Below are 144,179 nucleotides of genomic sequence, written 5' to 3' on the forward strand. Positions count from 1 at the left end.
GGTTTTGGTAAGGAATAAAATACATTACAAAATTTAATATATATGTCATTGTTTGAAATTTTTCTCCGAGCTTGTGTTTTCCGATCACTAGTACTATATACTGTTCTGAAATCTCGACAACAACATAATTGTTTTTCTTTAAACTCATATGGAGTATATTTTCTATTTTTTATGCTACTTATTCTGTGCATGTATGATGAATTTGGTTAAAACTCGTTAGAAGCTCGATAAAAGCTCGGCTCGGTCAAAGCTCGGTTAGATTCGGTCAAGGCTCGGCTCGATCAAAGCTCGTCAAAGCTCGATTCGAGAGAGCTCGGCTCGAGATATTAACGAACCAATACCGAGCCTACCTAGGATTCGGCTCGGTTGTACACCTAGTTACATACACAAGAATTGAGATAGGGAGGGGTCTAGACATCTCTGGTCGTTGAAACCACCCATACTATGTATGGTTTTGGTCTCCCAGCTGCTGAAAATACCCCATTATGGATTGTTTCGGTTTCATATTTTCAATAAATTAAAGTTTGAATAGTTAATTAGTTTATTAAGTTTGTATTTAGTTATAAAATCCAACCTGATTAATATATGATATGAGATAAATTTATCTAAGTTTGTTTTAAATGACTTGGTAATACAAATTTAGCTTATATTTTAGAAGTTTTATGATGGTACAAAAAAAAATTTTGAATTGCACCATTCAGATGTTAACATTATATATAGGTACAAAAAAGATTGGCGAGTTGGATTTAGCAAAATCTTTTTTCACGTAAATATATGTAAAATTCGCATCCCAATAGACTGATTTTGTATTTGCTACTGGTTACATACACTTCATAAAGCAGCTGACACGTGGAATTCAACTTATATAGAGTGTACATTTTGTTATTTTATAGATAGAAATGTATACAGTGCATAAATAGTGAACATTCGCTTTATTTATTTAGACTACATATTTTTTCGTATCATTTTTTCTTTTTTAATTGTGCTGACTTTTCAGTATCGTATTTAGATTACAACTTTTTTTTTTTTGTCTAACACGCAAAATACGATCTAATTTTTTTTTTTACATCACTTGTATATATCATATATAAATGTCTTTTTACTTCATTTGATAGCATAACCCACATTTACAACTAAAATAACATGTCATTCATGAATAAAATGACCTAACTTACAAATTTAGCTACACAATTTTTAGAAGTATTTTTTTTTTTTTATAAAACAAAGTCGAGGATGATGAACCCTCATGATTCTCCATGACCCCACATATGATTAATTAGGTTGGTTGGGACGTCCTCTTCTTAGTAAAATTATACTATCTTAACGAAAATGATTTTTTACCAAATATTTTGGATACTTGTTCCGTCCATCATTATTTCAATATCTTATGAAATGATTTAACGTACATATTTTATTTCAAGAGTTCATAGCTTCAAATCCGGGTAAATTATATACATAGGGTGTAGGGGTGGAGAAAGGGGGTCAAGCCCTCCGACCGCCGGAACCACCATGAGCACGAGTAGTTTCAGCTCTCTTGTTTCCACGAAATTTGAGATTGTGGTAGTTCTAGTCCCTCTGTTTTCAAGAAATAATGGTCAAACGCTGAATTGACACTCCAAAATTGGCTCAGATATTGTTAAACACTCTCTAAATCTAAAATTCTAATTTTTTTGACCTGTTAAACCCTTTCTAAATCGAAAACTCTAAATTTTTTGACCTGTTAGGCCCTCCTTGATTTCAAGTTTCTAATTTTTTGGACATGTTAGGTCATCCTTAAATCCAAATTTCTAATTTTTTTTTACCTATTAAGCAATCCCATATTTTTTCTACCAGACACAATTTTTTTACATGTTAAGAATCTTAAACATAATATAACTTAATTTTGAAAAGTTCTACATAAATACATAAAAATTGATTGTTGACCACTCTGATTATAACACGTATATATAATAAAAATTCTTCACAGTCGTATATCTACTCAAAACGCTTTGCAAATTCGAGGCTTCAATCTTGCCTCTCGATGTGAATTATGTAAGTGCAATTTTGAATCCGTCGATCATCTTTTTATCTATTGTCCCTTCTTGGCAGCTCTTTGGTTGACCTTAGGCAATTTATTTGGTATGGAGATTTCCCCAATTGCTCCATTTTTTGTTTTCTTCTCTAGCATGCAGAATTTCGGTATCCGAAAGCCCCTTGCAAGACTGTGGAATTTGGTTATGGTAACTTGCCCGTGGCTCATCTGGTTTGTCCGCAATAAAGTGATTTTCGATAACGAACTTCCTTCAATCCAAAGTACAGTGTTCAGACTCAGAGGATATATACACAAACTGCATGATTCTTGGCTCCTATGACATTGCAGTTAATACTCATTCCTCGCTTGCGCCTAATTTCATTCTGTTTCACTGGGTCCCTCCTCCTGCGGGTTGGATTAAGGTAAATATCGATGGCTCTACTGCTAGATCGCCTGGTGCTGCGGGTGCGGGAGGCATATTCAGAACAGGTAGGGGCTTCGCTAGAGGATGTTTTGTATTCTCCATACATACATCCTTTGCACACATTGCCGAGCTACGAGCCATTAGCTTCGTGGTGGATTTGGCATGGGAGAAGAACTGGCACCACCTTTGGATTAAGTCTAATTCATCAATGGTTGTTCAACTCCTTGAAAAACGGCCAGTTAAAATACCATGGATGCTCCATTAGGATTGGCCACGATGCTTATCTCGTTGTTCGGCTATGCAAGTTATTGTTGGAAAATATTTTATGGTCAATCAAATCACAATAAATTATTATATTCGATTAATTCAAAATATAGTAACCGAACATATCAAAAAATTTGATTACAATAATAATGACAATAATATCAACAAAATAACAACAAATTAAAACTCAGGATTAGAGAAGCCTGTGAATTGGTAGATTGAAGCACACTGAATTGCGCTGTCCTTTGAGAGAAAACGGCCCGTCTGCACCGAGTAATTGTCAACCACGTCTCTCTCGCAAGATATACTTCAATCTGCTGAAATTCTTATGTGCGACTAAGAATCTCCCGAACCGATTATTCTCAATGCTTGAACAATAATGAGAGTGAAAGAAATTTATAAAAATAATACCAAAGAAGTCATTTTGGTTTTAAAGCAAAAATCAAAAATCACATATTCGTGAAACTTATAATTTTGCAAAAAATAATTGATATAGAACTTGTCTACCATATATGTCTTATATGAAATGAAACCAACCATTTATATAGTAATTTGAATATCATCGTTGCAAATTTTTGTGCTAAAAGCTAGGAGAAAGAATAGCACTAACCAACAAAATAGAAACCAACTTTTAACAAGTCATAATAATAAATAATAATAATAATAATAAATAAATAAATAGTATTAAAATTTTAATCATAAAAATTCCAACATTCCCCTCATGATTAAAATTTTAAAATCATTATTCTTTGAGCATATAATACCGTGTAATAGGTGATAGGTACCTTCCGGGTTTGAACCTACACTTAGTGTTAATGAATTTATCCTGAAGAAACCATAGTAACATATAAATGTTTTGAACTAGACTCTTTAGACCAGAATAAAATTCACCACACAACACAGTATGAGAAATCATCAAGGTTCTATCGGTTTTGCGCTTTTCGGTCATGCACACGTATCTATTCATGAGTGTCTTTAGAAACTGACCCAAATTTTCACAGTGGCGACCCCACTACCACACTCAATAGGTGAATCCTCCAAGAGTGATATGTGATCATCACCCCGCAAATCAAATGCCTTTGGACTCATTAAGAATTATATTCTTCCTATACATCACAGTAGAGAGCATAACACCATTGGAATGGAACTTGGAATTCTCCCACATAATAATACAAACTTGCTCTCCCAAGTTACCAAAAGTTTCGTTATTACCTATTGAACTTTATTTTCTGGGATCGCCATATATATAAAGTTAGGTATCCACTTTGATAACTAAATAATAGGTCACAGTTTGATAACTTGCTGGATCCGCTTTGATATTCTTTGCCGGAGTTACCTGCAAAACAAAACCGGAGACAGGATCTCCGGAAAAACTCTCCGACGATCAAGTCAGTTTTTGTAAGAATGAGTCTATAATTTAGCAATAGCTTTGTGGGAAAAAATGTGAACGTACCTCCCCCCTTATTCTTAAGGCCTTTTATAGGTGTTTTTTGGGTAACCGCCGAGGGCGGTTACTCCTTAGTGGGCCACGTTCTGAGGGCGGTTATCCCTTTTTAGGCCATGTCCCTTTCGTGGCTTTCATGGCAACGAACGTGGTTCTGAGTGGGAGTCTTGACGCTCCGTTTAGGAATTCGGGGCGGTTTACTCGCTGTGCCCGCTTCCTTCATTCGGGTCCCGTCCAATCTTAGCCCATGGGGCTTTAATATGGGCTGGGCTTGCGAAATGAATATAACCCGTTTTGGGCTTCGCGGGTTATCACATGCCTCCCCCTTGGTCTAGCAAGAGCCCTTTTAGGGTCTTTTTATAGGGGACGCTTCGTCTTTGTCCGATTATTTCAAAGTTTTGAATTTGTGCATTTCCCCTCTTTCGTTTTCTCCGGCGTCGACCTTTTAATTCCGTTACTTCTTTTCCGGCGTTGACCTCTTAATCCCGTCACTTCACTGTGTTGTCTTTTTCATGTAAGTTTTTCTTTTCACATTTGTTCCTTGTTCGGCTTTTTGCTTCTGTTTTCCTTTTATCGATCATGTCAGACCTCGACTTCGCGCCGTTTGACGATGATTATGTCCGCGAGGTCTCTAACGATGTCGAAGAGATGGTTGAGGAAGCTTCAACCAGCTCTCCTAGGTGTAATTCTCATCCCGCCGACTTCCTTCATCTGGCGAATACAACCGACGAGGGTTTAGGTTTTGACCCCAAAAAGTTGATTCCGCCACCTGTCCCAACCCCTCGTTTGTTACCAAAGAAGGACAGGTCGGGAAGTCTGGTTTGTCAAGAGACAATCGATGATTTGCGGGAGCATTATCCCTGGCTCCGAGGTCTCGAGACTATCATTCCTGGGGAGGATAGGGGACTGGGCGATTACCCAAAGGGGTACTTCACTATTTTCGTGGCCCAGATTATCTGCGGCTTCACTTATCCGCTAGCGGATGAGATTGCTTCCGTCTTAGGCGGTTACGGAATCGCGCCCGGGCAATTGCATCCTAACGGCTGGGCCGATTTGACTCTGGACAAATTCTTGGCGGATTGTTTGGAGGTTCCCTTTTCGCTCAAAATCTTCTCCAAGCTCCACCATTTCAAAAGCTCGGCGGGGTATTTCACTTTCATCCGCCAGAGCGGATACTATGGTTTTGACTAGAAGCTGAACAAGATCCGCGAGTGGGATCGATCTTACTTTTTTATCAAGTTTAATGAGGAAAACCTGAACTTCCTTTGTTGCTGGAGCCGACCCAACGTAAAGAGTTTGAACTTCGGGTATCCCAGCAAGGAAGAATCCGCCGTTATCAAGTTCCTGAAGAGCACTCCTCCTTTTGTATGGACATACGATCAGGCCTTTCATATGCTAAGGAGCCGAGTAGCGATTGCGTACCGCGAGGGGGATCGCGTTGTCTATATTCCTTACCGCGTTTTTGTGCAAGGTACTTTTTATTTCCGAGTTGATGGTTTCTTTTAACCCTTTGCAGGGGTGATCCTTTATCTCAAATCGCTGCAGATCGGGAGGCTAAAGCCCTGGCGAGAAGAAAGAAGCGGATGACGGAAACCGCTTCCGTTGTAGGGGCGGATCCTTCTGGAGGGACGATTCCTTCTATTGGGGCGGCTTCCCAGGTTAGGGCTTCCGCTTCACAAGGTCCCGCTTCTGCCTCTGAGGATCTTCCTTTAACCAGGAAGCGGAAGATAAGTGCGGATACAGAGTCTTCTCGTTCTAAAAAGAAGAACACTTCTGTGTCCTTTACTGTTGGCGGCGCACCTGTATCCGCCTCGTCTAAAGGAAAGAGCAGTACCCCCATTCACGAGGTATCTTGATCTACTCCCTCTCGTATTGCTACTTTTTCCTCATGAGCTATCTGTCGTTCTCTTAATATTTTTCTTTATGCTTTTGCAGCCAATCCCCGATATTAGCGGATGGTGGACTAGGACTTTCGGCCTGGCCGTGAACTTCTCTTGCAAGGATATTGTATCTTCCATATGCAATGTCCTCGGGCGACTTCCCTCTGCCTCCCGTGTGCGCGAGCAAGTACCGCTCCCTACTGCTGTGGAAGGGATCGAGAAGCGTTCTGTAGAGGTATATTATTGCTTTGTCCTTTGCTTTCAAATATCTTGTGTTCATTGTAACAGCATATTTCTATTCGCCCATTTTTATTTGTGAGACGTGTTATATGCAGATTATCAATTTCGCTGAGGGCATTCTCCGAAGGGATGCAGAGCGAGCCAAGGAGTTGGAAAGTCTTGGTACGGAATTGGCGACTCAGAAGTCGCTTTATGATGATGTCCAAGGGAAGGTGAAGGTCCTATAGGGCACCTGTCAGAAGGCCGTGGGCGAGAAGGAGGAGGCCCTTAAATCCCTTCAGGCCAAATCCGATGAACTGCAAAAAGCCCTCGACGACCTAGCTGCTTTCAAGGAGGCCCAAAAGAAGAGGGTTGAGGAGATTTTGGCTGAAGATGGCGCCCGCATCTACTGGTATGGGGAGCGGATTCATGCGGCTTATGAGCACGGGCATCAGGGTCTAGTACTTAACCGCCCCAAAGTTCCCATCCCTGAAAAGGATTTAACTGGGGAGTGGGATAAGCTGGAAGCCGAGGATGCTGATATGGATGAGGTACTCTTCTTAGATTGGAAGAGTCTTCAGGATCCTCCGATTAGCTGCGAGATCCCTATTCAGCCCGCGGAAGGAGAGGCACCCCAAGCCGTTTCTCAACCTGTGCAAGAGGTACCTCTCACCGAAGAGGTTACTGAAGCGGTTACCGATTCAAGGGTTGAGGATTCGCTTGAAGTAGATCCTCCTACCGGAGGAGATGAGGGAGTCGCCGCAGTCCAGTAGGGCATTAGGGGCGAAGGAGAGGAAGCTGTAGCATAGCTTAACTTATATTTGGACTTTTGTATGTAAAAACCATGTAACAAACCGCTCTGATATATATATTTTCTTTCGGTTGTTGCTTTTCATATGTGTGTGATTGTCACTTTTTTGCCCTTTATATGTGCCCTTTGTCCTTTTGCCGACTCCATATTTGTGTTTCTTCATAGCTAGGGTGGCCAGACCCTTTTTGCAATTTTGAGTACTCGTTTATTCGCTTAATTTTATGCCTTAACTTATAATTCTTCTTTCGAAAATAATCATAAGTTTTGATCATAAGGTTTTGCGAGTGATGCGTAATCATGCATCCGCCTTTCTTTAACAGGCAACACATTTATGTGTTTTTTATTTTAACCCTAAGGTTTTTTGTGAGTGATGCGTAATCATGCATCCGCTTTTCTTTAAGAGGCAACACATTTATGTGTTTTTGTAAAGAATCCGCATTTTGTTGTAACATATTGAGTGAATGTAATAACTTTTATTGATGACGAGAATAAGTTTATTACATATGTACACCAATTGTGCAGGATCGAAGCCTCATTAAAACCTTTTATCAGAAAACCCAGTGGGAAAAACTCATAAAAGGAAAAAGAGTACTCGTCATTTCCTCGAACTACTCGGCCTTTCTATATAGGCGTAGATTCCCTAGATTCCAGGTGCGCGGGAGCTTCTTTCCGCTCATTTCTTCTATTTCAAAAGTGGCTGGTCCCAGCTTCTTGGATACTTTGTATGGTCCGATCCAGTTGACGCCCAGCTTGCCTTTGCCATCTCTGGATTGTATTTTATCCGCTTTTTTCAAGACCAAGTCGTTCTCGTTGATTATTACTTTTCGCATTCTTCTGTCATGGTATTTCTTGATTCTATTGCGGTACATTGCCATTCGCATGTAAGCTTTTTCTCTTCGTTCCTCCACAGAATCCAAAGCATCTCTGATGTTGATAGGATTTTGTGTGTCGCAATAATAAATTGTCCGATCTGTGGGCGACTTGATTTCAACAGGTAGGACTGCTTCGGCTCCATAAACTAGCGAGAAAGGTGTTTCGCCTGTTGCTGCCTTTACAGAGGTTCTGTATGCCCACAACATATGGGGTATCTCATCCGCCCAACCTGTTTTTTTGTCACCTAGCCGCTTCTTGATGCCTTGAACCATGGCCCTGTTGGTAACCTTCGTCATACCATTTGATTGGGGATGGTTTACAGAAGAAAAATGATTCTTGATTCCCATGCTTTCGCAGTATGTTTTGAACTTGGCACAGTTGAACTGGGTGCCATTGTCGGTTATAAGCTTCTGCGGGATCCCAAATCGCATGATAATGTTCTCTCGTAAGAACTCGATCATTCGCTCAGGTGTTTGTGCGGTTACTGCCTCCGCTTCTACCCATTTGCTGAAGTGGTCCACTGCGACTATCAAATACTTCCTTTTCTTTGTTGTTTCTGGGAATGGACCCACTATATCAATTCCCCATGTTGCGAATGGCCACGCCGTCATTATAGTGATTTGTTCAGCTCCGGGAACATGCTTTTCATTCGCATGGATTTGACAGTTGTGACATTCCGCAACTATCTTCTGGGAATCTTCCACCACCTTGAGCCAGTAGTATCCCATCAGTTTGACCTTTCTTGCCAATGCCGCCGAAGCTTCGTGCGCGCCACAAATTCCTTCGTGTAGTTCTCGCAGCACATAGTCTCCTTCATTGCGACTAACGCATTTCAACCATGGACATGTGTACGATTTCCGATACAAAGTTCCATCCCGCATTGAGTATCGTGCCGACTGCCCAATTATTTTTCTGGCTAAGCTCTTATCAACCGGCAAAACTCCCTGCTCCAGATATTGACGGATTGGCATCCGCCAATCTTCATCGTCTTCCAGTTCCTCGATGATCATAATCTGATCAACCTCGAATGCTGGTGCCGATTTTATTTCCAAGCTGCATGCTTTTTGACTCCATGGTTCTCTACTTGCCGCTGCTTTTGCCAATTCGTCAGCTTTTGCATTTTGGCCTCGTGGAACATGCACCATCTCCCAAACGACTCCTTTGTGCGTTAACTCTTGTGTCAATCTGTCGACTACCTGATGGTATTTTACTAGCTCCTCCTGTTTCACCAGATAATTTTTTGTGATCTGGTTTATCATGAGTTTGGAATCGCTGTAGATTACCACTCTTTCTGGGGTGAGTTCATTGAGCAACTTCAATCCGCATATCATTGCTTCATACTCTGCGGCATTATTGGTAGTTTAGAAAGTTAATTTTGCTGCATAGCACAGGCGAATAACCTCCGGGCCCTTAATGACGACTCCCAGCCCAGCTCCATCTGTAGATAATGCCCCATCTGTGTACATGCTCCACTCTTCTTTTTGTGCCTTCGGACATTCATCGTCATCCCAGGTGAATTCGTTCACGAAATCGGCGAGTACTTGGCTCTTTAGCGCTGGTCTCCCTTCGTAGCGAATATCGAATTCTCCCAGGCAAATTGACCATTCCATCAACCGGCCGGATGCGTCAGGTTTCTGTAATACCTTTCGCATTGGGATGCCAGTTCTCACAATGATAGTATGCGCCTGAAAGTATGGTTTCAATCTAGCCGTCGTGGTTATCACTGCGAGGGCCATTTTGTCCAACTTCGAATACCGGAGTTCTGCGTCTTTCAAGACTTTGCTCACGTAGTATACTGGATATTGTTGCCCTTCTTCTTCTCGCACCATCACAGTGCATATCGCCATGCTGGTGACGGATACATAAAGAAACAAATCTTCTCCGTCTTCCGGCCTGCTCATTAAGGGCGGATAACATAGTAATCGCTTTATCCCCTCAAATGCTTCTTGACAATCCGGCGTCCATTCAAAGGACTTGGATTTTTTGATGGCATTGTAGAAAGGTAGACATCGCCTAGCTGAGCATGATATGAATCGCCCTAATGCCACCAACCGCCCGTTCAGTCTCTGTACTTCCCTTATGTTCCTTGGCGTCTTCATCTCCATTACTGCTTTAACCTTCTCAGGATTCGCCTCAACCCCTTTGCCGCTAACAATGAAACCTAGGAACTTTCCCGCTCTTGCTCCGAATGTGCATTTCTCTAGGTTCAATTTGAGGCCATATTTGATCAACACTTCTAGGATTTCTTTGATATCCCGCGGGTGGTCTTGCATTTTCTTGCTTTTGATGATCATGTCATCAACATAGATCGAGAAGTTCTCGCCGGATTTGTCTGAAAATATCTTGTTCATCATCCTCTGGTATGTTGCTCCCGCATTTTTCAATCCAAATGGCATCACCTTGAAGCAATAAGTCGCCTGGTGAGTTATGAATGATGTTTTGATTTCATCCGCCTTCTCCATGGGTATCTGATAGTAACTGGATTTCACGTCGGTGAATGATAAAGCTTCATATCCTGCAGTTCCATCTACCAATATATCAATGTTAGGAAGTGGATACATATCTTTCGGACATGCCTTGTTCAAGTCTTTGAAGTCGACGCACATTCTGTACGTTCCATTCGGCTTTTTGACTAGCACCACATTGGCTAGCCATTCCGGATAGGTGACTTCTCGAATCGCATCCGACCTTAGCAAGTCCGCCACTGCTTTTTCAATCGCCTTTTGCCGCTCAGGAGCATGTCCCCTCTTCTTTTGCCGCACTGCGGTTGCCCCTTTGTCTACATTCAACCGATGGGTTGCTACGTCTGGGCTTATTCCTTTTAGCACTTCATTCGGGGCGGCAAATGCCGACTCACATTGGATCAATACCTCGGTAATGGCTTTCTTTGTTTCTTCTGAGAGTCCAGCCGCTATTCGCACGTTCTTATCATTCGAGATGGCGAATAGTTCCGTTTCTCCCAATGCTTCCGCCGGTAGCTTCTCTTCGACTTTATCCTCCTCTTCCGGTTTTGGTTCAAGTGATAATGTATAGGCCTGTTGAGATACAAGTTGATCACCTTCAACTATGACTCGCCCTTGGTGTGTTGGCAAATGTAACGTTAAATGCTTCATTGAGATGAGCGACTCCGTCTCCGACAGGAATGGCCGTCCCAGAATTATGTTGTAGGCCAGTGGGAGATCAACAATTGCGAATTCTAAATCACCTCGCCATTTTAGATTCTTATCGCCCATTTCTGCCTCCAACACCACCTGCCCACTTGTTTGGGAGGATTGACCCCCAAAACCAGTAACATCCATGAAGGTGTGTTCCACCCGCTCGTCGTTGATTCCCAACTTGTTGAATGCTGTCCGGGTAATGACGTTGCAAGAACTGCCTGTGTCGATAAGGACCCGCTTGACGTCCCATCCTTCAACGGCCATCGTGATCACCAGGGCATCCGCATGTGGCTCCGTGATTCTCGCAAATGAGTAATTGAGGGCATCCCCCCTATGTGTGTTGCTCTTTCGCCGTTCACGGCGAGTTCTTTTTGTTGGAGGCTCGTAGATTCCGCCTGCTATCACGTTTATCACCCCTTTCTTCTGCTTCTTTTCTGGCCGTGTTTCTCCCTCATGCGGGAGCGTTGTTTTCTCATCAGCTGTTTCTTTTCTTACAAATTGACTCAGCTTGCCTCTCTCGATCAGTTTTTCTATTTCCTTCTTCAGTTTGTAGCAATCATCTGTGTCATGGTCATTCAACCTGTGGAACCTGCAATACTTACTGGGATAGCGCCCCAAACTGGTTTGGCCTTTCACCTCGGGGAACCGCACATCCTTCTTCAAGGGGCTCTTTTCGATCCAAAGTAACACCTCTTGGCGAGTCATGTTTAGTGGCGTGTGATATCCTCCACCTTGAAAGGGACGATCGCCTCTTCGAACAAAATTACTTTTGGACTGGGTCTGACACCGACTGTCCGAAGTGGTTCTAGCGGCATCTCTTTCTCGCCGAGTTTGAGCCCTATGTTCCCTGTTGACATCATCCACTTCCATAAATTCCTTTGCTATTTTCATGAGTTCGGCCACTGTGCGCGGCTTGTTGCGGATGATTTCCTCCCGCATACTCCAATCTGTGGTTCCATCTGCCATGATGTTGCGGATGCTCACGATATCCGGGTTTTGCAATCGCACTAGAATATCGTTGAATGCGACAACAAATTCCCTTAGGGAATTATAGTTCCTCTGTTTGATCTCCTTCAACTGCCTATCCGTCACATCCGCTGCCTTACAGCCCACAAATTTCGCACAGAAATCCCGACTATATTGATGCCAATTGTGAATAGATTCTGCGGGTAAAGATCGAAACCAATCAGATGCGGCTCCGCCCAAAGTTGTCGAGAATAACCTACAAATTATGCTTTCGCTTGCCCCTGCAACATCCATTAACTCTCTGTAGTTCCTGACATGAGCCTCAGGGTCAGAATTTGGATCCCCATAGTATTTTGGTATGGCAGGTGCTTTGATTCTGTGATCTGGAATGAATTCCCGCAACGAAGGGGCAAAAGGCGAATCGCTCTGGACCTCTGCTCTCGGCCGAGGTGAGTACCCCATTCGCTCCATCATGCTCCATAATTGATCTTCTAAGTCAATATCGGGTACTCGCCGGACCTCTTCCATCCGCTGCTGGTGAATTCTGGATGGCATCCATCCGCCCATCGGTGTTGAGACGTGTGCCTGTTGGGGGACTAACCGCTGTCCCGTTATAGGATCAAAGTTCCATGTGTGCTCTCGCCCAGGAGTCATCAACTCCGAATGTCTGTGAGGAAAAGGTTCCACTTGCTGTAGCGGAAGAGTGCGTTGCACTCCTGGCAACGGTTGGGATGGCTGCCAGGTCGGATGTATCGTCGTAATGAGATTTGGGTGCGAGTAGTTGCTCGGGTGGCTGTGTGGGTTTGTGCGACTACTCTGGCCCACTTGATTTGGCGCCTGAGATGGCTGCGGGAGGGCTGATATGACAGGGATAGTCGGTGATTGTGACCACAGGTTCTTGAGGAGCAGCCGCCACGGCGGTATTGTGTTCGGCGAGGGCAGTTAGTAAATTAATCATTCGATCTCCAGCCGCCTGGCTCATGTTCGAAGCCAAGACTTGTCCTGCCATCTGCACGAAATCACTATTGGACATTTCCATCTCAGTTTGCACTTGGACTTCCAATAAGGGACTCAATTGTCCCGAAGGACCCGATGAGCTAGGCACCACAGGCTGTGTACTTGCAGGTTGCGAATTCGCAATCCGAGGTCCCCTGGAGTTCATACTGGTTGATCTAGTGGTAACGCCGGTCGTTCGTGATGGTTCTGACATGTTCTTCGCATACCTTTAACCAAATGTTGGTAAAAAAGGTCCACGCTCACCGCACCAATGATAACTTGCTGGATCCGCTTTGATATTCTTTGCCGGAGTTACCTGCAAAACAAAACCGGAGACAGGATCTCCGGGAAAACTCTCCGACGATCAAGTCAGTTTTTGTAAGAATGAGTCTATAATTTAGCAATAGCTTTGTGGGAAAAAATGTGAACGTACCTCCCCCCTTATTCTTAAGGCCTTTTATAGGTGTTTTTTGGGTAACCGCCGAGGGCGGTTACTCCTTAGTGGGCCACGTTCTGAGGGCGGTTATCCCTTTTTAGGCCATGTCCCTTTCGTGGCTTTCATGGCAACGAACGTGGTTCTGAGTGGGAGTCTTGACGCTCCGTTTAGGAATTCGGGGCGGTTTACTCGCTGTGCCCGCTTCCTTCATTCGGGTCCCGTCCAATCTTAGCCCATGGGGCTTTAATATGGGCTGGGCTTGCGAAATGAATATAACCCGTTTTGGGCTTCGCGGGTTATCACAGTTCCATCCCCCTCAATTTAAAAAATAAACGTTCATTGATGCATCAATCTTTTAGCATGTGTAGGCTTTGTCAATTCTTTGTTGAGCGGATCCGCTACATTATTTTCAAACCTGACAAAATCCAAACAGATAACACCATTAAATAATAAATTTATGTCCAACGGTCAATAGTCTTCTAATATTTCTCTTAGCCTTGCCGATTGCTTACGAGAGAACATATTCTGCTACATATATATTATAGCAAGAAAAGGTAATAATGGAAATTTGTCCAAAATTGATTAGAGAAACAAAATATATTTATTCCCTAATTATGCATTTCCACAACATTGATCGAAGAAACAAATAGTAAATCTTCTCTGATTATATACTCCTTTCTTTAGCTTCTGTACATGCTTTGACAAAAACAAAAATTATGATTAAGAGTTTAAGATAACTGCAATAATAGAATACAACAAGAGAAATCAACAACTCAACTAGCCACTTAGCTACATATTATAACAGACATTGACATGATCGCGTAAAACTCCCCATATAGTCCCATAAGTTTTCGGTTTTTCTTTTCCTTCCTGGGACTTAGCCCTTCTTCTTGCTAGGAGGATCACTGTGTTGAATCTGCTTCTCAAACTCAAAACATAATGTATTATTCAACATGACTCTAACTAAAGATATGACTATCATTTAGAGAAAATTTAAACAAAAACAGCATAAGGTAATAGATAATATGTTATTCATGTCCAATTCTCAAGTGGCTTCCAATATCAATGTCAAATATAACAAAACCGGTCATATGAATAAATATCATAGATATTGAATATTCAAGTAGTGATAACCCAATATTAATTCTAATAATCATGGTATACTCAATATCTCTTAAACCAGTAATGAAGCTCTAATGGGATCTTGAAATCTACTATCAAATAATCCAATAAAAATAAGAAATATAATTTACAAAATTTAATCAAAACCCCACAGAGACAAGCCACAACACAAATGTAAATAAGAGGTATGAACTTATCAAAATCATAACAATCTAATGTGTAACAAAATATGATAGTCATAATATTATAACGTGTCAACACACGAGCACACAAACACACAATTTTAAACACATTTACACATTAATCAACTCATTCAACTATACACATATACATGTATAACTGTCAATATTTGAATGAAATATAAAATTATTTATTGAAATTGATAGAACCTTACTCTATAGTCTAAAACATCATAATATATCCTTTGTTCATCTATCTTTGTTTTTCTAAAAAGAAAATACAAAAATAAACGTTAATTAACGTTAGTGGCTGAAAATTGGAGTTAAAATAAAGGAGAAAACATAGCCATTAAAAGCTCCACTGATCTGAACATTAACAAAGCTTTTAACAAGTCAAAGTAGAATAATAAATAAATAAATATTTAAATGACAAAATCCTACAAATATGCAAATATAATTTGAAACAGTTAGACGAACAATTATGAAAGTATTATCACTACATCATCATATAAAATGCCAATTCAATAAAAGAATTACACTTATTATTACGAACCCAAAAATACCAAGTTACTAGAAAAAAGATTTGATTGAACCAATAATGAAAATACACATTTTTCTCTCAAAGATTATTGGAAAATATTTTATGGTCAATCAAATCACAATAAATTATTATATTCGATTAATTCAAAATATAGTAACCGAACATATCAAAAAAATTGATTACAATAATAATGACAATAATATCAACAAAATAACAACAAATTAAAACTCAGGATTAGAGAAGCCTGTGAATTGGTAGATTGAAGCACGCTGAATTGCGCTGTCCTTTGAGAGAAAACGGCCTGTCTGCACCGAGTAATTGTCAACCACGTCTCTCTCGCAATATACACTTCAATCTGCTGAAATTCTTATGTGCGACTAAGAATCTCCCGAACCGATTATTCTCAATGCTCGAACAATAATGAGAGTGAAAGAAATTTATAAAAATAATACCAAAGAAGTCATTTTGGTTTTAAAGCAAAAATCAAAAATCACATATTCGTGAAACTTATAATTTTGCAAAAAATAATTGATATAGAACTTGTCTGCCATATATGTCTTATATGAAATGAAACCAACCATTTATATAGTAATTTGAATATCATCGTTGTAAATTTTTGTGCTAAAAGCTAGGAGAAAGAATAGCACTAACCAACAAAATAGAAACCAACTTTTAACAAGTCATAATAATAAATAATAATAATAATAATAAATAAATAAATAAATAGTATTAAAATTTTAATCATAAAAATTCAACAGTTATGACTACCCATATTTACCGCGAAGGTAATGGAGCTGCAGACTCACTAGCATGATATGGAGTATCATCTCCGGACTTAGTTTGGTAGTCTTCACTGTCTGCTTTCTGCCAGCCTTTAATTTTTTTTTTTTATGATATTTGTACCATTTCACATTTGCATTCCTTCTAATTTTCCTCCTCTCTCTTTGTACTTTTTAATTTTATTTAATATATTCGGGTTTGCAGCTGCAGTTCCCGGGGTGCCAACCTAGTTAGGATGCCTAGGTGTTGTAGCAGCTCAGTCCAATTTTCATAAAAAAAAAAATTTAAATTTTAATTTATGAAAATTAAAACAAAAAATAAATATAAAAATGTTATAATTTTTTTAGAAATTAGCATTGAACTTATAGAAAATCAAATATGTCTATTCTTTTCACGTTGGACACTTTTAATTATTTAGATAACACATAAAAATGATGATACTTTAATGTGCTAGAGGCTAAAAAAAAATTGTCCAGCCCTAGAGGCTGGACTTTCGAAAATTACTCCAACCGCGCAGCTAAAATTAACCCGTCTAAGTATAAATTTTTGGCTACTCCACTGAAGACATCACTTAAGCAGGTCAAGAAATTCTAATTATTAATATGTATTATTATTGTAATTAATTTATCTAACTTTTTCCTATTATAAATTAAAATTTTAAATTAATTTTATTATCCTAGTTAATTAATTATTTTAGAATTAAAATTTAAGGATACTAAAATTAGTGGTTCTCATTGCAAAAACAGAGGGAAGAGACATGAGAATGACAACCATAAAAGAAGAAGAGTCTAGGATTTGCATTTTGGGAAGGAAAGAGACCATAAAAAGAAGGAGAGTCTAGGGTTACTTTTATTTTCAAAAAAAAAAATATTATTATTATTATTATTATTTAAAATTTGTACTGATTAATGGATTAATTAATTTCATAATGGTGTGGATGATTGAAGGATCTTAAGTTGGAAAAAAATTTATACAGACCATCGTCATTTCGTAGCAGGTTTAGCTACCGCAGAGAAGTTTACTATGAAAAATATGGATCAATGAACTGAGTTTATATCGTCTGCGACAATGACCAAGTGTTAATAAAAGATTTCCAACATTGGATCATTAAGTTCAGTGGGATTGAACATGTGATTGAGATCAACTTTTGATCATATGTAATATGTTAATGTAAGCCACAAGAACTCTACCATCATGTTATAAAGGCAGCTCATATGTACTAGGATTGAGCATCGGTTCGGTTCGGTTCGATTACTAACCGAACCGAACTTTTGGTTAACCGAACCGAAATTGGTGCTTTTTTTATAACCGAACCGAGCCGAATAAGATTGGTAACCGAATTTTATTTAATCGAAAATTTTCGGTTCGGTTCAGTTACAAACCGAATAACCGAAAACTCATAATATTTAATTTTTGTATATTTTTGTTTAATTGGTTTTCAAATAATGCTCTTGTATAAAAGTTATATATATAAAGATAAAAGTATATTTTTTAGCGGTTGGATTTTATATTTTATAAGTTATTTATATATGCAAAAATAAAGTTATATTTTTTATATTTATATAATAAGTTCAGTTCGGTTATCGGTTATACCGATATATTTTTTCAATAACCGAACCGATAACTGATTACCAAACTAAACTAAAATTAAAAGCAAATCGAACCAGAATGTTAAAATAACCGAATCAAACTAAAACTTCGGTTCGGTTATCGGTTATTTTAAGAGGGCCATTGTTTTTAGTATTAAATGATACCACAATATACGTGTCCAAATTTGAATTGGGGTCCTCCAAATGGCATGGAAGACCCGGTACTTAATATAAGAACTCCACAAATACACTTGAATAAAAAATATGTTAAAGAAAAAAATGGAAGCATCGTACGGATAATTCGGTGACAAAGTCCATCACTGGAGTAAAATCGGTTTTAGATTCTGAATATAATAAAATTACTAATAGAAATTATACATTCAATTATGAAATTCTCATATGTAATTATATATATTTGAGAATAATGCACAAAAATATTTTTAATATTGTCAATTAAGAGTAATTTTACTTCTAACATTATAAAAAAATATAATTGAAAGTTTAACATTAACAAACTGGACCAATAATTTCAGACATCATTGAAAAAAATATATATATTGTGTTCTTTTATTCTTTCGCAATTCCATATCAATTAGTCCAAAAAGAAAGCATTTTTGTTTTTTTACAAATTTATTGTTTTTTACAATTTTAGAATAAATTTGAATATATATATATATAATTTATTATTGAGAATGATAACATGACGCACGTATACAATGTAAATAATATGATTTATAACTAAGAAAATGATTATTAATGATAGATAAAATTTCTTTTACCACATAATGTTAGAGGTGTTTTTGTGTTCAGGAGCAGCTCTAGGGGAGACTGCCTAAGCGGGCCTCCAATTCATAATTATTAACATGTATCTGAATTTAATAATAAATAAGAAATACACCTCTAATTTATAATTATTAACATGCACCACAAAAGCCTCCCAAATTTATTTAACAAATTTTCTCTTAACAATAAGCCTTAGTACATCAGCCTCGTTAACTTGGCCAGAAAAAACTGATTGGTCCCCTTAACTTTATGGATGTCTCATTAGTCCGAACTTGCTTATAATGTCTTATTAATGCTCTAAGACCACATGAGAAGACAAAAAGAGGTTGAGATAAGTTATGACATATATCACTTTAAGTAAGTTCATGGATTAATAATGCCAACTTATTTTCATTTTTCGAAACTCTTTTTGTCTTATAATTCTAAATACGAGACAAGATGTGTTTTAACAGAAAAATCAACTAATATCTGCTACATATCAGTAACAGCAAATAGAAACATGTGAAACAAACGAGTCCTAAATCACTTTAACCACTCCATATGTGGCTAATCTGTATCATAAAAAGCAACTTCAAAGGACTAACATGACATTTTTTTAAGAATACATCCTTAAAGTTCAGCCTCTAAGTATAAAGAAATACAATTTTAAACCTAAAATTCACCATACATTGCATTTTCAAACCTAATTAACAAAAAATGAGTTATTATTTTTCATGGGTAAATAATTTATTAGTCCCCTATTTTTTACCTAACACATTGTTTAGTCTTCCTATTTAGAAAAACACATTATAATGTCACTATCTTTTGTACTATGAACCATTTGATCATTCTGTCTAGTTTTTTTAGACTTTTAACCGTTATATGTTCCATAAACAAATAGACGGAAAATAACAAAATAACATAGTCATTTTGTATTGTACTATAGTTGTCTTGAAAGCTAATATAAGTTCGGTCAAAAATCTAAAAAAATAGACAAAAAGAACCAAAACATTAATATTGATAAAAGTGAGAGACTTTATAATATGTTTTTCAAAATAGGAGGACTAAACAGTGTGTTACGTAAAAAGGTGGGGACTAATAAATTATGTACCCTTTTTTTATTAACAGAAGATGTGAAATTTCAATCCTTTAAAATGCTGGAGGTTGGAGAGTCGTTAAAACATGAAATTTCATATGAAAAAAACTCATCTTAATGAAATTTAAAATTGTATGATCGGTTAAATTTTAAGTTTAAAAGTGTATTGTTTTATAAATTTGGGCTAAATCTTTTGTTCGGAATGACCATACATTGTCCTAGACTAACTTTGTACTTTTTTTTTTTTTTGACAAATAACTAAAGTTTATTCATTATCCAAGTTAAGCGCGTTACAAATAAATTGAGGGGGTCATTTGTCCAAACCTCACTGTTAGACTCTGAACCTGCTGCCCGGGCTAATAAATGGGCAACATGGTTCGCAGACCTTTTAGTAAATAAGACAGCCTTAATCCCCTGTTCGGAGATCATAGCTTTACAATCCTCTACTACAATGCCAAAGGGAGAAACTAACTCAATGGGGTTATTGATAGCCATTACTAAGAGTTGCGAATCTGATTCCAATTGAACATTTTAAACTGCTTCCCGTTTTATCCAACTTAACGCTTCTCGGCAACTCATCCCTTCCGCAACTAAAGGATCCAAGGCCGTTCGCAGTAATCCATTCCCTGCCGCTAAGAACTTGCCATATTGGTCTCGTAGCACGAATCCATACCCTGTTCGTCCAGAATTTGGGAAAATCGCCGCATCAAAGTTCAACTTTACCAGTCCTATCGGCGGTTTTTTCCACTTCTCTTCCACACTCGGGTTTGAGCTCGCGCTGCCTCTTGCTTGTGCCTGGCGCCATCTGCTGAGTAGGGTCGTGGCATTGCAGTAAGAAATAGAGGGCAGGGATATGCGATTTTCCCACACCATCGCATTCCTGTCGTTCCAGATGGACCAAATTAGCATTGCCGCTCGCTCGAGAGTTTCTTTGTTGTGTCTGCCTTTGATATACCTCCAGAATGCTTGTAGGATGCTAACCTGTGTGCTGATATCTCCAATTTCAGGACTAACTTTGTACTTATTTCACAATAATATAATTACTAAAATATTCATTCTCTATGAATTACTCCAAAAGTTAATTTGATTTTTTTATCCAATCAATAAATAATTAAATTAAATTTTATGTATATTAGATTTTAAATTAAAAAAAGGGTTAAGATACAAAAATACCCCTAACGTTTTGCGTCAGGAGCAATTTTACCCCTAACGTCCAAAATGGTGCAATTTTACCCCTAACGTTTATAGCCAAGAGCAATTTTACCCCTAACGTTGATAAATTGGGTCAATTTCAGAAATAATTCATCAAACTGTTTTCTCGGTCATGAATCTTATCATCTACACTTCACATGTGCGTCATTTTATCAGTAACAAATCATAAACATATGTTGGGATGTGAAAAAAAATAAAAAAAAATATAATGTCTTTTGTACGAATTAGACAAAAAAATTCAAAAAATTCACCGAATTTATAAATATTAATCTCCAATTCTATTATTAAATTACAAAAAACAAGAAATCTTTTTTTTAGAATGAATTGATATGCAATTGGTGCAAAATAATGAATGAAAATATGTGTGTTTTATAATAGTGTCTGAAATTGACCCAAATTACTAACGTTAGGGGTAAAATTGCTCTTGGCTACAAACGTTAGGGGAAAAATTGCACCATTTTAGACGTTAGGGGTAAAATTTCTCCTGACCCAAAACGTTAGGGGTATTTTTGCACCTTAACCCTTAAAAAAAAGTATAAATCTAATGAATCCTTAGCACTATAGCATCATACATGTATACTCAGAATTTTTACATGCACCTTAATGAGCAAGTGAATTTGTTCATTCACCGTTAGATATAGACTTATTAAATCTAAGCCTCAGGATGTTTTGGATCTCCACATTATGATTCTAATAAGCCTAGATCTAACGATGAATGAGCAAATTCTACATGCTCATTAAGATGCATATATACTAATAAAATTTATATTTACAAAACCCACCACCAAAAATTTAGATTTGGTGTATCTATCAAACACATAAATTTGTATAATCCTACTCATTAATATAATATTATATCGGAGATTTCCCATAATTTATACAAATTCAGAAGTACTTTTCTCCGATTTCCAAAAGGTAAAAAACTAGTTCTTGAGGTTTAGAAAACATGACCATATGATCAGAGCCGGAGATTAGCTTGACTTCATGTGGAGGATTATTTTCAATCATCCATCTCTGTTCTTCACAATGTTGTTCATCACAAATTATGAAAAAGCGTGGCACCGATCCATGTCTTTCCTTATTGAACACCATTATTTCATCATTAGCTTCTGCATTATTGTATACTGGGATAGGTCTCACCAACAATTTTCCTAGTTCCAAATCCTGCATATCATTAATAATCATAAATCAAATTATCAGATTATCAGATTAATGAATGAAAATAAAAAAGGTAAATTACAAAACCAATTCAATTGATAGACTCGTTTACATATTTAGACTCATTATATTATTCCCTTACCAAATTAGACACTTTCAAATTAGACTTTCCCAAAATGCATTTACTATATATATTATGGTTTAACCAATTTTTTCACTCCGCTTCTCATCCTTTGAGATCCAAATTCAATTTCATACATCAAACCAATATCCATAAATTCATTTCTATACGTTAGTTTTTGGTATTTTAAGTTAATTTGTACTTTTATCGAATGATATTTGGAGATTTTATCCAACTCGATACATTCGCAGTTTACAATTTTATTTAGCAATGTGGTCAACTACTAATTAGCAGTTGAACTTCGCAGTTGATCCAACTGTGAAGCAAAATCGTAAACTACTAATCATAAACTTAGAAAACATATTGAGTAGTGGCTCTACCGTGTCAAAAGAGGAATGGATTGGCTAATCATTTTCAGATTCTAAAACAATTTACATGAGCACAAAGTATGATTGGATTGCAGTAAAAAAATTGAGGAAGAATGAAAGAAAAATGTTCTCATGGGTTATTAGATAAAGTGTAGAGGATGGAAAAATTGGGCAAAGTTTGATTGAATTCATAGAAGAGTTTCAATTAGGAGACGGAAAAATGGATGAAATAACTCTACAGGTGGCGGAACTTGCGGAAATTACCGGGAAAATAGAAGAATGGTTGGTGTCATTACATATGCATGTAACAGAGGTTTTTTATAAGATTGCAAGGAGTAGAACAGATGCGATTGAAGTGATAGATCATGCTATCAAACAAAGTTTCCCAACCTATAACATTTTGCATTCGTCAACTTGAATCTATGTGGATTTTTATATAATAAGAGTATTTAAGGAAAGTCTAATCTGAAAGTGTCTAGTTTTGTATGTAATTGGTCTAAATGTATAAAGAGTTTATCAATTGAGTCCGTATTGTAATTTAGCCAAATAAAAATAAAAATAAAAAACAACAGTGTTTATTTCCCGAACATAATTATGAGGCTAATTAACATTAAATTAGTGTTAAATTAAAAAGGAAGATACCTCAGGTGGAGATAAACGGTATAATCTTGAAGCCATCTGGTTAGGGCCGAGGAGTATTGCCGTCGGAGGATTGTCTGGTCCATTGCCAAAGATGAACTGAGTGTCCTCCGTCGATTCATAGATCTTGAATATTTCCCAATACTGTATTAAATGTGTTATCAGAACAGATCAGATCAGATCGGAATCCTATTTAACAAATCGAAAAGAAGAAGAAATAGGATGAGTGAGTTAGTACCTTGGCATCAATGGCCTTGTAATTCAAATCGGAACCAGGCATTCCAGCGGCGGCAAATACTGCGACTGATATTTTCTCAGGGAACTTTTCCATGGCGATAGAAATTCCATATCCACCCATGCTATGCGCAACTAGAATCACTCTTTCTTCTGAAATATTCGCGATGAATTCAAGCAACGGCTCATAGTAATCGGAGAAGGATCGGAGCTCCTCCAACTTCTTCAGATTCACCCCTGAAGCTGCCATATCCAGAGCCGAAACTTTGTGGCCCGCCGATTTTAGAAGAGCTGAAACTTTGTACCAGCACCAAGCTCCATGGCAGGCTCCATGGATTAGCACAAAGTGTCTCTGTCCTCCACCACTCTGCATTTCCTTCTTTGGTTTGAATTACAAATTTCCCAAATTCATGAAGATCAGAATAAAGATAGGATTTGGTTAAATTGTAATTATTCAAAAGTTTAGGTGATTGAAAATTCCTCATTTGACTAATTACTATTTTGTGGAGCTCATAGTCATAAGGTTATCAATTAAACAATTCAAAAAATAAAGTTCATTTTGAACGAAACTATTTTTATTTGGATGATTTTTGATATTTAGCTTGCTGGAATCTGTTCGGTGTTTGAAATAAGATAAAAAAAAAATTAAAAAATGGCCAGAAAGTGGTAACTCCGTTTTTATGTTTAAATCAGTAGTGTGAACTTTAAATGAATTGAATAAGTTTTAATAACGTATACCTTTATATATATCTAGGATGATTGGATTGTATGCTTTAAATGAGAGTTGAGCTCCACGTGACCACCAATCAATAGTGTTAGCCTGCTAACAATATGAAACGGTTATAATGACCGCACCTACGATTCCGCAAATCAATGCGGCAGACTTAGGTATGAAAGTGTATGACCGTGAGGTCTCTTTTGATTGGTCCGCGTGGTTTTGGTGGTTACTGTTGATGAGAGAGATACTTCACTAGTCCACGTGTAATATGATTAATTGAGTGATATTAGATTTCTCCACCGAAGTTTCAAACCGAAGTGCTTTAGAAATTCGTAGCAGTTGATGCCCGAAGGTTGAATCCCTTAGTTGAGACTTCGACCTATGATAAACTAAAGTTATCATTCAATTGAACTGTGTGTTGAATTTCCTTCTAACTTGACGAATTTTGTGTTGATGCATTTGCATGCCTACTGACTTAGGAGAGAAATAGGTGAAGATGAGGGATAGTAGTATTAATTGATGTGAAGAGGATTCTTGAAAAGGCCGAGGAATAAGGCAAGTTTTTTTTTTTTAATTCTTATGAACTAAATCTCATATACAATTACAAAAGTAAAATAGAGAGAGAAAGAGGAACTTATAAAGATGAAAAAAGAGAAGAAGACTATTGGAGAAGAAGCAATTAGAGAGATTGTTTCAAATTCATACCTAAACTAAGAGAAACTCAAAGGATGACAGGTTGATAATAATAATCTATTCTTAGTGTAGCATTGAAAATCGCTAAATAGCTAATAAATACCTCTACAAAATGAAAGAAGATAGGGGATGCCTAGAAATAAGCCCACGTGGCGAAAATTGGGTTCCAAAAGCTTCGGGGCCCATCATTTGCATCCAAAAAGTCTAATGATCAAAACGAAGCCCTGAAAAACTTCGAATAAAGTATTCTAAAGGGGGACATCTAATATCATATCACAAAATGGACCAATGAGGGAACCCTTCCTCAAAAAGTATAACCATCAAGACATGTGTCCCAATCATAAAGAATGATCTAAAATATACGCTCTTGCTCCCAAAACACGCTAGAACTTACGGAGTAAGGAAACATGTCTAAAAACACGTGAGCACGTGGGTAAATGAAACATTGTCACATGGAAATCTACTCAAATAGATATCTCTCTCAATCTCCATAAATATTCATCTCAAATATCATAAGATACACAACAACTTCTTCATCACTCCACTTTCTAGCCAATATACCAATTTCAATTTCAGTATCTTCATTGACTTAAGCATCGGAACAGGGACGCCGTACTCCAACACTTCCTCAAACTGTTTATTGATTTCAAGTAAACAAATAGACGAATATTGACAATTGATGACATTTTTTCCGAATCTAGATGTTATCATGTACGAATCAAAAGCAAAAGAAAGCGTAACAAAAGATAACACAACAATTATTTTTTACAAAACAAATAAAAGTCAAACATATTTTTGTCCAATTTCCAAAAGATAAGAAGCTAGTTCTTGAGGTTTAGAAAGCATGACCATGTGATCAGAACCAGAGATGATCTTGAGTTCATGTGGTGGGTTATTTAGAACCATCCATCTCTGCTCTTCATCATTTTCTTCATCGCAGATTATGAAAATTCGAGGCACTAATCCATGTCTTTCCTTAGTCACTACTATTTCATTCTCAGCTACTTCATTACTGAATACAGGAAAAGGCCTCACTAACAATGTTGCAAGTTCCAAATCCTGCATATATAAAATTAACAATTATCAGATTATCTCAACTCTAATTATGATTTATCTAATTGACAGTAATTAGTGTTATTTTTATTAAAGAAAGAAAGATACCTGAGGCGGAGAAAAGTGGTATAAATTTGTTGCCATCTGGTTAGGGCCGAGGACTATGGCTGTTGGAGGGTTGTTTGGCCCATTGCCGAATATTAACTTTGTGTCCATGGGTTTGGATTTCGACGACTTTGACCTTTCTGCATACTAATTATAAAAAAAAAAAATACTAATTATAAACTTCATATTCCAACAACAAATTAAAATTCAAACTATAGTTAAACCTCGATAAATGAATATTCGATAAAATAATAACCTCGATTATATAATAAATTCTCTCGGTCCCAATTTGGGCCAATGGACTAAAGTAATAACCTCGTTAAATGCATTAAGTAATAAAAAATATTTAAATTATTAAGGGCCCAATGAAAATATAAAGAAATAATTATTAAATTACATACAAAATATATATATATATATATATATATATATATATATATATATATATATATATAGATCAAAATCTTTCAATTAATCAACTAGAAGTCATTTCTTCTGAAAAAATGCATCTATAGTTTATTGTTTTTTCTTTCCACATAAACCAAAATGAACACAATTCTTAACTTTTTGTAGTGCAAACACAACTTCTAGTATATTTTGCTCATGTTGTAGCAAATAGTTGTTTAAGGTGACCATTGCTTGAAATGCCTCTTTTGACGATACATTTACGACAACGCAACTATCATCTGGTTCTGAATCATTTCCATCATCATTGTTCATTATTGACTAGATAATTTCTTCGTCTATAGTGATTCCATAACTGCATTATTCTCGCTAGAATAGTTCAAAAGATGTTCGACATCCATCATAGTTCAAAAGATGTTCGACATCCATCACATTTCTATAGCATAAATTAGAAATGACATCACTTAATCCTTGGATATCTTCATCTAATTGACCAACTTCTAGTTCAGGAACATTAGCATCATCTGAACGAATCTTGCAATGCCTAAAACAATTTATCGATAAATGAATAATTTATTAATTTATCGATAAATAAATAATTTATTCATTTATCGATAAATAAATAATCTCATTTAATGAATATTTTTTTCCGATTCCAAGGATATGTATTTATAGAGGTTTTACTGTAACTACAATAGAATAACATTAAAACCCGTACCAAAATATTTTATTTATAAATATATTTTAAAGTTAAATGGGTCAGGTTAATATCAGTGGTGAATCACAAATTCATAGTTGTGGGGCCAATTTTAACCCTGCAGTTATGAGTAATTTTTCAAAATCAAACTTATTAGAGATTTTGACTAAAACTTTATCGTTCTATGTCAGCTAAAATATTAAAAGTTTGTAATATCAAAAGAGTAAATATATTTAATTTTTTATAATTTCAACATCTAAAAAATTTACCTTTTTTATTTATTTTTAGTTATAGGGTTAAGGTGCAAAAATACCCTAACGTCTAAAATGATGCAATTTTACCTCTAACGTTGGAAGCCAAAAGCAATTTTACCTCTAACGTTAATAAATTGAGTCAATTTAAGAAATAATTCATCAAAGTGTATTCTTGGTCATGAATCTTGTTATCTACACTTCATATGTGTGTTATTTTATCAGTAACAAATCACAAACATTCGTTGGGATGTGAAAAAAATATACTGTTTTTTGTACGGATTAGACAAAAAAAATCAAAAAATCACCGAATTTATAAATATTAATCTCAAATTCTATTATTAAATTATAAAAAACATGAAATCCTTTTTTTAGAACGAATTATTATGCAATCGGTGCAAAATAATGAACAAAAATATTTGTGTTTTATAATATTGTCTGAAATTGATCCAATTTATCAACGTTAGAGGTAAAATTGCTCTTGGCTTCCAATGTTAGGAGTAAAATTGCATCATTAGACGTTAAGGGTAAAATTGCTCATGACCCAAAACGTTAGGGGTATTTTTACACCTTAACCCTTAGTTATAATATTTTTTATAATTATTATAAATTAAAATTTAATTCAAAAATTAAATTATCTGAATTTCAAAAATAAGAAATTGATTTTTTTTTATAAAAAAAAGATAAATAAAAATAAGTTCAAACATACTGTGAATACAAAGAGTTTATTGAAAGTAATTAATAATGAAAACATAGTTATATAATTATTCAAAATTAAAGTTTAAATATATAAAATAAGATTGTTGAAATTCAAACCCATGACATTTTACATTAATACCTGTATTTCAAACCAATTCAACCACTTTAAAATATAAAGTGATATTAGAAGGGATTTCAAATGGCAAAATTAGACATGTCCACGGTCCAGGACATTCAGACCCGTGTCCTTTGAGCCGGGCTTTGATAATAAAAATTTATTATAGGTCCATTCCGATCCAAACCCGCTAAAACCCGTCTATTTTTTAGGTAGGTTTGGGATTAATAAAACTAGCATGGACCAGTCCGGCCGGCCCGTCTTATTAAAATTAATAAATAAATCCATAGATTAATAATCAAATATTTATTTTGAGTCAGTACCTTTGCTGCAATGGTTTGGTAAGGAAAGTCGGAACCAGGCATTGAAGCAGCGGCAAAGACTGCGGCAGATATTTTCTCAGTGAACTTTTCCATGGCCATAGAAATTCCAATTCCACCCATGCTATGCCCAACTAATATCACTCTTTCTTCTGCTGAAAGATTCGCCATGAATTCCATCAATGGCTCGAAGTAATCGGAAAAGGATCGGAGATCCTCCACCTTCCTCGGATTTACCCCTGAAGCAGCCATATCCAGAGCCGAAACATTATGGCCGGCCGATTTTAGAAGAGGTGAAACCTTGTACCAGCACCAAGCTCCATGACAGGCTCCATGGATTAGCACAAAGTGTCTTTGCCCACCTGAATCGCATTTCAAATTATTCTTGCAAGCTAGGTTTTTGGATGATGATCTTTCCGATCTGAAATTGGAAACTCTTTTTTGGGTGGTGGTTGTTTTCAGGGATGGAGAATTAAGCAATGGGGATTTTAAGAGCATTTCTAGTTTATGTGAGAATTGGAATTGGGTTAAAGATTGCTTTTGTCATCACTTAGACTTATATCTTACCACTTGTCATAATTTGGACCGCAAAAGAAAGTTTTCTTTTATATTCAAAATTTATTATTTTTATTTGTAGTATTTATAAAATTAGGATAGAATTTGTAATATATATATATATATATATATATATTGGCCCTGTTTGAGAATTAGCTGTTAGCTATTAGTTGATTACATTAGCCGTTAGCAGTTAGCTGATTAGCTGATTTGACTAGACCTGTTTGGTAAAAATTAGCTGATTCATAATAGCGGTTTGTGCAAAAAGACGAATAAGGGCATTTCTTTTTTAATTTTGATACAGGAGAAGATGATAAGTCTATCTATTAGATTTAAAGAAGTCCATTAATTTTAATATTGCAAAACGCTAATTGAAAAAGCTCATTTTAAGAGCTTTTTCTAAATTAGCGTTTTCATCTCAAAATTCTCTCCTAAACCTCTCTCCACCAAACACTCCAATCGGCGGTTTCAGTAGTCAAACCGCTAAAGTTGGTCAAAACCGCTCTTTTTATCCCAAAACGCTTTTTACCAAACAGGGTCATAATTTAATTATATAGTTCTCAAATTTTTCAATTATTGTGCTGCAGGGATTTTTCGGGGAACTACAGAATGAACGGAGATTCCCACGCTTTGGTTAGTAACTAGCATTTCAATTCATATTTAATCTTTTCTACCCCACTCTCGGCTTCAAATAATTTGATGATTTCCTATCTCAATCGGTTCGGAGCCCTACAATTTTAAATCCTAACTCATTACCACCAAACAATGGATGAATCATCCCTCTAAATTTAGTAAAGTGGTTGAATCAGTAACCATCCCAATCTGTACAAAAAATGAGTGCTACAAACTCCAATGTGAACCACACACAAAAGAAACGTGGCTAAATTGGCAAATATCTCCATTGGCTAGTCTTGTATATAGTTGAACCCTATAGGCTGCATATTTGGAGTCGAAAGTAATCGTTCAGTTTTGACAATCTGATGTGTTCTTAGTACAAATGGTTTTATTACAGTGGATTCATCGTTGTAATGGTACCATTACGGTGTGAGCTTTCCATAATAGCACAAACGGCAAAAATAAAAATTGTTTTTATCTTTTGTGCTATTATAGCAAGTCCACCTATTAAGGATTGTAATAAAATTGTACAGCTGTAATTATGTAATAGGCGTGAGGATAGATTAGTCTTTTTCTATGTCTTTGTTACCGTTAGCTTAAAAGCTATTTAAAGAGTTAGATATGTTTGTTTAGTTTGAATGAAAATATTTTCTTTGAGAGCAAACTGTGTAATTCAATGTTCTTCAATAGAAGTTCATCTTCTTCATTTTCATTCATCTGATATGGTATCATTACGGTGTTGTAATGGGGCTATGTTTTACAAAGTTAACAACAACCCCTTCAAGGGAATAATTTCCCAACCATTGTTACATTGGGAATAAATCTCATAAATGGCCTCATTTTGGGGTTTAATCCAACTTTGTTATATGTTAATATAAAAGCTACTACATTCATTCTGAATTATATGTCGTTCAAGGGAGGTAGCAAATTTCTGAATCATAAGTTAGTTTTATTCATTTCCTTTGTTTTTCATTACTAAAACTTCTCCCTTTGATAACTCATCTTTCCAAAAAAAATATATATATATAGTTAGATTCTATAAGGAAGAACTTGGAAGTTTATGAGAGAATAGAGAAAAGATTGGATCATTTTACAAATTTATCTATTTTAATTGTATTATAACTAATGAGTGAGAATGAACATTGTGTAAGAATAAGTCATTAATAAAAGATTATAGGGTAGCATTGTCTTTTTAAGTCTTATTTAGTGGCTTCTTAATTTACAAACTTTTGCGGAACGATATATAGTTCAGAATGGATAGAGTATTATTATAAATTAATTATCGTCTTAGGTTTTTAGTTCAAATGTTTTTTTTTTTTTGACATGTTATGAAAGCCTCTTAGATCAAATGGTCCAAGGTCTCAATCCTTACAATTTTCTTTTATCAGTGAAATTTCAACACGTTACTATATATACTTATGTTATACACACTTCAAACCCAAAAATATTTATGCGGCGGAGTGTGTTAGATTTACAAAAGCTATTATTGGTCTTGAGATATTAAGTTGGCTAGGATTAGTTAGTTGATTAATTCATTATTAATTAATTGTTTAGTTACTACTATATTGGCTTCACACTTCAAATGAGTGTTGGAGTATGTCCTAGTCCCAAGACATTATATCTAGAACAATACCCTTAATTATAAGACAATAATTTGTTCTATTAATTCTCTTGTGCGAACTAACTTAATAGAGTATTCTTGATTATTAATATGCTCACATTTCACTAGTTGAGGACATGGAAAAATGAAACTGTAAGGCAATAAGATAGTAATATAGATATCATTGGTATGTTGTCATCATGGGAAAGATAATGAACTAAAGACTAGTATGTACCTTGGTTGTGATGGTGTTTCATCAGTTACAGACATTGGATATCAGACCAAAGGCATAAGGGTTTATGAAACAGTAAGCTCTGGACGATCCTCTATGAGAATACCATATAGTAATAACGTCATAGATGGTTCTCATTTGTTGTTCATAAATGAGTTCCTAGACCCAAAATCACTATGGGGCCTAGATGGAAACAACATGCTTTTACTATCGCCTAGCGGGCTAGTAAATTAGTTTTCAAATATAAGTTAATGAGGTATGTTCGGAATCATGCTGAGGAACCGTGAATGAAGTGAGGGGATTGTTACTCTCCTACTGGAGAGCGGATATCACCAGTCACTTGATTAGTGAATCTGAAAAACGTGTGGCCACACCCGAATGAAGCAATTAGATATTGCTTATTCGAACTTATCAGTTTACTAAGAGATCAAGAAACGTCTAAGCATCAGATGAGGGTGATATTACCATGCCTTATGTTGGACGGGATATCGCACATCAAAGGATCATTTGAGATTACGAGATAACTATCTAAGTTGAAAAGTCATAATGGCTTGCTAGAGTCCATTTATGACTTGTGAGACGAAACTCAGTTTCAATCAAACTGCCAATATTAAATAGACCTGTATGATCCTATGCTCAAAAGAGACCGAGAATCAATGTATGTGGGTCTAAGTGAACAAGTGATTTCAATGGGATTGGAATCAGGTTCAATCTAAACTCAATTGACAAATAAACAGAGAAAATTTCTCTAATTAGAAATTACGTTGTAATAATTAGAATGTGATATATATATATATATATATATGGGTGAGATCCAGTGTGACAAGGGGTTAGGGTGTGACAATGAGCTTATTGTGTGACATAACAAAACTACGTAGTTTTGATGATAATTAAAAAGGGAATGTGGCAAATTTGTAAATAAAATGAAAGAGATGATAGGGAAAATTATTTTATTTCTTTTCTTTAAAATACATTTTCCCGACATCTCTAGCATCGTTTTTCGAAAATTTTTATACTATTAGACTCGTCTAAATTAGACGGTCATTTTAAGATCCCTGAGGTATAAAAAAATCCGGTGAACGGAATCCGGGTGGACGTTTTCCGGCGAGAAAACAAAGTGCCTAGAAAATTCTCAAACAAATTCAGAAAATGTAAAACGTTATTCTAAGAAACTTTAATTCTTGGGCCGAAGCGGTATTTTTTACGGTTTAGTCCCAATAAAATATTTTCCTTAATTTTATCCATTTTACATGCTTCAACAATTTGTTGGGTCAAAACTGTAAGGAATCTCTCTTTGAGCCAAGAATTAAAGTTTCTTAAAATGATGTTTTAAATGTTTTGGAATTTTTTGATAATTTTCTGGACACATTTTTTGTCCTACTTACATTGTTCCAAATCAGTTTACCATTTGTTCCAACATAATACTTATATTGTTCCAACAGAAAATTGTTTTATTTCTTTTCTTTAAAATACATTTTTCCGACATTTCTAACATCGTTTTTCAAAAAAATTTATACTATTAGACTCGTCTAAATTAAACGGCCATTTTAAGATCCCTGAAGTTCAAGTAAAAAAAATTTCGATGAACGGAATCCGGGTGGGCGTTTTCTGACGAGAAAAAATGTGCCCAGAAAACTCTCAAAACATTCCAGAAAATGTAAAACATTATTCTAAGAAATTTTAATTCTTGGGTCGAAGTGGGATTTTTTACGGTTTAATCCCAATAAAACTTGTTCCTTAATTTTATCCATTTTACATGCTTCAACAATTTATTGGGTCAAGACTATAAGGAATCTCGCTTTGAGCCAAGAATTAAAGTTTCTTAAAATGATGTTTTACATGTTTTAGAATTTTTTGATAATTTTCTGGGAACGTTTTTTTGTCCTACTTACATTGTTCCAAATCAGTGTACCATTTGTTCCAACATAATAATTATATTGTTCCAACAGAAAAATGTTTTATTTTTTTTCTTTAAAATATATTTTTCCGATATTTCTAACCTCGTTTTTCGAAAAAAATTATACTATTAGACTCGTCTAAATTAGACGGTCATTTTAAGATCCATGAAGCTCAAGTAATAAAAGTTCCGGTGAACGAAATTCGGGTGGACGTTTTCTGGTGAGAAAAAAGGTGCCTAGAAAATTCTCAAAAACTTCCAGAAAATGTAAAACATTATTCTAAGAAACTTTAATTCTTGGGCCGAAGCGGGATTTCTTACGGTTTTGACCCAATAAATTGTTGAAGGATGTAAAATGGATAAAATTAAGGAAAACGTTTTATTAGAACTAAACCGTAAGAAATCCTACTTCGACTCAAGAATTAAAGTTTCTCCAAATAATTTTTTAAATTTTCTGGAATTGTTTGAGAATTTTCTGGGCACTTTCGGGTTTTTTTATCGGAAAACATCAATCTAACCGTCGGATTCCGTTGATTTGGGACTAAACCGTAAGGAATTTCATTTTGAGTCAAGAATTAAAGTTTTTCAGAATGATGTTTTACATTTTCTGAATTTTTTTGAGAATTTTCTGGACATTTGTTTCTCACAGAAAAACATTTCGCCGGATTCCATTCACCGGAAATTTTTTTACCCGAGCTTCTGGGATCTTAAAATGACCGTCTAATTAAGACGAGTCCAACGGTATAAACATTTTTTAAAAACAAGATTGAAAAAGTTGGAAAAATGCATTTTAAAGAAAAAAAAATAAAATCATTTTCTCTTTCCTTTTATTTACAAATTTGCCACCTTCTTTTGGTTAATTACAAAATTGATCCTTGTCACACAATAAGGCTTGTCACACCCTAAGAAATGTGTCACACCTGATCTCATCTATATATATATATATATATATATATATATTATTACCAATTAAGGTTGGCTTGAGTGACAAATGACCTCAAGTCGGTTAATCTAGATCTCGAGAAAGATTGAGTCTTTTTACCCTAAGCTAATTCATTAGTAATATCTTCATAACACCAAAAAGAAACATTGTCCCTCTCCTCCTTAGAGAAAGCCCCACCTTCTCTCGGAGTTCAGTGAAAGTTCATTTCAGTTCAGGATTAGATAGAGGTGTTAGCATACCGGGTGTTCCTAGATCGTGTCTCTGCGTGTATAGTGTAGAGAAGCTTTCCTTTGTAGCTTTCTATCTCTGTCAACAGAAACGATTCTCTACCTTGGTGCAAGGTAATTATATTTTCTATACTCTTATCCACATGATTGATTTATGGGAAAATGGTTTTTCAGTATTAAACTTTGTTTTTCACTTATTTAATCGGTTATAGAAAATCTAACAATGAGTATGAAGGGGAATGCCACATTGCTAAATTGTGAGACTAATAGCTCCTTAAATATGTCAGACAATCCTTATCCTTAAAGGTATCTAAATTTTAGAGTGAGTTGTACCTTTAAAGTATGTTTATATTGATTATGGATGTTTGGGATCCGTACAAGCAGACTTCACTCAAAGGGTCAAATATATGTTAACTATGGTTGATGATTACACACGAATGACTTGGACTTTTCTATTTAGTACTAAAGATCAAGTTCCATTATTGATGCAAGGAATTTTTTCAATTGGTCAAAACTCAATTTAATGTTGTAATTCACAAGGTTGGAACAACAATGGCATATGCTTCAAAGGGCAGAAAATACAGTAAGTACTTGAACATATGGGATCATACACCAAGTCCCATGCATCCACACACACCAACAAAATGTAGTGGTGGAGAGAAACCACAAATTCTTGGCTTAGACAGCTAGAGCTTTACTTTTTCAATCTGGACAATCAAACAAGTTCTGGGGGAGGTAATGCTTCATGTTTTTGGGGAAGTTTAGATATGAAATATTTTTAAGCAATATCAATTTTCAATAATATAAGGGCAAAATTTGTATTGATTAAAAAGATTACTGATAAATTTATACTATTTCATACGTTAGAATCAAATCTTGGTGCCCGATTGTGAATGTGATCCACATAGTTCAAGTCGTCTTCTTGCTTTCTCAAGTGGAAGTAATTTCGGGAATAAAAAAAAAAGGCTTAATAGGTACCCAACCCCCCTAAACTTGTAACTTTTTTTCACCTGGCCCCCTCAATTTAGGGGACAACCTCTCAACCCCCTTAACTCTCCAAAAACATCACATACAACCCCTTACACCCCTATGTTCGGTCAAAATATTGACCCGTTTAGAAAAAGCGTTTGACTGTTGACCACACCAATGCCACGTGTCACTTTTTTATTAAATTTTTCCAAAGTGATTTCACCTCGACGACCACTACCGCCAACCTCAGCACCTCGATAAGTCTGCGACGACAAACAGCGACAACACCTCGCATACAATAATCACTTGGAAAAATTTAATAAAAAAATGACATGTGGCATTGGTGTGATCAACGGTCAAGCATGTTTTCCATACATGTCAATATTTTGACCGAACATAGGGGTGTAAGGGATTGTATGTGATGTTTTTGGAAAGTTGAAGGGGTTGAGAGATTGTCCCCTAAGTTGAGGGGGCAAAGTGAAAAAAGGTTACAAGTTTAGGAAGTTGGGTGTCTATTAAGCCTAAAAAAACAAATACTCGAAGAGTCAATGGCAAAAATATGTCAGAAGTTATTAAAAAGAAATGGACTAAATATCAGTGTCGGATAATCTCGTTCAAATTTCATTACCGATGTCAAATCGGTTACAAAATTTTATTATTCGCACATAGCAACAAAGTTTTCAATGCAAAAATCTGAACATGGAAGTAAGAATTATTTTTCATGTTGGTTTGTTTATAGCAACACAAATAAATAGCAACGAAATTAGAAGTACTTGTTGCCAATATCAACAAGGCAAGAACAGAGGTCATTCGGTTTGGAGAACATGAGCATGTGATCAGAATCAGGAATAGACTTAACCTCATCCGTCGGATTGTTTTCAATCATCCAACGTTGCAGATCTTCCGTGATGATCTTATCTTGGCCACACACTATGTAAATTCGAGGAACAGTTCCATATTTCTCTTTGGTAACCTCAACTGTATTCTCTTTAGAAAGTACATCTCCATGGATAGGTCTCAGTAACAGTGTAGCCAGAATTAAATCCTACCATCAATTCAAACGGACAATATCAGATGTATACTATAAAATTAGCTGACATGGCATGGAACGTTTTAGGACTCAACGGTGTCATCTCAATTATAAATCGGTCAAAACAGTAATTAAGGGCATCGGATATCCAAAATTAATAAGTTTAGGTATGTGATAGGTTTAAGTATAAGTTTCCAGCGAAAAATGACAAATTTAGATATATAGCTATTTAATAATCCAAAAATAAATAAAAACTAAATACATCAAGAGCTCTTAAACTTGGCTCCAAAAGTCGATTGATGGCTCGAAAAATCGATTGATCCCTGAAATTTTGGAGTTGTCTAATACTTAAAAGACTTATTGATCTCTTAAATTCACATAAAATAACCTATAGGTCCCTTGAACTTGGTTAAAATGATAGGCGCTTCAACTTGCCGAAATCTTCTCTTACGTAGCTATGGTACAAGAGGGGATTAAATTATGTCTCGTTAAGCAAGTTCAATGAACTAATGAGACATCCACGGTCAATTGATTTTTTGAGCTAAATTATATAAAAAAAAAAAAAAAAAAAAAAAAAAAAAAAAAAAGCCTTCATATATTTAGCCAAAATGAAATGAAAAGAGTTTTTTTTTTTTTTTGAGAAAAAAAATGAAAAGAAGTTGATATATATGAAGCTTTTCGTGTGTATATTTAAAAAAAAAATCACATATCTATTATATTTTGAAAATATCATATTTATCTTTGAATTTGTTTAAATTGATCTATTAATTCTGTGAAAGTCACATATCATCTTCTTGCATTTGCTTACAATGATCTACTAAAACATCTCCAGGAGACTTTTAGTACGTTCTCTAAAAATAATATAAATAATTCACTCTTAGTGATTTAAGAATGACTAAGATATATCATCTCCAACAATACTCTTATATTCACTCCTTATTTATTATTTTATTATTTTATTATTAAAATTATTAATTATTGTTCTATCTACCAATAGTTAAATGAAAGAGACTCCTACATAGTAAATTATTAATAAAAAAACTGAACAAAGAGTCACTAAGAGGTGGAGAGAGACTCTTAATTAATAAAGAGGATAGAGAGACTCTTAGTGATTTGAGGAGCCACTAAGAGGCTGTTGGAGCTCATTTTTAATTCTGTCTCCTTAAATTTTAACTTAAGAGCCAAAATAAGAGATTGTTGGAGATGCTCTTAGTCTCCTAAACTTTTGTGTACACATTTCAACTTGTCCAAAATCTTTACTTGCTCCACCATGTGGATTTAAAGAAACAAACTAATAAATCACTTTAAATAAATTCAAAGCTAAATAAAACGACGCAGCGACAGTTGACTTTTGTGAACAATGTATTAAGATGTTGATATAGACAAATAAGGATGTTATACCTCAGATGGCGAAAGCTGATACAAGAGAGCTGACAAAAAGTCAGTCTGAAACAGTAGAGAAGTTGGAGGGTTGTTAGGCCCGTTTCCAAACCTATATTGCGATTCCACTCCCGCAATCATTTGTTTATTGAACTGAATATAATATTTAACAAAGAAATATCAGTAATCCATGCGAATCGCATATTAATTTAAAGAAAGGCCACGACAAAAATCTCTCATTACAAAAGTTAAATTTTGGCTTTTGTCACATTAGTCCTTGTATTTAAATGTTAAACTATTACTATACTTCATTATAATTGTCGAATACCATCCTGGACTTCATTATAATTCCGATTTTATTGGATTGAGAGTCTCGTCTTTTATTTAATACAGGGTTAAGGTGTAAAAATACCCCTAACGTTTTGGGTCAGAAGCAATTTTATACTTAACGTCTAAAATGGTGCAATTTTACCCCTAACATTAAAAGCTAGAAGCAATTTTACCCCATAAATTGGGTCAATTTCATAAAACACAGATATTTTTATTTCTTATTTTGCACCAATTGTATAACAATTCGTTTAAAAAAAAGATTTCATATTTTTTATAATCTACTAATAGAATTGGAGATTAATATTTATAAATTCGGTGAATTTTTTGAATTTTTTTATCTAATTCGTACAAAAAGACAGTATATTTTTTTTATTTTTTTATTTTTTTTCACATCCCAACATATGCTTGTGATTTATTACTGATAAAATGACGCAAATGTGAAGTGTAAATGACAAAATCATGACCGAGAAGACAGTTTGATGAATTATTTTTCAAATTGAACTAATTTATCAACGTTAGGGATAAAATTGCTCATGGCTTCCAACGTTAGGGGTAAAATTGCTCCGGACCCAAAACGTTATTGCACCTTAACCCTTTAATATATTACATCCTTTATCATTTATTTATTTTGTCACCTCAAATTACTTAGGGATCTCACATCTAAAATTAAAAGAATATTATTTGTGCTTAAAATTATTTTTAACAAATCCAAATAAAGTTTATACGGTGTATACTTTTTGAATTATTAAAAATACATTTCGAACATGAAAAGAATAACAGTATACTAATCGTGTTTTATATTCAAAATGAAACTCATAATTAAGTCTTTGAACTTTGAACTTTTATGATTTTAAAGATTAAACCCACGGTCATTTATTTCTACAGATTAAACCTTTAAATTTTAATAATTTTAAAGATTAAACCATTGATTATTAATTTTCACACGTTTGAGTCTCTCAATAACAGCTTTGTTATTCTTAGTGCATTTAAAATTTATTAATCACGGACTTCCTTAAAATCTTAAAAAATATTTTCCAATAATACTTCTCATATTCACTCATTTATTATTAAAATTATTATATTTACCAATAGTGAAATGAGAAAGTACTCAAAAATAAATTATTAATAAAAAAAATGAAATAATGAGAAAATTATGAGTATAGACAAGATGAAGAGACTTTAAGTGATTTGATGAGTTATTAGAGTTGATTTTCAACTCTCCCTCTCCTATAAGTTTAAGAGCCAAAGAAAAAGGTTGTTGGAAATGCTCTTAGAACATCTCCAACGGCCTCTTAATTTGGCTCTTAAATTAAAATTTGAGAATAGAGAGTTAAAAATCATACATTTAGTGACTCATCAAATCACTAAAGTCTTTTCACCTCTTAGTGCTCCTTAATTCATTTTTTATTAATAATTTATTATTGAGGAATTTATCTCCTCTCACTGTTTGTAAATATGCAATAATTAATAATTTTAATGATAAAATAATAAATAAGGAGTGAATATAAAAAAATATTGTTGGAGATGATATGTCTTAGTCACTCTTAAATCACTAAGAGTCAATTATTTATATTATTTCTTGGAGATGCACTTAATCCTTAAAATCTTAAAAGTTCATAATATATGATATTATTTACTTAATCATCTTATTGTTTTTAAATTATAATAAATAATTAATTTTTTATTTTTAATATATATATGTCCAACAATTAACAAAATTGAAATGAAAAATAAAATATCAATGAAGATGACTTTGTGTTTCTATACTTTAAACAATTGAATTAATTAAATGTCGAATGCCACTTCCAAACTCATACATGTAAAACATGACTAATAACAAAATATATCACTAAAATTGGTTATATCAACCGACACCACATAGACACCACATAAAAGTATCTTAAGTTAGCTTACCTATGCTCATTTTTATTATTATTATTATTATTACGCCTAATTTATCACCAGCTTCTTGAACTTGTCCAAAATAGTATATTGGCTCCTTGAACTTTGTAAGTGTTTCACTAGCTTCCTAAACTTACTTATTTCGTATCACTTGCTCCCTAAACTAAACCTGTCCATAAAAGTATATGAGATTCCTGAACTTTGCGAGTGTCTCACCAACTCCCCAAACTTGCTTATTCTCTAACAACTAAATACAAAAACCATAATACTAACTCTCGATCCTTATCCATTCAATCTCTCAAACCTGCAACACTAACTCTTATGATGGGTTGAAAGGTAGGAGAAGCGAAAAAATTACCTATCGAAAAGATGAAGACGTATTTTTAGAATTTAGATTTAATAAGTTTTTGTATTTAGTTGTTACAGAATAGACAAGTTTAGGGAGTTGGTGGGACACTTGCAAAGTTCAGGAAGCTAATCTACTTTCATGGAAAAGTTTAGGGAGCTAGCGATACGAAATAAGCAAGTTTAGGGAGCTGGTAAGACACAAGTTGAGGGAGCTGGTAATGTATTAGGCCTTATTATTATAAGCAAAACTCATATTTAAGCCCCTATATTTCATTATTTGTAGTAACAAGGAGATTAATGTGAAAGAATGGAAAAATGAGAGGCTGAACCCACTAAAATGAAACCGAGTACGTACGTACCTCTTCCTGTATGGTGGCATAACTGAGGTGAGGGCCAGGCATAAAAGCTGTTGCAAAGACTGCAGCTGAAATTTTGTGAGGAAACCTCTCCATTGCAGCAGATATGCATAATCCACCCATACTGTGTCCTACTAGAATCACCTTCTCATCCTCCGGTGACAATGACATCATAAATTCCATCAACGGCTCAAAATAATCAGAAAAGGAATGGATATCATTAACCTGTTTTGGATTAACTCCGGAAGCACCCATGTCCAAACAACTAACTCTGTTTCCGCCAGATTTCAGCAGAGCTGCAACTTTGTACCAACACCATGCTCCATGACAGGCTCCATGTACCAACACATAATGTCTTTGCTTCTCCATTTTCTCCTCTGCTCTTCTTTCTGTTCAATCTTTCTATTTTAACATGTAAGAAGGTGATGTTATCCATGCCCATGTAGGTCCACTAAACAAAAGTGTCACATCATACAATTTGAAGAAGAAAGGATAACGTATAAATAATTTATAGCCTTATAGTTATGGTTATTTGACGTACAAAATAGGGATTAAATTTAACGTTTACCAGACAGTGCAATTCAATACTCGGCGTGCAATTCAATACTCGGCTCGTTAATGAAAAATGAGTTTTTTTTATTAAGAGAATGTGCAATTTCAAGGCTTGATGAATGCCAAAACCCTAAATGATGTAGGGTAGCCAAAACATAAAATTGCACAAAAGTTAAACTTAAAATTACATTGTTTTGCATATAAAGACTAAATTCGCTGTCACAATAACCATGGGGAAGAACTTTGGATTTTTCATACAATCGTCAATTCCCAACTTGATTCGAGAGTTTTCAATTGTTGAATCAGTCAAAATAGTATAATGGCCAACTGTTTCCATATATATTAATATTTGTCTTCTAATAAGATTTTTTTCTCCCACAGGAATGGAAATGCAATGATTGCAACTGATTGGATCCTTTCCTGTTTAAACAAACCAAAAAGACCAGGTTATATACAATCCTTGCCCTACTTTTAATTAACTTTTCATCAAAATTTCAGTTTTTACTGGCAAATATTAGAGTAAAATATATATATGGCCCCTCAACTTCAGATTTACTTTCTTTATCAGCCCTGAACTTCAAAACCGAACCTAAAAGTCCCTGTACTTTGCATTTATTAACATTAAAGTCCCTTAACTTTTTAACACTCCATTAGCAAATAACTCTTCATTGTAAAGCTGGAAATAATATTCTAAGCAACTTTAATCTTAAACTTTTTGGTTTTTTGGTCTTGAGATAATTTAAATGTGTTATTTGGTTAGGAGAAAGTGGTGGGTTTAGAGATAGAAAGCTCTGCAAATTTTGATTTGGAGAATGAAAACGGTGATTTCATGGAAAATGTGTCTTTAAGCAACTTTAATTCTTAGACTTTTTCATTTTGGGGTCATCAACGGTCATTTTGAGTTCACAATGGACTTTTATGTTAATAAAGACAAACTTCATATCCAGCTTTAAAATCCAGGGTCATACTAAAGAACAATACAATACCAACAAATCTTATCATCTCAATTCTCTTGTCTACCAATATTAATAAAAAATTTATTTCTCTCAACAAGATATATTAGTGATCCTCCAAATCTACAGTAGTCACATCTACAAATAATTCTTGTCCATTGTGCATAAATTTTAGACCCGGTCAAGTTCCTATCAGTAATTTTGGATGACCCTAAAGTAATTTATGTTATAGTTTTCTTATCACCACCCTCAGCCATTTAAATTAGACCTAAAGAACAATACCGACATATTTGACCAACTGATGAACAATAGATAAAAATCAAGGAGGAAAGGGGAAGCCAACCTCAAATAAAATAGATCTTAAGACAATTAAGTCAAAGATAGTCATAAAGAACATTGCCAAACAAGAAATTGCAAGTTTGAAAAGAGAATGATAAGGCACTGACCGAATATGAAGACAGATATGGAGGAGACAAAACCAGAGAAAGAAACCACTTCGACAGATGGCAGCTCATGCTGGCACATGGAAATGACGTCTGAAATTGTGGCCACACGTGTGAGTCACGAACTAGGAATCCGGCCAGTGACCGGATTTCGCACCCTCAGAACCCTTTGAGGGAGGAGGTGACACAATATAGAGTTCCAAAATATATCCCCACAAACAGAAACCCATAAAAGACTGCCTCTCTAAGGCGAAAACGGAGAGAAAAAAAAAAGACAGAAATTTAGAAACTAGACTGCGCTCTGATATCATGTACTGACAAAGAAACAGACAAAATAATGTGTGTATAATTCATAAAGAGGCTGATCAATTTATTATACAGGTTTTGAATCCTAAGAAAGGAAATAGAATAAATGCCAATTCTTATAATTTCTCCACTAGTTCCATTTAGAAGAAAGGTAACACTGCATAGATTGAGCACTAGTCCCATTTCAAATAACTTGTATAAGCATATTATTTCATGAGGTGACTTGTTTCTGAAACAACTAAATCATCTAATAGGAGATATATTACCCAAATTACAGTCACGTTATTTCATGAGGTGACTCTTTTATGCTCAAGCCTTAATTGATTCGTCAAATAATTTTTATATTTCAATCCTATCCCACAAAAATCTGATTTAAGAACTTGGGATAACAGGAGGTGCTTACGTGCTATTCTCTGCCCATTTCTGCCCCATCAAACTCCGAAAAATTGTTTGATTCGATGCCATTAATGTCTCCAGAATGCTGACAGATGATCGGGAAATATAATTGCAGCAGCCATCCGAACTCAAAACAAGATGAAAATACCAAAGCAACCCAAGTTCCTAAGTAGTTTCTCCAGTCGAGGAAATGCAATGATTGTTTACATCAAACATAGCTCCTGAAATTTTGTTAATCTGTCACCAACTAAAAACAATCAGTATGATGTTAATCCATCAATATCAAGGATCAATGCAATAAAAAAGGATTCAGCACAAAGAGCCAGTTAAAGACCATAAGATTTTGTAAATTAGTTATAAAGTTCCTCAAGAACAACTAGCTTATAAAGGAGGAAGAATTGCTAGAATGTTCAATCCAATATCCAAGTTGCCCAAAAGGGCAATGACCACTTCCAAGGACATGTTTCAACAGTAAACTATGTAAACTGGTAAACAATAAACGATAAATCCTATAGTCTAGTGTTAAGGAAATTTGACATAAGAATGACAGTTGAGAAACACGCACCGTCTCAAGAGAGCTTCAGGATTATATGGAAATAAATTTTTTCTATGAAGATTCTCCACAGAATATTTTAAAGAAAGCAAACAATTCTTGGCTTCCTTAAACATTTGTCTTGTGGATTCGTCGTGCTTCCAGCTACGCTCTACATCTTTCTCGTGTTTCTCTAAACCTGGTGAAAGAGTTTGTTCTGAAGGTACAGATGACACCTCTGCTTGAACATTAGACCCATCCAAAAGTAGTTTTCTTTTCTTGCAAGATGAAGGATTTTTAAGTTTTTCGTGCACAGAAAATGTTATGAATAAGCTCCATGAATTGCATACCACACGTAAAGACCTGATTTAAACATGAAGAAAAAGAAAAATAAAATAAGAAGCATGAGAGTCCCACAACCAAGGAAATTAAAGAGAAAACTCAGCTCAGATAACGAATGGTAATGCTAAGAACCCATTGATGGACAAGGGCCAAACTAGATCTTCATAAGTGACAAAAATTTAAAGTGCAAGAGGAGATATATAATTTAATGTCATTTTATGTGAGATAAACAATACATGAAAAATATGAAGACATCATTGTTACTATAATTATATTCTAATTTCCTCTAATCCCTAAATATGAATAAGTTCCAACATCAATTTTACCCCTAACCTCATATCTAAATGGTGCAATTTTACCCTAAGTGTTGGCAAGTTTGACCAATTTCAAAAACACACGTTTTGTTCTCGTGTTCTGCACCAATTAGGAAAAAAAATCTAATTCCGGAATAGATTTAGAGAAGGAATACCTTTAAGCTCGACGAAATATTTGGATTTTTTTATGTCCAACATGTGAACACAAGATAATTTTTTAATTTCTGTTCACATGTGCAATGGAGATAACAAGATTCATGGCTAAAGAGAGGATTTTGTTAATCATGTCTGAAATTGGCCCAACTTGCCAAAGTTAGGGGAAAATTGCTCTTGACCCCTAAAGTTGGGGGTATTTTTATACCTTATCCCAATTCTTTAAGATTCAAACTAGGAGACAAGAAATTTGATGATAGTTGAGTGAAAGCCACATCTAATATGCAACTAAGTTTGGAGATTATTTTCTTGGGATAATTACCCAAATTTGAGGCACACTTCTAATTTTGGATAATCTTAGCTTATTTTTCAAAAGTTAGAAACAGGTAGAAGGTGAAAATTAGCATTGTGGTTTAACAAGAATTAGCAAGTTCTAGGGGCAACTGAATGACATACCTTAAAAGATATTCTGCACAACTGGCTCCTGTATCTTTAGAGATGAGGTAATCAAGAATAACTTGGTGATCATAATGCAACTGCAGAAGAACAAAACCAACATACTGGAAAAGGTAAGATTTTAAGTCTAGGATAACAAAACTAGATTAGTTCTTGTTGCTCTCTCTGGACAACCATTTTGAATGTAAAAAACTTGCCGCTGCCAGGAATAGATGGAACAGGTGTACAGGATTAAACATGCTCAAAGCTTGAAAAAGAATATCTTTGTTCACATTTTCAAATGCCCACTTTTCTGCTTTTGACCTGCAGACAACCCAATTATACTTAGAGACCCAAAACAATAGAATTCAGATTTAACAAATACAATAAAACATACTGGAAATTTTAGTTCTTACAGTTGCTCTAAAGAGGATTGTATGCTAAGCAGTTGCAAAAGCACCTCAAATAATACATCATCCTGCACTTAAGAAAATGAGTAAATAGAGGATAGAATGTCCAAGAACAATTTACAAAGTATTTAAAAATAACTACCAGTAAATTAAGTAAACTGCAAACCAATTGCATACCATGTCAAGAAGAATACAACCTATTAAAAACTCTTTATCATTTTGAAACAATGAATGCCATGGAACTAGCATGACGGAGATGAGGAAGCTAAGATGGATAGTTGGATAAAAGAAGACTTGAGTAAGAGATGCATTTACAGGACAATGAAAGTGTCGAATATTGGAAACAAAATAAAAAGAGGTTGATTGAGATGGTTTAGGGTTCATTATTAGAACATTTACTGAAGGTTAAGCATGCCAGTTGCATTAAATAAAACATAGGGTTGCGATTATGTGAGGTCAAGCATGAAAAGTGATTTAGCTGTTATAGACTGGATGTAGATGCAATCCTAAGCCGGAGTGAATGTGAAAAACATGGCTCATTTAGTTGACCTCAACTAGATAATGCAAAAGTTTTGCTGAGTTAAGTGGACCTGACTTGACTCGACTTCCAAAGGGCTAAATACTAACCTCATGCATGTAGAGCTGGAGGAAAGATGAGGAAAACCCTATACAATTTTCCAAATACATTTCACGGGCCATAGATATATCACTTGGAAGATGCCCTTGAAGCCATTCGCAAAGTTCTAAGAAACCTGTCTTCCTAGCATGAGTTGGTTCCGAAATTGAGTTGAAAGTTGAGCAAGAGTTAGGAGTTGCACATGCACATTGCTCGCGAATGTCCCCTGTCAAGCTTATAAGACTGAAGCAACACCTGAGGAAAAGGAGAATGCCCCACCTTTGCAAGTGACTAGAAGAAAATCGCTTTACCCCTCCATCAGAAAGACTCGCTAGAAATGGAGAGCCTTCAAGGAATTCATCCTGACTAATATCTAGTTGAATTATGGGCTTATGCAAGAACTCTTCATAATACTCATGAAGAAGTTGCAACCATGAAATAAGAGTGGAGTAACCTAGACAAGTATGGTAACTAAGCCTCAGCATCAGCATCTGCAAAACACATTTCAGTTGGCATATATCTAATGGTACCACTGTGTTACACATTTTCATAAATCTTGATAATTTTGTTTTAAGTAAGCAAATTATGTTTTTTTTTCTTTTTTGGCATTTTTCATAAAACATTTATTATTAGACTAAACTATTCAAGTGTAGTACCATAGATTATACAGAACACATATTTTTAATCTTACAAGCAATTCAATTTATATACAATATTATGTATTATGTTTGTGAATGTCGTTTTAATCTGATAAACAAAATTGAAATTACTTTTATTTTGCCATTTAAATATTTTTACATGCATTATGTACTAATTTGTGATTAAATTGAAAACTTAAAAATAGGAATCTATACAAATACTATGCATGTAATAATAGAAACTACTAATCCTAAAGAATATCCTATTTAGATAACAATCAACTTCATAACTGTTTCCAATTATATAATTTGGGTTTTAGTCCCCAATTGAGCATAAATCCTACAATATTGTTCTATTCAAATTGTTGGTCCTTACCTCTACTGTCATGCTTTTTAGATCATTAAGAGTGTGCCAGCATGGTTTTCCCAGGGACTATATCTAAACAGCATTATTCATTTTCTGCATCCATGAAGTAAACAGAGGCTCATACGTACCAGTAATTTATGTCTGAAGTATAGTGAGATCGACAAGTTCGCACAATTTCCTTGCTTTCCCAGGAACAACCTCAAAATTCTTGGCACAAAACCAACAATTACACAAGGAAATGAATGATTATCTTGGGCACCAACCTTGGCTTCCAAAGGACAGCTTTGCTCAACCAATGAACAGAGGAACTGAATAAAATTGCCTAGAAACACAAATTTTGTCTCCGTAAAACAGCTATTCAGAGAGCTGCTTTCTTTGGCATCACTACCGTGATCTACTTGGATCTCTTCCATGACATCCCAAGGCACATCCAAAAGAAAAGAACTGACACAATCCGTGAATGTTTCAAGAAGTTGATCATCACCCTCTTGCTTCAAATACTTTAATGTGCAGCGTAGAACTCGAACAATTGCACCTACCGTAGACCAGTTAGCATTTTTTAGTCGAGCTCTTAAGACAACTAAACTAGATGAGTCACCTTTTTGGTCCCTCGAAGTTGCCAAAGAGCACGGCAACACATTGGAAATTGCCAATTTCAAACAAATAAACAATGAAGAAATGAAGGAATCCCACTCCTTTGCCTGCAAAATAATTACATCTAAAACAATAGAACAGCAAAAGCTCATGCTATAAAGAACAAACCATTGTAGAACCAAATAACAACTTACAGCTTGAGCTACAAACTCAGAAACTACTACAAGAATGTTGCCCACCAAATGTTGTACAAATTGACTCTCCACCGTTAAAAGAATCATCTGAAGGCCATTAAAACTTGTTAACAAAATGCACTTGTACTAAAAGAGCCCACTCTATACACTCTCCTTGTACTTTAGAACCTAGACTTTGATCTTAAACCTACTATAATTAACCACAAGATAAGAAATTAGAAAGAACTTACCAATGTAGCTAGAATCTCGGTTGAACAGTTATGGTATTCATGCTGAAGCTCTGCTTCTTCAGAGGATTTCTTGTCACCATCAGATTCCGAATCCTCGTCCTGTGCATTGAACTTAGAGTTTCAATTCATATTCAATCAAAGTCACATACAGCTCGAAGAATTAAAACATTACTTCATCAGAATCACAATCAAGTTCCTGCTTCATAAGCTGAATTTCCCTCCAAACCTGAGATAGAGCAATTAAAAGATCCTTCTCCTTGTCTTTTGTAGAACAAACCACTTCTGGCTTCTGCATATCCTGTAGAAGCGAATACTTTCGAGTGATTATATTAGATTCAATAAGTTGGGGGAACAAGTTGAATGCGAACCCTAAAAAAGATCAGTTTTCACAAGAATTTACAGTATAAGGACGAAGAGCATCATCAATCAGACGGAAGAGACGGGAGAAACTCGAATCACGAGACATTTTCCAGCTTCTGATTAGTGCCGCGAAAGAACTTTCTCCTTGAGCTCGGTGATCAGCACATGCCGGGGCGGCAGTTGCAGCTCCGACTTAACGCTGCTTATGCCAAGGGTAAAATACATCTCTGGCCCTCGAACAATAGTTCTACTAACATTATTGTCGCTAAATTTCATTTTCTAACCTAAAAATCCTTAACTTTACCTCATACTAGTATTTAATATCAAATATAAAATACATTTTAAATTACTCTAGACAGAACAAACTTGAATGACGCTAGATGGCACATCACATTTATAAGGGGTGAGCATCGGTTCGGTTCGGTTACTAACCGAAGCGAACTGTCGGTTAATCGAATCGAAATTTGTTCTATTTTTATAACTGAATCGAACCGAATAAGTTTAGTAACCGAATTTGATTTAATCGAAAATTTTCGGTTCGGTTCGGTTACCAACCGAATAACCAAAAACTCAAAATATTTATTTTTTTTTTTTTTGTATATTTTTATTTAATCAGTTTTCAAATAATATCCTTGTATACAAGTTACAATTGAATAAATTAAATGCTACTAAACCAAAATATATGTATACAAAGATAAAAGTGTATTTTTTAGGGTTAAACTTTTTATTTATATATATATAAAGATAAAATTATATTTTAAATATGTATATATAAAGTTCGGTTCGGTTATTAGTTACACCGATATTTTTTTCAATAACTGAACCGATAACCGATTACCAAATAAAGCTAAAATTAAAACCGAACCGAATCAGAATGTTAAAATAACTGAACCAAATTAAAATTTCGCTTCGATTATCGATTTGATAATCGGTTACCGGTTATTTTGCTCACCCATATTCAATTAGAAAATTCTAGCAAAGTGTGCAACTCTATCTTCACGATAAACATGTATAATCATCGTATACATAGCTTTTAACAACAAGTTGAATTTGTATTGATTTAGATGAAAAAACTAGGATTCATAAAATAGAATCGAGGGACTAGTTTTTTTTTTTTTTAATCTCCGTCACTATAAACTACATCATATATTTTTCTTATCTATATCCTATAAATACAAGTAGGGGTTGAAGGGTTTAAACAACCACTCTTCATAGAAAAATGTTCGAAAAATTCATAAAAACTATGTACAAAACTTTAATTTTTTCTATAAAATTGTCCAAAAACAATAATTTGAATAGTCATGGATCAAAAAAAAAACGTCAAGCACACTGTCAAATGTTACTGAATTTGCCAATTCATACATGTAAATTATACTCAAATATCTATATTCAAGTCATTATTTAGTTAATGTTTTAACAGATTTTAATTTACTTTAATAATAGTATAATATAAAATTCAATTGTTTTTATTTCATGAAATGAAGTTAGAACCATAATACTAATAATCCTATAGTTCAAGGACTCCGAATGTATTTTATCCTTCAATCCAAAGATGTGAAAAACGCCGTGTTTCAATTCAAACTTCGAGCGCTTCTTAAGCGATGAAACGGTGCGGTTTGTGCTTTTGAAAATGGTGAAATTTGGCGGGTGAAGTCCGAAACTCAATTAGGGTTCTTTAATGCCACCTTTAAGCGAACTAGCAACTCTAATACAGAAGTGCACCACCGTAAACTCTCTCAGAAAAGCTCGCCAACTTCACGCTTTAATCTTAACCACCACAACCTCCGCCAGATATGCCCAGTCTCCGTACCCTAACAACAACCTCATTGCCATGTATGCGCATTGTGGTTCTCGATTGGATGCACAGCTCTTGTTCGACAAAATGCCTCAAAGAAATTCTATTTCCTATAATGCTCTCATCGCTGCATATTCTAAAGATCCTAATTATGAGAATTTGGGTTTCATGTTGTTCTCTGACATGGGAATCCAAGGGTTGCGGCCTACTGGAGCAACTTTCACGAGCTTATTGCAAGTGTGCTGTTCAATTGAGAATTGGAACAAGGGTTCATTGCTTCATGCTCAGGTTGTTAAATTTGGGTTTGTGAATGATATTTGTGTGCAGACATCATTGCTTGGCATGTACTCGAATTGTGGGGATATGGACTCTGCACATCAGGTTTTTGACAATGTAGTGAATAAAGATGATGTTTTATGGAATTCAATGATATTAGGGAATATAAAGAATGAGAGGATAAATGATGGACTTTGCCTATTCATTGCAATGGTGGAATCCGGTGTTATTCCTACCCAATTCACATGCTCGATTGTGTTAAATGCATGTAGCAAAGTGGGAGATTATAGTAGTGGAAGAGCGATTCATGCCCGAATTACTGTTTTAAACATAGTAGCCGATTCGGCATTGGAAAATGCCTTGCTTGACATGTACTATAATTGTGGTGACACCAAAACTGCATTCACTGTGTTTACTAGAATTGAGAACCCAAGTTTAGTTTCTTGGAATTCTATAATTTCGGGGTGTGCTAGAAACGGAGAGGGAGAAAAGGCGATGGATCTGTTTGTCAAGTTTCTTAGAATGTCTGTTTCAAAACCGGACAGATATACTTATACCGGTATTATATCTGCAACTGCTGAATTTCCAGCTATGGACTATGGGAAATCTCTTCATGCACAAGTTATAAAATTTGGCTTTGACCAGAGTGTCTTTGTAGGAACTGCACTTCTGTCAATGTATTTTAGAAACTGTGATACTGAATCGGGGCAACGGGTTTTCAGTTCAGTGAAAGAGAAGGATGTGGTTCTCTGGACTGAAATGATTATGGGTCACTGCAGATTAGGGGATGGAGAAAGTGCACTAAAACTATTCTGCAATATGTGTCAAGAAGGGGACAAAAGTGACAGTTTTACGTTCAGCGGAATTCTGAGTGCTTGTGCTGATCTTGCAACTTTGAAGCAAGGTCAAATGGCTCATGCGCAGGCGATAAAAACAGGCGCGGTTGCTGAAATGTCGGTGTGTGGAAGTCTCATAGACATGTATGCTAAAAATGGTAATCTTCAAGCTGCTGAATTGATATTTTCCCAAGTTTCAAAACCTGATTTGAAGTGCTGGAATTCGATGATCAGCGGATATAGTAACCATGGAATGGCAGAGGAAGCGATTATGCTTTTCAATGACCTTCTTGAACACGGTCTCACTCCAGATCATGTAACGTATTTGTCTCTACTGTCTGCTTGCAACCATAGTGGATTAGTTCAAAAGGGTAAGTCCCTGTGGGATTGTATGAAGCAAAATGGCATCATGCCCGGTCCTAAGCACTATAGCTGCATGGTAAGTTTGTTAAGTCGAGCAGGTTTACTCGACGAGGCAGAAGAACTTATTCTGACATCAACTTACAGTGAAGAACACTTAAAATTATGGCGAACTTTGCTAAGTTCGTGTATCAATAAAAGGAACTTCAAAAGAGGAGTTCGTGCCGCAGAACAAGTGTTGAAATTGGACCCAGAAGATAGTGCAACAAACATATTGCTCTCAAATCTTTATGCTGCTACAGGGAGCTGGGATAATGTAGCTGAAATGAGAAGAAAGATAAGAGAACTTATGTTGGAAAAGGACCCTGGAGTAAGCTGGATTGAAGCCATGAATGATGATGTTCACATATTTTCTTCTGACGATCACTCGAACCTGGTAATTGATGAAGCCCGAATTGAAGTTCATAGATTACAAGGGAACATGAGCAGATCAGTTACAGAAGAATTGGAGGCGAGGATACTTTCTATGTAGAACTTTATGGCTGACAGGGAATATATTGTATTTCTGAAGTTTTTGAGATACCATAATTGCAAATTCTGCTTTCCAAGTAAAGCTATGAGCATCAGAGATAGGGATGGAAATTTCAGGATTCGTGTCAAAATCGTGTTATGTTATGTGGTAATATATGATATATAAATGTTAGAAAAATAAAAACAGATGGTTCATGCCCAGACAATAAAAACAGGCATGGATGCTGAAATGTCAATTTGTGGAAGTCTCATAGACATGTATGCTAAAAATGGTAATCTTCAAGCTGGTGAATTGATATTTTCCCAAGTTTCAAAACCTGATTTAAAGTGCTGGAATTCAATGATCAACGGATATAACAACCATGGAATGGCAGAGGAAGCAATTAGGCTTTTCGACGACCTTCCTGAACATGGTCTGACTCCAGATCATACAACATTTTTACATCTACTCTGTGCTTGCAATCATCGCGGCTTGGTTGAAAAGGGGAAGTCCCTGTGGGATTGTATGAAGCAAAATGGCATCATACCCAGCCCTCATCACTATTGCTGCATGGTAAGTTTGTTAAGTCGAGCAGGTTTACTCGATGAGGCAGAAGAACTTATTCTGATATCAACTTACAGTGAAGAAGACTTAATACTATGGACAACGTTGCTAAGTTCGTGTATCAATAAATGGAATTCGAAAAGAGGACTTTGTGCAGCAGAACAAGCGTTGAGATTGGACCCAGAAGATGGTGCAATAAACATTTTGCTTTCAAACCTTTATGCTGCTACAGGGAGCTGGGATAATGTAGCTGAAACGAGGAGAAAGATAAGAGAACTTATGTTGGCAAAGGACCCTGGAGTAAGCTGGATTGAAGCCATGAATGATGATGTTCGCACATTTTCTTGTGATGATCACTGGAACCTGGTAATTGATGAAGCCCGGGTTGAAGTGCATAGATTACAAGGGAACATGAGCAGATTCAGTTACAGATGAATATGAACTGGAGGCGAGGATATATTCTATATAGAACTTTTAGTCCATCTGATAGACTAGATATTGTAAAGGATTCTTGATTGGGAAGATTAATTAGCCCCCAAACTATTTCATGATCAATAGCCGTGCTTATTTCAAGTCTTTAAACTCCCACACAGTTTTAATGAGCAAGACCCCCTAATATTTTAACTTTTACACATTTAGCCGCACACTAATGGCTCTATACCATTGAACATTAGAAGTTTAATTCTTAAAACCGTGAGAGTTCAAAATCTAAATCTGGGAAAATAAATAAAACAGAGACTTAATCATTAAAACTATTAAAGTTCAAAAACTTAAATCATGTGGTTTGCCTAAACAAAATTAAACTAGTCAATTACGAATCGAATCCAGTTATTCTTGTTTGTTGGGGTTGGAAAAACATAAACAAGTTTGAACAACCCGTTGTCAAAGTGGTTGCATCAAGATTACATTTTAATATTCATCTTTCATCACATTATCCTCTTACCTCTGCACCATCCATAAACTATGGTTGGCTTCAAAAAAAATGAAGCAAAATATGCAAGTAACATAAGCAAATGCAGAACACTAACCTGTGGAAGATGCAACTGCTAAATGCTTACTAGCATTTGAACTACAACAATTAGGTTGTCCGCGACAAAAACCAATGAACAATTACAAGAATTCATTTTTTATTTCTTCAAACATTAGCTTTTTAAATGCCTATTTGTATCTATCTCAACATCCTTTCCTAAAACTTATGATACAATGTTACAGGAACATGGATCTTGCAGCATCTTCATGGAGCATTTCCCGGCTATAATGAAGCAGAATCAAGAACTGTGTTGCAGTAGGCAATGAATACGATGCTGATTCTTTCACACCCACAGGCCAGAACAGTACCCAGATCGAGAGTAGCCTCAGTGAAGACAATATATGGGGGGTAATCAAACCATCTCAATAATGAAATTAAAGGTCCCTAGTAGTAACAATCATTTCGGCAGATAGAAGGTTGCCTTCAACCTCATGCCAGACTAGCGCCGGGCTGTTCGAGATTTTGCCCTTGGTTTCTGTACAGCCGCAGAATGAAAAATGGAATAGAAAGATTAGCTCATTGACACGGTTGGAAAAACTTGAAAAGTAGTGTTATCACTCTGTCACTTGGAATCAACACTAATTTCAGTTTCATATTTATATTCAGTTTTCCTAGCACTTGTAAAGATGTAAAATTTAAGGATAGTAAAAAGGGTAGGTTAAAAGGTATTCAATTTGTCCAAAATAAGTTAGAAGCAGCAGAAAAGTTACTCACAGCTGTTGTCCCAAAGCTAGCTCCAGATCCTGTTGCAGCACCTACGAAAGTAGAGAAATTTATTCAGATAACACATACACATCATTACAATTAAATTGAAACTACATCAGTAGGTACCTGATGCAAATGGCGTTGAGAATAGGGAACCTCCAGTAGAACCAGTAGGACCAAAAGCTGTAGCAGGAGTACTAAACAAAGAGGGGGTTGAAGCAGGACCAAATAATGATGCTGAAGATGAACCAAAAAGTGAAGGTTGTGGGGAAGCACCAGTTGATCCAAAGAAAGAACCTGGAGTATTGGCTGCTGGTGTTGCAAATAGAGAAGACGATGACAAAGGAGATAATGCGGTAGAAGGTGTACTGAAAAGGGACAAACCACTTCCTGAAGAAGCTGCAGATGTCTGTGGAGTAACCGATGTTCCTGGGGTTGCTGAGCTAGCAAACAACCCAGCAACCTGTGTTGAAGGCTGCGAATTTGCAGGCAAATGCAAAGTTGGATGTACTCGCTTAGCAGCAGCCTCTTGTTTTGCTGTTTCCCGCCGATCAGCCTCAAGAAACGGATCATTCACTTCCCCTCGGCGTCGCTGATCAGCAAGATAGGCTGTTCTCATAGATTCAATGTACTGATGAATGCTCTCAGCCTAGGGATTCAAAGTAATGAATTAATTAGGAAATCAGAACTTAAATAGCATATGCCATTCTTCTGTTTGTGAAGTATATGCTACCTAACAAGCTCAATCAAAAAGCATCCATTTGAACAACCAAGAAAAATGAAACTCCAACAAGCGAAATATTTGTTTTATGCCCATGGTTATTATGTATCCAAACTATTTTACAACAACAACAACAACAACAAAGCCTTAGTCCCGAAATGATTCGGGGTCGGCTAACATGAACCATCATATAAAACCGATCCAAACTATTTTACAGAATAAAAAAATTTGCTTGTGATAACTTAATTTTTTCTGAATAAAACATAGAAATTCCAGCATTTTGGAGAAGCTTTCAACTGGAATCAAAACACATATAGTCAGTGCCAACTGGCTGCAGTAAGAAGGGACTTTATTTCCAGAATTGAGAAAATAGTCTCAAAGATTAAGCATAGAAAAAAGAATTTTTAAAAAAAAAAAAAAAAAAAACATATCAAGTATGCATTGACTAATCCAACAAACAGGCAAAGTGGTTATGAGATATTTTAAATTGCAATTACATATACTATTTACAGATGAATTCAAAGGGCATGTTTCTTTCTTTACCTTAGAAGCCACATGAACAAAAAAGTCGTACACATTTGACATAACTTTTGGAAGAGACTGCAATAGTGAGGATCCGAGGTAAGAAGAATTCCTTTCAGAATCTAAAAGAAGTAACTGTTCCAATTCTTCGATCCACTGGCGGCATTCACCCAAATATTTGTCAAATCTGACAACTGTTTCCTGTAAATATGGTGATGGCTTCTTAGGGAGTCCACTGTAGAAATCAAAATTGGATGCAGATATTTGTTGACCAGAAGAAACTGGCGCCACCGCTGATGGTGCGCCGGTATTTGGAGCACCTCCTGCACTCGGATGAGAGAACCTAGGCCGTAGCATCATGAAGGAACGAACAGCCATCTCAGTGTTCCGTAACATGTCTTTAGCATTGACCATAAGGACCTGGAGTACAGCTTTATGTCTTTCCATGCCAGTACTAATTCCCCCAAGCTCCTGTTTTGATAATGACTTAAAAATATTCATCATGCAATTATGACCAAGACACTAGAATCATCTATAAGATATACAATACAGACGTCCTAAACCAGTTTCCTTCATTGAAGAAAACAATACATTATTGAGTCTTAACCTTTTCATCACATGCTATGAATTAATAGACTAAAAAAGATATTTGGACTTGCAATATGGATTTAGATATAGATTCGATATGGACTAAGATGGAGCATAGTATAAGGGAAGTAGCGAAGGAAGTTCTAGGGGAATCTAAAGGTAGCATGCCACCGGGTAAGGACACATCTTGGTGGACAGAAGAAGTACGACAAGCAGTAAAGAGTAAGAGAGAATCCTATAAAATATTGGGGAAATGTAGGAGTGACGAGAACTACGAAAAATACAAAGAGGCTAAAAGGGAAGTAAAGAAGGTCATACGAGATGCTAGAGCAAAGGTGAATCGGGCTCTGTATACAAGATTGGATACGAAAGAAGGGAAAGAGACATATATAGAATTGCTCGGATGAGAGATAGGAAGACGCGAGATCTCGGAAAAGTTAAATGTGTGAAGGATGTGGACCAGAAAGTCCTAGTTGGAGATAAGGATATCAAGGAACGATGGAGGTCCTATTTTGATGACTTATTTAATGGAGATCGCCAACAAGATGTTGGAGATATAAGTATCCATCACGATATGATAAATCATGAATGCCTGCGGAGAATTCAAAAGGGTGAAGTCAAAATGGCATTAAGTAAGATGAAGTCGAAGAAAGCAATAGGACCTGACGGCATCCCTATTGAGATTTGGAGATGTTTGGGAGAAAGAGGAATCGAATGGTTGACGACGTTCTTCAACAAAATTTGGAGAAACAATAAGATGCCATCAGAATGGAGGAAAAGTATCTTAATCCCTTTGTATAAGAACAAAGGCGATGTCCAAGATTGTGCCAACTACCGGGGAATCAAATTAATGAGTCACACTATGAAACTTTGGGAGCGAGTGATCGAACAAAGGCTAAGGAGGACGGTGAAGATCTCGGAAAACCAGTTTGGCTTTATGCCGGGAAGATCAACTATGGAAGTCATCCATCTAATGAGACAATTAATGGAGCACTATCGAAATAAGAAGAAAGACTTGCATATGGTTTTCATTGATTTGGAGAAAGCGTATGATAAGGTACCAAGGGAAGTACTTTGGTGGGCCTTGACAAAGAAAGGCATTTCGCGGAAATATATTGACATCATAAAGGACATGTATGAGGGAGTATGCACGAGTGTACGTACTAGTGTTGGGAAGACTGAAGAGTTTCCTATTACGATTGGAGTGCATCAAGGTTCCGCACTAAGCCCGTTTCTTTTTGCCATCGTTATGGATGAATTAACAAGTTCACTTCAAGATGGTATACCATGGTGCATGTTGTTTGCAGATGATATTGTGTTGGTCGATGAGACGAAAGGAGTGGAGAGGAAGTTGGAACTATGGAGACAAACTCTAGAATCTAGAGGCTTTAAGTTGAGCCGAAGTAAGACAGAATATTTGGAGTGTAAGTTTGGCGGCCATAGGAGTAGGGAGGCAGGGACAATCACCCTAGATGGGAGAGTTGTTCAGGCCTCGGATTGCTTCCGGTATTTAGGATCTATTATCCAAACGGATGGAGAAGTAGATGGAGATGTTGCTCATAGGATTAAAGCTGATTGGTCGAAGTGGAAGAGTGCTACGGGTTTCCTTTGTGACCTCGACATGCCTAATAGATTGAAGGGAAAATTCTACCGGACGGCAATTAGACCAGCATTGTTATATGGTACGGAGTGTTGGGCAGTGAAACACTGCCACATCCATAAGATGTCGGTGGCGGAGATGCGTATGTTGAGATGGATGTGTGGTCATATGAGAAAGGATCGGGTGCGTAATGAAATAATTAGGACAAAAGTAGGGGTCACATCTATTGAGAATAAAATGAGAGAAAATCGACTAAGGTGGTTTGGCCATGTGAGACGTAGAGCGCTTGATGCGCCGGTTAGGAGAACCGAAGAGTGGCAAAGGGATGTAGTGGTGAGGGGTAGGGGAAGACCTAAGCAAACTTGGAGGAGGGTGATCGAGAGTGATATGAGTTTACTGGGAATTGAGGAAAATATGGTAGTGGATAGGACGGAGTGGAGGGAGCGAATTTGTGTCGCTGACACGACTTGATTTCACGGTTTTTATAGGATGGTTCATGTTAGCCGACCCCGAATCATTTCGGGACTAAGGCTCTGTTGTTGTTGTTTGTTTGTTGATATGGACAATCCAATATAGATCTTTCACTCTTAAATTGATGATGTTCCTTAATGCACCAATTCTTTCAATTTTAACTTAATTTTCTGAGAAAGAATAAGCATTTCACAGGGTTCCATAAAAACAGAAAAGTATAGAGTCTAATGTCACATGTAAAAATTACTTGTTTCCTCCTTCCAACGTAAATTGTATGAACCCTATTTCAGTGCAGTTTGAATTACAACATTCAGTTAACATAAATTGGTAGAAGCCAGACTTCTATCTACATGACCTGGTAGAAAACTAGAAAACAAAATACAAGCGATATGACATCAACAAAGGAAAATACAAATGAAAAACATATCCATGATTGAACAGGCTCGACCTTGCCCTTAATTTAGAACTCATAAGGTTATGTTTCTAAAAAGAAGTCCAACTGATTTTTTTTTTTTTTATGTAAAACTAGCTGCCTGGCTCTAAATTAAGTTGTTCTTTTGCAAGAGAAATAATGAGTGGCAAGAGAAAACAGCATCAACACCTGAACAATATGACCTTCATCAAGCTCAAACCCTTCATTGGAAATTGAGGAATCATAAAGACGACTACACTGATCTAGCCTCTGGCTCTCATCCCTATACTCCAATATCCGTTCCCTGGACACCAAAACCATAAAAGCATCTCAAAAAACAACATAGTTATATCTGAAATCTACCTCACAAAAAACGAAATGGACCACGTTTTAGTGGTTTAAAGGAAGCAACCTTAAAGCACATTAACCTAAACCAACTGACTTAACATCCATACAAGGTCCTTCAAAATCAGACTATGTAAAGTACAACTTGTTGAAGACTCAAATGTATATGACCTTTAATGATGTGAAAAATGCGTCCAAGCCTACTTATTTATGTAAGAAAATTAACTAATGCCTAGAATCTTGATCAATTCTATTCATCAAATAAATTAAATCAATAAATCCTGGCTCTAGGCAGCCTAACAAAGCAAATTTTCACTTGTTTTGCTACTTCTTTCCAAGTTCTCCACAAAAGAAAACAATAAAGTCCCATATTTTCTCGGCACCAAAACAACAGTCAACTCACAATAAAGAAACGCAGTAAGAAAAAAAAAAGTAATCCAATTGAAACCTACTCGATCTGGAGTAGAACTTTCTGAGAATCAGGGTGGAGATCTGCCCACTTAGTACTGAAACTCGCAGGTGCTTTGTCATTGGTGAAAAGATACAATTGATGCTGCTGTTGCGATTGTTGTTGTTGTTGAAGTTGTTGCTGCTGCTGCTGAAACTGCTGCAGGAATTGCTGCTGCTGCGGTTGCTGTTGCTGTTGCTGAGGAAAAAGGGAATTGCTTTGCTGAAATTGCTGTGGCTGGGTCTGAAACAGTGAGAGTTGTTGCTGTTGCGGAGTTGAGAATGGAGAAAACGACATTTGCGATTCTGGTTCAAAGTGTCAGTCGTAGATTTGAATTGTGCATTTGAGGGTTTTTCCGATGGATTTGGAGGGTTTAGAAATTCAAAAACCCTAAAGAGAAAACATAAAATTTTGGGGGAAAAAAGACCCGCCTTTGTGCTTCCGTTTTGGGGAAAGTTCTCAGAAGGGGGCCATCTAGCTACTTCATATAAAATGTTTGCAGCTCAGGGCCTTGGGCTTAGGAAATATACTGAAAAAAACATTTTTCATATTTCACTACTGAAAAAAGATTTTTAAACGTGAATTACTATACCCAGCTTTGAATTTCCATCCCTAGTCCCGTAAAAAGACCGAAATACCCTTTAGAAAATTTTTAGAATTTTCAAATCCTCTCAAACAATCTAAACTCTCTTTAATCTAATCCGGACTAATTTATCAACGAAAGGGACCTATGATACGTATTCCCGTTTGATTTTGATGCTTTTTGGACATTTTTGCATCGGATTTTTCTGTGATTCGAAATCAGAATCGGGACATGGGGGCGTGTGGAGATCACGCTGTCACCTCTGGTGCGGCGTATGAACATCACGCCGCACCACAGGTGACGACGTGATAGCCTCACGCCTCACCATAGGCGACGGCGTGATATTCATACACCGTCACCCGTGGTGCAGCGTGATGTTCATGCGCCCCCACAATGGTGATGGTGTGATGCTCATAGGCCCATGTGGCGTATGGGCAATTATTTATTTTAGTTTTTTTAATTTAGTTCAATTTAATTAAATTTTTGTAAATTTTAGTTTGTTTAATTTAACTAAATTTTTATGTTGTAAATTTTAGTTAAGTTTAGTTGTTGTAAATTTTATTTTGTTTAATTTAGTTTAACTAAATCTTTATTTTGTTAATTTTAGTTAAATTTTTATTTTGTTAATTCAGGTATTTACGAGTTTAATTCAATAGCGGACTAATTTTTTTACGGGTTTAATTCAATAGCGGACTAATTTTTTTATCCTCCCGACACGCGGGCGTGTGGCTATCATGCCCCACCGTGAGATCGGGCGTGTGGCTATCACGTCTCACCATGTGGTCGGGCGTAATAGCTACACGCCTCACCGTGTGGTCGGGCGTGACACGCCCGACCACACGGTGAGGCGTGATAGCCACACGTCCGCGTGTCGGGAGGGCAAAAAAATAGCCTTTTCCCACCCTTAACCCATGAAAGGGCATTTCATCATTTCACGGGGCTAGAGGTGGGAATTTGAGGCTAGGTATAACAACACCCTAATTTATTTATTTTTTTATTATGAATCATTTTGAGTCTCATCCAATACGTTTTAGACGGATCATTTTCAATTGAAATTTGTAGGCCTAATGCTACCAGCACCCCTGACTTGTTCAAATTGATCATTTTATTTTTCTAACTCATCGAATGTTCTATTTACCCTCTTAACTCCATAAAAGTGGTATTTCTCACCCCCTCAACTTGTCTATTTACCCTCCAATTTATAGAATGTCCTATTTACCCTCTTAACTCTATAAAAGTGGTATTTTTCACATCTTACAATCCGTTATTGAGGCTAAATTGACACCTTTTTTAAACGTTAAACCTATATTGGTGTTATTTTGTACGTGGAATCTAAATTGATACTTCTCCAAAAACCATAGACATATTTTGGTACCTTATCCCTACCTATAATGTCCTTAACTTGTTTGTATTAATGTTCTTGTTATTTGTATTTTTTATTCATTCTTTCACTTTTCAATTTTTTTGGCTGGTTATTGATTATCTAATTATTGTAATACAATATTATTGTAATAAACACATGAAGGATCAATATAATTATCAAATTAAAACAAACTAAAAAGTTGATATGAAAAAAATATATTTTCAAACTCATTTGAATAAGTCCTATTAATTTTGTACTATAAAGGGGTAAGAAATACTACTTTTATGGAGTTAATGGGGTAAATAGGATCATAAAAGGTGAGAAATACCACTTTTAAGGAGTTAGTGGGGTAAATATGACATTTGATGAGTTAGGGAAGGGTAAAATGACCAATTTGGACAAGTTAAGGGAGTGAAAAATACTATTTTTATGGAGTTAAGGGGTAAACAGGAATTCGATGAGTTGAAGGGATAAAATAACCAATTTGGACAAGTTAAAGGGCTGAAGGAGCATTTGGCCAAATTTGTAATATATATTAGGGTAAATAATTATAAGGTTCTTACCTTTTTACTTAACACGCTAGTAGGTCCATCATATTATTATAAGGTCCTTAAGTTTTATCTTAATCAATTCTTTAGTCATTCTATTTGTTTTTATAAATGAAAGTTCAAAATTGCCCCTAGTTATATATATATAAAAAATTATCTTTTAGTTTCAAATTTAATCTAATTAATTTTAGGGTCCGTTTGTTTTATCTGCTGTTTGCTGTTTGCTGTTTCCTGTTACAGTTTGCTGTTTCCTGTTTGAAAAGGTTGTTGTTCCAAAAAGCAGGGAGTCCCTGCTTTTATAAAAAGCTACTTTTCGGCTACAAAAGGCAAACAGGAGGTGTCTAACCAAACACCTTAAACTCTCCTTTTCAAAGTGAAAAGGCAAACAGGAGGTCGAAAAGCAGCTACCAAACACCTCCTTAATGGTGTTTTTGAACTATATATGCACCAAAGTTAATATACTTGAAAAAATATAAAATTAATTTTCTTAAATTGTAATTATTTTTTTCTTTATTTCTAATATAATATCTTTAAACTAACATTATATATTATTATAATTTTTTAATAATTTTTTAAAAATCTTTTTTTTTCTTCATTCGTAAATTTATTAGAATTGTAAAAACTTTTTACAATGATAGTCTTATTCCTATTTTAATAATTTTTGAAATATTTTTCATTCTTTTTTTAGTCAATAAATTTTACATTATTAAATTGAAGTTCTATAATTATATAAAAATTAATAAATCAATTACTTTATATTGGAGAGATTGTGATTATATAAGAAAAAAGAGAAAAAAATATAAAATAAAAAAATAGATGTTTTATTATTAAAACATAAAGTAAAGGGTAATTTTGGTATTTTAAAATTTTTTTAGTATAGTTTGACCATTGACCCAAGTATTAGGACTAAGGAGTTAATAAAAACAAAAACTGAAGGACTATATAATTATTTCTAAAAACACAGGGACTAAGTAATGTATTAGGTAAAACTACGAGGACCTTATAATTATTTGCCTCATATATTATGGTGCGTGAAATGAGTTAAAACCTATCAGGCCTAGTAGAAAAGCAAATCCATACCCATAAAAAGCCCAATCTTCTACACTCCTAGACAACCAATAGTCAAAAATAGTGAGTCATCAAGACGATCTAGACCCATCCATAATCAAACGGATCGGATCACAAGGGCACTAAAGTCACTTCATCTCTATCCAAAATCTATAAGCATCACCTCTAAAACTCCAAGTATGGGTTCAGACTCTTTCTCTCTCTCTCTCTCTCTCTCTCTCTCTATCTATCTCTCTCTCATCCCTCGCTAACTTGATCGTTGTAGTGTATTCAAGGGACTGTTCCCGAAGCAAGTCAGACCATCCGGAAGGAGCTACAGTCATAATCCTCATAACTCATGATTTGGTGCGGTAAGCATAGACTAGAACACTACATGTCCTTCTCCATGATTAAGAAAGCAAACATGGTGGGAACTTCTCTCCACATGACCCTGGAAGGTAACATTTACTGTTGGTCCCTTATAACGTGACAAGTTAGTTCCAAGGGGGGGATAGGAACTATTTTAAAATTTTATCCGTTAAGGCTGACTTCTTTTCTTATGAAAAAGTTTACACAGCGTCACTAAGTAGATTCAAGACACAAGCTTAGTCAACTTGTGACTAAGTCTGCTTCTTTACTTGAGTCAGGAAATAGCACTTAGAGTCTATTCCTGAACTCAGCTTCTTAGTAGACTTGACTCATTGCGAGTTATTTACTTAGTCAGTTTTATAGCAAGCAATATATATTAAAGGAGTTTAAGGGTTAGAAAGATATTACTCAGCAAACTTATCCTGGTTCGGCCTCTCCGCCTACGTCCAGTCCCCGGAACTCGTTCCGAGCTTTTTGAATTCTCTACTGAGCTCTTTAAAGGTAGAGCACAAACCTTTTACAGATAGAAGCTGAGTATAACAAGAGTACCTTCCTCTATACCTCTACTCACTCCTATATCTACGCTGAGTACTATAACCGAGTACTCAGCCTCTCCTTTCTATTCTTCTAGAAATGATAAAGTGTTTGTCCTAAACAACAATTGCTAAGACACTTTAGATGATTGAAAATCACTCTAGACTTTTACATAATAATATGGAAATTGGTGTAAGGTATTTGCTTTGCTTTTCTCACAGAAACTTCAAGTATGAATTTGGTCAGCGTTTCGACTAATTGAAGATCTGCATCGATTGAAGCAAATGGATGGCCTTTATATAGTGACACTTGAGGCACCTGATCATTTCGAATTTCGAAATAACCATTGGAGGGAAACGGCTTCCTGTCATTGTCACTCTGGGCGTGCTCATCGTCGTTGGCCAATAGGATTCACGCATCTTTTGTCCACGGCAGCTTTTCGTCCTTAAAACAGAATGTTTCGACATTTAAGGCAAAGTCCACGAGACAGCTTCATGCGCCTTATGAACTTTACCCAAAGTAGAATTACTTTGTCTGGAAGTTGATCGTTGTCTGCCGCTGTCCAGACTGCATTGTCGTCCAACTCAGCAGCTTCCACTTAAAGCTTTTGCTTTGAAGGCTTCTCGGTCCTTCTTTTGCTGAGTCATCGTTTTACTTGATACGGCTTCGTTTTGAACTCTTGGGCCGAATGATCTTGATGTGTTGACTTGGGCTTTACTTTCGCTTTAAGGGCCTTTGGGCTTTTTAATATTAATGTCTTGTAAACAATTAAACTCAACATTGAACAAACACATTAGTGTAATAAATCAAAGCATTTAAATTTAATGTGTTAGAATATTTTTATCATTACTTAAATAATTTTGTCAAATCAAAATCATGTGGAAAGGTGTTTCAACATTTACGTCTATATAGATTCAAAGGATGAAGTTGCAAACCATGTCGCGAAGCTAATAGAGAGTATATGGAGTTTCTAAGACATACAAGCTTAGTACGTTAAGACCTAGAGGCAGATGTTTGAGGCTCAAAAGGTTATCTAAGAGGATGAATAAAATAAAAAATAATAAGAATTCCTCTTCCAAGAACCCGATCGAATATAAAGGACAATCGATTGAACCCAAGCGACCTAGAAACTCACTCTTAACACTTTTTGGAACACCCTATTATCCGACTATTCCCCGATCGAAAAAAAGTCTTGTCTTATTATTATATAAGGGAGAAAAGAGAAAAAAACTATCTCTTAGATCTATAGCTATTATAGAATCTATCTATCTAACTCTATCTAAAACTAAAAGATCTTAACTGCCCGAAACATTATGTCGGTGAATAAGTAAAAAAGGAAGCCATGTAAGCCAAGGATGTCCTTCTTTCTCCTAGATAAGAGGCTTTCCCCATATATTTTTTAGTGCGTGTGTATCTAGTAGCTGGCTAGCGGCTACCCTTGCTTCGAACAACCAAAATAGGGCGGGCTAGCGCAGCAACTTATGGACTTTTCGTTCATCTCTTTCGTATAGATTATATTAGTCGGGAGTTAAGTACGCATTTATCCTCATCGTTTTGTGGGGATATTGTGTTGTGGCGTGATAAGGATTATATGCTCACTTGTTAAAACGGGACATCGACACCGACCTTTCCTGCCCTAGGGACTTTACCTCCCTACTTCATCCAACTTTATCCTTCCTATAAAATGGATCCCCTTTTCCACGTGCTTGAAGCTCTAGCCCTTCTAGCCTTTGAAGTCTGATTGGTCTTTTCTTTAGTTTAGTTCAAGCGGCATCCCAACTAGGGACTAAGCACTATGAGCCTTTTGAAGCGATCCTATGAAGAGATGCACTCCCCACGGGAGCCCAACCCTTAGATGGACACGCCATCGCAAGCGCTCATTGAGCACCTGAAATTCCAGAGAATACGTTGGTTCACTATAATAACACATGGGAAATAAATTTCCAAAGGTTCCTAGACAATAAAGCTTTGGATGGGGTCACCGGAGGCCAAGTCACCTTAAGCAAAAAACCATTGGTCCATTGGATCATCGATTCTCATTTCTCGTAAAACTGGAGGACCTTTAGGTTGCCCTTATATACAGGCAATGAAGACTCAATAAGCACTGCGTCATATTTATGAGCAATGTCAATGTATAGTCCAAGGAAGACTATGTCATGTTCAAGGTCTTTCAAACAACATTGTTTGGGGTGGTGCAAGAATAGTATAAGAGAGTGAAATCAAAATCAATTGACCCCTTCAACCTCCTCAAACACATATTTTTCACAAGATTTGTTGGGGTGTCAAAGAGAGGATGATAAGTTGAGATCTGAATGATATTCACCAGTGCTAGATCGAACCACTACAAGGTTACTTAGCCCAATTCCACCAAATGTCCTTGCAGGTAAAGTCTATGAATCTGGAGGTAGGGGTAAATTACATACGTGGTATACAACATTTGTCCTATTTCACACTTTGTTGTACAACCTTCGATTTCGCACACAAAAGTGTACAACCTTTTGGTGACCTCCCATTAAAGTATAAAACCGGTAATTGTTGCCGGTCAACATGAAGTCAATGCACAATGTCAGCAATTTGACCTCCATAAAAGTCAAATATTAGCCGGTCAATGCAAAGTCAACGTGTCATGTCAGTAATTCTGACTTTTATGGAGGTCAAATTATTGATGTGGCGCGTTGACTTCGTGTTGACCATCATAATTACCAGTTATACACTTTAGTAGGAGGTCACCAAAAGGTTCTACACTTTTGTGTGCAAAATTGAAGGTTGTACACCAAAGTGTGAAATAGGATAAATGTTGTACACCATCTATGTAATTTACCTTTCGAGGTAGCCATCAATGCTCTATAAAAAGGAACCAACTATGAATCCAGCTAAAAAAGTGTTACATTGCCCCCCTCCCTTTGTTCATTCGAGGAATTGATGGTTGTAGGCCATAACTTCGTCAAATGTGATGATAGCCTAAGTTTGGCAGACTATGTGAATGTGGAGAAAGAAACGAACAGAGCAAGGAAGACAAAGGCAAGAGTTTGGTTGATGTAAGGGTTCCCTCTCTAGATGGGATGATGCATCCCTCCCTTACCATGGAGGTGAGACGAGTAAAAAAAGGACGCTCAAGAGGTTAGTCATTTGAGTTGCACCTTTAGAAAAGAAGTCCATTACTCTAAAGACTCCCACCCATCATAGAACCAGGACTCCCCCCCCCCAAACCGAGTCTCTAGGTCTTACCGACCACCAAAAGTTGAACAACCCGAAAAATCCACACTCAAAAAATACAAATACTATAAGTTTCATAAAAGGATAGGGAAAAACACAAACAAATGCAAACACTTATCCCGGAAAACTTAACAGGCTACTCAGCATTATGTAGGGGGAATAATAGGGCCACGAAAAAATCCAGCATCAGTACAAGCAGACCTATCTGTAAGACGAACCAAAATGGCCCCGACGACAATGAGAAATTCAGGTCATCCGAGAGGGTGCACCCACATATGCACTCTAGAAAAAGTTGAAGGAACCAACCGAAAAATCTCTTCTAGTAAACTCATCCCTACGAATAGCCCATATTGAAGCTGTGGTGGTCTCCCTCCCGATTAATAACTTCCACGATCACAGAATTCTGGTTAACATCGGCAACTCGATAATCCTCATTTATTTGCCTATATTTGCCGGTATAAACTTCAACAAGAATACACTTCAGGAAGGAACCTTACTTTTTGGTGGGCGTATCTAACATAGTTGTCTGTGATGGGTCTTATCTCCAGTATAGATGATAAATACCTATTGGTTTATGTGGTTTTTAGAGTCTTCTTGAAGGATTTGTGTAGTCGTATTACCAAGCAAGTTGTGTGTGTTATTGACTATCATTTTAGGGATCCTTAGCTCAAGATAGTTTTATCTTAAAGATAAAACTTAGGCTCTGATGCCACTTGTTGGTCCCTAATAAGGTTATATTAGTTCTAAAGGGAGGGAGGTGAATGAAATTATTAGTCAATTTAAACCTTTAATAATTTTTTCTCTTTTAGTTCAATAGCAACATAGAGGCAACTCTCAGAATTAGAGGCAAGATCGGTCTGCTGAGCTTGGTTCTGCTTCTTATATTTGCGTTTAGAGGACTGCTCGTTTAACAGAGCTTCTGAATATCCTTAAGATTGATGTTATACGTTATACACAGAATATTCATAATGATCTAAGTGAGATGTATATTTAGAGCATGCAATATTCAGAAGTAATAAAGGCAAAGTAAGGGAAAGAAGTTAGTCAACAGATTTATAGGGTTCGGCCTTCTGCCTACGTCGAGTCCTCGGAATTTCATCTTCTGAGATTTAATCCACTAAATAACTCTTTAACAAGTAGAGCACAAACCTTTCACAATAGTCAAAGTCTCAGTAAAGTACCGTCCTTTGCTTACAATGACTCAACTATCTCTCTCTAGTTACTTGCCTATAACCGAAGCAATAACGGAGCTTCTGATTTATAATAGAAAAGATTCTGATATAAAATCAAATGAACTAATCTCTCTCTGTTTTGATTACACAAATATAGAATTGATGTGTATAGCTATTTTCTCCTGTTTTTCACTTGAATGCTTTTTATCTCTTTTTCAGGTGAAGATCAAGTATGAAAAATGTGGCTTGAAGTTGGCTTTTATAGGTGAAGCATTTGAAGATATCTGTTTGAATTCAAAAGAGCCGTCGGAGGGAAATGACTGTTGAAACACCTTTCCACATGATTTTGATTTGACAAAATTATTTATGTAATTGATAAAAAATATTCTAACACATTAAATTTAAATGCTTTAATTTATTTACACTAATGTGTTTGTTCAATTGTGAGTTTATTGGTATATAAGACATTAAGATATAAAGCCCATAAGTGGAAGTCAAGCCCAAGTCAACACATCAAGACATCACGGCCCAAGATACAAAACGCGGTCGTTTTGTACAAAGCACAAGCTCAGTATGAAGAAGGATCGAGAAGCATTCTCTTAATTGCTTCAAGATGAAGCTGCTGAGTGTGTCGACAAGAAGTACAAGACAGCGGCAGACAAGAACCAACTTCTAGACAAAGTATTTCTACTTTGGGTAAAGTTCAGAAGGCGCAGGAAGCTGTCTGGAAGACTTTGCCAAAAATGTCGAAACATTCTGTTTACCGAACGAAAAGCTGACGAGCACTGCCGTGGACAGAAGATGCAAGAATCTCATTGGCCAACGACACTGTGCACGTCCTGAGTGACAACGACAGGAAGCCATTTCCCTCCAACGGTTATTTCGAAATTCGAAATTACCGGTGCCTCAAGTGTCACTATATAAAGGCCTCTTATTTGCTTCAATCGATGCAGATCTTCAATTAGCCGAAACGCTGTCCAAATTCATACTTGAAGTTCTGTGAGAAAAGCAAAGCAAAAACCTTACACCAATTTCCAATTATTGTGTAAAAGTCTAGAGTGATTTTCAATCATCTAAAGTGTCTTAGCAATTGTTGTTTAGGACAAACACTTTATCATTTCTAGAAGAATAGAAAGGAGAGGCTAAGTACTCGGTTATAGTACTCAGCGGTAGATATAGGAGTGAGTAGAGGTATAGAGGAATGTACTCTTGTATACTCAGCTTCTATTGTAAAAGGTTTCGTGCTCTACCTTTAAAGAGCTCAGTAAAGGATTCAAAAAGCTCGGACGAGTTCCGGGGAATGGACGTAGGCGGAGAGGCCGAACCAGGATATGTTTGCTGAGTAACATATTTCTAACCCTTAAACTCCTTTATATTTTGCTTGCTATAAAACTGACTAAGTAACGAACTCACACTGAGTTGAGTGCACTAAGAAGCTGAGTTTAGGAATAAACTCTAAGTGTTATCTCCTGACTCAAGGAAAGAAACAAACTTAGTCACAAGTTGACTAAGCTTGTGTCTTAGAATTACTTAGCGCCGCTGTGTAAACCTTTTCTTAAGAAAAGAAGTCAGCCTAAACGGACAAAATTTTAAATAGTTCCTATCCTCCCCCTTGGAACTAAACTTGTCACGTTATAAGGGACCAACAATGACTTCTATCTTCTGTCTTGCTTCTGGCTTTTGTGCCAATTTTGTCATTAGAGGAAAGTTGTTGTTTCCAAATTCAGACTATGTCGATCATTGAGACGCGCATCCAATGACCATCTTCTGACTTCTGGCTTCGTAATCTTTCAGTCTGTGTCTTTCCTTATTTGGGTGATGGAGAGAGAATGTAACTAGCAGGGCCTTATATCTTTTGAGTTTTTACTATTATTTTTGACACGCCTGATTTGACTTTTGTCATGGGCTTCTAGGTCTTGGGTCAATTTCGGCTTGGGTCTTTAATTGCATTAAGGCCTTTTGATTGTGTATGTATTTATGCTTCTAATATTTTTTGACACTTAACAAACATATTAGCCATAAAACATAATTAATTTAACACTAAATTTTTAATACCTTGGGGATCTTATTCCTTAATTGTGATTTTTGTCATAGTAAAAAACTTAACAAAAATTGTGTTTCCACAGCTTCATGCAAGAGAAGATATCTTCTTCATGAGAAGCAATATAGTAAAGTTATATATTGAAGATCTACAAAATGGAGAGATATAAAGTGGTACAAGATTACATCAAGGAACTTCTCTTCAACGAGCTAGTGATACACGATGGACTTCAAATTATGTTTCATTGGTAAGCCTAATCACCATGTTTCCCTCTGTGATTGATGTGTTTGATGTGATTCATGAAGATGGAAAAAATTTAGAGCAAAATGGTCAAGCTTGTGCATTACTTGCTTTGACACAAACATTTGAGTTTTTTTTTTTCAACTTGCATTTGATGAAAAAGATATTGGGATTTACATATGATTTTTCCCAATCATTACAAAGAAAAGATTAAGATATCATCAATGCAATAAGTTTGGTTAACATTTCCAAACAACTGCTCCAACAAATAAGAGATGATGGATGAACTTCTTTACCGATTCAAGTGGCTTCTTTTTGTGAAAAGAATAACATCAATGTTTCAAATATGGATGATATGTTTGTGGATCAAGGAACGTCACGAATAAATACTCATAAAATTACAAACTTGCATTATTATCAAACTGAACATGGCTATGTTTTATAATGTTATTAATATGCAACTTTTAGAGCTCAATGAGCGCTTCACGGTGAAAAACTCAGAATTACTTTTATATGTCGCGTGCTTAAATCCTATTTGATTTTTCTATAGTGCAGATTGCTATACTTGAAGATCAATTAGACATTTATATTTTTTTATATGAGATCTGACAGATGGTTTTCTGAGCTTAAATCGCGGATCTCGCTAAGAGCTTAGTTGAGACAAGGAACAGTGTTTTGTATCCTCTTGTTTATTTGCTTGTGAAGTTAGCTTTAATTTTTTCGTCTGCGACTGCTTCAGTGGAAAGAGTATTTTTGGCTATGAATTTGGTGAAAACTTCACTACGAATCGTTTAGGAGATGAATTTGTAAATGATTGTTTAGTTACATATATTGATTGAGAAGTATTTGAAAACATCGATAATGAAAAAATTGTCAACATATGAAGATTTGAAAAAGCGTAGATAGCAATTATGAAAGATATTATTTTATGTAATTGATTTTGAAATATTGTAATTGAAATTATTTATTTATATTGTTCTTAATTTTTTTTACACCGCATATATAATTTGTTCCCACTATCTACAAATCCCGGATCCGTCTCTGACCTTTAAATATAAATTATGCCTAAAATATTTACAATATTGTTAACATAATTCTAAACAAAACTATCAGAATATCAATAACTAAGTCTGTCACAAAAAAATGATTAAAATATTTATTGTGTTATTAATATGATTACAAACAATCAGTTAAAATGTATGAAATTGTATCTATTTATCGATAAATTTATTTGAAATATACGATACGATAATTAGATAACTCTCAACTAATAGTATGTTCAAATCTTTAGTAAGATATGGGTAAAAATGATTTTGAATTTACACAATATTATATATGTTTAGGGTTAAGGTGCAAAAATATCCCCAACGTTTTGAGCCAGGAGCAATTTTACCCCTAACGTTTAAAATGGTGCAATTTTACCCCTATCGTTGGAAGCCATGTGCAATTTTACCCCAACGTTGATAATTTGGTTCAATTTCAGAAATATTTCATCAAACTGTCTTCTCGGTCATGAATTTTATCATTTACACTTCACATGTGCGTTATTTTATCAGTAACAAATCGCAAGCATATGTTGGGATGTGAAAAAAAATAAAAAAATATACTGTCTTTTTATATAAATTGGACAAAAAAAATTCAAATAATTCACCGAATTTATAAATATTAATCTCCAATTCTATTATTAAATTATAAAAAAATATGAAATCTTTTTTTTAAACGAATTGTTATACAATTGGTGCAGAATAAGAAACAAAAAATATCTGTGTTTTATAATAGTGTCTGAAATTGACCCAATTTATCAACGTTAGGGGTAAAATTGCTCATGGCTTCCAACGTTAGCGGTAAAATTGCACCATTTTAGACGTTAGGGGTAAAATTGCTCCTGGCCCAAAACGTTAGGGGTATTTTTGCATCTTAACCCTGTATGTTTACTTGCAAATTTGTACCTTATCCCCCACAATAAAAAAAAGGGTTAAGGTGCAAAAATACCCCTAACGTTTGGATTAGGAGCAATTTTACCCTTAACGTCTAAAATTGTGCAATTTTACCCCTAACGTTGGAAGCCAATAGCAATTTTACCCTTAACGTTGATAAATTGGATCAATTTCAGACACTATTACAAAACACAGATATTTTTATTCATTATTCTGCACTAATTGCATAATAATTCGTTCTAAAAAAAGGATTTCATGTTTTTTATAATTTAATAATAGAATTTGAGATTAATATTTATAAATTCGGTGGATTTTTTAATTTTTTTTGTCTAATCCGTACAAAAAGTCAGTATATTTTTTTCCACATCCCAATGAATGTTTGTGATTTGTTACTGATAAAATGACACACATATGAAGTGTAGATAACAAGATTCATGACCGAGAAGACAGTTTGATGAATTATTTCTCAAATTGACCCAATTTATTAACGTTAGGGGTAAAATTGCTCTTGGCTTCCAACATTAGGGATAAAATTGCACCATTTTAGATGTTAGGGGTAAAATTGCTCCTGACCCAAAATGTTAGGGGTATTTTTGCACCTTAACCCTTAAAAAAAAGTTTCTTTACTTTCTCGAAACGGCTTAGTTTTACAGGAACCCGATAAAGAGGTCGTCTCTCCATGTTCTTTTCTCTATCCTCACTATTCGCTTTCCCTTCCCATTCATCGACGCCGGACTGGTCTCATCGTGCATCTTCCCCAGCAGTGACATACTTTCCACGACTTTTCGATAATTGTTGCAGTAAGTGCCACTACCTGCTCATTGATTTCTTATGAATTCACATTATGATTCCGTGACTGTTTGACTTGTGAGAAAATACGGAACAAAATTGAATCTCCGTGTGTTTTGATGAACCTATTCGTTTAGTAGATTCATCAAATACGAGTGAGTCCTTTTCTTTTAATCGTTACATTTCTCTTTTGAAATTGATTTTTTGTGAATATATTGCCATAGCTGAAACAAAAATTAACGTATCCCTAATTTAAAATTTCATCTGTTAGCTCGTTTCGGTATCTTGAATTGTGAAATCCTTGAACTGAAATATACGTTTTTGTTTTATAAACATCAATTCTACATATACATGTTTTTCACTTTCTTAAGAAAATTGAATTGGGCCATCAGATGGTGAGGCGAGTTTTAGATTCCTCCGCAGAAAATGTTTCCTCACGTTCGTTCAAAGTCTGATAAGTACACTGTTTTCCTTTTCATGATTTGTGTAGCTTGACATGGATAACGAAGCTGCAAGGACTGCTCGAGAATCTCTGGATTTGGCTTTTCACATGTCGAATATTCTTGAAACAGGGCTTGATCGACACACACTCTCTGTGCTTATTGCGCTATGTGACATGGGTCTAAACCCAGAGGCATTAGCGGCTGTTGTGAAAGAAGTGCAAAGAGAAATTACATCCTCTCCTCCACCGAATCCTGAAGTTTAATCATGTAATTTCTCTTCATTCCGACTTTACATAGTTTAAGTTTTATCCGTCAATTTCATTTCATGAGATCATTGTCCAATTTAGTGCAAATGATTCCATGGAAAATGTAAATGCTGCCATTTTGTGTGATGAAACAGTGGATTGTGGAAGAATGTGAAATCAGAGTCTTAAACAGTCAAATTTGCATATGCCACCTAATCAATATTACAGTGGTTGGAGCTTTCCATGTTATCTTTTAGTTGATTAAGGTCTCTAAATTAGACCACCTACAAACCTGAAAGGTGGGTTTCATACCTACTACCTTCCAGAAACCCAAACTTATCAAATAAAAAAAAGAGAGACAAGGTTAGAGTTTTTGGGGTTGCTTGCAGGGTGAGCAGACTGATACCACTATCTGTCTCTGGCCCGGTATATGTAATAGAGAGAAAACCTCTTACTTTCCCGCTCTCACGGGGAGATTTATGTGTATTTCCTGCTGCTATCAGGGTGGATTTTTGTGGAGAAGGGGGATCCCCATACCATTGCCACCCCTAGCAGCTAACTTCATCTGAACTCAAGGTCTGGTGTGACCTAAATGGAATGAGGTCATTTCTTTTTTTATAATAGCTGAATTCTTGACTCCTATTCCACCGCCTGTTGTATAGAGCTTTTTACTATCGGATTCACACCTGTGTCAAAGGCCAGTTTACTTAAGTGTAAATGAGGCATTTCGCAATCTTTCAGCCCTATAATCCCTCAGAGGGAAAGGTGGGGTAGCCTTCGATCGAAAGGTCAGTTCCGGTTGCTTTTGTGCGGCTTTCTATTTCATATTCACCAAGAAAGATCCTTCTTTGCCAAGAAGTTAGTAACTTTGTTTTCCAGATAGTATCAATCTGATCTGTTTTCATTTCAAGCTCCCAATCATCCTGTACTCCAAAAACACAGAGGTGAGTCGGGATCCACCCAGCCAAGGTGCTAATGTAAAGTGATTTTCTCAAATGTGGGAATAGCCTGCGGTACCTAATTCCCATCAAATACAGAAATATCCGATTCCGCACATTCTCCCTCTTTCTCATATCCTCACTGCTGTCGGATAGCTAGTAATTAGTTCCCCAGAATTACACATATCAGGCTTCAATTTATCTGCTTTCTGTAATGAAAGCCCTATGAGGAAGAGCATTAATGAATGCTGGGCTTGGAAATATTCATGTAGACTCTCCAATATTTCAATTGAGTGCTTCACTCTCAATCATTTCCTCCACCTGTTGTCACATTTGTTCCTAAATCTCTTGCTATAAAACGGCCAAATGTAATTTTCATGGCAACAAATAACTACTATTATGTGATATACCCTGTTCAGATGTTCCCCTAGATTATGCTCTGCGGAATTCTGCCCAATCTGATCATCCGAAACGGCTAGCTTGGTGTCATACTAACATGTTGGATGAATTACTTATTGATGATTCTATTTTGCAATGGATCATTAGGTTCTTCATCTTCATCACTTGACTGTTAAAACCGCAGAAAACTTTGCAAATTCACCAAATAAAGATATGCTCAATGTTTGTCTATTTTACCCCAATAAGTAGGAATAGAAGCAGTATAGTTTACTAGCAAGTTAAGTTTTAAAAATTGAGTGAGTTGTGGAATTGAAATACTTACCTCTTTCAAAGGGGTATTGAGAAGAAAGTGGAAGAAATTAGAAAATGTTCATTCCTCTATAGGATGAATGATATATTCTATCCCAATGCACTCCAAAACCAGATCATGGCCTAATTCAGATCCAGTGTGCAAGAGATGGAATACACCATGTACCCATATCAACCCTCCCTTTGATTTGATTTAAATTTTTTTATTGATTCCTATGTACTTATATATGTATATATGAAAGTTAACGGTACTATGATTTGGGAAAAAAATCTGCTGTCCCTTATTATCTGTCCCCTTCTCTGTACTCCATTTATTCTTTGACATGTGTCAAGTTAAATCCTAATGAGCTTTAAAAAGGTTTAACGTTTGCTTAAATTAACTCTATTAACATAACTCTGGTTAACTTCAAAGTATCCCTCTTATTCACGTAATCCTCTGCAACAGAAAACCAAGTTTAACGATTTTTTGTTTTCCTGTCTCGGTCTCTGATCATCGGTTCTCTATCATTGAGTTTCTCTTCCGATCATCAACCTCATCCAGCTTCTTTCTCATCCAACCTTTTCAAATATAAAAATCTCTCTTCCAATAATTGGTATTTCTCTTCTAATTTTCTTTTTCTTCAGATCATCAAACACTCCAATTTCATCATCTGTTCATTCTAATTTCACATAGTCAAAACCCAATTAGGGTGAAACAGCAAGATTGGATGGTTAAGCTAGAATTATTTTGAAGGTTGAAGGGCAATTCAAAGTTAATCAGCAGATTTTCTATCAGTTAAGAGGACTGATAAAGACAAATCTGGCATTCATGGAAGGTGGTAGTTATGTACCATTAAATTTAAGCAGCCAGGCGGTAGATACTTTAGAAGGAAAATAGTGTACTGTTAATTGCACAAACTTTGTTAACTTTGCAAAATTTCACTAATATAAACACTTGTGGTTAAATAATTTTTAAAAATCCACATGCTGTGGATGATGCATAAAGCAATTTGAAATTGCCAAAGATTATAGCAGCAATTGATATTTTTTTTTTCTCTTTTTGATAGAAGCAGCAATGGATATGGAAATTAGTAATGAAATCACACAGATACCTATAGTCTATTGATTGCATTATACATGTAAAGTAAGATATAAAATATTCTGCAGTGATAAGGATTATAAATATTAGTGATAATAAGAGTTAGATAACACAATGATTTGAAGCATGTAATAGAAGATTACTATTATACTTTTATCCAATTTCATATACATCTATAAAGCCCAAAATAAAAGTACAGGGCCAGTTGAAGAAATTTAGTCAACTACATGGGCAAATTATACCTTTTTTCCATTTAAGGACTAGTTAGATATATGCATTTGCATCAATTACTGTGGTTTGTAAGACTTGTAAATTATCAATGCAAGTTCATTTATTTTTGGTGGTGATTCTTTGTTTTTTTTCTGTATGTTATATTAGACAACTTATATAGTTATGGTAATCTGAGGTGCTATTATACTTATGTTATATTTGTTTTTGGATAATGACAATATCCCTTGTAACTTCTTGTACCTTACTGACAATAAACGACACTTTACCGGTAGGTAGAAACGAGACCCATTTCTGTACTTGTCAATCAGGTCATTTGCCTTCTTTGCATCTTCTTCAAGTGTTTGAAGGGCAAACAGATCAACTTGAGAATCATTCAATTCTTTAAGTTGCAATTCCTAACACAGGTTCAATGTCAAATACATGTTTTGACAGAACCTTGAAACTTTCCTTCTCAATTAGAATATCTTTTGTAGTGTGAGCTAATTTTATTTTATCATTCTAGTTAATATTTTAGAATGAACTGTTTGGTTTAGAGTTCCTGCCGTTGAACATTTACTTCGCTTGTGCAATCAAAGGCCATGAGAAATTTTGAGAAGGCATAGAGTTAAATGTTGAAGGGTTAAATATTTTAATTTTTATATGAGGTTAGCAATAGCAAAGATGCTAACTTATATACTCTGAGATATATAATATTAATAGCAATATGGCATTTTAAGTTTCACACGAGATTATTCAATAGCAAGCATGTAATAAATTAGCAAAAGACAATGAGTCTGTATGTCCACATACACCTAATTGGTTCCATTTTTTTCCATGTTTCATTGGTGTGATCATCTTGACTTGTGTAATGTTTGGAAAATTTGATAAGTTTCCTTCTTTTATATCACTTGTATAAGCTTGTAAGTCTCGGTTTAGACCTTGAAAAAAAACAAAATTAGTTCAAACATGTATATTAAATGAATATTAAACATAGATAACATCTATTCCACAGAACATTATTGAAACTTTCTTTATGTATCATACGTCCAATTATGTAGAATACATGTATATTGAGCAATCAAACAAGGGCCAAATTTTGTGAAAAATTAATTACATGGGTCTAGATGTATCACATTTGAAGTAGAGAGGTCCAAATGAAAAATTATGACAAGTAATATACAAAACTAAGGTAGTGAGACTAAAAATTTGTGAACACTTTTAAGTGCCTAACACATCGATTATATTTCTTGAAGGAGGTTGAAGCAATGAAATATCTAGTGAAGAAGAATCCACCAAATTGGAAGATACTGATCTACTACCTAAACTTATAAAACTATGACAGCCTTTCTCAAGTTTGATGCCTCGTCTGTAGCTTTAATCATTCCGGTGAGGATGTTAAGTCTATTCAAAGCACCAATTCGCAACACATAGATTGTTTACCTGTTATAAGGAAGGATATCCATTAAAAGCATTAGTCAAGTACACTATTTAAAGATAAAAGAAACCAAACAGCTTGAGCATTACTCAACTATAGTCACTATTACTTTACAAATAACTGGTACAGAAATCAACACAGCTTAATATGATGCAACTTAATTAATACAGTTTTTTCCATTGAGTTTAGTTAAAAATGTGTTTATATGATATAGGAATGCCACAGATGAAGGTAAGAAAGCTATTGACTACAAATTTGAGAAGATACAAGAGTTGGTAAATAAAGAGTCTATAATACATGGTAGTTCAGGATATCAATGGAGTTACTTACTGGGGTATGCAGTTGCAGAAAGATCCTTTAAACTCCCTAATCCTATTTATTACATTGCTTTAATATTGTCCGAACATCAGTTTTTTAACTTTTATAGAAAATATTATGAAAGCAGATTTAATATATTAAAACCAATTAATGGTGGGAGGAGAAAAGCAATGATCAGAAGAAAGAGGTAGATTTCCCAAAAATTAGAAGACAGAAAAGCTAAAGATGAAGGTTGATTTCTCAAGGTGGATTTCCAGAAAGAGAGAAATGGAAAGAGAAAGTCAGTTAACTATTTAACAGAGTTATAATTCACATAGTTAACTAAAGTTAAGAGAGTTTAAAAAGTGGATTGATGACTGGGATTTACTTGACACATGTTAAAAAATAAATGGGGTACAGAAAAGGGGACAGATAATAAGGGACAACAGATTTTTTTCCTATGATTTGGACTCATTAATTGATCGTTATATGCTCCATGACATGGAAATCACCATTTACATTGACGAGCAGAGAAATCGAAAAAACTATAAAAAAAAAACTCTAGCAACTTGCCTTTTCTTTTTTTAATGAATATAATGAAGGCATTCTTTTCTGGGAAAAGAATGAGAATGAAACCAATCAACACCTTGTAAGAAAAAAAAAATATTCAAGAGAAACAAATAAATAAAATCATATTCAATTTGAATTGAATTGCTCAACCATTTTTTTTAATCATTAGTATAAAAATCTATCGAGTGAATAAATATATTTGAAAACAACTTTTTCTTCAGAAAATTCATATTGAAACTTCTTCCCATTAGACTATATCCTCTTACAAAACAAACAAATCTATACTATATATAATTACGGAAGCAGAGAGAAATGAGAAGAAGTGTTTTAGAGGTCTTTTTGATGAGTTGTCAACGTAGTAAAAAATCAGATTAAAATATTTAATTAATTAAAAATAACAAATTTATATTTATAATATATTAAATAATTACTAGTCTATTAATTAAAATAATAAAAGAAAGCAAGAGTTACGGGAATATGAAAAAACACAAAGCAAAGGAAATCCAAAAGTCACAAATAAACTTCTATATAAAGCATGATAGATAGTATTCCACCATTATATTCATTGGTCACGATAGATAGTATTATATTTCTGAAGGTAAATATTCGATTTTTTTCATATGTTGTAGTTATTTTGTTCTCAATTATGTTGTTGTTTTATTTTTATTAAACAATAGTTGTTATAGTTTCATCTTTCAGATTCATTTCTGTTGTTACCCAGATTCTATACCTCTCGCTATCTTATCCATGTTTTCTTTTTTATTTGTCTTTTTTTTTCCAAACTGATAGCTTCAATTGAAGAAATCCGACAGAAATAGAAGATGTATGAACAACTAAAACCAGAAAACACAAAAGTGTCAAAAATTACGAGAAATTCTTATATTTCTCAAGGTAATTATTCAATTTTTTTCATATGTTGTAGTTATTTTTGTTCTCAATTGTGTTGTTGTTTTCTTTTTATTAAACAATAGTTGTTATAGTTTCATTTTTCAGAGATGAAATTCCATTTCTGCCGTTACCCAGGTTCCATACCTCTCGCTACCTTATTCATGTTTTCTTTTTTTATTTGTCTTTTTTTTTTCAAAATGACTAAAACAAAATTTTTGTAAATTTGTATTCTTTTTTAGTATATGTTGCTAGGTGTTATCGTTTCGATTGCTAACTCTTAACTAAAATTTAGATTTTCGGTTTTATATGCACTCAATTTTTGGCTTTCTCAATTGTGCTGTTGTTTTATTTTTATTAAACAATTGGTGTTATAGTTTCATCTTTCAGAGATGAAATTCCATTTCTGTCGTTATCCAGATTCCACACATCTCGCTACCTTATCCATGTTTTCTTTTTTATTTATTTATTTTTCAAAATGACTAAAATAAAGATTTTGTATATTTGCATTCTTTTTTAGTATATGTTCCTAGGTGTTATCATTTTGATTGTTAACTCTAACTAAAATTTAGATTTTCGGCTTTTTATGAACTCAATTTTTAGTTTTAATTGAAGTTGGATTAATTTTTCTAATTCGGAACATGTTGAAATCCACTCATTTTTTTAGTTTGAGTTTAGCTAATTGATATGGATTGTATTTTTTATTTTTATGCATTTTGGTATAAATAGATATAAAGTTTCACACGATAGTTGTTCATTGAAGTTTGAGATATATTAAATAAAATATTCAAGAGATATTGGAATATTATATTTACAATGAAGTTTATTTCAGTATAAATTATGTTATATTATTATTATTATTATTATTATTATTATCAAGAAGTTATTTTTTTCCAATTTTCTAGACAAGGAGATTCTAAGCGTCTAATACGCTTGATAAGATGTTTATTCTTGAAGAATCTGGATTATGCTTGATACGAATTCAAAATCAAGGTAAATAAAAATAAATTTTGATGCTCAAAATCCTAAAAATGTACATTAATTATGGATATTGAGATAATTGCTTTTGCAACATTGGCTTATATAATTTTTAACTATTATATTATGGTTCGTACAAAATTGTTAGTATTTCAAAAGTTTTTAACAGATGAAAATGAAATATGATCATAGGACAAATTATTGAAAAATATTAATTAAGAAAATATTATTATTTGAATCTCTTCAAATTCTCAAATGTTGAGCATAATGATTCTAATTAATATAATTAATTTGAAGCACCACGATCTTGTATGAGTGAGGATGGCGCCGTAAACCTAATTCCATGACGACACCTTCTTCCCCGGCAACCGGTGGCTCGCCGTTTGCAATTGCACACCTATTTGATAGGAAAGCTTTCGAAAACTTCTCCAATTCGACACCCAAGAAGAAACCTTCATTTGCAGAGGCAGTAAAGGGTGATGTAAAGAACACAGCGATCCCGTCTCCATCGCAACCACTCATCTCTGAGGAGGGAGGATTCAAGGCAGTTCGTATTCCTTAGGAAATATATGAGGAGAGAATTAAGAAGGTCCAGTACTCGGTGATTGGTCGAGTTACTCTGAGCAAAGGGGATCGGCCGTGGAGACATGCGGATCTCAAACACAAACTGAATCAGGTTTGGAAGCGGAAATTCGACTGGCAATTGATATCCCTGGGGAAAGGATTCTATCAGATCATCATGCCTTCTGAAGATGCCCTCCATGCTATTTGGGGACAAGGATCCATTGCGCTAAAACCTGGCATCATTAGATTCTCTCCATGGACTCCGGGCTTCTGCCTTGAACTGCACAGGAACACTTCGGCTCAGGTATGGATTCGTATTTTCAACTTGCCTTGGGAATTTTGGGACACCAGAATTATTGCCAATATTGCTAGAGCGATTGGAGTTCCCATTCGCTTCGATCACAATACTGTAAGCGGAGAATTTGGGCACTATGCAAGGGTCTTAGTTGATATTGACTTGTCCAAGGAGATTCAATCAGAGATTAGATTAGACACGGCTAATCTCAAACATTGGGTTTATGTGGACTATGAGAATCTGCCTGAGCTTTGTGGTATGTGCTCTTCCATTGGTAACACATCTGCCCAGTGCCGGCGCAATTCTAGCTCTGATATTCGCCGGAATACACAAAAGAAAAAGCAGGGGAAAGCTTGTGAAAGAAACTCGCCCTCCTCGGAAGGCATGGTAAAAGAGCAAGCGAAGAATGATGAAAGTGGTTCGAAGGGGGATGCGGAAAATCTGAGGATGGACAATCCTTTGCAAATTATCATACACAATTCAGCGTCTAAAGGGAAAGAAGTCTTGATAAATAAATCGGGCTCTAAGGACGTGACATATGAAGAGGAGCAGTGCTCGGAAGCCGACACTGAAGGCACAGACGCAAAATCACCAGACTTGGAGGTAAATTTTCTTTCTGAATCTATTGAATGGAATGAGCATTTATTGAGAACCAAAAGCAGGAATAAGTTTGACTATGCTGCTGAGGGAAGTCAGTGGATTACCTCTAGGAAAAAATCCAAAGCCAAATCTATCGATTTCCGATTGAAGGGTTGTGCTCGTCCGAATAGCATTTTTACATGATCTGTCTGTACTGGAACTGTAGGGGGATCCATAACTCGGGTACCCAAAGGGCTCTAAAGCTCTTATGTAACACCAATAGACCAGACTTTGTTTGTTTATCAGAGCCAATGGTGGAGTTTGACAGAATCACTGATACATTCTAGAGATCCCTGGGGCTTCATTTTATTTGCAGGAATGACTGCAATTCCATATGGATTTTCTGTAAGACGAGAATCAAAAATTGTTGTCAAGATATTATCAACCATGAGCAGCACATCACCCTGAGATACTCTTTCGATGCTCAGAACTTTCATCTTTCCTTTGTTTATGGGAAGAACAGCGCAGATAGGAGGCGCCTACTTTGGGATTCAATCTCTGGGATGGATGGTAACGGAAAGAGAATGGTGATTGGGGACTTCAATGCAATTAAAGGTGCTCATGAGAAAACTGGCAGACCTCCTTCCTCCAGAAGCTGCAGGGAATTCAGGGATTTCATTAGTGCTGCAGAATTGACTGAAGTGGAAAGCAGCGGGCTGCCTTACACCTGGACTAATGGTAGAATAGGTGCTGATCATGTGGAGAGTAAGCTTGATAGAGCTCTGGTGAATGAATCTTTCATTGATAGCTGGGATAGGATCCTATGCTCGGTTCTCCCTCGAGCTAAATCGGATCATTCCCCGATCCTTCTATCTTGTATCAATGGAACTACCCGTAAGGGAAGATTTCGTTTCTACTCCATGTGGACCACTCATGACTCTTTACATCAACTAGTTGCTGATCACTGGGCTTCAAGCTCTATCTCTCTACCTCCAGCACAACTGCTATGTCACAAGCTTAAAACTCTTCGGCCTAAGCTCAGAATCTGGAACATTGAAGTTTTTGGTAGAGTGGAAAATAACATAGCTGATGCTTTGAGGAAGCTAGAAGAGATACAGGCCCTAATTGCCAGAGAAGGTCTGAACGACATCCGCATTGCTCAAGAGAATGATGCACATCGTGATATTGAGATTCAATTGCTCAACCAAGAAATGCTTCTCAGAGATAAAAGCAGAGAAAAATGGCTTAATGCCGGGGATCGGAACTCTTCCTTTTTCCACCGTTCGGCAAAAATTAGAAAGGTTCAATCCTCGCTGGATTGCCTTCTAATTGACAGCGTAATAGTGAATGATGAAAGGACGATTGGACAGCATGTGATCAACTACTATGAGACTCTCTTCACCAGCCAAGTAAGACAGATAAACTATGATGCAATTAATGTTGTTATCCCAGGCAGCGTGACTGACAGTGATAATGAAGAGCTGACAAGGAAACCGAGTTCTTCTGAGATTCGGGATGCAGTTTTCAACATGAGCAGAGACAGTTCTCCTGGGCCTGATGGTTTTGGTGGCGCATTCTACCAACATTACTGGGATATTGTAGGTCCTGATGTGTGCAGGATGGTAATCAGCTTCTTTGACACTAGTTACATGCTCCCTGGATTGAACTCGAGTATCATCTCTCTTATTCCCAAGATTGAAGGGGCCAATGAGGTTCATCAATTCAGACCGGTAGCAATGGGAAATTTCAACTACAAGATCATCTCTAGAATCCTCTCAAACAGATTTGCGCCTATTGCTGCTAGAATTACATCGGATAATCAGTTTGACTTCATTTCTGGCAGAAGCATCCACCAATGCATTGCTGCAGCATCTGAGGGTGTCAACTTACTCAAAAAAAAGTGCTTTGGGGGTAATCTGGTGCTAAAAATTGACATCAGGAAGGCCTTCGATACCTTTGACTGGAATTTTCTGCTTGCTGTCCTTGACTCCTTTGGCTTCTCTCTCAAGTTCAGAAACTGGATTCTGGAGATTCTAAGATCCGCGAGGATGTCAATCTCTATTGGGGGTGGTATTAAAGGCTTCTTCAGCTGCTCATGCGGTGTCAGACAGGGTGACCCTCTCTCATCCACTCTCTTTGGCCTGGCGGAGGATTTTTTGGGTAGATGGATCACCAAAAAGGTGGAAGATGGAAGTCTCCTTCCTATGGGATATACCAAGGATACTGGATTTCCTTCTCATCTCCTGTATGCCGACGACATGCTGATTTTCTGCAGGGCATCGCTTAGAAACATGAGGTGCATTAAAGAAATTTTTGACCTGTACGAATCAATGTCTGGTCAGGCGGTTAACTGGGACAAATCACAGGCCATATTTGGAAATCATATTCCAGCAGCTCGGAAAGGTAGTATGGAGGAGATTCTGGGAATTAAGATTGTTTCGCTTCCCATCACTTATTTAGGAGTCCCGTTGTTCCAGGGAGCTCCCAAAATTCGGCACTTGCAGCCGCTTGCTGACAAATTCCTTAGCCGTTTCAATCTCTGGAGAGGTAAGTCACTCTCAATGGCTGGAAGACTTACTCTAATCAAATCATCTTTGACCGGTGCACTTGTTCACTCGTTCATGATTTACAAGTGGCCATGTGGTCTGATTAAGCGAATCAGCAAGGCTATTCGCAATTTCCTTTGGACCGGAGATAAGGATCAGCGAAAATTCATCACGGTACCATGGAGCATCTGCTGTTTGAACATCGGGCAGGGAGGCCTAAGTATTAAGGAGCTTAAAATTTTTAATCTGGCTCTTATGGCTAAGCTATGTTGGGACATTTTACAGGGGAACGGATTCATAGTTTCCCTGCTAAGATGCAGATGCTTGGGCACCTCAAGTTTGGAGAAGCGCTACATCTCTAACTCAATCGTGTGGTGTTCTTTGAAGTTGATTTACAGAATTGTCATGAGAGACACAGTATGGTGGTTTAGTGAGGGATCCAACCTGAATTTCTGGACTGTAAATTGGATCGAACCGACTGTAGCAGATCAGATGAGCATACCAAAGAGACTTCAAGATAACCTCTTCAAGCCGTTGTCTGAACTCCGTGAAAACGGCAACTGGGCCAATCTTGATTTCCTTCCTGCACATATACAGGATAACATTATGCAAATTGACAGCTTCGGCTCCGAGGATTGCTGTATTTGGAAACCCGCTGAGTCAGGCAGACTTACGGTCAAAGATGTTTACGGTAACTTGCAGCAGTGGGATACAATTAATTGGAGTAAAATGATCTGGACTGCCTTCATTCCGCCTAGAAGATCTCTCACCTGCTGGTTACTTCTGCATGGAGGCTTATCGGTCCAACATAAGCTGCAATACAGTGGTTACTGCATGGCGTAGCACTGTGAAATGTGTAAAGAAGATGGAGAAACCTTGGAGCATCTGTTCTTTACTTGTAAAGTTTCTGCTAGACTATGGAGGATAGTTTGCTGTGAAAATTCGATAAGATGTCCGACATTCTCCTTGACGGAGTTCTGTAATCAAATCAGAAACGTTCATCTTAGTAGGCGAAACAGAAAACGATGGCTCTTCTCTGCAATTACATGTATATGGTACATCTGGTATATCAGAAATCGGGCTATCTTTGATCAAGACCTCCCTTCAATCCAAATGATTATTTACAGGTTGCTGAAACTTATCAATGAATTTGCTGTGTCTACTGCTGCTCGACAACACCCTCCGCCTGAACCGGACATCAGGATTGTCCGCTGGATCCCGCCTCCGGTTAGCTGGATAAAAATCAACTCGGATGGAGCTTCGGGCCATAACGGAAGAGCTGGTATAGGGGGCATATTCCGCAATCACAGGGGATTTATTCTTGGATGCTTTGCGGCCCCTCTGCAGCGATCTTCTACTTTGCTTGCAGAATTGAAGGCTGTGATTATGGCGGTTGGGGAGGCCTGGGACAGAAATTGGAAGTCTTTGTGGATTGAGTCGGATTCCAGCTATGTCATCTCTCTTCTAAACAAGCTCTCCAGGGATGTGCCTTGGCAGGTTAAAAAGGATTGGCTCTCCTGTCTTCAGAAATTATCAGAAATGAACTGGAGAGCTTCACACATATTCAGGGAAGGTAATCGACCTGCGGACTGTCTTGCAAGCATTGGTCAAGCAGTAGCAATAAAAACGTGGTGGGCAGCAGCACCGACATCCTGTCAGGGCTTCGTTTTCGATGATTTATGTAATGTAGCGCATGTTCGTGTTAGATAGTTGTTTGGTTCTTTGTTTTCCCCTTTATTTTTGACTTCTCCCCCTTTGTATTCTTTTTTCATTCTTTTTTATAAATTCGGGTTGCAGGCTGTGCCGGAGGTGCCAACCTAGTTGGGATGTCCGGCTGTCTGCGCGTCCCAACCTTCATTCAAAAAATAATATAATTAATTTCACATATTAATTATAAAATGTGTTTTTTTGTACTGAGTGGTTACAATTGAGATTTAATTCTATTTAACTAAAATTAATTTATGGACTTAATACTTCATTAAGAAAAAATAAAATGTTTAATTAATGGATAAAAAATATTTTCACTCTCCTCTTTATACGCTTATGTCTCGACATTCTCTCTTATTTTAAAAAAAAAAAAAACCCGAGAGGAAGATGGTTCTCTCCTAATTATCTTTTTCGTCCCTTCATTTTTTTTTCAATTCTTTTGTTTGTTTTTCTTACTTACAAAATTCAAGAATATATAATTATTAGAAAATATTAATGAAGTCAAATAAGTGATATCTGCGAGTATGACTGATATTCTATATAGTGAAAGAATGAAGAACAAATTGATCGAATGTCTTGATAAGATATTACGAGATGAAAATAGGAGAAATCATCATCTTAAACTGATTCAATTAGATATATTGGGTTATTGTAGCAGAATGAATAATTGAATTCGAATACTTGGTGATCATGAAATTCCATCAACCAAAATAATTATCATTAAGATGAATTTGTGACTAATTCTTACAAATTTTATTTTTTTTATATGTAACATATTGAATTGATAAAGTTTCTTCATATGCAACATTAGAAAAATATTGATTGTAATAGTTTATGGAATAATATATTGATGTTGCTTCCATTTTAACATAGATTGTAATTCTTTTGTATTGTAGATATAATATTTAATTTTAATTGTAGTTTAATTCAATTTTTGTTTAACCTATATTGTAATTCTTTTGTATCGTAAATATAATATTTAATTTTAATTATAGTTTAATTCAATTTTTAGTTTTTTATTATATTCTAATATATTTCTTAATTAATCTGCTATTTTATTATTATTGTTTCACAGAATATTTGGAATATGAAAATGTATTAAAATTCATAAAAAGTACAAATCATTGAATTTTGTAAAAATAAATAAATTATTCATCTTTAGTTAAAATTCTATAAAAAGTAGTCAATTATTTTTAAAATTAATTTAATTTGAATTATCATTAAAAAATATATATTAATTTCTAATATACATAATATAATTATTTTTTTCATAGCATGATATAAAATTATTTAAAAGTAAATATGTCAATTTATTTATTTATCTAAATTATATAAAAGTTTCATACCTCGTGCATCGCACGGGTTTTCGACTAGTTAATATTAGTTAGAAACTATAATATCTTTCATCGATGGGAAGTAATTAATCATTAACTTTTTCCCTACTCATAGTTGGCTTCCTCGTTCTCTAAGTAACTAATAGTCAACTTCTCTTTCTCAAACCGCAATTTAACACCACGTACTTCAATATATATAAAGAAATTGTCATCTTGGTGCATCTCCCTCAATAGAAGCAATGGATCAACGAATGTTGCAAGTTAATACCGTTTTGATCTAGAAATATATCAAAGCATGACTTTCTAAACATGTTCAAGTGATGATCTATGGTCTGATTTTTCTTTATAACTGTCAGCACACCATGTCACTTTCAATAAAAACTTTCAGCATTCAGTGTTCATTTATCATGAGATATGGATCGCACATTTGAAAAAAAAAATACAAAAAAGTTGAGATAATTTCTTCAGTGAGAAACGAGATTCAAAGTTTCATTAATCCCATCAGTTTCGATGTAACGACCCGGTCCGGAGTGGGTGGCGCCGGGGTAAGAAGGCCTGAGCAAGGAGCGGCCCTAAGGGACGACGATGGGGGCAGGAATGAACTGAATCCCACATCGGAAATGGAGAGGGAGTGATTGGGGCTTATTAGTAAGATGTGAATCCAATACTTGCAGACGCGTTTTAAAGCCGTGAGGCCCAAGGTGTTGGATTTGGGCTAGAGCGGACAATATCTACATGGTATTGGACCAGGGTGTTACAATTGGTATCAGAGCCGACTCTCCACATACGATGTGTGGTTCGGGGACGAACCAGGCGGAAGCTGGTGGGCCTGTAACGATCCGGTCCGGAGTGGGTGGCGTCGGGGTAAGAAGGCCTGAGCAAGGAGCGGCCCTAAGGGACGACGATGGGGGCAGGAATGAACTGAATCCCACATCGAAAATGGAGAGGGAGTGATTGGGGCTTATTAGTAAGATGTGAATCCAATACATGCAGACGCGTTTTAAAGCCGTGAGGCCCAAGGTGTTGGATTTGGGCTAGAGCGGACAATATCTACATGGTATTGGACCAGGGTGTTACATTCGAAGAGTTCCACTTGAGTTTCATCCAGTCCAAAAAACTGGATAAAACTAATATGAAACTCATGTCAAACTAATATGAAATGTTAACACCTCTTGTGAAACAATATGAAATTCATGAAAAATCATTCAAAACTCATTTGAAATATTAATACCTAGCGATACGGAATGTGGAACAAGCCCATTAGGCCCACTAAGCATGCTGATGGAGGCCCAAGCTCACGGACAGAGGCCTATAAATACACTCGTTCAATTAAGGTAAAGGAGAGAGATATTCTGCTCTTCGATCATATGCTTAGATATATGTTTAGAAATCATTTAGAACTATTAACTGTCTTGATCGTCAGAGTGTCTGCAGGGACCGCTCCCCGCACATGGACGTTACTCGCTGGATCCAAGGTGCCGAGGAGCTGACAGCCACTGTAGTTCGTTACCTAAGTTTCATAAACTTCCATTCCTAATTTCAAAATAGTATAAATGGAGTTTAAACATGAGTTTCACCTTGTAAACTGAATTGATGTCAAACCCTTGTGAAATTGTTTTATACTCAGTGAAAGTACCCAAAAATCAACAACACCAAACAAAAATAAACAATATATATCACACCAAAACACAATAAAATAAAATAAAAACATGAAAATAAAATGCAAAATACCTACAATTCAGGAATTGATCCAACCATCTTTCACTTTGTGTCACTACTAGTCTTCTTGTTGGATATTTTGAACGGGTCATCCTTGATGGGACCTGATCCTATCAGATTCAACGTATTTATATTATTATAAATAGGGAAGAGGTTGAATGAAAAGCTGCAAAAAAGGAAAAACATTCTTTTTTCTTCTTCCTATGTAAAAGACATAAATCTCTATCTTCCGACTTCCATATTCGTTTTTCGTTGTTTCCGTGTGAATCGAAGTAACATATTTTAAATTTTATAAGAGGTATTTATATCGTGAAAATCTTTACATAGTACGTTAATTTATCTTTAATGTCATTATGTTATTTGATTCATATTTAACGATTTGTGTATAATTGAATGCGTTTCAATCATTGTTAAATCAACGATTCTTATTCTTATCTTTCTTTTGTTCTTTTGTTTTCTCACTTCTCATCACTCTCAACAACATATTTCCCTTTTCCTACACTCTAAAGAGGAAGAGGAAGAGGAACATCATATTTCTTCATTAACTTCCTCTTTTTTTTTTTTTTTTTTAAAAATTTACGCACAATGCGCTTACATTAAAGAAGAAAGAAAAATCTCCACCAGACCCGGATGTGATTCGAACTCATGACCTCCCAAGGCATAGGTAAGCTCTCAACCACTAGGCTAAGAGCTTCACCACTTCTTCATTAACTTCCTCAAAGATGCAAAAACAGAAAAATATAAAAACAAAACTCAACATTAACACCAACACCAACCAAATGAATTTACAGTTTACAAATACGGTATTTATTAGAATAGAAGTTTACAAATACGGTAAACATTAAATAATATTATCGATAGTTTCAAAGGAGAGTCCCTTGCCAGAGCCTCTCAGTGTTGTGATGTCCATCTCGTGGGATGGAGCAGGCCAAGAGAGGGGGTTGTGAAGCTGAATACTGATGGTTCCTGCCTCAGTAACGGTAAGATTGCAGCTGGAGGTGTGCTTAGAGATGCAGGGGGCGCCTGGCTTTCTAGGTTCTCTCAGAATTTAGGGTTGGGTTCTTCCTTTTCTGCGGAGCTCTGGGCTATTCTTACTGGAATCAATCTTGCTAAAAGGCTGGGTGTTAAAAGGCTCTCTGTGGAGTCTGATAATTTGGAAGCAATCAAAATGATTTCTGAGAATCATTCTATGGGTCTTAACAGTCGCAACCTCATCAAAGCTATTAAAAGGCTTTGCTCCTCCTTTAAGTTCGTAGAGTTCAGACACATTTTTAGAGAGCAGAATCGTGTTGCTGATCGCTTGGCGGCGGCGGGCCATGAAGGGACGTTAGGCGTTACTACCCTTCCTGTTTCCCCTAGTTTCATCTCTCCTCTTCTCTTAGAAGATAGAATTGGGGTTAGCTTCCCTAGGCTAATTCCTGGGTAGTTTGTTGTTGTTCGTTTTTCTGTTCCTTTTCTACCAAAAAAAATTTTTTTTTATTAGAATACGGTATTTATTAGAATAGAAGTTTACAAATACGGTAAAAATTATATTTTATTACGGTTTGAAATAATGTTTTTACAATTTTTTTTAGAGCATCTCCAAGAGAACAATCCAATGTCTAAAGATAATACAAACAATTGACTCTTAGTGATTTGAAGAGTGACTAAGAACATCTCCAATGTAAACACCCTTTAAAATTGTCAAAACTTAATACATCGCCTCAAAATATATTATTTTATTGTCTTTCTCATCCATATCACTTTTGCAACCTTTAAAAAAAATGTTCCAATGCTAAGCAAGTTTTAAAGTTGTCACTATGATCCCACAAATTATTATTTTATCATTAAAATTATTAAGTATTGTTATATTACTAATAGTGAGAGAAACTACTCAATAATAAATTATTAATAAAAATTAAATAATAAGTCACTAGGAGCTCCTCAATAATAGAGATGATAAAGAGTCTCGGTGATTTGAGAAGTCACTACCTCCTCAAATTTTCACGTAAGAGCCCAACTAAGAGACTGTTGAAGATGCTCTTAGGCTATGTTCTTTTTTATTAAAAAAAACTGAATTGAACTGAGTTTTAGTGAAACTGAAATAATAATATAATCCTTTAAAAATAGCAATAATTAAAATAAAAAGCTTATAAAAATAATAATGGTTCTAATAATAATAATAATAATTATAATAAATAATGATAAATTACTAAACTGATTGATCCTGAAATTAAGTAATAAAGAACAGAGCTTTTATCTCATTACACATACCCATATAAAATGAATAACATTCTGTTAACTGAACTTTATATTTAAAACTGACTTTTTTAGTTTATCAAATACTTAATGAGATAAAAAAAAACAATAAAAAAATTAATGATTTAATGAATCAAAAATAAAATAAGATATCTCAATATATTTATTTATATATTTTTGGGAAAATTACACAGAAATTCATATTTCAAAAACTATTTACAACTATGTCAAGTCATAATTTTGGATTATGTCAAACTAGTAAAATCAGTTTTTTTAATATATTTTAAAGATTAGAATTTATAAATTAAAAGTCTACAATATATTTTCTAGGGTTTATGATTTATGAATTGAAGGCTATAATTTTTAAATTATGGTATAAAATCATAATATATAGAGAATAATGACATATTAAGAATAAATTTTAGTGATATGACTTAGTTATAATTTTGTCCTTAATTATGATATTCCTGTATTTGACCCTATTTCTTTCCTATAATTGGGCTTTTAAATTATGGGCTACACGTGATTTGGAGTTGGTACTTCCTTTACTTAAAGGAATAAAAAAATAAAATAAAGTTGTTTATAAAATCTCCTGGTTTAACCTGGAGCTTCTGTTTTGAGGGATCTGCTTCAGATTAATTCAAACCTTCAATTCTCATTTTTTTTAACGGAAAATAATGAATGATCTGTGGTGTCAGTCTGGCCTCTGCCAGATGAGTAACGTTTTACAGTTTTCTGATTGATTTTTTTTCGAAAAGAAATAATACTCTTTTTTTTTTACATTTATCCAATATTATCAAATCCTAATAGAACTATACGAGTCATATCTAAAAAGATTTAAGATGAAAACGAGATTTATTGGATTTGGTTTAAGAGTTCGATTGCTGAATCTGTCTTTAAAGATTGATGTGTGGTGCGGTGAGCCCCTCGACGCACTGCAATGCCAAATTCAATAAAAAAAATTATCAACAAAAAGTGTTAAAAAGGGAATGCTAAATATTTTCTGAAAAAAGAGAAAAATACCTTTTTTATAAGGGTTTCAAAGGGTGAAATTATATTGTTATCTGGGTAAGCCATGAGTAAGGCGGTCAGGAGTGTGTTTGGGCCCCTTCGGATCAATGAAACCACCATGACTAGGAGTAGTTTCTGCCCCCTTTGTCTCCACAAAATTTTATAATTATATTGCTAAATTGGTGATTTGATTAAATTTTGATTAGATGTTTGATAAATTGGACATTTGACTTAGAATTTTGATTGAGTATTTGATAAATTGGTTTCATCAGGAGCGGTTCCAGCTCCTGTCCCCAAGAAATATTAATGACGTGCTGGTTTAGCACCCCCAAGATGGTCCGATAAGTGTTAGACCCTTTCTAAATCTAAATTTCTATTTTTTTTTTCAGTTACGCCCCCTCAATCCAAATTTCTATTTTTTTTTCTCAAATCTAAATTTAGAATTATGCCTACTAAATCCACCCGAAATCAAGAAAACCCAAATCGGGTACAAAACCACATATCTAAATTATGTCCAAATTGTCTTTTGAGGAATATAAGGATAACAGTATTGTATAAATACGTGTTCGACCCTATAATCAAGGACACACACATAATTTTTTTAATTCTAAGGATAGATTATCTAAGTTAGCAGTCGTATGATTTGTAGCACCAGACTCCATAACCCAACTACGAGAGGATGTAGAGAGACATGCAACATGATTACATGTTTCAGCTAAAGCAGTCGTTAAAGATTTGGGAACACGATGAATCATGGAGAGTCGTGAGCATATACATTTACTAAAATAGTGATTGTTGAAGCAAAGAGTGGAGATGGTAAAATTCTATCTTGAGCCGCCATGTTAGCAACTCTAATAGTAGTGGTATGTTCAGTATTTTGAGGAGGTTTACCATGGAGCTTCCAACATTATGTATTGATATGTCCCTCTCCTCCACAATGATAATAAACTTTAGAAGAGTTACAGTTACCAAGAGGATTCCAATGACCACTCGTGCTCCCACAATTCACATTGCTTACTAAGGCTGTTGTTTCTTGAGAAATTGTGCTAGAGCTCAAATCGCCATCCTTGCATACAGGAAGTAGTCCAACATAAAGATCAGAGAAAGAGGGAAGTTCCCCACTAGTTAATAGTTAAGAGCGAGCTATTTCATACGAGGAATCCAGTCCAACCAGGAAGCATTCAAAGAATATGTGTTTCTCTTATGCTTGCATCCATTTGACATCGACAACAATAGGAAATAAAGCTTGTTTTTCCTCAAAAGCTTGTCGGCAATACTTCCGCTAGAAATTTTGAAAAATAAGTAGGGGATTTACCTTCGCCGTTGATTGGCTTCAACGGGGGGGGGGGGGGGGATCAAAGTAGAGAAAGATTTGGGAAAATTGAAGTAGAGCGGAAGAAGAGAAGATGGGTATCTCGCCATTTAGGGTTGCTGTTGTCTTCTGATTTATAGACATTCTAAAACTTTAGAGGTTGAAAAGGAAATACGAAAATCTAGAGACTGAAAAGGAAATACGGCAATCTAGAGATTGAAAAGGAAATACGACAAACTGAGAAAAGGAAATAGGGCAATCTAGATATTGAAAAGAAATTGGGGGAAATTTGCGCTAGCTGACAGAAAAGATTCAAAACTTTAGAAGAAAATTGGGATATTTTGTAATAATTAGTTTGTTATAATTTGGTAATAAAAATTTAGGAATACTTTTATAATTTTGAAATAAATATTTTGTAGGTATGTTGTTTGTGTGTCCTCGGTAGTCTGACGACATGGTTATAACACGTATTATCATTACAATTGCCAATTATATACGTCGTTGGTCATTTATGTCGCCGGTAAGTCATTGCATTTTCTGTGTATTTTCTTTTATTTTAGACCGAACATCCATTTCATCTTACCGATCATACAAGGTTTTAGTTGACCTCTATGATAATCCAATTCAAATAATAATCTAATGTGTAACATTATAGTATTGGAAAAAAGTACGTCCTTTTTGTTCAGCACGATAGATTTTCAACAACAACTTATGAATATGAGATAAATCCTTTTTACTGACATATATAGATGCAAGATATTCCCAGAGTTCCTTAACAGTGGCACAAGGGGTTATAATATCATTGATATTGGGTGCCAGAGTATTTCGAATCATATTAAACAGACTACAATCCAACATCCCCCATTTATTTCCTTTTTCATCATCCTTAAGGGGGGGGGGGGGGGGTCATCAGTTACATGATCCCATGCATCAGTACTATCAACAAATGGTTGAATAATACATCTCCCTTCATTGCACATAATTCTTAGAACCAGATAATTTTTTGTTCCATATTTTCATATTGCCAAATGAAATTCAGTAAAAATAATCTTGTCTGTCATTTGCAACCAAGTCTAACAAATTAATTTTCCACACAAATTATGTTAGACTAGCCCACAAACTAAAAGCTACCATTGTCAATATAATACAAGGGAACCAAATACACAACCCAAAACAAAATTTACACCAAAAAGAAAATAATTTCCATGGCCAACCAATCCAAATTATGAAACGAGATTTAGAAGAAATCAATCGGACATGTATACCAGAAATAACAAGGCGAAGGCCACAGAAAAAGAAAGATTGAAAACTGATGTGCCACACACTATGATTCCAAAGATCGGATTTCAAAAAGATGCTGATGGGAGGAAGGGGAAGTCATTGGAGGAGGTGGTGAGATAAACAGAACCTTTGAAAGCCAAGTTATTCAAGAGACCCATGTGTTGAAACACAATTCCCACATAGATTTTGATTATGATAAAAATATTAAATTAAATTTATATCTCCATAATTAATAATACATTAAAGATTGATTATTGGATTTGGTTCAAAAGCTCAATTGCTGAATCTATCTATAAAGATTGATGTGTGGTGCGATGAGCCCCTCGACTCCAATGCCAAATTCAATAAAAAATTATCAGGAAAAAGTGTTAAAAAAGGAACGCTAAATCTTTTCTGAAGAAAGAGAAAAATACCCTTTTTATAAGGGTTCCAAAGGGTGAAATTATATTGTTGTCTGGGTAAGCCATGAGTAAGGCAGTCAGGAGTGTATTTGGGCCCCTTCGGGTCATTGAAACCACCATGATCAGAGGTAGTTTCAGCCCCCTTGTCTCTATAAAATTTAACAATTATATTGCTAAATTGGTGATTTGATTAAACTTTGATTAGATATTTGATAAATTGGACATTTGACTTAGAACTTTGATTGAGTATTTAATAAATTGGTCTCATCAGGAGCGGTTCCGGTTCCTGTCCCTAAGAAATATTAATGACGTGCTGGTTTAGCACCCCCTTCCTAAATCCAAATTTCTATTTTTTTTCTGTTAGGCCCCCCAATCCAAATTTCTATTTTTTTTTTCTCAAATCTAAATTTAGAATTATGCCTACTAAATCCACCTGAAATCAAGAAAACCCAAACCGGGTATAAAACCACATATCTAAATTATGTTCAAATTGTCTTTAGAGGAATATAAGGATAACAATATCATATAAATACGTCTTCGATCCTATAATCAAGGACACACACATTATTTGTGATTACCCCAATTGCTTAGTACTATGTCCAATACTCCGCTAACTTTGGTATCGGAGTGGGGTCATCAGCCAATAGCTGTTCCAAGGGGGGGGATAGGAACTATTCTAAATTTTTGTCCGTTAAGGCTGACTTCTTTTCCTTAAGAGAAGATTTACACAGCGGTGCTGAGTAGTTTAAGACACAAGCTTAGTCAACTAGTGACTAAGTCTGTTTCTTTTCTTGAGTCAGGAGATAGCACTTGAGTCTATTCCTGAACTCAGCTTCTCAGTGCACTATACTCAGCGTGAGTCCGTTACTTAGTCAGTTTTATAGCAAACAATTTATATAAAGGAGTTAAGGGTTAGAAATATGTTACTCAGCAGACGTATCCTGGTTCGGCCTCTTCGCCTACGTCCAGTCCCCGGAATTCCTTCCGAGCTTTTTGAATCCTCTACTGAGCTCTTTAAAGGTAGAGCACGAAACCTTTTACAACAGAAGTTGAGTATATAAGAGTACCTTCCTCTATTCCTCTACTCACTCTTATCTCTACTACTGAGTACTATATCGAGTACTCAGCTTCTCCTTTATATACTTCTAGAAATGATAAGTGTTTGTCCTAAATAACAACTACTAAGACACTTTAGATGAATAAGATCACTCTAGACTTTTACACAAGATTGGAATTGGTGTAAGATTTGTTTTGCTTTTCTCACAGAACTTCGAATATCAATTTGGTCAGCGTTTCGACTTGATTGAAGATCTGCATCGAATGAAGCATTTGAGAGGCCTATTTATAGTGACACTTGAAGCACCGGTGATTTCGAATTTCGAAATAACCGTTGGAGGGAAACGGCTTCCTGTCTCTTTCACTCAGTACGTGCTCAGCGTCCTCGGCCAATAACGTTCTTGTATCTTCTGTCTTCGGCAGTGCTCAGCAGCTTTTCGTCAGACAAAACATAATGTTTCCACATTTATAGTAAAGTCTTCCAGACATCTTTCTGCGTCTTCTGAGCTTTACCCAAAGTAGAAATACTTTGTCTCTAAGTTTGTTGAGGTCAACTACTGACTGGACTATCTTGTCGCTCAACTCAGCAGCTTCATCTTGAAGCTATTTAGACGAAGGCTTCTCGATCCTTCTCCAAGCTGGGCTTGCGTTTTACTCAGTACGACTGCATTTTGGTCTTCTTGGACCGTGAGGCTATGATCCATTGACTTGGGCTTGACTCTCTTTCATGGGCCTTGGGGCCATTTAACTTAATGTCTTATAAATCAAATAACTCAACATTGAACAAACACATTAGTGTGAATAAATCAAAGCATTTAAATTTAATGTGTTAGAATATTTTTTATCATTAATATGAATAATTTTGTCAAATCAAAATCATGTGGAAAGGTGTTTCAACAAACTCCCATATTTTGATGTTGGCAAAAAATATTCAGTAAGGAACTCAGTGTTGAGCTCCCCCATGATAGTTGACCTAGATTTCTTAAGATACTCCCCCGTAAGGGTTGAGCCGCTGACTTAGTTTTACTTTAAACATTTCAAGGTTTAATCAAGTAAGTCTAAAGTCAGTGTTCAGAGTTAGGTCAGCGCTTGGAACATTTCCTCTTTACTCAGTTAAGTTACGCGGAAGGTTAAGTTTAGATATCAGAGTAAGCTGAGTAGTTCTTTTGTTCAATGAGTTTTAGTTAAGAAGACATGTGAGAGAGATCATATATATAGATCAACACAGCAGACAAACATAGAGCGATATGAACCGATATCATAGATGATTTAATGAAGATACAATAATTTTCAGCACAAAACATGTCATCACCAAGTACACAAGTTTACAACTATCTATCGCCTAATGTTGACAGACACTTGGTTAGGTTTGGTCTTAGTTTGCTGACTAGACTTGAGTGTATCTTGTTGCTGGGGTTGAGTGCTAGAAGGGTCAGCAGAAGTGGAACCCAGATGTTGTTTCTTTTATTGAGTTCCAGCTGGGTGTTTATCTTTCTCCCCCTTTTTGCCAGCATTAACGGGTTGAGGGACAGCAGCATAAAACTTCCCTTGATCAACAGCACGAGTCAGTAGGACGGAATACTGTTGGAGTTGAGCCGTACTGTGCTTAAGCCCGTCAAAGACTTTGATCCCACCAGCCATGTTGGACGTCGGAATGTCCATATGAGAACTGATGACGCTGAGTATAAATTGAAGGGACTTGCTCATCCAGCTCATGGTGTCGGTCATCATGGCGTAAGACTGATGGTACATTTTGAGCAAACCAGCGTCGTAATGGTGGCACTGGTGAGATTGACGTGTGACATGGTCATAAGTGGCCTTGGCAAGTTGAAAGATCTCAGATGACTTTGCCTGGTCAGTTTGCATCTCCTCTGTCGATAAGTTGAGCAGGCGGATGGCTTCAGCAATTTGCTCTATCGTGCATTATGAGGAAGAGGCAACCAATTCGTGAGTAGCGGTCAGCTCTATAAATCAGCTCTATAAATACTTGAGTGACTTGAACAGACTTAGCCACATCAGAGTTGGTGGCAGATAGATCATTCAGCTTTCCTTCAATTGTGTCCATGTGATGCACCATGTACAGATGAAGGTTTGCCATTTTGGTAGCGAACTCCTGCTTTGGTTGCTGAGCGACCATATCGGTGAGCATATATAAGAGCTCCTTGAGGCTTTTTAGCTCAGTTAGAAGCTGAGTGATAGTGCTCAGTTACGTAGGCTCAGCAGAACGACACTCAGTATCAGTGGCATGAGAGCGTTGGATGTCTTGAATCAGTTCTTGAGCAGCTTGTAAAATTCTTTTCCCCGACTGGGAAGAAGTTAGGAAGTGGAGGGGGTCAGCTTGTGAATTCTCAGGAACTGAACCTTGGTTGGCAGCAGGTGGTTGTTCATTTGATTTCTCGCCAATATTGGAGTTGCCTTCTGGATGAGGTGAAGGTTGAGCAACTTGAGTAGCAGACTGAGTGCGGAGATCAGCTGCAGGAATTGATGGATTTGCTAACTGCTCAGTAGGAGGAGTGAGTGGTGTAGTAGCATTGCCTACCTACTCAGTGTCAGTCGGGAGCTGAGTGTTGACTTGAGGAGGAGTCAGCTCGAAATTTTCCTGAGCAGGGGTTTTATCAGATGCGTGTTCATGTGTTTGAACATCAGGTTCTTCGATCACTTGCTTCGTTGAGTCGAGAGCAGCGGTGTCGGCAGACTTCTAATCTTGAGAAGCATCAGTTTTGGCATATTCCTGACCATGAGAAACATATGCTTGATTTTCCTTGACTGGCGTTGATTTGGCAATAGGTTTGGAGAAGAAATTGAAGTCAAATTCAGTCAGGTCAACAATAGGTTCAGGAAGAGGAGAATCCAAAATGTCAAACACAGGTGGTTTGTGTGACGTCTTCTTATATTGTTTGTCACTGCCTTCTTTAGAAAGGTTTGGAGAAGGGAGTTGGTCAGTGGTGTCGGATGACTCGAGATGGACTTGCTCAGCCTCAGTAGTAGTGGTGTCAATAGTTGACTTAGCACTAGGCTCAGTAGCCGGATTTCTGGAGGTTGATTTACTTGGCACACTTTTCTTTTTCTGCTCAGCGGAGACAGACTGTTTCTGTTGATTGTTTGATGGTTGAGTGCTTTTATCAGATTCCTGAGCTCGCAGAAAGAAGGAATCCTTTGGGATAGAGACATCCAGAGGAGTTACATTCAAGGGAGTAAGTCCGGAGGCCTTCTTTCTCTTTAGGGGTGGCTCAGTATTCTCTGGTTCATCCTCAGTTTCCTGGTCAGCGACATGTCGTTTTTGGGCAGCTTGGTAGGCTCAGCTTTCTTTTTAATTGACTCAGCGGGAGAGGGATTTGTCATTAGTACCTTTAGTCTTTTGACAGTTTGGAGTGCAGACTTAGCTTTTTCTATACTTGATGTGTCTACCTTTCTCTTTTTCCCTTTATAGGTCGGCTCAGCTTCCTCTTCAGTTTCGATCACCGAATCCTTTCCTTTCTTTGATTTAAAAGGAAGGCTGTTTCTGAGTCCAGTAAGATTTTCAATGGTGATTTCTGTTCCCAGTATGCTTTCCTCATTCTTAAAGCTGATCTTGTGATCCTTGAGAATCTCAGTGATGAGAGATCCCATTCGAAGTGCTTCAGTGCTTCGTTGCATAGCCCCGATCAAGAATACAGCCATATTCAGAGGTTTGTAGTTCAGCATGTGCCATAGGAAACACTGTTCGAAATTGGATGCAGAGGATGTGGCATTGACCTTTGGGTATAAGTAGTTGGTCAGCAGGTAGTGGGCGTGTCTTTGATGCTGAGTAAGTGAAGTGCACGAGACTTCACCGACATGCCCTTCAGGCTTATAGAAAGTGGCGGTGTATTTGACCTTTTTATAGTCATTGGTTTTTCTCAACTCAGCTCCTTCGTCCTTCAAGTCTAGAAGAATGGCTAGATATGAACGATTGATGATGATTTGCTTTTTATTGACATATGTGACCATAAAATCAACATCGTTTGTAGCAACCAGTAGATTTGAGTAGAACTCAGTTACAAGCCTTGGGTAGGTTAGCCCGTTTAAGGAAAAAAATTTGGTCCATCCGTTTTTGGATATCCAGTCACTGTAGGGTTTCTCAACTTCGACGAAGCTCTTTGAGAACCAGCGTGAAGCGATGACATCAAGTCCTTCAACGTCTGAGAACACGGATCGAAAAGTTCTTTCCTCAACCTCTTTTGATTTCTTGCCCTTGTCCTTCTTCTTCTTCTTTGAAGGAGTTGAGTGTTCAGTGTTGGGATCTATACCAAGGATGCTGATCTCATCCATAGGTTTGTCATGCTGACTATGACCAGTGTGAGCCTCATCTTCTGGGGTCTCAACATATTCTTGCTCAGGTGGAGAGTCAGGATTGATGTCTGAGCGATTATCTTCATATTGGTCACTAGAGAGATTCTGGGAATCAGACATGGTGTTCTTGAGAACTTCTTTGCAAAAGCTTAGAGATTAGGGATTTAGAGAAAGAGAAGGTTCGTGTGCGAATTTCAAGCGTAGAAGGTAAATAGTGAGAAATCGTTCACTATTTATAGACAATAAATGGTGATTTGAAAGGTCGGAAAGAGCGGTGGGAATTTGAACCATCGGAAGTCAGTTATTACTGACATTAATTGCGAGAAACGACGCGCGCTTTTACTAATGATGACGCTTACGTCATCCTAGAGACTACGTAACTACGCGTGCAAACCCTATTTATGCAAGTTGCTTTACTCAGCAACGTAGTTACTCAGCAGTTCAAGTTCTGAGTGTAAAGCAGTTTTAATTCATTGTATGGTAAAAGATACTCAACATGTATAGCAACTCAGCATGTAATAAATCACTCAGCATGAATTATACTTGGACTTTATTGAAGAGGATTAAACATACTGATAGCTTATCTAAGTATGTTGAATTGCTCACGAGCCAGCGGCTTGGTGAAGATATCGGCAAGCTGCTCATCCATTGGGACGTAGGTCAGCTTGATCTCTCCCTTGAGTACATGGTCTCTGATGAAGTGATGTCTTATGCTGACGTGCTTCATCCTGCTGTGCTGGATTGGGTTCTTTGATAGGTCAATGGCACTCTTGTTGTCACATTTGACTTTAATTGTTTTAGTCTGAACACCATAATCTTCTAGTTGTTGCTTAATCCAGAGGACTTGAGCAACACAGCTTCCAGCAACAATGTACTCAGCTTCAGTGGTTGATAGGGCTACTGACGACTGCTTCTTACTGAACCAAAACACAAGACAGCTCCCAAGGAAATGACATCCTCTTGAGGTGCTTTTTCGCTCAAGCTTGTCTCGTCTGTAGTCAGCGTCAGTGTATCCAATGAGTGTGAAATCATAAGTATTGGGATACCATAAACCTGCATTCACTGAGCCTTGCAAATATCTAAGGATTCTTTTTACATCTATGTAATGAGATTCCTTAGGGTTAGATTGATATCTAGCACAATAACATACTGAGAACTGAATGTATGGTCTACTAGCAGTCAAGTAGAGTAGAGAGCCAATCATACCTCGGTATAATTTGTTGTCTACTGACTTACCATTTTCGTCAGCGCAGAGGAATGTGTCAGTGCCCATTGGGGTAGATATTGACTTGCAGTTCTCAAGTTCATACTTGTTCAATATCTCCTTAGCATAGTTAGTTTGACTGATGAAGATGCCATTTTTCCCTTGTTTGATTTGTAGTCCAAGGAAGAAGTTGAGTTCTCCCATCATTGACATTTCAAACTCAGTCTGCATCTGCTTACTAAATTCCTTGCACATGGACTCATTAGTGGCACCAAAAATAATGTCATCAACATATATCTGAGCAAGTAGGGTATCTTTACCCTTCCTCTTAATGAATAAGGTTGTATCAGCTTTACCTCTCACATAATTTCTAGTCAGCAGGAAACTGCTCAGCCTCTCATACCAAGCACGTGGTGCTTACTTGAGACCATACAGAGCCTTTTTGAGCTTATAAACGTGGTTTGGGAACTTGGGATCCTCAAACCCTGGAGGCTGATTAACATAGACTTCCTCGTTTATAACTCCATTAAGGAATGTACTCTTAAGATCCATTTGAAATAACTTAAAGTTCATGTAACTAGCATATGCACATAAAATTCTTATAGCCTCTAGCCTTGCCACTGGGGCTAAGGTCTCACCATAGTCAATACCTTCTTGCTGACTATAGCCCTGAGCTACAAGTCTTGCTTTGTTCCTGACTACGTTCCCTTGTTCATCTAGCTTGTTGCGGAATACCCATCTTGTTCCTATGGTCTTCTGGCTTTTTGGGTTTGGCACTAAGTCCCATACTTCATTTCTTCTGAACTGATCAAATTCTTCTTGCATTGCACCCATCCAGAACTCATCGTGCTCAGCTTCAGAGAAGTTCTTTGGTTCCAGAACTGAGATGAATGTTACGTTGCTGAGGTATCTCCTGAGTTGATTTCTTGTCATTAGGGTGTTTCCAGCAGCATCAAGAATATCACTCTCTGAGTGTCCTCTTGGTATTCTGATCTCTTTTGGTAAAGTGATGTCTTGAGCTGGTTGTGTTTCAACAATCTCTGCAGGTATAGATTGGTCAGTGAAAACAATTTGAGTTTCGCTTTTACCTTTGGTCAGCCCTTGAGGTAGTGACTCAACGGTTGTTTCTTGGTCAGCAGGTGCTAAGTATGGATCATCCTCAGTCAGCTGATTGTCTTTTCCTGCAGGGTTAGTTTCATCGAACTCAATGTGTACGGACTCTTCTAAGACCTGAGTTCGTTTATTGAAAACTCCATATGCTTTGCTGTTTGTTGAGTAGCCTAAAAAGATAGCTTCATCAGCTTTTGAATCAAACTTAGCAAGGCTGTCTTTAGTATTTAGAATGAAACATTTACAACCGAAGGCATGAAAGTATCCAATGTTGGGTTTTCTTCCTTTTCAAAGTTCGTAGGGCTAATATAGGTATGACTAGAGCCCTATTAAGTATGTAGCAAGCTGTGTTGACAACTTCTCCCCAAAAGTACTTTGGAAGCCTATTCTCACTCAGCATTGTCCTGGCTATTTCAACCAAGGTTCTGTTTTTCCTCTCAACTACCCCATTCTTTTGAGGCGTTCTAGGAGCAGAAAAGTTATGGTCAATGCCGCTGGCTTCACAGAATTCAACAAACTGTTGGTTTTTGAATTCTCCACCATTATCACTTCGGATGTTAGCTAACTTTAGGTCTTTATCATTTTCAAGTTTTCTTACTAATGTTGAAAACGTCTCAAAGGTTTCATCCTTGCTACTCAGCAAGATGATCCAAGTGTACCGAGAAAAGTCATCTACAATGACCAAGGAAAATCTCCTACCACCCAAGCTCAGCGGTTGGACTGGTCCGAAGAGATCCAAGTGTAGCAACTCTAGTGGACGCTTGGTTGAGATAATGTTTTTACTGTGAAAAGATTTTTTAGTTTGTTTTCCATACTGACAAGCATTGCATAATTGATCATTTTCGAACTTAAGTTCTAACAGTCCCTCAACTAATTGCTTTCTTGCTAATTTGGCCAGGAGGTCCATGCTTACTGTCCCTAAGCATATCAGATCATGTCAACAGCTCTTTACTCTTATGATTTCGTGTTTACCAACCTTTCCCGATCCCCTCTCATAATGTACATCAACTCTCAAAGCCAAGACATTATTCATGTTTAAACATACAATGTAACCACTTGAAAAATCTCAGCAAACAAGCTTTTGACCATGTACATAAGGTATGAATTAAAATCAACAACACCCTCACGGAAACCGCTCATTGCACTCAAGTGTTTAGGCTATAATTAATTTCAAGAAATCACTCAAATCACAACCTAGAATGAAATTACCATAAGCTTGCCAATATATCAAATCTCCACCACTTAGTATGAATTCAAGACACTAAATCAAAGGGACTTAAAACAGGGTGTAACGTTGGCTGGGGGTAAGGTTTGGAAAGGAAATGAAGGAGAAGGGTAATTGATGAAAATGGAAATGGCCAAAAATGAAAATCAAGACACGATTATTTAGAAACGATTCACAATGCTTAAACTTCAGAATGAATGAATGTTTAAGACAAACTTAAACAACTATAGACATACTGAAATGAATAAGTTAACGAGACACATTTTTTCTTTTTGCTTCTGTTTTTTTTTTCTCTTTTTTTTTCTTTGAGGCTTTTTTTTTCTTTTTTTTTTTCCTAAAGATAATATTTCAAACTAGAATAAGAAAGCTACTAAGCTAATGTCCATTTAGACACCTTTTGAAGCACAACCACTTATAACTAAAGGATTTATGCTAAATCCTCATGCTTTGATGAGCTTGTGGTTAATTCGAATATGGAGACTGCTTAAAGCAACAGCTAAACACATAAATAAGTGAGAGAATGTACAGACTCTGATGGCTAGAACATCCCTGGCCAAGGGATTTGAACAGGGGTATGTCAAGAACGGGGAAAATGCTCAAATGTGGCTAACTAAGGGTTGGTACTGTTATTTTGTTAGTCTTGGACAAGACTAAGGGTGCAAAGTTTATTTTGAAATGGCTAACAGAAAAAAAAAACCTACTGCCCTTATCATTTTTAATACTCGAATACATCAATGTGGCCTCGAAATGCATAACATGGCAAGTTCTAGAATTTCAAACTAGAGTTGGACAACACTCAGAAAAATATAGAACAAAGTGTAATGTTTTGTTCTTGCATTTGGGCTCAAAATCTTTCCAAAAATTGGGGTGAAGTTGGTGTTGTTTCATTTAAAACGTCTGTCATGTAATGGGAAATTAGTCAAGTGGTTCATATGCATGCTCAAGACAATTGTGCAACCCTGGCCTTTTGAAATCGACAGCTTTATTCAAAACAAGACTTAGGGGTTTCAGTACTAAGTTGGCAGCTTAGTTTCAATCGAGTGCAAAACTGAGAGCTAGCATTGTTATTTCTAGGGACAAAACAAAGGGTGGACACCCCACACTATTGCAGATAAAAATAGACAGAAATTCTGGAAAGAACAGGCATAAAATGAGGCAATGTAACAGTATATCTCCATGAAAGTTAGACAAAATCAAAACAAACAAACAAAATACACTTCTATATCAAAAACCCCTCCCCCACTTTCTCCTCGCACTGTCTCGGTGCGGAAATCACACAATTAGGGGCGAAGGGCAGTAAACATGAAAAAATTTGAATAAACGGAGAAGAAAAGAGTATGCTTACTGCCCCATTTTTTTGTTTGGAGGAGGGGACCTCGTGCCTCATCTTTGATGAGGGAAAGGTGGAGTGAAGCCCACGTGGGCGAAATATGCCTCCTGATTGGCCCTCATCTCATCCACTTGGTTGAGAAGGCGTTCCTGGTTGCTTTGAATTTGTCTGTTCTCTTCAGCAATGGTGGTTACAATGTTGCCTAATACGTTTAATTGCAGTCCCATGAGGTTGATTGCCTCTTCGAACAGGGAATTAGGGATGGATGTCGTTCTGGCAGCTTGTTCCTTAGTGTACCGAGGCAGACACTCCTTGTAAGTTGATAGCTTACCTGCATCCATAAAAACAAAAGAACGACCTTCTCGATGGACCAAATGCATGTCACGCAAAGCATTAATATTGAGAGGAAGGGTAGTGCAAGCCCTATGCATGTCAGTAAGGTCAACATCAAAGTTACAAAGACTAACTGCTAAAGAAGTGATCAAATAGCCTAAATATAACGATTTAGGCTTATGCACCAACGTCTTGAACTTGGAAGCCAACCAATACCCAATGTTGACCTTTTTGCCTAATGTCATACACCACAAAAAGAACAATTCAGCCTTTGACACAGTAGTCGTATCCTTATTCCTTGCGGAATAATTATACGCCAAAAATCGATGGATCAATCGGACTGCCAGATTTACAAAGTAGTGAGACTTAGACCTGACAGGGACAAAAGGCGGAGCTCCCTCAACAGTTAGAGATTTATAAATCTCAGAAGCATCAAAACTAGGAGGGTAATCATAGCACATCTCAAAATAGTCATTCGACTTAGAAGACTCCCTAGACACTAAACCCAAAGCAATATTGAATTCAGTGATAGATAAATTATGCCGTTGGTTCAACAGAGAAAAATGGATAGACTTAGTTCCTAAATCAAAACCACTGTCATCAAAATCATATGTGCTATAAAACTCATGCACTAACTCATCAAAGACGGGGTGATTTAATGCAAATAATTTCTCCCAACCCGAGCTGTCAATTAACCTATCCACATCAGATTTCAAACCTAACTCAATTAGAGTAGCTTCATGCATGTAACGTGCACTTTCAATAGGTTAATTTTTCAGAAACACGTACCTTGCCCGATGGATGGAATCTGCAAACTGCAGATTAGTGGTGAATGGGGCCGTAGGGGTGCATAGGTACTCTTCAGAATCGGGAGTCGGCTCACTGCTTGAAGTGCCGGAACTAGGAATTGGCAATTTTTGGGCTTTTTCTTTCATTACTTGCTTACCTTTGCGTTTCTCGGTTACTCATTGGAGAGACCGAGTGACACGTCTGGCTGGTGGAGCTGTTGTAGGAATTGAGACTTCAGAAGGGTGGCTGCTTTCTTCTTGCAGTGACTCAGGCGGCAGTCGTGTGAGACCTGTCGGAGCCAGGATCGACGGTGGTAAAGTCCGCTGTTTCTTCTTAGCAGCGAGGTTGGAGGGGTGACTTTCTCCTGACTGCGATGGTTCAGAAGGTAAAGGGGGGGTTTCGTTGTTCATCTGGTCGAATTTATGAGGATGGCGGTGAAATTAAATGACGGTGGTGTTGAAGAAGAAAATCTAAAGGAAAAGAAAAGCAAAAGAAAAAAGAAATTGAAGTGGAAGTGGGAGTGGCGGTGAAGTGGATTTTTGGAAGAAAGGAATGAAGGTGGGAGTGGGGAGGAGTGGGTGTGGCGGTGGTGGTGAATCAAAGAAAGGAAGAAAGTGGGAGGGAGGAGGCGTGGGTTTGTGAAGATGAAAGGATGGTGATGTTGAGGTTAAGAATTTCAAATGAAATTCTATAAAGCGGGACGGTGGTGAGGCGAAAAGCGTTAGGGTTTTTTTTTTGGTTTTTTTCTCTTTTTACCCCTCCCTTCTTTAATTTCTATGATAAACACTCCTGGACTTTAATTAACTCCATAACTCATTCCTTTGGGCCTTTATTCCTCCATTCTTTTCTTTCCTTCACATTTGAGAATCAAGACTCTACAATTGAAGCCTTTGGAGAAGATGATGTTAGTTAAGTTAGTTATAAACCGGTAAAAATATCGAATTATTTTCAAAATGTGACTTAATAGAATTAAAGCACAATTTAACCTATTATAAATTTTGTTTGAGATATATTCTTTGCATTTTGCATAAAATTGAATTTGTTTAAATTTGAGTTGTGAGTCGGGTGTTTAAGTCCAAGTGTCAAGCAATCGGATTGAGTCGTCAGTCTACGTCATTTCAGCATGACTCGTGAAATTGTGATATCATGTCAGGAACGGTAAAATTGAATTTTATGTGTTTATCTTGAGCTCGTGCGTATTAACATTGTTGTCCCTAAATTTTCGAGGATAAAATACAGTCAATTAATCTCGTGTTGAACGTATCAGTAAAATATCTGTCGCATCATAGTCCAAAATGTCTCTTTATTAAATAGATCGGTAATTGATTGTCATAATCTCCTTTTTTTTTTAGATTAGTCGAGCTCAAATTATTTTGTTGTAAAATTTCACGGTCACAGGTTGTTATAACTCGGATTATGCTTGTTAGTTATTCAACTTGTCGCGTGCTGATTAGGCTAATTGCATTAAATAAAAATGGAGGTAATAGTATATTAGAAAAAAAAATCGAGCTTTTATTAATAAAAATAATAATATACAAGTACAATTAAATTTAATTTTGGTACAAATGTTCAATTTCTAATTACATTGTTTGCAGGAAACAAAAAAATTAAAAATAAAGCGAGATAAATATAGCGGACCCGGAGGCCCGCCTCATAATGTCGGGGGATTCTGTACCCCACTTTGAATACCGAGGCAACCTGGCGCCCCCGAAAGGCAGGGTCAAAGCTCACATTCGATCTAGGAGCGCCTATTCGCTTCCGGAATGTCATCCCCCGAGGTAACCAAGATCAATCCGAGGCAACCAAAATTCATCCGAGGCAACCGAATATCCGAGGCAACCAAAATTAATCCGAGGCAACCAAAATTCACCCGAGGCAACCGAATATCCGAGGCAATCAAAAATAATCCGAGGCAATCAAAATTAATCCGAGGCAACCAAAATTAATCCGAGGCAATTAAATTCACGCGGGACAGACAAAAATCATCAGATTTAACCCGGGGCTACCAAATTAAACCACGGTAAATCAAACCAAATTAAACCGGAGCGGCAATAGTCAAGTAGGGACCCGGAGTTCAAATAGGCGATTCAATTCGGAAATAATGTCGTCGACTCACAACAAGCATACCAACTCGGATCAAATACAACGTCCGTCTGCAAAAAAAATCGCAACTACAGGGACCAAACAGCATTTTGCCAAAAAAATCAATAATTCAGCAGAGATGAGATCATCTAACAGGCATTGAGAAATGGAGAAACAGCAGGCTGAAAGACCAATTAACCCCTCAAGGGTACAGTAGGAATATAGGAAAAATCATGATCAATGATTCATAGCTTTTTTTTTTTACTATAAATTGACGAAGTTGATCACTGTAAAAGGGGGGGGGGGGGGGGGGGAACTCCATCACTGTAATAGGAAAGAGCTCCACTGTAACAGGAGGTGAAGGAGCAGGAATAACATTGTAATAAGCACTCAATCATTCAAAGAGCAAGGGTAACACATTTTCAATCCATTCATACATGTATACGCATTCATATATCATCATGGTATCACTGTTTCTGTTCATCCTATCTCATTTTACTGCATAAATTAACCAAATAGCGACCGTAACTCGTGTCTGCTCCCGAACACCTTAAACGGGGAACCGAAGCGCCCTCCGGAGCCAATAACGGTTCTGGTTGCGTCTTCGGAATCATTCAAATAGGGCTAAGGTTATCTTCGACATAAAACCCGAGTTCAGGACAATACGAAACAGAAGTTAGAATCATGTCGGGAAACAGTAGAACCAAAAACACAACAAAGCCATCCAACACACCATCCTGAAACCAAGTGATTACAACCAAACCACCGCCGTCCTAAACCCAGTTTGAGAGTCCTAAAAGACTCTCTCACACAAAGAAATGAAACCCATTTAAGTAACAGTAGGAATTAGAAACAGGAAGTAGATTATCGCAAAATCAAACCAACAAAGTGAATAAACCCATAGGCATAATAGATCAAATAGTCACAGCAAACAACCCATCCTCAACCAAGAAAATCCAGAAAGCATCTCAAATCCCAGAAATATAACAGAGACCCATCAAAACTCAAGAAAAATCGAGGTTGAAGAAGGAAGAGAAAAGGGTTACGAAACTCACCCATTTACCTGCGCATGTAGGATTCCGGCCGATTAGAACCTCCTCAGGGACTAAAACTCGTCATCGGAGGTCGGAACGGCCGCCATTCTCGGAATCGGCCGATAGGACCCAAAGGGTCTGCGACGAGTAACGAACCACGGGAGACGATAAGGAGAGAGTAAAGGAGGGTGAAGGGTAGTGAAATCGACGGGGAAGATGGCCGGATTCCATGGGAGCCGAAGAGAGAGAATCGATGGGAGTGAGGGGTGAGAAGATAAAAATCGAGAAGATGAGAGGGTAAGAATAGGAAATGAAATAGGAAGAACTTGATAAGATGAATAGAGATGGGGTGGGCTTAGGTTTAGGTGTTCCTTTTATTAATCTTTGGGCCTTAATGGTGGTAAGGATAAACAAGCCCGTTTAATTATGTTGGTTCAAGTCTAATTATCCGGTTTCGTATGTCGTCGACCTGTGAAGGTTAGTCGTATAATTCGAATATCATCCGCTAAACGACGTCATGAATAATTTCGACTAAAAATATACAATTAAAACTCCCCTTATCTTAAGGATTAAAACACGGGTCGACTCGTATTAAGATTAAAACACGATGCGAAAACGTCGTTCAAATTTAGAATTAAAATTCAAAGCGATGTCAAAACGTCATTTGAATTTATAAAACAAAAAAAAAAACATTAAAAATATTTCTTATTTATACTCTTTATCTTCATTCTGGCCCCTTAATTTATCATTGTTTTAAAAAAAATAGCCCCGTTTGTTCGTCCATTAAGTCCCTCTGTATTCTGATCAGGCCCCCCCTAATATTTTTTAAGTTCAATCAAGTCCCTATTAATTATCTATCACTCTCCATTTTTAGTGAATTCAATTCCATTTCTCTCCGATCCATATGTTTACTTATATATGTGCAGATTTAAGTTTAGTACAAAATATTGATTTATTATTGGCATGTTATTAAATGTAATCGTAATATATGCGTGTGATATACCCGTTAGTTTATAGTAGCCAGCTTATTACGAGCATGGTTGTGTGGGTATTAAAAATAAGTTAGTCGTCTTATTATTTTCAACTTAGGCTAACCATAATTTTAATAAGCTTGGGTATTGATTGAATTTGTATCGGCATTTGTAATTATTAATTTGGCATAGGTGTACAATTTCATATCTCGCTATCTTCTTAGGTCATTTTTTTTTTCTTTTTTCCGTGTATATAAAATTATCATCGTATTCAAATTCGTTTTTACATATATATGACAAATCGAACTCGATTCAAATTGGTGTGTACACGTCGTTTGAATTTATAAAAAATATTCAAACCGCTCCTTATTAAAATTCAAATCTTACTTATCGTATATGTGATATACGTAAAATTAAATTGAATTTTAATTCAATAAAGTCCGATTACGTGTATGCTATATGCGTAATTTAAAACAAAGATAAATCAATTAGAGATGTTATTTCGAATGAATAAAATTAACCAAATTGGTTCGGATCGATGTGAAAACGTCATCCGAATCAATAAATAAAGTAATTCGAATTAATGTGAAAACGTTATTCGAATGCGCGACCAAGTTAATCCTAGTCAATATGGAAACGTCGCTAAAATTCGAAATGCTCCCTTTAAATCTTTTACTCGATTTTATCATATATGTGATATACACGTCTTTTAATTCGTAAATTAATTCGGACCGATGTGAAAACGTCATCCGAATTCGTAAACTAAATTTATTCGAATTGATGTGAAAACGTCATTCGAATACTAAAATTCACTCGAACAGATGTGAAAACGTCTTTCGGATTTAAAACCATATCAGTCCAGATTGATGTGAGAATGTCATCCGAACTCTCAACCAACTTAATTCAGATCGATGAGAAAACGTCGTTCGAATTCATGATCGAATTAATTCTAATCGATGTGAAAACGTCATTAGAATACAACACTAAGCGCGATAACCCCAAGATCTACAAGTGTCTGGTTTATATCGATAATTCAAAGCGAGGCAAATAACAAACACGTAATATCACAATAGTACCGATACGTCGGGCGGGGTAGGGTGAGATCAGATTCTCTTCCCTACACGTAACCGGAAAAACGAACCCTAAATCTCTCCAGAGGCCATCCTTACCCAAACCTAAACCGTACAGAGTCAATCCAAACAGATAGGGCGACCAATCACGTCCGCATACACAAACGATTCCAAGTGATGATTGGTGGCGACTCGAAACCTTAAAACGCGAGAAAGGCGGATCGAGCCGGCCACGCACCCCGACCTGCGCGTAAAAAAACCGGGAAGCCAGGGTGCGACAGGTTGGATAAAATCTTGTTGCAGAAATGAGTCCCCCTATCGCTTATGAGTACTCGAGGTGTGCCAAACCTGCAAAAAATATTACTTTGAACAAATTTAACCACTATCTGGGCATCATCAGCATGAGTAGCCTTGGCTTCCACCCACTTAGAAATGTAATCCACTGCAAGTAATATGTAAAATTTACAAACGAATTGGGGAATGGCCCCATGAAGTCGATACCCCACACATCGAAAATTTCACATGGTAGGATAGAATTGAGTGGCATTTGATCCCTGCGTCCTAAGTTTCCTGCTTTTTGACAGTTAGCACAAGACTTACAAAATATGAAAGAATCTCTGAACTAGTTAGGCCAATACAAACCACATTCTAATATCTTACGAGCTGTCCTCTTAGGACCAAAATGTCCTCCACAAGCTTCTGTATGGCAAAATGTTAGCACCGAATCCACCTCATTATCTGGGATGCACCTTCTCAGAATCTGATCAGAACAATGCCTCCATAGGTATGGCTCATCCCAAATATAATACTTAGCATCCGATTTGAGCTTGTCCTTCTCATGTCGTGTTAAGCTATCCGGGATGATACCTGTAACCAAATAGTTAACCAAGTCAGCATACCATGGGTTTATAGTGCTAATGCTGAATAAATTCTCATCTGGAAAATCTTCATTGATTGGCAATGCCTCTTCATCCTTCAATAAGCGACTGAGGTGGTCCGCAGCCAGATTTTCGGATCCCTTCTTATCCCGAATTTCTATATCGAACTCTTGTAACAATAGGATCCACCGAATCAGTCGTGGTTTGGACTCCTTTTTCTGCATTAGGTATCGTAACGCTGCATGATCAGAAAAAATAACAATCTTAGTACTAGGGCTGGGCACAGTTCGGTCCAAGTCGGGGATTCATGAATCTCCAGTATTGGATTGAAATTCGGAGATTAATAAAAGGAAATCTCCAGGATTGGATTGAAAGAATAAATCTCCAGAATTTAATTGCCTTAAAATTTCGGTCCAGTCCAGTTCGGGGATTCGGAGATTCGGTTCCGGTCCAATCCAATATAATTTTTCGATGATTCGGATAAATATCTAATAGTTTAAGTCCTAAAAAATAAATTAAAAATTTAATTTACAAAATTTTATTATCTTACATAACTCGAAATAAATGATATTTTTTTTAGGAAGTAAACAACATTCATTAAAAGTTACAATAGACAACAAGGCTAAAAAAACCCACAAAATCAAACTATTAAAAGTTACGGTAGACAACAAGGCTAAAAAAACCCACAAAATCAAAGTTACAAAATAACAAATCCATAAAAACAAACAACCTTTAATTCAAAAAAGACAACACTTCATTATCAAAATCTCTCTAATCATCATCCCAATTTGTAATTGAATCTTCTTAACACAACAAATTCGTTGTTTTCCAAAGCAAAGGCAGTAAAAGCCAAACATCAATCTAAACATATAAAATTTACCATATTAGTGAATCAACAAATGTTAAATTAATTAGCGTTCACTTCAATAAAATTAATCAACACACTAACAAAAAGTAAAAGAAAAAAAAATATGCTTACCAAAGTGCATTTGATTCGGTTAAAAAAACTTAGATATCCAATTGAAATATGGATAAAAGAGATGATGCAATTTCAGGATCAGAACTAATTTCTACAAATTAAATAACATTTATATAGTTAGTATTCATAAATATTTAATTAAAATAAAACTCTGAAATATAATTGGTAAGTAAATATTACCTTCTTCAATAGCATCAAGATCTTCAACTTCTTCCTCATGCTTGAAAGCTTGAGTTGAAGTTTTCAACCAATCTTGACAACAAATCAAAACCGCAGTTGTAGCAGGAGTTAAAGAACTCCTAAATTGATCCAAAGTTCTACCACTTGTGCTAAACGTAGATTCAGAAGCCACAGTTGAGCATTGAATTGCAAAAACATCTTTTACAACTTTGGATAAAGTAGGATATCGCATAGCATTAACCTTCCACCACAATAGAAGGTCAAACTCAATTACATATTTTTCAGGTGCCTCATTGACATATCTTTCCCATTCTCCCTTAATTGACATATCTTTATCAATATTAAAAAAAAAAAAAATCATCAATCTCATCATCAATGTCATCATCCGCTTCATCCAAACTAGAAGAATGTGCTCCAAGATTCACATTTTCTTGCACATTTTGCACTATATACTCATCTAACAATGCAATAATAATCTTTATGACTTGTGCCACCAACTCATTAGCATCCCTTTTCTCCATTCCCATTATTTCAACATAATATAAACACACAAAAAAATGGTATCTCTTATGAGGATTTTCATGATATTTATTGTAATCTCTATTCTTTTCTTCAGTGATATTTCATAATCACTTGAAGAAAAAAATGTCATTGATAATTATGAATTCTTAACAAATGATCAAAAATCTGCTTTTAATAGAAAAGTTGTCCACTTTCTAATTATTCACTGAAGATTTGGATGATCAAATTTCTTTGATTCTTGGTTATCTGACTAAGGGTGGATGAGGTAGGCAAAGATAGCTGCATTTCTATAGGTTCAATTCATCAATGTCGGTATCTCAGTCATAGATTGATGTTGTCCTCCCTTGGCAGATTAAGCAAAGCCTTTTTAGCTATAAGACCCCATAATACCCGATTGAACAAGAGGTGATGAGATGGGAAAGGTGGGAGTGGCTATCTAGAAAATTTTCCATGGCTGAAAAACCAGGTGAAGGAAATTTTCCTAATTGATTTTCCATGAGAGGAAGCTTCTGTGAATTAATTAAGAACTATATCTAATACCCTAACATATAAAAATTCAAATATAACACAGAACATATAAAACTTCAAATCTACACCATGTACACAACATAGAGTTTAGAAATTGAAATATAAAAGTTCAGAGTTTAGAAAACTTATCAGAGTTTAGATCGGTAAAAGGTGGAGGTGGCGGTGTGTAAGGTGGAGGTGGCGGTGTGCAAGGTGGAGATTGTGGCGTGCGAGGTGGTGGTAGCAGCGGTGTGAGAGGTGGTAGCGGCGATGGAGTGCAGTGGAGGAGATAGAACCCTAGAAAAAAAATCGAAGCAGAGAGAATAGGTAAAAGAAGCACGAGATTCTATTTTATAAAATGTTTAAAAATTTTAATATTGAAAACTTCTAGTATTTGTTACTTAATTAAATGGTTAACAAGAAGTAGAATTGGTTTAGATGGTTAAGGCGATTAACAATGTTCCATTTGGTTAGGTGTTTGATTCTCCATGTCTACATTTTAGGTAAATATTTTTTTATTTCATTTTATAAACGGGAATTAATCGGGATAATTTTTATGACTATATAATAATGTTATACCTTATTAATAAATTATAAATTTATATTATTGTAATTAGTTTACCAAACCTTACAAAATATATAACTATATATTATATAATATTTCTCTTTATATAAAGTTAATGTATGAAATATAAATTTATTATTGCTAAACTTTCGGTTATTTCAGTTCGGTCCAATCCAATCCAATTCAATCCGGTTATCGGTCCGGTCCTGGATAAATTTCGGTCCAGTTCTTTGACAAAAAGTCAACGGTCCAATCCAGTTCGATTCTCCAAAAAAAAGTCAACGGTCCGGTCCAATTCCGGAGTCTTTTCCTTGGATATTCGGTCCAGTCCAGTATCTCCAGGATCCGCGCCCATCCCTACTTAGTACCCAACAGATATGAACGAAATCTTTCTAAGGCAAAAACAACTGCTAAGAGTTCTTTCTCTGTAGTTGAATAGTTGCATTGAGCAGGGTCAAGGGTCCTTGAAGCATAATAGATAACATGAGGATTCTTGTTAATTCTCTATCCTAACACAGCTCCCACCGCATAATTGCTGGCGTCACACATAATCTCAAAAGGATGGTCCCAATTTGGGGGTTGGATTATTGGGGCAGACACCAGCTTCTCCTTTAGCTTATCGAAGGCATCTTTGCATTCCTGGTGGAACTCAAACTTGACATCTTTCTGAAGTAGCTTGCACAATGGTTGAGTGACCTTCGAGAAGTCCTTGATGAACCGACGGTAGAAACCTGCATGGCCAAGAAAAGAACGAACTTCCCGCACACTCACGGGGTAAGGTAAGGACTGAATTACATCAATTTTAGCCTTGTCCACCTCAATTCTTTTGGACGAAACAATATGCCCTAGAATTATACCCTGATCAACCATAAAATGGCATTTTTCATAGTTTAGAACAAGGTTAGACTCTAAGCAGCGTTTTAAAATTTTGACAAGATTGGACAAGCACTGACTAAAAGAGTCCCCATACACTGTGAAATCATCCATAAAAACCTCTATTATCTTTTCAACATAATCAGAGAATATACTTACCATACAGCGCTGGAACGTCGTTGGGGCGTTGAAGAGTCCGAATGGCATCCTCCTGTAGGCGAATGTACCGAAAGGACATGTGAAGGTAGTCTTGTCCCGGTCCTCCGGTGCAACTGGAATCTGATAAAAGCCTGTATAACCATCAAGACAACAGTAAAACAATTTGCCATCCAAACGTTCTAACATCTTATCGATAAAAGGAAGTGGAAAATGGTCTTTCCTAGTTGAAGCATTCAACTTCCTATAATCGATACATACCCTCCATCCGTTTTGGACTCGGGTAGGGACCAACTCACCTTTTTCATTAGCCACTACTGTAATACCTGTCTTTTTAGGAACTACCTGGACTGGACTAACCCATTTGCTGTCTGAAATCGGGTATATTACCTTTGAGTCGAGCATTTTCTGAATTTCTTTCTTGACCACTTCCATCATAGGTGGGTTTAACCGCCTTTGTGGTTGTCGACTAGGCTTGGCCTCGTCTTCCAAATGAATTTTGTGCATACACGTGGCTGGGCTAATTCCTTTGATATCTGCTATGGTCCACCCGATGGCTTCTTTATGTTCTTTCAAAACCTCAATCAGCTGCTCTTCTTCCTTCGGTTTCAATTTGTTGGAGATGATCACAGGGAGTGTTTTATTGCTGCCCAAAAATGCATACTTCAAGTGATCGGGCAGTGCCTTCAGTTCCAACTTTGGTGCCTGCAAAATGGAAGGTAATGGGCGTTGATTAGCACGAGAAATTGTCTTAACATCAGAATTTTCCGGTTTTGATTTCAGCGCTGCCATTTCTTGCATGACTTCCTGCACACCTTCTCTAAGCTCCACATCTTTCTCCTCTATTTCACCATACACATTCAGACTTTCTTCAATAACCACCTGCAACTCGTCTTCCCTAAAAATCTTAAAAACTTGCTGAGTAATCGGCTCTACAATATCTATTCCACATACAGAAGACACTTCATTAGGAAATTTCATGGCTTTATAAACATCAAATTGAACAACTTTACCATCAAACTCCATGGTCAGTGTTCCTTTGTGAACATCTATTTTTGTTCGTGCTGTTGTCAGGAACGGTCTACCCAACAAGATTTCTGAGGACTTTGAGGAGTGATCCTCATCATCCATGTCGAGGACATAAAAATCGGCTGGAAAAATTAGCCCATTGACCTGCACTAAAACATCTTCCAACAACCCTTCAGGGTATACAATAGATCGGTTAGCGAGTTGGATTACTACTCCTGTCTCCTCTAAAGGACCAGCATTTAAGGAAGAGTATATTGATTTAGGCATGACATTGATTGATGCCCCTAGATCACATATGGCTCTTTTAATGCTAGTATTTCCGATTTGGCAGGAAATAGCGAACATGCCTGTCCTTACATTTTTGGGGCATTTTCCCTTTCAGGACAGCAGACACATTCTCACCCACTGTTATCTTTTCATACCCAATTTTTTTTGTTTTATTGGCACACAATTCTTTGAGAAATTTTGCATATCGAGGTATTTGTTTAATAGCGTCAAGTAAAGGAATATTTACCTCGACCTTGCGGAATGTCTCAAAGATATCGTTTTCTTCTTTTTCCTTCCTAGTCTTGGCTAGACGATCAGGGAAGGGTGGTCTAATCACCAAAAGTGTATGTTGATTCATGGTTTTCTCTCCAGATGATTTACCTACTAAATCTTCCTTTTCTTTTTCTATTACCTCCTCTCTACTCGTGGACTCTCCCGACACAGCTTGTTCAGATTCAGGAACAGATTTAGTCTTGGGCAAGGCTAAATCTTTTCCGCTGCGCAGCGTGATTGCACTTGCATTTTCTCTCGGGTTTGTTTCGGTTTGTGAAGGTAACTTCCCTTGGGACTGTATTGCACTCAGCGTGGTTGCTATCTGGCTCATCTGTTTTTCCAAGTTTTGGAAGTTCGCTTGAACGTTGGCATTGACCTTGCTTTTCTCTTCCTGGAATTTCAGCAAGTTAGTTATAACGGAATGATCATTGGAACTAGATGCCATACCTAAACTTGGATCCGTTTGAATTTGTCTATATTGTTGGGGTCTTTGGTACTGCTGGGGAATGTTTGGTTGAACCACATTACTTTACGGCTTGTAGCTGAGGTACGGATGATCCCGCAGTCCAGGATTATATGTATTCGAGTATGGATCATACTTCCTTGGGGGATGTCCCTGATATCCGAGGACGGCATTGATCTGTTCCGGTGTACCTTCATGCAATGTGGGACATTCATCTGTGGCATGTCCAATAACTGTGCAAATCCCACACGCATTAGCTTGAACTGCTGTTCCTACAACCAGATTTTGAACAAGAGATGTCAGTGCATCAAGTTTCTCCTCAATGGATGAGGTGCTTACCTCGTATGCTTTTCGTGGAGGCTCTTATTGTTTCCCAAACTGTTGGGATGTGGCTGCCATACTCCTAATTAGCTCTTTAGCTGCAGCTGGTGTTTTGTCAATGAGGCTCCCCCCACTTGCAGCATCCACCATCCTCCTTTCCATACTTAACATTCCTTCATAGAAATATTGAACAAGAGAATGTTCAGTTATCCCGTATTGGGGGGAGCTCGCACATAGTCTTTTAAACCTTTCCCAATAATCATGGAGTGTTTCAACATCTTTCTGCTTGATACCGCTGATCTCTCTACGGATCATCGCTGCACGTGAGGCTAGAAAATATTTCTCCAGGAATGCTTGAGTCATGTCGACCCATGTCGTGATCGATCCGGAGGGTAGGTTGAGAAACCAGTCTTTAGCTGCATCCTGCAAAGAAAAAGGAAAAGCTCTCAATTTCACTTGTTCCTCAGTAATTCCTTGTGGGCTCATACCTGAACAGACAGCATGAAATTCTTTCAGATGATTGTGCGGGTTTTCACTTTCCATCCCATGGAATTTAGGCAAGTAATGGATCAGCCCTGACTTAAGTTCGAATGCCGCATCTAGGTTTGGATATGTGACGTACAAGGGTTGCTGATCAGTTTGAGGTGCATGAAGTTGCCTCAATGTTCGTTCCGCCATCGTTTCTACTTCGGATGATTCACTTTCCTCGCTGGAAATTTCCTCTTCTTCACTAGAACTGGAAGTTTCAGCACCTTGTAATTTCTGCAACCTCACTTCTTTACGAAGTCTTCTTGCTAGCAATTCAATTTCTGATTCAAAAAGAAGTTGCTTCGAGTTTTCAGACCTGGTCATATATAGAATTAAATCAAGTTAGATTAATCCCCGGCAACGGCGCTAAAATTTGACGGTTGTCGAATCCACCAAAAAATACTAGAAGAGATAGGATCTCACAATACTTGAAGATTCCTGCCTTTGAATTATCCCTTAACCGAAATAAAGGGTTTAGCTATGAATAGCCATTAAGAACAAAATGAGTGCTTCTCGTTTTCCGTCTGAGGAACGATGCGTTCTCTGCCAAAAATGTAAAAAAAGTCTAAGAGAGAAGAAAGAGATAATCTGATTTTTTTCAACCTAATGTTTTTGTAAATAAGATATATCCCTCCAAATTAGCTAACAAAAGAATATCTTTCTCAATCACCAATCTTTTCTAATCTTCTCATATCCCTTATTTTCTGCCTTCTTGTTTGAGTAGGAAAGAGTCCTGATCAATCTAAATATCATCAGTTCGAAGGTCTTAGTCTTGGGCAAGAGTAACTCCAATTTCGTTTCAGCTCCTTTGATTCAGTTCATCTTGGGCAAGACTAATTCCATTTCGTTTCAACTCCAAAGTTTCTTCAAATTTAGTCCAATTCTGCTCCTTTTAATCATTTAAGTCCTGTGGAGACAAATCATACCAAAACAAGCAATAATATCCGAAATAACACTAAATTAATTAAATAATCTAGCACTAAAGTGGACATTTGAACGTTGAATTGGACACTTATCACTTACATGACCAAGTCTCATGTGCCATAGCCAGGAATTTTCTTCCTTTGACACTAAGCATATATTTTTTGAAAATTTCTTTTCCAAATTCAGCATAAAGACATTATCAACACGAGGGGCAGTTAAAATTAATTCATTTGTTTTTCCCTCGAGTATTTTACATCCAGTGTCATCAAATATAGCTTTTCTGCCGTTGTCACACAGCTGAGCTATGCTCAGTAAGTTATATTTAAGTCCACTGACTAGGGAGACTGACTCAATAGTAGGATTACCACCAACGGTTCCTGACCCTACTATCTTACCCTTTTTGTTGTCTCCGAAACTTACGCTTCCACCTCGTTTACGCACAAGTGTGATGAACTGAGTTTCATCACCAGGCATATGCCTCGAGCATGTGCTGTCAATGTACCACATCTTTGACTTCTCAGCACACCTCAGGCTTACCTACAATATAACTAGTTATCTTTAGGTACCCAAGTCTTTTTGGGTCCTTGTTTGTTAGGCTCAGCAGGTGAAACATCATGTTTAATCTTATGACGACACACTTTGACAGTGTGCCCATTTTTCCCACAGAAGTCACAGCTGACCTTCCATTGGGGATATCTCACTGGCTGGTCAGCACCCCAATGCTGAGCATGCCAGCACACCTTTGTGGTGTGTCCTTTCTTCCCACAGAAGTCACACTGGACATTCCGCTGAGGATTCCATCTCTGCTGACTAGTACTTCAGTACTGAGTGTTCAGAGGAATATTTCTTTTATTCGGAACCTTGAATTGGTTCTGAATAGATGTGATGTCCTTTCTCAGTTTCTTAGAATCTGATTGGACCTCAGAGACAAACTTGTGCATAATTTCCATGTTGTTATGCAAAGTTGAGTTGTCTTGGAGAAGATATCGAAGGTCACTGAGTTTGACCTCTTCAATCTCATCACATCGACTGCTGAGTGCTCTAACCTTCTTGTTACACTTTTTGATAAGTGTGTAGAGGTCACTCAGGGCATTTATCAGTTCATTTCTGGGCAGGGGTAGTGACATTACCTCAGTTGAGTGTTCCTCATTGTCAGATGCAATGGAGGGGTCAGCATGCTCAGAAACACAAGGCTCAGCAAGCTCATCAGCCGTGAAGCAAATCTTTGCTGACTCGTGGCATCAGCTTCTGATGATGATGACTCATCACTGTCACTCCAGGTGGCCACCATTGCCTTCTTGCTGTTCTTCTTTTCCTTCTTCAAGGTAGGATAGCTTGATTTGATATGGCCAGTTTGATGGCATTCAAAGCATGTGATGGGCTTTGAACTGTCCTTTTTGTACTTGCTGTCGTTGGACTCAGCTTTGTACTTATCAAAGTTCTTGTAAGGCTTCTTGGAATATTTATCATTCTTTTTGAACAGCCTTTTCATTTTTCTAGTGAACATGGCCATTTCTTCATCGTCTGTTGAGCTCCCATCAGTGGAGTCAGCTTTCATGACAAGAGACTTTTGCTTCTTGTCCTCAGACTTCTCCTTCACCTCAGAGTTCTTCATTGAGATCTCATGGGTCAGCAGAGATCCAATGAGTTCATCATACTTGTAAGTGGTCAAGTCTTGAGCTTCCTCAACAGAAGTTTTCTTGGCTTGCCAGCTTTTGGGAAGACTCCTCAGTATCTTCTTGACTTGCTCTTCCTCAGTAAAGATCTTGCCAAGTCTTTTGAGCTCGTTGATTATGTTGGTGAATCTTGAGTTCATTTCAGAGATTCCTTCACCATCATTCATTTCAAACAGCTCGTATAACCTCATGTGCTGGTTTACCTTGGACTCCTTAACTTTGCTGGTTCCTTCATAGGTGACCTCCAGTTTCTTCCAGATTTCCTGTGCTGACTCACAACCTGAAATTTTGTTGTACTTTACAGCATCTAACGCACAGAGAAGCATGTTTATAGCCGAAGCATGATTTTGTAGCTTCTTGAGGTCATCTTCTGTCCACTTAGCCTCAGCTTTAACAACCGTTTGGCCGTCAACAGTTTCAATAGGAACAAATGGGCCTTGGACTATAGAAAGCCATGCACTCATATTTGTTGCCTGAATGAAATTTTTCATTCTGTTCTTCCAAAAGGTGTAGTTAGACCCGAAGAATAGAGGAGGCCGAGTAATGGACAATCCCTCAGGAAGAATCTGAGTTGACTGATTTCCTGGGAGGAAACGAGTGCTGTTCTCAGCCATTGTGGGGATCAGCTCAAGATAGTTATATCTTGCTCGGTGAGATTTTAAGCTCTGATACCACTTGTTGGTCCCGTGCAACGTGACAAGATTAGTTCCAAGGGGGGGATAGGAACTATTCTAAATTTTTATCCGTTAAGGCTGACTTCTTTTCCTTAAAAGAAGATTTACACAGCGGTGCTGAGTAGTTTAAGACACAAGCTTAGTCAACTAGTGACTAAGTCTGTTTCTTTTCTTGAGTCAAGAGATAGCACTTGAGTCTATTCCTGAACTCAGCTTCTCAGTGCACTATACTCAGCGTGAGTCCGTTACTTAGTCAGTTTTATAGCAAGAAATTTATATAAAGGAGTTAAGGGTTAGAAATATGTTACTCAGTAGACGTATCCTGGTTCGGCCTCTTCGCCTACGTCCAGTCCCCGGAATTCCTTCCGAGCTTTTTAAATCCTCTACTGAGCTCTTTAAAGGTAAAGCACGAAACCTTTTACAACAGAAGCTGAGTATACAAGAGTACCTTCCTCTATTCCTCTACTCACTCCTATCTCTACTACTGAGTACTATACCGAGTACTCAGCTTCTCCTTTCTATACTTCTAGAAATGATAAGTGTTTGTCCTAAACAACAATTGCTAAGACACTTTAGATGAATAAGATCACTCTAGACTTTTGAACAAGATTGGAATTGGTGTAAGATTTGCTTTGCTTTTCTCACAGAACTTCGAATATCAATTTGGTCAGCGTTTCGACTTGATTGAAGATCTGCATCGAATGAAGCATTTGAGAGGCCTATTTATAGTGACACTTGAAGCACCGGTGATTTCGAATTTCGAAATAACCGTTGGAGGGAAACGGCTTCCTGTCGCTTTCACTCAGTTCGTGCTCAGCGTCCTCGGCCAATAACATTCTTGTATCTTCTATCTTCGGCAGTGCTCAACAGCTTTTTGTCAGACAAAACAGAATGTTTCCACATTTATAGTAAAGTCTTCCAGATAGCTTTCTGCGTCTTCTGAGCTTTACCCAAAGTAGAAATACTTTTTCTCTAAGTTTGTTCTGGTCAACTGCTGACTGGACTATCTTGTCGCTCAACTCAGCAGCTTCATCTTGAAGCTATTTAGACGAAGGCTTCTCGATCCTTCTCCAAGCTGGGCTTGCGTTTTACTCAGTACGACTGCGTTTTGGTCTTCTTGGGCCGTGAGGCTATGATCCATTGACTTGGGCTTAACTCTCTTTCATGGGCCTTGGGGCCATTTAACTTAATGTCTTATAAATTAAATAACTCAACATTGAACAAACACATTAGTGTGAATAAATCAAAGCATTTAAATTTAATGTGTTAGAATATTTTTTATCATTAATATGAATAATTTTGTCAAATCAAAATCATGTGGAAAGGTGTTTCAACAATAGCGTCGTCGGCCATCTTTCTACCTTATCTCAAACATCAGAAAATCACTTCTGTCACCGGAGTACTATTGAAAACACATAAAAGTGAAGGAAATATTTTCTTTATAATATAATTTTTTAATTCGAAGGATAGATTATCTGAGTTAGCAGTCGTATGATTTATAGCACCAGACTTCATAACCCAACTACGAGAGGATGTAGAGAGACATGCAACATCATTACATGATTCAGCTAAAGCAGTCGTTGAAGATTTGGGAACACGGTGAATCATGGAGAGTCGTTGAAGTTGAGCATATACATTTACTAAAATAGTGATGGTTGGAGCAAAGAGTGAGGATGGTAAAATTCTATCTTGAGCCACCATGTTAGCAACTCTACTAGCAGTGGTATGTTCGGTATTTTGAGGAGGTTTACCATGGAGCTTCCAACATTATGTCTTGATATGTCCCTCTCCTCCACAATGATAATAAACTTTAGAAGAGTTACAGTTACCAAGAGGATTTCAATGACCACTCGTGCCCCCACAATTCACATTGCTTAATAAGACTGTTGTTTCTAAAGAAATTGTGCCAGAGCTCAAATCATCATCCTTGCATATAGAAAGTAGCCGAACATAAAGATCAGAGAAAGAGGGAAGTTCCCCACTAGTTAATAGTTGAGAGCGAGCTACTTCATACGAGGAATCTAGTCCAACCAGGAAGCATTCAAAGAATATGTGTTCCTCTTATGCTTGTATCCATTTGACATCAGCAACAATAGGAAATAAAGCTTGTTTTTCCTCAAAAGCTTTTCGGTAATACTTCCACTATAAATTTTGAAAAAGAAATAGGGGATTTACCTTCACCGTTGATTACCTTCACCGGGGGGGATCAAAGTAGAGAAAGATTTGGGAAAATTGAAGTAGAGCGGAAGCGGAGAAGATGGGTATCTCGCCATTTAGGGTTGCTTTTGTCTTCTGATTTATAGACATTCTAAAACTTTAGAGGTTGAAAAGGAAATACGACAATCTAGAGATTGAAAAGGAAATACGGCAAACTGAGAAAAGAAAATACGGCAATCTAGAGATTGAAAAGGAAATACAACAAACTGAGAAAAGGAAATAAGGCAATCTAGAGATTGAAAAGAAATTGGGGGAAAATTGGCGCTAGCTGATAGAAAAGATTCAAAACTTTAGAAGGAAATTGGGATATTTTGTAATAATTATTTTGTTATAATTTGGTAATAAAAATTTAGGAATACTTTTATAATTTTGAAATAAATATTTCGTAGGTATGTTGTTTGTATGTCCTCAATAGTCCGGCGACATGGTTATAACACGTATTATCATTACAATTGCCAATGATATATGTCGTTGGTAATTTATGTCGTCGGTAAGTTGTTGCATTTTTTGCGTATTTTCTTTTATTTTAGACCGAACATCCATTTCGTCTTATCGATCATACAAGGTTTTAGTTGACCTCTATGATAATCCAATTCAAACAGTAATCTAATGTGTAGCCTTATAGTATTGGAAAAAAGTACGTCCTTTTTGTTAAACACGATAGATTTTCAACAACAACTTATGAATATGAGATAAATCCTTTTTACTGACATATATAGATGCAAGATATTCCCAAAGTTCCTTAACTATGGCATAAGGGGTTATAATATCATTGATATTGGGTGCTAGAGTATTTCGAATCATATTAAACAGACTGCAATCCAACATCCCCCATTTATTTCCTTTTTCATCATCATTAAAGGGGGTCATCAGTTACATGATCCCATGCATCAGTACTATCAACAAAAGGTTGAACAATACATCTCCCTCCATTACACATAATTCTTCAAACCATATAACTTTTTGTTCCATATTTTCATATTGCCAAATGAAATTCAGTAAAAATAATCTTGTCTGTCATTTGCAAACAAGTTTAACAAATTAATTTTCCACACAAATTATGTTAGACTACCCCACAAACTAAAAGCTACAACTGTCAATACAATACAAGAGAACCAAATACACAACCCAAAACAAAATTTAAACCAAAAAGAAAATAATTTCTACGGCCAACCAATCCAAATTATGAAACGAGATTTAGAAGAAATCAATCGAACATGTATATCGGAAATAGCAAGGCGAAGACGGCAGAGAAAGAAAGATTGAAAACTGATGTGCCACACGTTGTGATTCCGACGATCGGATTTCAAAGAGATGTTGATGAGAGGAAGGGGAAGTCATTAGAGAAGGTGGTAAGATAAACAGAATATTTGAAAACCAAGTTATTCAAGAGACCCATGTGTTGAAACACAATTTCCACATAGATTTTGATTATGATAAAAATATTAAATTAAATTTATATTTCCATAATTACTAACACATTAAAGATTAAAATGATTTATTTATACTAATGTGTTTGTTAAAGTGTTTGATTAATTATAATAAGATATTAAATTGGGCCTTGAGGCTTAATCCAAGTCCATCATCAAGAAGGCATGTGAATCAAAAGCTTAAACTCAGATCATATAAGGATCCAAAAGTCCTCTAGCCATCTCTAAATCAAGAGAGCTCCAGCAGACAACAATCAAGCCACGCTTGACAAGATCAACAGACGATCAACAGAGACAGAGTTGACCTGCACATGACTGTCAATTGCCCATACCTGATAAGGAAAGTTTCAGAACCAGAGATGGCCTGTCTCCTGGGTAACCTGAAAACTTTGTCTGATTTGGTTAGACCAAGAAGACTGACTCCGACCAACTCTACACAACAGCACAACAGATAAACCAACGGACAAAAGATAGAAGATTATTGGCTATTGGCACTGGCCTCTAGAAAGTGAAAACGACATCTTCACATTTTCCCTCTCAACGGTTATTTTGAAATTCGAAATGACCTCTGACTCAAATGTCAACTATAAAAAGGCCTCTCATTTGCAACGTTGGAAGACATAGATGTTGGAGTTTAGTGTCCTAAAGACAATTGTTTTAGGATACTAATATTAATGAATAAATTGTTTATTTTATCATTTGTTTAATCAGATATATAGCATTAAAATGTAACTATATATAAAGCACAAATCTTTCATAAAGAAAGTAACCCTAAGTTTATTTAAGTAGTTATAAAGTGTTTATACAAGCATGAAGTGAAACTGTACTTTATAATAGAACCAATAGACTTAAAGTAAACCCAAGTCAAGTAATATGTTATAAGGGTTGGCATATTACTGTTGAGACTTGCATGTAACAGTGTTTTCTGTTGAGACAGAAAGCTGATCTCACAAGCTTTAGATATTCAGATATCTAGACAGTTACATGGATTCAGTGAAGGAGTTCATTAGGATTGGGACCCGTCTTGAGATAACAGAATGGATTGATTTATCTAATGTGTCAACTGTTCATCTCATTGGTATTAGTAGGTATAACTAATCCTCAGACTCAAACATTCGTTAATTAGTGATTCTAGATTATGGAGTCTGATACTTTGATTCTGTGCGAGCACGATCTAATAGGTGAGAGCTTAGGGTGTGTGAGAGCAGGGTTGGGTATCACACAAAGTAATTGTAGAATAGTTAATGTCAGATTGAGCATTTGTCACTCCTGATAAGTGGGAGATATATCCAAATGGCCGCTTGTGGTGAATTGACTGAAATCCTTGCAAGGTGATACAGTTAAGAGTAGAAATGAACATTTCACTTAACTTATCTTTTCAGAGTGAATTCAACCTGTACAAGTAAAACCGGACTCTTCGTTATATGTAACCTTGATACATTCCATGGTTATAAGGAATTGACCGACAGGATATAGTTGATGAAGGATCGTATTATACTGTACCTAATACAGAAAGGTTAACGTCAGTTATCAACCTGACTTCTTAATTGCTCTGGGGGAATATCATAGGTTCTTCTAGTAACAGCTCGCGACGGTATTCCGTTATATATATGTTAGAATTAATCGTGATGAATAATTTCAAAGGATATATACGGCTAGTTGCAATAAAGAACCTAATGGGTCGCATATGAGACTTGGAATCGGAGGACGAAAATGTAATTAGTGAGACACAATATAGGGGCCGAAATTTATATATTAATTAGGGGATAAATTAATTTGATTAATAATTATAATTTGATTATGGTTATGAATTAAATTAAAAGATTATCTGATAATATTAATTAGAAGTTTTTATGTGATTGGAACTCTAATTAATTATCCCTAACATTAATTAATTATTAATTTAATTAATAATAATTATCTAGATATAATTAGTTATTATTTAGATAATAGTAAAGTATTTATTTAATTATCTAATTAGGAATCCTATTCCGAATAAGATTCCAATTATTTAATTACCTAACACAACTGGGATTAGGGTTTAGAGAAGTCTATAAATAGACTCCCTAACCCATGAATTTCGAACACACAAGAAGGAGAAGAGGAACCGTTCCGTCTTTCATCTCGGCTAATTTACTTTATTTCTTACTCCCTCTTTGATCTCGTATCGATTTCTGTTAGAGGCAATCATTGCGATTGCTATTTATTAAAGGTTGATCACTGATTAGTTTTGTTTTGTGTTGAATCAAACGTTCGTGGTTCACGAGTTGATAATAACAAGTTGTGGGCACTTCGTTTGCAACGGTAGATAGTTCTTCAATAAAGGTATTACTTTCTATCCCTCTTTATATGAAATAACAATTAACAGATCTTGGAAAAAGGGAAATAGATAAAATAGATAAAATTTTATTATTCCGTTATGTCTAGGCTTGTCTATTTTCCTACAATAGACACACGAGAGAAAGAACGATCTTCAACGCAAACAGCTCTGAGTGATGATCTCTTGAAGTTCTAAAGAGCAAAGCAAAAAGCAAGAACTGCTTTACACACACTTTCATATTTCTTGTGTAATCTTTTCTTTCAGCTCATTCAATGTGTTCTTAGATTAGAACGAAAATCATCAAATCTCTAGAATAGTTCGGAAGCTCTGTTTGTTCGATATTTAGCAAACAGAGGTAGATAGTTAGTCGGAGTGTAGAATTATAGAGGAAGGTACTTTATAATTGGCTCAACAATTGTTGTAAGGGTTTGTGCTCTACCAGAAAGAGCTCAGTAGTGGATTAAAGCTCGGAGGACGAATTCCGGGGACTGTATGTAGGCAGAAGGCCGAACCATGATAAATCTGTTGAGTATCATTTTCTAACTCTTACTCCATATATTTGCTTGCTCATTATTTTAGAACTGTTAAACTAACTAGAGTATTATCTCTAACGTGAAAGTTCGGAAGCCCTCTAAGTGTTGCTCTCCGAATCAAGGACAGAAGTAATCTTAGTTACTAGTTAACTAATATTGCCTCTGAACCTCAACATCTACAGTCTTATTTGTGTTGTGTGCTGTGAGAAACGTCTTTGAACGTACAAAAGTTTTAAATCCTTAATAGTTCCATTAACCCCCCCCCCCCCCAATCTGGAACTAATTCTCACATAATTAAGGGACCAACACCATGCTCACCAACAGTAGCTTATACTGGAAAATATTGCCGGGAACTGAGATCCAAAGAGTTTAGAGTCTAAGATTTAATGCTATGAAAACACAGAGAAGTGAAGGAAATAATCTTTTTTTTTTTAATGTTTAAGGATAGATTACAACATATTTATATACAAACTATGAATGGTATATTAATGTGAGCAAATGTATACTACCATATATTACTGCCAGCAAGTGTATATAACCATATATCACTGCCAATAAGGTGCCGTTTGGTTCGCGGAATAGAATGGTTATTCCAAAGGAATAGAATAGCAAAGAATGGAATAGAAATTCTTAGAAATTACTATTCCTATGTTTGGTTGGTGGAATAAGGTAGAATGGAATAGATAATTTTTTTATTAAAAAGACAATATTATCCTCAAATGTAATTTCTTATTTATTTTAAAATTTTAATTTTTTACTATAAATTGTTCAAATATTTAATATATATTATTTTAAAAAATATATAAAAAATAGAAAAATAGGAAACACGAAAGACGAAAAAAACACGAAAAATACATTAAAAACGAAAAAACAATAAGAACATGAAAACGGAAGAATTGTAAAAACACGAAAAAAGAGAGGTAAAAAAACAAAATGTAAAAGCGCAAAAAAGACATTAAAAACACAAAAACAAAAGAAAAAAATGAGATAAAAGTGGAAAAGGGTGAAAATGCGAAAACATATAAACGTGTTAACACAAAAAAAAACACACACGTAAAATATGAAAAAACACAAAAAAATGTGCAAACCGTAAAAAACACAAAAACATGAAAAAAGTGGAAAACACGAAAATGTGAAAAAAAAATGAAAAACATGAAAAAATCGAAAAACACGAAAATATGAAAAAGTGTTAAAAACACGAAAAATGCGTTTGTAACGTTTTTTTTTATGTTTTTCCGTGTTTCCCAAGTTTTCTTGTTTTTTCCGTTTGTTCACGTTTTCGTATTTTTCACGTTTTGTCATGTTATTGTGTTTTATTTTGCATTTTTTCGATTTTTCACGTTTTAGTTTTTCGGTTTTTCCCCTTTTTGTTTTTTTTCGCGTTTTTGTATTTTTCGTATTTTGTTACTTTTTCGTGTTATTCACGTTTTTCCATGTTTTTCGTATTTTTTCATATTTTTTTTGTTTTTAACGTTTTCGTGTTTTGTTTGCGTTTTTCGCATTTTCATGTTTTTCACATATTGTCACGTTTTTGTGTTTTAGCATTTTTCGTATTTTTTCGCACTTTCGTGTTTTTATTTTTCACGTTTTTTAATATTTCGTGTTTTATCACTTTTTCGTGCTATTCCTATTTTGTGTTTTTCGTGTGTTTGCTTTTTTTTACGTCTTCGTGTTTTTCGCATTTGTTCACGTTTTCATGTTTTTCGCGTATTTTATTTTTTGCATATTCTCGTGTTTATAACATTTTCGCATTTTTCGTGTTTCATATTTTTCGCATTTTTACATTTTTAACGTTTTCGTCATTTTTCCATTTTTCACGTTTTATATGATATAAATTATGGATTGACCAAAATTTATAAGATTTGGGAAAGTGATTAGAGAGAAGATTGAGGATTTAATGGAGGATAATTTTGTAAATTACAAAAATATAATATTAGGAATAGGTCATTCCTAACCTAAATTGAAGAATAGCTATTCCATGAAATCAAGGAATAGGGATTTCATGGAATAGCTATTCCATAAAAAAAAATCAACCAAAGGTGGGAATAGCTATTCTTTACGAATAGGCTATTCTATTCCCCCTCTATTCCGCGAACCAAACGAGCCCTAAATGTATACTACCATCAGTATAACCTATTATGTTGAGTCTTAATAAACCTATATAGCTAATATATAGAATATTTAATATTACTTAGTTATTAAATAATAAAAGAAAGAAATAAAGATGTTGATGTTAATATTAATATGAAGTATATTACGATTAATATTTGCTATTGAATTTAATATTATGTTATTTAGAATTTAAAAATATTTATTAAATTTGTTAACCATTTGTAAATTTATAAAAAATAAATAAATTTATACATATTTTGTAAAATAAATTATTTATTTGTTTATTTTTTTTAATTTATATATTTCACAATAATTATGTGATAATTATGTGAGTATATCTGTAAATTAAAGAGATATTTATTTTGGGGTAAAAAAAAAAGTGAGGGAATGAACATATTTCAATCATCTTGTTAGTATTTGTTTTACTAATACATTTTTCCCTTTTATTCCTTTTTGAGTTTTGTTTTCATCCCAAACTCTTCTAATTTCACTACCCAAACCGCCTAAAATTTTTCATTTCTTTCTCCCTTTTTAGTTTTTACTACCATGCATAAATTTTACTTATTTTCTATTTTAATTTTTAATTTTCGCTTTGTTCCTATTACTAATTATTTTTACCTTTTTTTTCTAAATTAATTTTATTTTTTATCATTGGATTTATTTGTTTTTATTTTTTTCTCTCGAAAAGTAGTTTTGAGTAAAAAAATTATCTTATCAATTATTTAAGTTTTAATATTTATTTTAATTCTTTTCAAATCTATACTATATATAATAGCGGAAGCAGATAGAAATAAAGAGAAGTGTTTTAAATGCCTTTTTGATGAGTTGTCAACGTAGTAAAAAATCAAGGTTAAAAAGATTTAATTAATTAAAAATAACAGATTCATATATATAATATATTAAACAATTACTAGCCCATTAATTAAAATAATAAAAGAAAGTAGGAGTTATAAGAAGATGAAAAAACACAAAGCAAAGGAAATCCAAAACTCACAAATACACTTCTATATAAAGCATGATAGATAGTATTTCACCATTATATTCATTGGCCATGATAGATAGTATTATATTTCTGAAGGTAATTATTAGAGTTTTTTTAATATGATGTAGTTATTTTGTTCTCAATTGTGTTGTTGTTTTATTTTTATTAAACAATGGTTGTTATAGTTTCGTCTTTCAGATCCATTTCTGTTGTTACTCATGTTCTATACCTCTCACTACCTTATCCATGTTTTCTTTTTTATTTGTCTTTTTTTCAAGCTGATATCTCCAATTGAAGAAATCCAATAGAAATAGAAGATGCATGGACAACTAAAATTGGGAAACACAAAAGTGTCAAAAATTACAATAAATTCTTACGTTTCTCAAGGTAATTATTCGATTTTTTCATATGTTGTAGTTATTTTTGTTCTCAATTATGTTGTTGTTTTATTTTTATTAAACAATAATTGTTATAGTTTCATCTTTCAGAGATGAAGTTCAATTTCTATCGTTATCCAGGTTCCATACCTCTTTGACACTTGGAGATGAAGAAAATCAATAAATCGCCAAATGGATCAAATCTTTATCGATGATGAAAAGGATATAAAATTCTCTCACCAAGAATCCAGATTATAATCAAAATACGTAAATTTTAAGCCATTAATCAGAGTTTGGATTTGGAGGAAGACGAAAAGGTAAAACAAGTGTGTATTATATAAATAGTGATAATGTAAAATTGTAAATTGATCCCATTAAATGTGTATAATTAACAAAAAAAACGCCATCTACCAAAAAAACAAACGTCAAAATTAATGTTTTGGGTTGACTTCCATCGACATAAATTAGTAAGGTAAATTGCACTCATGATCACTAAACTAAACGTTGCTTATTGATTATGTGTCATTAAACTTCAAAATATAATATAAAAGTCGGTCAATTTTATATTTATTAAAATTATACCCACTAAATTTCAATCAACGCTAGAAAATTACCTTTAATGACTTCAAAATAAGAATTTTGAAGAATTGATGATATTATGATAAATTTTAATTTTCCAAAATATTCGTTTTGTGATTATTTAGGCGCTGTTTGGATAAGAAAGAAAATTTATTTTTAAAGAGATAAAGCTCAAAAAATGACAATTTTGAAAAATAAAAAATGTAGTTTCATGGTAAATAAATATCGTTCTAAATAAATATTTTTGTTTTGAGATCGTTAATTGATATTTTGATATGTTAGTTAAAATTTAGTGGCCATAATGTTAAAAATGTAAAATTGCGTGACTTTTATTTTACATTTTAAAGTTTAATGGACATAAGTGAAAATGAGTAAAATTTAAGGGTAATTGCACCCATGGTTACTGAACTTTACTAATTTTCATAGTATGCTGAATTTAAAATGTAATGTAAAAGTAACACCTCAAAATAACGGTTGATGGCCTCAAAATAAAAAATTCAAGAATTAATGAAATTCAAAGCAATTTTAGTTCTTGAAATTTTTTATTTTGAGGTCATTTAGCTGCTGTTTAATTAGGAAAGAGAAAATTGATTTTAGAGAAAGAAAATTTTAAAAATGGTGATTTTAGACAATAAAAATTGTTATTTTGTGATAAATGTCGTTCTAAACGGTTTTAATTCTTAAATATTTCAAATTTAGATCGTTAATTATCATTAAAAAGAATAAAAAGAATTAGTTAAAATTTAGTGGTCACATATATAATAAAATATAAAGTTCAATGGTTTTTATTTTTCATTTTAAAATTGAATAACGTGGAAATTGATAAAATTCCACATGAGTGTAATTTATTTAAAATTTAATGGTCATGGTTACCCTAAATTAGTATAAAGTTTCCGTTTTTATTTTATTTTAGGCCTGTAACATTTCTCATTATCAGCCCATTATAAACCCAAAAAGTTCTAGATACTCAAAATGACTAAAATAAAGATTTTGTATATTTGCATTATTTTTTAAGTATATGTTGCTAGGTGTTATCGTTTCGATTGTTAACTCTAACTAAAATCTAGATTTTCTACTTTATATGAACTCAATTTTTAGCTTTAATTGAAGTTACATTAATTTTTCTAATTCGAAACCTGTTGAAATCTACTCAATTTTTTTTAGTTTGAGTTTATCTAACTGATATGGATTGTATTTTTTATTTTTATGCATTTTGGTAAAAATAGATATAAAGTTTCACACAATAGTTGTTCAAGTTTGAGACATATTGAATAAAATATTAAAGAGGTATTGAAATATTATACTTATAATGAAGTTTATTTCAATTATAAATTATATTATATTATTATTATTATCAAGAAATTTTTTCTCAGTTCTTTAGACAAAGAGATTGTAAACATCTAATACACTTGATAAGATGTTGATTCTTGAAGAATTTGGATTATGCTAGATATGTATTCAAAATAAAGGTAAATAAAAATAGATTTTGATGCTCAAAATCCTAAAAATATACATTAATTATGGGATATTGAGATAATTACTTTTGCAACATTGGCTTATATACTGTTTAACTATTATATTATGGTATGCACAAAATTATTAGTATTTCAAGAGTTTTTAAGAGATGAAAATGAAACATGATCATATGACAAGTTGTTGGAAAATATTAATTAAAAAAATGTTTATTATTTGAATCTCTTCAAACTCTCAAATGTTGAGCATAATGATTCTAATTAATAGAATTAATTTCACATATTAATTATAAAATATTTTTTTGTACTGAGTGGTTACAATTGCGATTTAATTCTTTTTTTTATTAGAAAGCGAGGACGGCACAAAAGGTCAGGATAACCCCAGACACACATTCTCTCTATTTTTGAAAAAAAGGGGAATTTACAGAAAAATTCACAATTTAAAACTTATTTATAATTTTATCAATAAATATTGTGAAATATGTCAAGCTTTGCAGTTAACCATTTTCACCGCCATTTCACCTGTTAAACCACTTAGATAAATTGATATTTATAAAATAAAGGTTTATACTTTTGATATTATAGTAATTAAATTACTAATATTGAATAAATAATAAATATTATTATATTTATGAGTTTCATGTAAACAACCCCAAAAAAAAAGAGGAAGATAGTTCTCTCCTAATTATCTTTTTTGTCCCTCATTTTTGTTTTCTATTTTATTGTTTGTTTTTCTTGCTTACAAAATTCAAGAATATATAATTATTGGAAAATATTAATGAAGTCAAATAAGTGATATCTGCGAGCGTGGCTGATATTCTATACAGTGAAAGAATGAATAACAAATTGATTGAATATCTTGATCAGATATTACGAGATGAAAATAAGAGAAATCGTCACTTTAAACTGATTCAATAGGATATATTGGGTTATTGTAGCAGAATGAATAATTAAATTTGAATACTTGGTGATCATGAAATTCCATCAAACAAAATGATTATCATCAAGATTATTTTTTTATAGGTAACATATTAAATTGATAAAGTTTCTCAATGTGCAACATTAGAAAAGTATTGATTGTAATAGTTTATAACATAATATATTGATGTTGCTTCCATTTTAATATAAATTATAATTTTTTTATATCGTAGATATAATATTTAATTTTAATTGTAATGTAATTCAATTTTTGTTTAACATATATATTGTAATTCTTTTGTATCATAAATATAATATTTAATTTTAATTGTAGTTTAATTCAATTTTTGGTTTTTCATTATATTCTAATATATTTTTAATTAATCTCCTATTTATTATTATTGTTTCACAAAATTCTAAAATATGATGCATTAAAATTACTAAAAAGTAGAAATCATTGAATTTTATAAGAATAAATAAATCATTCACCTTTAATTAAAATTCTATAAAAAAATTAATCAATCATTTTCAAAATTAAGTTAATTTAATTTGAATTATCAATAAAAATATATATTAATTTCAAATATACATAATATAAAAAAACTTCATAGCATGATATAAAATTACTTAAAAGTAAATATGTCAATTCATTTATTTATCCAAATTATATAAAAGTTTCATATTCCGTACATCGCACGGATTTTCGACTAGTGATAATTTTATTTCTAAAACATAATCTATTTTTCTTTTATTAAATTGTTTTGGTTTTTTCCTGAAGTAATTGGTTTTTGTTTGTTATAGCTGCATGTATTAATTTATTAATGCAATACATGAAAGCATAAAAATTATAGTTAAAAATAATAGACTGTTGTAGTTGATTCTCCCATTTGAACATAACATTTGAACATAACAATCACAAAGAGAATCAGCAGTATACTATGCCCTTTCCGAAACTGAACCAATAGAATAGAAGAATTCAATGTCGTTCTTTTCCGTTCTCTTGTTTCCCTTTTCGAATTTCTTTTCGTTACCCTTCCACAAATCAAACGCCCCCTAAATAGATTGAGATTGTAATTTATAATAATGAGACCGAACCAATAGTTGAAATGACAAACAAAGTAAAAATAAAGATATAACAATTCCTGCAAATACTTTACAGATACTAAATATGTCACTTGCTTGGCAACCTTATCCACTAACAACAAATTACAAATAAAAATGAGATTGAATCCAGATTTAGAAAGAAACATAACACTGTCCTTTGAGCTCTACCTCAACATAAATAAATTCCACTTTCAGATTTTTCATGCCTGACAGACAACATTATTTCCGCAGCTTTAATTTAACCTCTTCTCTTCTACTTCCTGCTTCATTATATTTTCTATGTTTTCCCTTTCTGGTACTTGCATTTTCAACCTCAGAAATTACTACTTTAAACATCAATAACAGATTTAGGACAGGTTTCATCGCTCAATGTTCGCCGGAATATTAACAAAAACTATGTGCGGAGCTTTAATTTTTCGTTGTTAGTGAATTATGAATCCGTCAATGCTAAACATGACTTCTCGACCTCTAAAATCGCGAAGAATCAAACACTAAAGAATAAGTCATTTGTTTAGGAAAATTCTGTAAAAAGCAGAGTTGCCTGATTAGTGCTGAAGTTTAAATGTAGCCAACACAAAATCACTTTCTGAGTCAAAAAGAAAGAAAAATGTGACATTTTGCGTCTAATTTCAAACCTAAAATTATATTCTGAACTGAACACAAATGGTAATAAATTAATTAAACTAAAATCTCAAACCCCAAGTTTCTCATTAATTTCAACAAAGGACAAAAAAAACCCAGAGAAAGAAAAAGAAAATTAAAAAATTCCACTAAAGAACAATATAATCATCATTTAAGTCCATTTCCAGGTGTTGAAATTGCAAGATCAGGCCATGAAAAACAATCCCCACCCACAAATCCATTTTCCCCATTCTCAAACTGCCATGTATTACCCATTCCTCCACCACCACCACCACCATTTCCACCGCCTCCTACTCCGGCACCACCGTCACCCACCCCCGGGAAAGGCCACACCCCTCTCCCAAGCCCAAATCCCATTTCCTGATCAAACCCAGAACTTAATCCAAGCCCAAACCCTCCTAAAGCTAAAAAGCCCGGACCTTGAGTATTCAATAACGAAGTAAAGCTCCCACACACCGGATTATTACCTTTTCCGTCACCGACGCCGAACTGCAAACCCCCGCCTTGATTACCCATTAGAGGCACCAACACCGGTGTCGCCGGTAATGGGTGATTGATATTATCACCCATGTTATTGTTCATGTTCATGTTCATGTTCATCATACCGCCGCTTGTAGCAGTTCGTGACCGCTTAGCGTTTTTCCGAGTACCGCCGCCAACCGGAATGTCACGGAGGGTGCCGCCGTGAGTCCAGTACCGGCGGCAGGATTTGCAGAAATGTCGAGGCTGAGAGAAGTTGTAGTTGTTGTAATAGCAGAACTTAGTGTTGGTTGAATCACAGCGGGGACACGGGAGGTGTTCTTGCTCCGGCGGAGGAGCTACGGCCGGATTATTTGGTTTGGGTAATCTTCTGGTTTCCGACGAAGAATCCGATGGCATTTTGGGGGAATTGAAGATAAAGTTTCGATCTTTGAAGTGAAATTTAGGAACTTTGAGTGAGCAGAAAGGGGGAAAGATGGGGTTTTTATGAATGGAGATGTAGAGAGAGAAAGAAGGTAGAGAGAGAAAGGGGAGAATCTGGGGAACACTGAAAGGAGTTGGGAAGCATATATGAGGAAGAAGGAGAGAGAGAGAGCAGCTTTTACAGAGATGTTCTGTTCTGAGTGGCACGACAATATTCAGTCGGCTTCAGAAGGGAGATGGGTCGGCTACGAAGCCTAGCTAGATAGCTAATAGGTATGCGGCTTGTTTTCACTTCTGTCTTCTAAACTGGGTACTACTACTACTACTTGTTTGTTTCCATAGGTTTCGAGTTTGGACCAGAACTTCTTGCTTTTTCTATTTCGTCCTTTTTTTTTTTAATCTTAAATGGAATATCTTATCCGCACATATATTAAACTATTAAATGATAAAGAAAAAACTTCATCTCGGATTTATGTAATTCGAATGAGTCTCGACCACTAGATCAAGACTTTCACCACGGTATAATTTGAAGTTTAAAATGTATCATATGGTTGAATTTCAAGTCTCGTTATTTATAACTTAGTCGATTTATTTTAATTTAGTTAAAAAGCATTATTAAGCTTTTGGTTTTTGTTTCAAAAAAAAAAAAGCTTTTGGTTTTTATTTTTTGGTTCATTAAGTCTCTGATTTTTTTTTTTATCTCGTTAAGCTCTTGCTTACTAAATTAGTAAGTTGTGAACATCTAATTTTGTTAAAAAAGACGTTAATAATTTATCTGCATTTGAAATTATAAAATAAAATAAAATTACAGTTTGAATTAGGTTTTTATATTTTTCTGATAGTTACATTATACATCCAAAACTGTTTTCCAACAATGAAAAAAATATAAATTTCGAATGCAAGTGAAATGAATATCATTCTGTTAATTGAGTTGTATATTCAAAATTGATTTTTTTTTTTTGTCATCAAGAGCTTAATAGATCAAAAATAAATAATCAATGATGTATTCAAATAAAATTTCAAATGCTTAATAAACCAAAAATGAAAGGTCATAGAGGCTAAGGATACTTTTTACCTTTGATTTATTAATAAACTCACTTAGAAAGTTTAATGTATCACTTAAGAAAACCCTAAAAATAGTTTTGGATAAATTTTTACTATTTTTAAAAGCAAATTTTATCTTTTAGAATCAATAACGAAAAATTTGAATCACGTCTTCTAAGGTTAGCAAATGAGATAACTCATGTTATAGCTCGTCATTTTCATTTCAATACTAATCTGTTTATTTCTTTAGTAACTTTTGAGTTTTAAATTCTATTTTTTTAAAGATATTGTTACGAGTGACTAATATATGAATTTGTTGGTTTGGAAAAAAAATAATGAAAAATTTGAATCATATTCTTTAATTTGATTGATCAAATCATCTAACTAATTTATAAAATTTTCACTGCATATTCACCATATACTTCAGCCCAACAGCTCGTTAAGATATATTATCAGACGAATTAATATCGAAAAAGTTTAATTTTGTTATCACCATACAAACTTGTCCTAATTTTGTTTTATCGTAAAATTTATTATTTTTTATATATAACATCAAAAGTAGCGATTAATTACTTTACAAATTAGTAAAATTGAATTAGAAAGCGAATAATTTTAGAGGTACAATTAACGTTTATTTCTAATGAATTATATATTTTTTTTATAAAATCATTGCCTTTTAAATTATCTTATAGTTTAATGTAGATCAGTCGAAAATAGTTAATATATAGTTGTTCATTCCATTTCAAAGATTTATAATATATGCCTTTTTTATTTAATTCATTCATATTAGGTGTAGGCTACTATTACTTTGTTATAAACAAAGTAAAGTTGACGTTGCTTTCATGACCATTGATTTAATAGTAGAATAAGTTTTAGTTGTGATGGTTCCAATTAGTTCAAAACTGGATAACTGTTTCATCCGGTAAAAATTCAATTATGATCAAACTTTTCTTTTTTAATTAGCTCCTTCCGTAATTATTTTTCTCATTGCACTAGTTTCCTCTTCCCATCACAAATCTTTGGATTTTCTTCATTGGAGTTTGATAAGTGGTGATTCTCATCCATTCACAAATTGGCTTCAACTGTTAAACAAAAAAAATGAAATTACTAATTTTGGCTAAAAATACATAAACTAACTTCAACTTTAAACTAAAAAAAGTGAAAATCACTAATTATGAAAAAAATCAGGGTAAATTACACTCATGGCCACTGAACTTTACCCATATAATATTGTGGTAACTGAACTTCAATTCTTAACAGTATGGTCATTGAACATTACACTTTTTAACATCGGTGGCTACTCAACGTCTCAAAACGACCATTGACGGTCTCAAAATAAAAAAATTAGAAGAGTGAATCTGTAGAGAGAGAAAGCTCCAAAAAAGGTGATTTTGAAAAATAAAAAATATGGTTCCATGGTAAATATCGTTCTGAACAACGTTAATTCTTGAATATTTTCATTTTGAGGAATTAGTTAAAGTTCAATGGCCACCGGTGTTAAAAATAATAAATTACGTAAATCTTTTATTTTTAGACATAATTTACGTAGGTTTGACTAAATTTACGTAACCTTGTTATTTTAGGAGAAGAATATCCATAAACCTTGTGAAAATTAGAGTTTTACGTAAAACCTTTGAACTTTACGTAAATCTTTTATTTTTAGATATAATTTACGCATAGTTTGACTAAATTTACGTATTTTTAGACATAATTTACGTAAGGTTTGACTAAATTTACGTAACCTTGTTATTTTAGGAGAAAAAATCCACAAACCTTATGAAAATTAGAGTTTTACGTAAAAACTTTGAACTTTACGTAAATATTTTATTTTTAGATATAATTTACGTATAGTTTGACTGCATTTAGGTAACCTTTTTATTTTAGGAGAAAAAAATTCACAAACCTTGTGAAAATAGAGTTTTACGTAAAACCTATGAATTTTACGTAAATCTTTTATTTTTAGATATAATTTATGTAAGGCTTGACTAAATTTACATAATCTTGTTATTTTAGGAGAAAAAATCCACAAACCTTGTGAAAATTAGAGTTTTACGTAAAACCTTTGAACTTTACGTAAATATTTTATTTTTAGATATAATTTACGTATAGTTTGACTAAATTTACGTAACCTTTTTATTTTAGGAGAAAAAAATTCACAAACCTTGTGAAAATAGAGTTTTACGTAAAACCTATGAATTTTACGTAAATCTTTTATTTTTAAACATAATTTACGTAAGGTTTGACTAAATTTACGTAACATAATTATTTTAGGAGAAAAAATCCATAAACCTTGTGAAAATTAGAGTTTTACGTAAAACCTTTGAACTTTACGTAAATCTTTTATTTTTAGATATAATTTACGTATAGTTTGACTAAATTTACGTAACCTTTTTATTTTAGGAGAAAAAAATTCACAAACCTTGTGAAAATAGAGTTTTACGTAAAACCTATGAATTTTACATAAATCTTTTATTTTTAGACATAATTTACGTAAGGTTTGACTAAATTTACGTAACCTTGTTATTTTAGGAGAAAAAAATCCATAAACCTTGTGAAAATTAGAGTTTGACGTAAAACCTTTGAACTTTACGTAAATCTTTTATTTTTAGATATAATTTACGCATAGTTTGACTAAATTTACGTATTTTTAGACATAATTTACGTAAGGTTTGACTAAATTTACGTAACCTTGTTATTTTAGGAGAAAAAATCCACAAACCTTGTGAAAATTAGAGTTTTACGTAAAACCTTTGAACTTTACGTAAATATTTTATTTTTAGATATAATTTACGTATAGTTTGACTACATTTAGATAACCTTTTTATTTTAGGAGAAAAAAATTCACAAACCTTGTGAAAATAGAGTTTTATGTAAAACCTATGAATTTTACGTAAATCTTTTATTTTTAGATATAATTTACGTAAGGTTTGACTAAATTTACATAACCCTTTTACTTTAGGAGAAAAATCCACAAACATTGTGAAGATTAGAGTTTTACGTAAAACCTTTAAACTTTACGTAAATATTTTATTTTTAGATATAATTTACGTATAGTTTGAGTAAATTTAAGTAACCTTTTTATTTTAGGAAAAAAAAAATTCACAATCCTTGTGAAAATAGAGTTTTATGTAAAACCTATGAATTTTACGTAAATATTTTATTTTTAGACATAATTAACATAAGGTTTGACTAAATTTACATAACCTTGTTATTTTAGGAGAAAAAATCCACAAACCTTGTGAAAATTAGAGTTTTACGTAAAACCTTTGAACTTTGCATAAATATTTTATTTTTAAATATAATTTATGTATAGTTTGACTAAATTTAGGTAACCTTTTTATTTTAGGAGAAGAAAATTCACAAACCTTGTGAAAATAGAGTTTTACATAAAACATATGAATTTTACGTAAATCTTTTATTTTTAGACATAATTTACGTAAGGTTTGACTAAATTTACATAACCGTGTTATTTTAGGAGAAAAAATCCACAAACATTGTGAAAATTAGAGTTTTACGTAAAACCTTTGAACTTTACGTAAATATTTTATTTTTAGATATAATTTACGTATAGTTTGACTAAATTTAAGTAACCTTTTTATTTTAGGAAAAAAAAAATTCACAAACCTTATGAAAATAGAGTTTTACGTAAAACCTATGAATTTTATGTAAATCTTTTATTTTTAGACATAATTTACGTAAGGTTTGACTAAATTTACGTAACCTTGTTATTTTAGGAGAAAAAATCCACAAACCTTATGAAAATTAGAGTTTTACGTAAAAACTTTGAACTTTACGTAAATATTTTATTTTTAAATATAATTTACGTATAGTTTGACTAAATTTAGGTAACCTTTTTATTTT

The 144,179-nt window shown here is 35.4% G+C and overlaps 7 protein-coding genes across 16 annotated transcripts; 2 read left to right on the forward strand and 5 right to left on the reverse strand.

Moving 5' to 3' along the window:
* Positions 1-21,237: 21,237 nt before the first annotated feature.
* Positions 21,238-23,723, reverse strand: LOC136228568 (methyl jasmonate esterase 1-like). Its single transcript, XM_066016993.1, has 3 exons — positions 23,288-23,723; positions 23,053-23,193; positions 21,238-21,927 (listed from the first exon to the last, which is right to left on the reverse strand). Exons 1-3 carry the CDS (start codon positions 23,654-23,656, stop codon positions 21,649-21,651), a joined length of 789 nt encoding a protein of 262 aa, XP_065873065.1. The 5' UTR covers positions 23,657-23,723; the 3' UTR covers positions 21,238-21,648.
* Positions 23,724-25,363: 1,640 nt separating this feature from the next.
* On the reverse strand, positions 25,364-28,904 carry LOC136228547 (methyl jasmonate esterase 1-like). Its single transcript, XM_066016969.1, has 3 exons — positions 28,343-28,904; positions 25,856-25,999; positions 25,364-25,753 (listed from the first exon to the last, which is right to left on the reverse strand). The coding sequence occupies exons 1-3, from the start codon at positions 28,835-28,837 to the stop codon at positions 25,478-25,480; spliced, it is 915 nt and encodes a 304-aa protein (XP_065873041.1). The 5' UTR covers positions 28,838-28,904; the 3' UTR covers positions 25,364-25,477.
* Positions 28,905-41,096: 12,192 nt separating this feature from the next.
* Positions 41,097-48,817, reverse strand: LOC136229657 (uncharacterized). Of its 5 annotated transcripts, none has more exons than XM_066018575.1 (13): positions 48,599-48,817; positions 48,371-48,511; positions 48,199-48,297; positions 47,969-48,055; positions 47,309-47,881; positions 46,187-46,666; positions 45,566-45,627; positions 45,368-45,473; positions 45,171-45,250; positions 43,939-44,268; positions 43,381-43,610; positions 42,675-42,764; positions 41,097-41,695 (listed from the first exon to the last, which is right to left on the reverse strand). In XM_066018575.1, the coding sequence occupies exons 1-11, from the start codon at positions 48,662-48,664 to the stop codon at positions 43,577-43,579; spliced, it is 2,058 nt and encodes a 685-aa protein (XP_065874647.1). In that variant the 5' UTR covers positions 48,665-48,817; the 3' UTR covers positions 41,097-41,695; positions 42,675-42,764; positions 43,381-43,576. The 5 variants fall into 5 exon arrangements, with proteins under 5 accessions (XP_065874647.1, XP_065874645.1, XP_065874649.1 ...); XM_066018573.1 differs by having other exon boundaries at positions 42,675-42,915; XM_066018577.1 differs by lacking the exon at positions 42,675-42,764 and having other exon boundaries at positions 41,098-41,695; positions 47,309-47,715; positions 47,779-47,881.
* Positions 48,818-50,133: 1,316 nt separating this feature from the next.
* LOC136228728 (pentatricopeptide repeat-containing protein At3g50420) lies at positions 50,134-53,355 on the forward strand. The gene has a single exon (XM_066017193.1). The coding sequence runs from the start codon at positions 50,237-50,239 to the stop codon at positions 52,355-52,357; it is 2,121 nt and encodes a 706-aa protein (XP_065873265.1). The 5' UTR covers positions 50,134-50,236; the 3' UTR covers positions 52,358-53,355.
* Positions 53,356-53,906: 551 nt separating this feature from the next.
* Positions 53,907-60,208, reverse strand: LOC136230075 (nuclear pore complex protein NUP58). The gene is made up of 6 exons (XM_066019010.1): positions 59,747-60,208; positions 59,139-59,253; positions 55,900-56,349; positions 54,762-55,284; positions 54,645-54,685; positions 53,907-54,405 (listed from the first exon to the last, which is right to left on the reverse strand). Exons 1-6 carry the CDS (start codon positions 60,037-60,039, stop codon positions 54,370-54,372), a joined length of 1,458 nt encoding a protein of 485 aa, XP_065875082.1. The 5' UTR covers positions 60,040-60,208; the 3' UTR covers positions 53,907-54,369.
* Positions 60,209-73,443: 13,235 nt separating this feature from the next.
* Positions 73,444-80,313, forward strand: LOC136231109 (mitotic-spindle organizing protein 1A-like). Of its 6 annotated transcripts, none has more exons than XM_066020389.1 (3): positions 73,444-73,592; positions 74,072-74,291; positions 80,295-80,313. In XM_066020389.1, the coding sequence occupies exon 2, from the start codon at positions 74,078-74,080 to the stop codon at positions 74,285-74,287; it is 210 nt and encodes a 69-aa protein (XP_065876461.1). In that variant the 5' UTR covers positions 73,444-73,592; positions 74,072-74,077; the 3' UTR covers positions 74,288-74,291; positions 80,295-80,313. The 6 variants fall into 6 exon arrangements, with proteins under 6 accessions (XP_065876461.1, XP_065876460.1, XP_065876463.1 ...); XM_066020388.1 differs by lacking the exon at positions 80,295-80,313 and adding an exon at positions 78,457-78,749; XM_066020391.1 differs by lacking the exon at positions 80,295-80,313 and adding an exon at positions 77,501-77,516.
* Positions 80,314-138,172: 57,859 nt separating this feature from the next.
* Positions 138,173-139,575, reverse strand: LOC136230297 (dof zinc finger protein DOF3.4-like). Its single transcript, XM_066019331.1, has one exon. The coding sequence runs from the start codon at positions 139,248-139,250 to the stop codon at positions 138,519-138,521; it is 732 nt and encodes a 243-aa protein (XP_065875403.1). The 5' UTR covers positions 139,251-139,575; the 3' UTR covers positions 138,173-138,518.
* Positions 139,576-144,179: the final 4,604 nt, after the last annotated feature.

Source organism: Euphorbia lathyris, chromosome 5, assembly GCF_963576675.1.
Source record: "Euphorbia lathyris chromosome 5, ddEupLath1.1, whole genome shotgun sequence".
Classification (NCBI taxonomy): Eukaryota; Viridiplantae; Streptophyta; class Magnoliopsida; order Malpighiales; family Euphorbiaceae; genus Euphorbia; species Euphorbia lathyris.

Excerpts from the sequence above, each read along its gene's own strand:
- LOC136228568 (XM_066016993.1), bottom strand. The coding sequence starts at position 23,656 with ATGCAGAGTGGTGGAGGACAGAGACACTTTGTGCTAATCCATGGAGCC. Across the intron at positions 23,194-23,287 it reads ACAAGGCCATTGATGCCAAG|TATTGGGAAATATTCAAGAT; the intron begins GTACTAACTCAC and ends CATTTAATACAG. Across the intron at positions 21,928-23,052 it reads ACCGTTTATCTCCACCTGAG|GATTTGGAACTAGGAAAATT; the intron begins GTATCTTCCTTT and ends AATGATATGCAG.
- LOC136228547 (XM_066016969.1), bottom strand. The coding sequence starts at position 28,837 with ATGCTCTTAAAATCCCCATTGCTTAATTCTCCATCCCTGAAAACAACC. Across the intron at positions 26,000-28,342 it reads ACCAAACCATTGCAGCAAAG|TATGCAGAAAGGTCAAAGTC; the intron begins GTACTGACTCAA and ends TTTTATAATTAG. Across the intron at positions 25,754-25,855 it reads ACCACTTTTCTCCGCCTCAG|GATTTGGAACTTGCAACATT; the intron begins GTATCTTTCTTT and ends TTATATATGCAG.
- LOC136229657 (XM_066018575.1), bottom strand. The coding sequence starts at position 48,664 with ATGTCTCGTGATTCGAGTTTCTCCCGTCTCTTCCGTCTGATTGATGAT. Across the intron at positions 48,512-48,598 it reads ATGCTCTTCGTCCTTATACT|TATTCGCTTCTACAGGATAT; the intron begins GTAAATTCTTGT and ends ATCACTCGAAAG. Across the intron at positions 46,667-47,308 it reads ACTTCAGACATAAATTACTG|ATGCTGATGCTGAGGCTTAG; the intron begins GTACGTATGAGC and ends TGTGTTTTGCAG.
- LOC136228728 (XM_066017193.1), top strand. The coding sequence starts at position 50,237 with ATGCCACCTTTAAGCGAACTAGCAACTCTAATACAGAAGTGCACCACC.
- LOC136230075 (XM_066019010.1), bottom strand. The coding sequence starts at position 60,039 with ATGTCGTTTTCTCCATTCTCAACTCCGCAACAGCAACAACTCTCACTG. Across the intron at positions 59,254-59,746 it reads AAAGTTCTACTCCAGATCGA|GGAACGGATATTGGAGTATA; the intron begins GTAGGTTTCAAT and ends TTTGGTGTCCAG. Across the intron at positions 54,406-54,644 it reads CTAGCTTTGGGACAACAGCT|AAACCAAGGGCAAAATCTCG; the intron begins GTGAGTAACTTT and ends GCGGCTGTACAG.
- LOC136231109 (XM_066020389.1), top strand. The coding sequence starts at position 74,078 with ATGGATAACGAAGCTGCAAGGACTGCTCGAGAATCTCTGGATTTGGCT.
- LOC136230297 (XM_066019331.1), bottom strand. The coding sequence starts at position 139,250 with ATGCCATCGGATTCTTCGTCGGAAACCAGAAGATTACCCAAACCAAAT.